Source organism: Bolinopsis microptera, chromosome 1 (assembly GCF_026151205.1).
Source record: "Bolinopsis microptera isolate Bmic1 chromosome 1, MBARI_Bmic_1.0, whole genome shotgun sequence".
In the NCBI taxonomy this organism is placed as follows: domain Eukaryota; kingdom Metazoa; phylum Ctenophora; class Tentaculata; order Lobata; family Bolinopsidae; genus Bolinopsis; species Bolinopsis microptera.
The window spans coordinates 21,198,535-21,306,622 of NC_087072.1; the positions used below are offsets into that span (position 1 = coordinate 21,198,535).

The following is a 108,088-nucleotide window of genomic DNA, read 5'->3' on the forward strand; positions in this document are numbered from 1 at the left end:
CAAAGATGAAAGAAGTTACAATGAACGACTGCATTGAAAAAAAAATTTTCATTGTAAGGCTTGTGAGAGAGATTGGCCGATAATTTTCAACTAAAGTTTTGGGGCCTTTCTTATGCACAGGTACTACGATAGCAAATTTCCATTCAGATGGTATCTGACCTATATTATAAGAGATTTTAAAAAGGCTCGAGAGTGGGTATGCAATACTATCTCTACAGTTCTTTAAAATTTTGCCATGGATACCATCTGGACAAGCAGCTTTATTAACATTGACATCTTTTAGAATTTTTCGGATTCTACTGGTACTGAACTCAATGTCGTTTACTGAGTCATTACTATAATCAATATCAACATCATAGTTACTCGCTTCGGAAAACTGTGCGGCAAAATATTCATTGAACATTTCAGCTTGGTCTAAGTGATTGTTTCTGAATCTGCCGTTATAATTTACTGTTCCCGGTATGCGAGTAGATTTTGATGTCGATTTGACATGTTTCCAGAATTTCTTTGACATAAGAGCTGGATCATCATCATCATTCAAATTTGATATCATTTTTTGGTCGACCAAATTTTGAAAATCTTTTCTACATTGTGAGAACTTTTCATAGTCCTCGGCTAGGCATGATCTTTTCGATTTGACTCGTAGTTTTTCTTTTTTGAGACACAGCTGATAAGTGTCAGAGTCAAACCAGGGCGGCTGATCCTTATCTGATATCGTAATAGTTGGGATTCGGTTGTGTATGTGATGGAACAGGATTTTCTTAAAACGGAACCATCCTGTTTCTGCATCACAGTTAAGGTGATCATCCCATCTAACTGATTTCAGATCATTGTTCAGGCCGATCCAGTCTGCTTTTTTGTAATTTAAGATTTTTCGTTTGATGACCTTCTTTCTAAACTTCATTTTAGCACTAAAAGTTATTCCAAAGTGATCTGAGGAGCATATCTCATTTTTCCCCAGGACTACCAAATTTTCAACAACACTTATCATATTACAGAAGAGAAGATCGAGGACCTTCCCTTTATCATGAGTGGGTTGGTTTATCATTTGTGTTAAGCCTAGGTCATTAAACAGATCTATAAAACGGCCACCAAGAAGTGTGGGGGACACACCGTCTGACCAGTTAACTTCAGGTAGATTGAAGTCCCCAACTACAAAGTGGGCCTTAAACTTTCTTCGGCTTACCACATTTCTGAGGTGTTTCTCAATTTCATTAAAATTATTTTCACCAAGGGTGCCAACTCTATAGCAGGCAGTTATGCAGTAGCATGTGTTGTTTGATTTTAGGCTGACTGAGATCATTTCAGCCCTAGAGCTGACATCAATCTTGTCATTTTCAATACTGATGCCAGTCTTGACTGCAATAAGGACTCCACCCCCCTTCCTTCGAAACTTATTTGGGTTATCAGGATCCGGGGGGTGGGATCTTTTGGATCTATCCTTCCGATATATCTTGTAGATGCTATCAGGGAGGATCTCATTTTCCAGGTGCTCTTTTGAAAGCCAAGTCTCAGTCAGAACAATAACATCAGGCTTGTCTTCATAGATCTTAGATTGGAGCTCTAGTAGTTTACCAGCATCAAGCGGCATGTTTTTAGATGCTAGGCCACTAAAGGGGACAAGCCCTCTCAAATTTTGGTACATTACCTTTAGATGACTGAGGTTATTGTTATCAACTGGACCTGGGTTAAGTATGCTTGTATTGCAGATAACAAGCAAAACTAAGTTCAGAATGGTCGTCCAGATGGTGAACATGTTACTTAGGAACTGATGTCCACTACACTTAGCGGAAGAGTAACGTCTGGGACAACCATACTTCACTATCCATAGGGCTATTCCATTTTGTTTCTTTGAATAGATGATCATTAGGACTACAAGATTTGCACTGTTCATAAGTCAGTCCCAGTCATTGGTCAGGTGTAGTCCGATCTTGTACGAGCGATGCATACGAAATGTTTATTCTGAGTATTCACTTGCTGTTTCAATGGCCCCCGCCAATAACAGACAGATCATATACACATATACAACAATCACTACTCCATAAATCATCTTTAAAATAGCACTTTTCTCTATAGTGGTAATTGAATCTATATTTAATTTAGCATTGCATTTGACTTTGGGAGAGTATAGACCAATCACTGTTCTGTGTTGTAAAAATGTGACTCCCATAAATTAGTTTAAAACTCAAAGTTAGATGGAAACTGGAAAATATGTACTGATTATACTCTGTTAAAGAAGCAAGAAGTTAATGAATTAAAATATTGTCAATTAATAAATATGGGAACAAATATGAGAGCATTGTTAAGCTATAATTCTCGTTAAAAAATGAAAGAATTCTCTGAATTTTATAAGTTGAACATGTTACAAGATGACTACCTAGGTTGGTTAGCAACGCCAATAAGATCTTTGGCTAACACACTGGTTCCAACAGGATTAATATTCTAATTTAATATTTGTACAGATTGGAAGTCGAAAGTAACTTTACCATCTTCTGGTTTGATTATCTTATAGTCCCCATAGTAATCATCTTCGACGAACAGTTTCCAGGATCCTATTTCCACCTGAGCCGCTTTTCCGTAGTAGCTGAATTCGAACTGACTAAACTCTTCAGCTGAGGCGTACAAAACTCGCCTCTTCCCTTCATCGTCGTAAATAGTTACCTTGCCCTTGATGAAGCACTGAGCGGCAGTTCCCGCGTAGTTGGAATCATAACAGCAGCCTCTAGCCTGACAGACCTCCTGGTTCAGGTTGGCACTGGAGTCACATGGTGTCCGCTCCGAGGGATGGGTGTCTGTACAAATCTTCCATTCATTGTTAGCCCTCCACTCGATAGTTTTTCTGGAACTAGAGATGGAACAGAGGTTCTCCCAACCTCTGGAGAAGTAGACGTAACCACTGTAACCCCACAGACTCCCCCAACTGTTCTTCACGTACCAGTAATCTTTCTCATATCCAGCTGCCACCACTGCGTGGTTGTATTGGGGGTTTGTCCCACACCCTGTCCCTCTGTAGGTGCCGGTAGTATAGAAAGGAAGAGCCCAGGAGCTGTATATGTACACCACTACGGGTCCCTCTGTAGCTAGAGCGTGTTGTAACCCTGCATCATTCCTTGTCCCATACCGGGCAAGGTGAGCGTAGGGCTTGGCTCTGCGCAGACCATTGGAGTGAGGGGTCTTCAACTCTGTGCATTCGCGGTCATTACCTTTGTAGGGATTATCCTTCCTAAGCGGGAGATAGCCGTAATCATTAGATTTGGATATAGGACTCTCGGATCCAGCGAAGGAAATTCCCGTGCTCCTTCAGGTGCATACCCTCTATGGCCCCAACAGCAGCAAAAGCCCAACAACTTCCGCAAAACCATTGATTCTTGACAGGACCCATGTCCCAATATTGCTTTTCGGGATCGGTGGGGTCCAGTGGATTCTGACCGTATTCTACGCTCGGCTCTGATGCGGTGTCGTTCAACTTCAGCCCGGTGAAGGCAGCCTTCTCCTCATCAGTCATATCTGCAAACAGTGTGAACCCAGCCACCCAATCACTCTGGATAGAGTTTATGTATTCGATAGTCTGAGCAGACTTCTTGAACTGACGGAATCGGGCCAGTTCATTTCTGAGTCCACCTCCGTAATTCTTGTTGAAAGTTACTTTCCAATCCTTAAAGGTTTGACGTAGATCTTGGTCTGCGGTAGCAGCCAGGACTGCAAAACAAACTAATCCTAAAATGATGAATCTCATAACAGAGCGATTTGTGAATGAAGTTGATCTGAAATAAAAATAAAATCTTGTGAACTGTTCAAGTCTGACAGAATTGTGACAGAATTGAATTAAGGGACTTAAAGTTGTGAACTTTGAAATAACCTAATAAAACACCAGGGGCCAGGTCAGCTGAGGAGATAACTGAACTCTGAAGTCTCACCTGGTAACGTAACAGACTAATTGATGAGAAATAGATTAAAACCGTTGTAAGATAGTAAGTTGTAACATTTATTGTCAAAGATCTGTAAATAACCTTGTCTAAATCAAAAATAAGTAAGAATGAGCCAATTAAAAGATTATACCCGACTTCACTGCAACAGGCTTGTCCGCCGTGGCTAAATGGATCGGCGGCGGCGTTTCACTAAAATTACACCGGCGGCGGCGGCGTACGCCGGCGTGAGCCGTGAAATCAAGGCCAACAAAATTGAGGTCTATGAAATATGAATATGATCATGTACTTAATTTGGGTAATTTAGACTTAACTTCAACAAATGATGTTGGTATATTGTTATGGTATTATCTGCTATCAAATAAAAGTTGAAACAAATTGATACAATTATTTTATTTAAGGTAAAATACATAAACAATAAATTATTGCTGAAATCAATGGATCTCTCAATATTTTTTGTTGGAAACAAAATCATAGTTTTTAGAACAAAACAGTGTATATTTGAAATTCTTAACATTCATCCTAGATCGCTAACTAGAAAGAATTAAACCTGCAGCCGACCAGGTTCTTTCAATTTCCGCACTACTGGCAGGTATACAATGCACTATTCTTACTATGTTTGAGAGTATTGGGAAAGTTTTTTGCCTATCGGCCCAAAATCTTAAAAGTTCGAATTGTAAAATTTCTTCTTCAGTCAAACTTATAAGTAGGTATCTGCTCAGTTCTTCTGATAATCAATATTGTTAAGTTAGCTAAAGGTGTGTATCATGTGTGTGTTGCCCCTAGCCGCTAATCGCTATCAGTAACACTGATATCTTCAAATGAAGACAGAATTATTTTGAAGTCAGAAAATGCACGCCGTACGCCGATGTACGCCGGGGTGTATCGGCGGCGTTCGGCGTGGCAAAATCACCCGGCGGCGGCGGCGTTCGGCGGCGGCGGACAAGCCTGCACTGCAAAGTAAGCCTACTAACCAACTAATTTTACTATTATGCTGATACTGTACGCGATAAACATGATACAGCTAACGATTAAAACCTTTTGAAGCTTTGCAGTATGTGATTTTTGTCGGTTAGGGATCGGGTTAGAGTTGGAGGTTTTGGTTTGTTTGTCAAGTTAGTCACGTGATAACGACCATACAGTGATTAATCGCTTTTCTCCAACAAGGTGGGCTACCTTTCAAATTCCTTTTACAAAGATGAAAGAAGTTACAATGAGCGACTGCATTTAAAATGAGATTATCGATAATATTACGAAACCATTTCACCGTGATGATTTCTTCTCCAGTACGCGTTTGTTTCGGAATTTCGCTCAGCTGAAACTTTCGGTAATATAATCAGACTTTCATATTATGTACAAGTATCTTTGATTTCCGTGGTAGGCTGGTGCAGATGCAAGAACTCAAACAAGAAGAATTGGGTCTTATTACTGCACTCTGCTATAAGGTGATCAGCGTGTTTAAATTTAGCTTAACATTCCTGCTTCTTCACTCCCTGTTTCCTGCCACCAGCCACTAATATAGCCACATCGCTAGTATTTATGAAAATTTGCCTGTCTTAACACGACATACCTGCCGTAAACCAGACAGTTTTATCGACATACCTGGCGTATTAACGAAAGTTAACTGTCGTATTTACAACAGAACAACAGTAATTGTGGCATGCGTTTACCATTTCGATGTGCTGCGCAGTGAAATGTCTTGAATACGACAGGTATGCTAACAAAACTGCATCGTAGGTACGAGGACTAATTTACGACTTAAGTATGTCGCGTTACGACAATTATATTTACCGTTGAACGAGGGTGTTCAAGGAGCAGTAACAGTTGCTGATAGTGATAATATTTCGTTAAGCTTGAGAAAATAGCTGGTGCAGAGACTGAGAAGGGACTATAAGCAGAGGAGAGAACATGGCACTAGCAGAGAAGAGACAAGCAGACCATATTATGTGGTCTCCCTGGTGTTATTTACAAGGTACGTTCAAGCTTCTTTGATAGCTGAGAGCTGTTCTGGTCAGAAAGGAAGTTTGTATGATTTTTTCATCTAGAGTAATTTAAGTCGGGGTAAAGGAGACTACGTTTGAGATCAGGGCGCAACTTTCCAAAAGGGTGTTCATCGTCAACATACAAGAGTTACCATGTGTTAAACAAGTCTGCAGCCCTTGCGTAGGAATAAAATTTTAACAACAAAATAAACGAAGGATTTTATGAGTTCATAATATAACGCATGGAGCGTTTTAGAAAAAAAAGCGATCAGATCAACCAATTAATTCGATTCAATCTACAAAAATGGTAATCTTAGTGCCATGTGATTTAGCTGCGTTGTTCACCCTTTTTGAAAAGTTCCACCGTAGCGTTGTCCTCTGTACCGTCCTCCGCCGCAGTGCTCAGTTCCGTGTGGTTGTTGTCAGTGGTTATTATCCGTGATTATGTAACAGTGACACAATACCTGTCACGTGATGTGACTTTATTGTGGTCTCGTAGTTACGGAACCATGCACGTGCAAGGTAAGCGGTGAGTCATGATCTTTTGTTAAGTTTTGTTAAGAGAATCAACATATATTTTTATTATTTCCTTAGTAATTTGTATCAGTTACTTTTGATGTGTTTCCCGAGGGACGAAACTTTATGCAAGCTTAAAGTACTAGCAGGCATATTGCTCAAATTAGCTCCGCTCACTAGTTAAAGTTTGATTGAACCAATTTTTAAGAGTTCTAAGTAAAGTCATCAGATACAAATATCCGTCTGTATTAATAAGAAGATGCCATTATCATTATTGTTGGTAACGTAGGAGTTACTTGGACACGGTCGGTCTTATCTGATTCTGCACCTTAACCTTCATCCATTGAAGCTCGGTGGTTGTAGAATGAAGATGGAAGATGGCCCACAGAGCCGCAAGAGAGTGAGCTAATTTCTCGAAGAATTTGAGTTTATTTAGTTATCATGATGCCACTGATGTCTTTCTTCGATAAAATATTTACATTAACCCGGGAGGATGACGAAGTGGTGCTATAAATCTTCAGTACACGTCAATTTCAACTTGTTATGATAACATTAATGTTTGAAATTTCCAGCCTTCGACGCGACATTCAGATCTTGTGTAACTGTCATGATACGTCAAACTCTTCCTCGGTCCGTGTCTTATCTTAAAGTGGTTCATAACTATCTTGTAATACTAATATAGAAACCCTTAGTCCTAAATATGCCCTACTACCTTATCGGTCATAATTTTCACGGACATTTATACTTTCACGCTAAAGACCTTAGCGTGAATAATTAAGTCAGTGAAAATAATGTCTGTGGCATTCATTTCTGTGAATAATAAAGTCCGGTAATTATTTCCATTAATTTTAGTGTGTGTGTCCCTACATAGTACATATGCTTAGATATGTGTAGCCATTTACTATATTAGTTTATTAGTATACTAGGACAAATGTAATCACTCCTCAGTCACATTCTATAGTTCAGAAAAAGATTAAAACACTTATTAAAGTGTTTGGGCGGTCATGTCGAGCGCAGCGTGAATAATTATGTCCGTGAAAAATGTGGTCCATGAAAAACTTGTCCGTGACAATTATGTCCGATGACTTGACTTCCGTCGAAGATCCAGGTTCATAGTCTCGTACCAATTCCGTAAACAAATAATAAATCAAGCACGTTTACACTTATGGTGATTTATCATTTAATTTTATGTACGGACCATAGCTGAAACACTTGTGCTTTCAAAACTACAAGTAAATATTACCATTCGAATTCTCAGCACGTTTTCAGCTTCGGGCTATGAATAATTGTGTAGTGTGTTCAGTTTAAAGTATAACGATATATGCTATAGTGCTAATAATTCAATATTTAGCACTTTTAATCCATTTGTCATCAATTTTCTCACTTTAAACTTCCACCTGAAGCTTCTTAATTTGATTTTTAATTAATTTTAGTGCTGTACGTTCAATCGAATTATTTAACGCGCCATGAATCAAATGCAAGCCTTATTTAATGTAGAACAAGAAGTAAGCATTTTATTTACACGATGAGGTTTTATGTAGTTCTAGGACTGGTCTGTCTTGCAGCCCTGACTGCGAATGCAGACAAAGATTTACGTCAAGTCTTCAAGGATTGGAAAGTTCAGTTCAGCAAGAATTACGGAGGTGGACTCAGAAATGAACTGGCCCGATTCCGTCAGTTCAAAAAGTCTGCTCAGACTATCGAATACATAAACTCTATCCAGAGTGATTGGGTGGCTGGGTTCACACTGTTTGCAGATATGACTGATGAGGAGAAGGCTGCCTTCACCGGGCTGAAGTTGAACGACACCGCATCAGAGCCGAGCGTAGAATACGGTCCGAGTCCACTGGACCCCACCGATCCTGAAAAACAATATTGGGACATGGGTCCTGTCAAGAATCAAGGGTCTTGCGGAAGTTGTTGGGCTTTTGCTGGTGTTGGGGCCATGGAGGGTATGCACCTGAAAGAGCACGGAGAATTCAGGGATTTTTCCGTGCAAACGATACTGGACTGTGCTTTTGAAGGGTACAGAGACGGCTGCAAAGGAGGATGGAGTGAGTCAGCCATCAGATGGGCTGGGAGTGACAGCAGGATATCTAACTCTGAAGATTACGGTTATCTTCCTCTCCAACAGGACAACAAATACAAAGGCAGAGATGGAGAGTGCACAGACCTGAAGAAACCCTACAATAACGCACTTCGACGTGCAAAGCCGTACGCGTATACTGCTGAGATCCCGTCCAGAACCGATGCTGGGTTGCAACATGCTCTGGCTACACAAGGTCCTATCATTGTAAGTATTTACAGTTCCTGGGCTCTACCTTTCTACACTACCGGCACCTACAAAGGAACAGGGTGCGGGGAGAACCCTACTCCCAATCATGCAGTGGTGGTCGCTGGATATGAGAAGGATTACTGGTACGTGAAGAACAGTTGGGGAAGTTGGGGTTACAGCGGATACGCTTACTTCTCCAGAGGTTGGGAGAACCTCTGCTCCATTTCTAGCAGAAGGAAGATACTCGAGTGGAGGCCTAACGAGAATTGGAAGATTTGTACAGACACCCATCCCTCGGAGCGGACACCATGTGACTCCAGTGCCAACCTGAACCAGGAGGTCTGTCAGGCTAGAGGCTGCTGTTATGATTCCAACTACGCGGGAACTGCCGCTCAGTGCTTCATCAAGGGCAAGGTAACTATTTACGACGGTGAAGGGAAGAGGCGAGTTTTGTACGCCTCAGCTGAAGAGTTTAGTCAGTTCGAATTCAGCTACTACGGAAAAGCGGCTCAGGTGGAAATAGGATCCTGGAAACTGTTCGTCGAAGATGATTACTATGGGGACTATAAGATAATCAAACCAGAAGATGGTAAAGTTACTTTTGACTTCCAATCTGTACAAATATTGAATAACTAATATTGAATAACTAATAAAATATTGAATAACTAATAAAATACAGAGAATAAAGAAAGTTGTTTCATTGCGATATAATTTTATCATTTTTCAATTTGTCTGAAAGGTTTACATAAACACCCAATGGTCCGGCATCTGAAGCTCTTATAATATGATGGGCAATCATTTGTACATATATGTCCGGATAATGACCCAAAAAACAATTGTGCTTTTTAGAACTCCAAGGATTCATTTGTATTCCATTTATGATTATCTACGGCCAACGTCTTCAGGTGGCAGATAATAGGAAAGATTTTAGTATTAACTTTAAGTATAGAGACTTCAAACAATTCAAAATTTAGCACCCTCAATTCATTTACCATCAATTTTCTCGGTTTGCACATCCACTCAATTTGATTTCTTAATCCAATTGAGCGACGATTTGTTCTACGTTCAATGCAATTGGATTATTTTACGCCCACAAATCAAATTCGACACTGTAGATATACTTGATATAAAACAAGACAGAATTCTTTATTTCATTTACACGATGAGATTTATAGTTCTAGGACTGGTCTGTCTTGCAGCACTGACTGCGAATGCAGACAAAGATTTACGTCAAGTCTTCAAGGATTGGAAAGTAGAGTTCAACAGGAATTACGGAGGTGGACTCAGAAATGAACTGGCCCGATTCCGCCAGTTCAAGAAGTCTGCTCAGACTATCGAATACATAAACTCTATCCAGAGTGATTGGGTGGCTGGGTTCACACTGTTTGCAGATATGACTGATGAGGAGAAGGCTGCCTTCACCGGGCTGAAGTCCAACGACACCGCATTAGAGTCGAACTTAGGAGTGGGGCCGAGTCCACTGGACCCTACCGATCCCGAGAAGCAATATTGGGATATGGGTCCGACAAAGAACCAGTGGTCCTGCGGAAGTTGTTGGGCTTTTGCAGCTGTTGGAGCCATGGAAGGTATGCATTTAAAGGAACACGGAGAATTCAGGGACTTTTCCGAACAAACGCTACTGGACTGTACTTTCGAAGGGAGAAGGGACGGCTGCAAGGGAGGATGGAGTGAGTCAGCTATCAGATGGGCCGGGAGTGACAGCAAGATCTCTCACTCACAATTCTACGGTTACCTACCAATCCGAAAGGACAACAAATACAGAGGCGATGATAAAGAGTGCGTAGACCTAAAGAAACCATACAACAATGCATTAAGAAGAGCAAAACCGTACGCTTATCTAGCCCAGTACAAATCTAGGAACGATGCCGGACTACAGCACGCTCTAGCTACAGAGGGACCCGTAGTGGTGTACATATACAGCTCCTGGGCTTTACCTTTCTATACTACCGGCACCTACAGAGGGGACGGGTGTGGGACAAACCCTACTCCCAATCATGCAGTGGTGGCAGCTGGATATGAGAAAGATTACTGGTACGTGAAGAACAGTTGGGGGAGTTGGGGTTACAGCGGATACGCTTACTTCTCCAGAGGTTGGGAGAACCTCTGTTCCATCTCTAGTTCCAGAAAAACTATCGAGTGGAGGCCTAACAATGAATGGAAGATCTGTACAGACACTCATCCCTCGGAGCGCACACCATGTGACTCCAGTGCTAACCTAAACCAGGAGGTCTGTCAGGCTAGAGGCTGCTGTTATGATTCCAACTACGCGGGAACTGCCGCTCAGTGCTTCATCAAGGGCAAGGTAACTATTTACGACGAAGAAGAGAAAAGGCGGGTTTTGTACGCCTCAGCTGAAGAGTTTAGTCAGTTCGAATTCAGCTATTACGGAAAAGCAGCTCAAGTGGAAATAGGATCCTGGAAACTGTTCGTCGAAGATGATTACTATGGGGACTATAAGATAATCAAACCAGAAGATGGTAAAGTTACTTTTGACTTCCAATCTGTACAAATATTGAGTAACTAAGAAAATTCAGAGAATAAAAACTTTGTTTCATTGCGATACTGTTTTCACTTGTCATTTTGTCTTAAAAGACATACACGAACATCCCATGAACTATAAATTACGAGCAATTCCATTAAGGAGCATCTTAGGCATAAGATTGATTGATTTGTCAAATATTTGCTCATGATGAGTAAATATTTATTGTTGATGAGTAAATATTGGACAAATCAATCAATTTTAAAATTTCCGGAAGTTTGGTGGTCTGATATTTATCTGGTTTGGACTCCGTAGTTAGCTCATGGCTGGTATTGTTACGTTTTACTAGTGTAAGTGATTACTAAAATGATACAAATATTCAAAGGCTATGATGTAATAAAAAAGAACCTTGATGAAGTCTCTAAATTTAATAGGTATTAACCGATGGTAAACCTACAATGTTCCAATTATGATTTTGTCGTCATATTATGTGCAGAAAATTGCTAAAAATTTGGACAAAGTTTACAACTTTCAGAGTTTCATACGGAATCGAGCATTACTACTCAACTAGACCTAACGTCAACGAACATGAACTCTGAAGATATTTTGCATGGAAATGCGAGGCGCGAGCAAACCTCTGCTTTTAGAAGCAGACTTTCGGCCAATGTCAATAGGTCAAAAACATAAAACGAATGGACGGGACCGGCATCTCAAGCTCTTATAATATGATGGGCCGTTACAATGCGTTACAAGTGTTACAAGCCTTCTATAATACAAAATTTGCATCACATCTTCAACCTGCTGAATGGAGGCGCCACTTAAAACGTAAACAAACAATTATCACCTCCCCGCCAGTATCCACATCTATATTATTTATGTCCGGATCATGACCTACAAAAGAATTGTGCTTTTTAGAACTCCAAGGATTCGTTTTTCAAAGCCTTCAGGTGGCAGATAATGGGGAGACTTCAGTATTAAGTATGGAGATTTACAAGTTCAAACAATTCAAAATGTATCCCCTCAATTCATTTATCACCAATTTTCTCGGTTTACACAGCCACTAAATTTGATTCCTTAATCCAATTGAGCGACGCTTTTTTAGTGATCTACGTTCAAATTCAATTTAATCATTTTGCGACCATAAATCAAATTTGACACTAAAGATTTACTTTATATAAAACAAGACAGAATTCTTTATTTCATTTACACGATGAGGTTTTATATAGTTCTAGAACTAGTCTGTCTTGCAGCACTGACTGCGAAAGCAGACAAAGATTTACGTCAAGTCTTCAAGGATTGGAAAGTTCAGTTCAACAAGAATTACGGAGGTGGACTCAGAAATGAACTGGCCCGATTCCGTCAGTTCAAGAAGTCTGCTCAGACTATCGAATACATAAACTCTATCCAGAGTGATTGGGTGGCTGGGTTCACACTGTTTGCAGATATGACTGATGAGGAGAAGGCTGCCTTCACCGGGCTGAAGCTTAACGACACTGCATTAGAGTCGAACTTAGAAATCGATCCGAGTCCACTGGACCCCACCGATCCTGAGAAGCAATACTGGGACATGGGTCCTGTCAAGAACCAATGGTCCTGCGGAAGCTGTTGGGCTTTTGCTGCTGTTGGGGCCATGGAGGGTAGGCATCTAAAGGAACACGGAGAATTCAGGGACTTCTCGGAACAGACGTTACTGGACTGTACCTTCGAAGGAAGACGTGACGGCTGCACGGGAGGTTGGAGTGAGCTAGCCATCAATTGGGCTGGTACTGACAGCAAGATCTCTCATTCGAAATTGTATGGCTACCTACCAATCCGAAAGGACAACAAATACAGATGGAGTGATGGAGAGTGCACAGACCTGAAGAAACCCTACAACAACGCATTGAGAAGAGCTAAACCGTTGGCATATCTTGCTAGTTACCGCTCCAGGAACGATGCTGGGCTACAGCATGCTCTAGCTACAGAAGGACCCGTGGAAGTGGACATTTACAGTTCCTGGGCATTACCTTTCTACACTACCGGCACCTACAGAGGCGACGGGTGTGGGACGAACCCAACTCCCAATCACGCAGTGGTGGTCGCCGGATATGAGAAGGATTACTGGTACGTGAAGAACAGTTGGGGAAGTTGGGGTTACAGCGGATACGCTTACTTCTCCAGAGGTTGGGAGAACCTATGCTCTATTTCTGCCCGAAGAAAAACTATCGAGTGGTGGCCTAGCAGTGAATGGAAAATTTGCACGGACACCCACCCCTCGGAGCGCACACCATGTGATTCCAGTGCCAACCTGAACCAGGAGGTCTGTCAGGCTAGAGGCTGCTGTTATGATTCCAACTACGCGGGAACTGCCGCTCAGTGCTTCATCAAGGGCAAGGTAACTATCTACGACGATGAAGGGAAGAGGCGAGTTTTGTACGCCTCAGCTGAAGAGTTTAGTCAGTTCGAATTCAGCTACTACGGAAAAGCGGCTCAGGTGGAAATAGGATCCTGGAAACTGTTCGTCGAAGATGATTACTATGGGGACTATAAGATAATCAAACCAGAAGATGGTAAAGTTACTTTCGACTTCCAATCTGTACAAATATTGAATAATTAATAACTTATTAGAATGAACAGTTGTTTAATTGCGAACTTTAACTCATTTTTTCCCAAAGCACCTTGTTTATGTTACTATGAAACAAAAGGCCAACAAAGGTTTACAAAACAATATATCCTTGAGTTACTGCAAAAACTTTGCATGAAATACCAAGCAGATATAAAATGCATTAGAGTAGTTGCCGCTCTATACGCATGCAATTCAAAGGATCGTTTAAAGAACTACACATAATACATACTATTTCTATATATATATATAGAGATAGTATAACGGTATATATTAATATATGTTTACTACGTGCTCCTTTACAACTAGAACATATTACGTGCACTCCGCTGCATGTTGACGTATCACAGTTTCAAATGCGCTACCGATCAGCCCTAGCTAGCAATATGAATAAGCTAGCGGTGCATTTATACATCCCGTGCTTTGTAGCACGACACTCTGAATTCAGTTTTACTAACACCTAATCTTGCCACACTAAACACGAGTTCTGTTGACTATTCGAGCATGCGTTTTATGCTATCTCTGGCATTTGTTACAGTTTTACGTGCTATTGTATTTATCTTTGATCAGACAAATCTTATTTAAGTTTTTTCTAAAGCTGAGAGGCGTCGCTCAACTCAGCTCTAGAAAACAGAAACAACGCTGTGCAATTCATATTTATACTTACATAATATATAATAGTATATGCAGGCTTAACATCAGTCAAAAGGCCGCCAATAATCTTTTCGAAATTATTAGTTAGTAAACGGTACTATCTGGATCTGTTCTAATTCCACTGAAGTGTCAGTTTTATAAAACACACATTGCTTGATCATTGTAGAGTCTACACCGGAAGATTGCCCTTAATGCTTAAGCATGATAAAATCAGAATGTGTCCGTTGACGTTTGCTCTTAATACCAATTAAAATTCCTCTGTATCGTTTAAATTCTCCTCGTACAATAAGCTCGTACATCCCAACTATTCTCGACCACATTTTTGTTGTACTTTGCTATTTTGGTAACCATTCATCATGCCCAATCGACAATTATAATACTATCAGACAAATATTTTAATATTATGTCGCTTTTTTCTTTGTCACACCTAGTCGACAGACAACCTCTTCGACCCTCTTCCTCCCCTCTTCCTCCCTCTTCCTCCCCTCTACCTCCCTCTACCTCCCTCTACCTCCCTCTACCTCCCTCTACCGCCCTCTCCTACCCTTCATAACCCTCTTCAGTCTCAACCACCCCTCCTCAAGCTCACAGTAGATTGTTTACCTGGGGACCCCAGGCTATAATGTTCATAAACCGAATAGAGATTAGGCGGAATGACAGGCTGAGCGCCGCCCAGTAATAGATTGTATGATATGCAGCACACTGGAGTAGTAGCTGCTGCACGATATTATGTTCTTTACAAGTACATACGACACGAGAGTACGGATACATTTGGCTAATGTTAAAATTTATTTTATGATCATCCATTTTTGATAGCATAATGATATTGATGTTCAGTGGACACCCTAGTAGCCGGTGTCTTCGGTTCTGAAAGTAGTTCCAACAATAATATCGTATCTGTTAACAGCTATGACGGTTGTATCCTGTTTGAATGCCATTTTGGATCCAGCCCATGTTTTGTAATTTTTCACGAATTTATAATTTTGATTGTCGCATGGCCATGGCCATGACGTTGAAAATTCACGAGATTTCGATATATAAGATTAAATATGAGCAGATGTTTATAGTGCGTTCTGTAAGTATTGCCAGCTGTGCAGGTAACGGATTTCTGATGTGATGTTGTCAGAACAAATATGGAGTTATGCGATCATCATATTAACAAATATGTGTAGATTAACTGTCTGCAAATAGAGGTTTTGCCTAGTTGCAAGGACCCAGCACCCAATATGTACTATTGGAACAATTTCCTGTGTTCTGTAATGAGTTGCTGTACTACTCTGTAATATAAGTTACTGCACTGGCAGCCGTTTAACTAAACACCTCTCCAACAAAGGACAGCCTTCCTGTTGGTGGTGTCTGTACATGCTGCTGCTCCTGTTGAGTCTCTGAACATATACCCACTCCCAGGGTCGGAAGCTGTGTCCTGAAGTATTTTATTAACCTTTGTAAAGAGAGCTGGTCGCTTTTGTTGTGCTAAGATAAGTAGTACGCTCTCGTTTTGTGATTTATTAAACTGTCGCCTTTATCACTTAATAACATTAGTGTTCATTGCTTGCAATGCTGGTCGCAGTATTTATTAAACTTAATAGATATTTATTGTAGTTCAGATTTCAGAATCTTTACACCTCAATAGCTAGGTATGTACTATGCAGTGCAGCTTGAAAATCTGTAAACCATTCATACTTTAATAGTTATTTAGGTTGCAGGTTGCGGATTTAATGTTCTTCCCTACCCTTCGGGAGTTTGTGTCTTTTTGAGCAATATTTTAGTGACAATCAGGGTTTAGTTCAGAGTTAAGGTTAGGGTAAGGTTTTAGTGTATGATTACTGAATTATGTTTGATCGTACACTTTAACCAGAATCGTGAACGGTTGTAGTTATGGCTCATGGAGAAGGGTTATGGTTTTTATCAACTTTACGGTTGAGCATTGTTCTTATCATGATGGCTCTGAGTAAATTTGTACTAATGATCGGAGTACTATGTTCAGTATTTAAATGGCTATGCACGAAACGAACTGCTCTTCCGGTTGTTGCAGAGGTTCAATTTATCACTAAATAGATGATCTTCAAGATATGCTAAGGATCGGGTATAAATGGCTATTGACGAAGACATAGTGACTTTTAAAGATTATGAGTTGTCTTCGTTCTTCTTTTAAAGATATTTGTTTTTCTTCGTAGTGGGAGCTGTGGTCAAAGTGAGTGTGACCACCAAAAGATAGAACATTGAAGCCCCAAAGAGATTTAGTTTGCTCTTTAAATAAACCTAGCCACGAATTGTGAACAGTTATTGACTATTGTTAACTGTATATAATAGCAAACTTCGTTTACTATAGATGGGTCTATTTAAGGATCAGCCCAAGACTCAAATTCATAATAAGATATTTATAATAGGTGTACTTGAACCTTGTCTATCTGAATGTAGCCTTTTATATAACTGTGGTTCAACAATCACTGTAGCTCCTCAGTCATCACATTACATACTCCAGTATATACTATCTCGGTTTCTACTGTCTAGCCCATTTTGAATCGTGCTCAGTTGAATTTAGAGTTATATAGTATTTTCCCGAGTTATATATTACTTGTAATTCCGGGTACGTTTTACCAACGGCTTTTAAAGTTTTAAGGTTGATGAGCAACAACGAAAGTTACGGAAGAGGTCAACAGCCTTCAATATCCAATAAAATCAACACCGTTGTCTGAACACCTCCTTTTTTTGTATTTTCCTTTATTTAATGATGATGAAATTGAACTTAACATAAAAGGCGAACTTTTAGAATATATAATAGTGCGCTTAAGATATTTGTGACATTTCTGAGATATTTATCCCAAGTCTTGGCATCTTAGTTTCAATCGTCTCAGACGCTTTTAACTAACTTAAACTAACTAACCATCTAGTTACTCAATAAGGAATTGTTCACACATGACGTATTAACTAAGCGTGCGAGTGCACTGAATCTCATTGTACTGCTCGCTGGAAATCAAAGGTAAAACTAAAATACCAGCGGCATTTGCATCTGCTCTCCCTCTCATTAGCACCCGGTCTCTGCAGGCCACTACAATAGATAGTGTACTGTCGGTAACATGGAAACTTTGACATCACCGGGGATTAGCGACTCCCATTCTAGTCGAATAGTTAATAGTTATGTGCCTGTTTAGTTATGCGTATATGTGTGTACCCTGCAATATAGTACATACTTGCCTGTATACCCTACATGCTCACCTGTATACTGTATACCCTACATACTAGTTAGGGCAAGAATAGAAATTTATGGGACCGTCTGTGAATAAATCCACAACAAAGTTTTCTCTACAACTACAGGAAAGTGTTGTCCATAGTCACAGGAACCACCAAAAAAGTGGTAAGACTGAAACTGGTTGAATCTCCTTTTCGAAGAAAATATATTGGGAGTATAGAGAACTGTAATATAATCAGATATCAATAAACATTCGGAGGCACTGCTCCTAAACAGGTGTCTTGGAGTGATTGTCAAGTCACTGTCAGATGGTTGTCATTTCGTGGTCCTGCTGGGAATCTCAGAAATAAAACCATATCGCAGTTTAATGCTCTGAAACCGTGTCAGGTTTGAAACTGACGATTCTAATTTAGGAGTGTATGGTTGGTGGCTGGTGCCTGAATAGTGAATGACACAATCAGTTGTGTTGCCAGCATACTGACTGTTAAGATGGATATTTGTCAGTAATTTGTTAGTGGAGACGCAGCCGAGACTTCTTATTTGTTTACTGTTCTGCTGTGAACTTGCACATCAGGGAGCATCACTCACCAGAGAGATCAGCTGATGTTCAGCGATAGGGAGTCAAGGAATCTTCTAAACATGCTCATAAAAAATTTGGTATAATTGAGCAAAAATTGGACCAAATAGTGGCGTGGCTGTCCCGCGGGCGGAGAGTCCGGAGTCCAAGACCACCTTAACCACTTCAACTCCGGTCCTCTTTGCTTCAGCCATGTCACTACCGTTTTAGCACTGCTTCCGCTCCTGTCAATATAAAGATCACTGCTTCATTTCCCCATCTCTACAGCTTCAGCCCACTGTCTTCATAGCTTCATAGCTTCAACCCCAGTTATCAATTATCATAGATTCAACCCCAATTATCATAGCTTCTTGACTCTTGCCTAGTCTGTATAATGTATATGTATAATGACAATTTTGTTTGTCTGAATCATTAATTATAATAATATAATACTGATTACAGAACCAATTTATATAAAATGATGCACACTGTTACTAGTGTAATTTAACGAGAAGAAGGCTTTCTCCTATTATTATACTGCGAGAGTACGCTTTTCATACGTCTCACTGTACCTACCAAATAACTGTATATCTGCATAATGTGTCAAATATACTACTACTAATGTGTCAAATACTACTATTTATCGACGGCTACCAAGTATTAGTAAGTAATAGCGTGTGTTGGCTTGTCTTTGTGAGAACTAATTAGGCCGGACAGAGTAACAATGTATATAAATTATTTGTGATTTATTTGTGACTACTAGCATTATAATAGCGAGGACAGAATTGTAATTTTGAATTTATATTTGAGGCAGCGGGCAGCAGTTTTCAATTAAGGTTAACTCACGCAGTTTTGTGTTGCCTGAAAGACGTGTTTTAAATTTTTAACGATTAATATTTCAACTCTTCATTTTGTTTTTGTCAACTACAAAATATATTGGCTTTGGGCCGATATATACGTTTTCCGTCCCCGTCCAAGTTAGTGCTACCCGATTTTACAAACACCCTTGTTTTAAACTCTTACCCATGCCCGAGACGTAACTTTTGTTTGAAATGACGATCATATCAATATGTTTATTAAAGGAGTCGTTCGTGCTTTTCAAAAATGTCATGCAAATATTGATTGTCTTTTTTAATCATTCAGATGATCTTTGATGTTAAGATGGTATGGTACTTTTCGTACGTTCGATTAAAAAGTGGTTGAAAAGATCATGCTTGATTAATACTATGTTTGGTCGATCCTATTTATGTATTCTACTCTAGCTATGTGTAGGTTTCATTTTTAGCTTTTAAGTAATTATTAAAGTGGAAGAATTAAGAAGCCCCAAATTGTATTGACCTTATATGGTATAGATCAGTCGCCATTCTAATAGTTATATGATTCCATTTTGATTTAATACAAAATAAATTTAAGTCTGAATTAAACCTGATACAGAATGTTAGTAAATACTATAGATAAAACTCATGACCTCTTCTAATTGATTGGTTTTAGACAGTTTTCAGAGAGGAATTTAGGGCTTCCAACCGTGGAAGGGAAGATGTTTGAAAGAGGATCACTTAAGACTCCAGGCCGTATCGGTATAGTGGCCGTATATTTGCCAAACCTTATCTCCTAATTTCCAGTTTATATTTTAATAACACCTTAATCGCTGTAACTGTAAGAATGAGATACATTTATCCTTCATTTTTAGTTAACTTTGATTTGAACTTAACTTTGAAGGTTGAATGTTGTAAGTAAATAAATACTGAAGCTATGAATTTCAAAATGAGTTCCACGGAACTAATTTTGCAATTCATAGCTTCAGTATTTATACACTTATAGCATTTAATCAGGCAGTTTAACAGGCGAGATTAGTTTCGTTAGTAGCATATCTGTCACACTAGTCGACACAACTTGTTATACAGCCAGGAAACGCTAATTCGTCGAATCTATGTGATCTACATTTGAAGTGAGATGTATCTCAGTTTACGAACATGTTCATGCATCTCCCGCTCTTAACTCGCCGTTTGTCGCGTCTATCTGATATTTCTTTCCAAATCCAGTTTAGTTAGGGCAAGCATGTCCATATTTGTAAAATTTTAAGATGAATCCGATACATCGCCTATCCTCAAAAACTCTTTGCTGTGCCAATAGAGAGATTGTACAAAGTTAATCACAAAAGCTCAGTCTCTGAATGATTCACATCACCCGTACGCCACCCACCGAGATCTGACAGCTTAATAACTTAAGGGATAAAGATTCTCAATAAAATAACTGCAGTCGCTAGGAATTAGACACGTTTTCGTCCAGAGTTTTGAGCTATTCTTATTCGATATTTCTTTATGTACATTTTTCAGGCACTACTCAAGCACTCTCGGACGATAGATCCCAAAGATAAAAACTTTGTACAACATATACACTTTTATTAACAAATGTTCAATCTCGAAAGCAACAAAAGTTTTAATTTGATGAAGGTCGGTCAACGTAGTAATATATTATAGTTCATGAAGGACTTAAATTATATGTTTACATTTAAACTATAAATTATATATATATATATTTAAATTATAAATTAAAAGCTCGAATTATAGTGAGTTCTCTGTAGTTAAACCCACGCAAGAGGCATACCATCTGGGTTATGGACAAATGAAGCCAGTTTTGGGAATAATTAAATTCATTAATCCTTATGTGATTATGTAATTGTAATGTTGTCGGCACAGTGGCATTTTGTAACCGATGGTTGCTTGTTAGTTTTGTAACAATGGTTGCTATGGTTACATTCTGTTTTGTCTCATTCTAAACGTCTCTTTTATTAGGTATAAGCCATCTTGAGCAAGTTCTAGTACAATTTTTGCTAGCGTCAACAGTGCTCAAGGGATATTCAACGTGCACATTTGGAATTAACATTGTCACACGCAATGTACACCATGCTTCGTTCCCAGACAAATACAAATTTTGGTGCCTCGAACTTATTAATACTTTGAGGTATTCTGTTTTGGAGCGAGTAATTGTGAGATTATGTTTCTTGACTTCGTACTTGCTGTTTTAATTTGTCAAATAAATGTTTGTTGTTATGTCATTGAATTTTAAAAGCTGAAATGTTCTGTCAAACGAATTTTTGTTGTTACTTCATTGAATTTAAAAAGCTGAAATCCTCTAGAATGGTTTTTGACGAGAACCCCAAAGGATGATGGTGCGGCGAAGAACGAATTAGTATCGGTGAGTGAAGATATGATTTAAAAAACATAGCGGAATATTGGAAATTGGCTTGCAGGGATGAGGGGTGGGGTTGCAACTCATAAAAGTCTAAATTGTAAATATGCTGAGTCATAATGTACCACTACTATATTTCCCACCTGTTCGAAAACTTGTTCAAAACTTATACTGATAAATTTCAGAATAAGATGGGCTGTAGCCAGTCTAGAAATGCCAAGTACAAACCCCAACAAGATCAGGACCCTAATGATCCAGGTAACGCTTGGTAACAATATCATTTTACTATTTTTGCCGAGTTTTTGGGGCGGTTTCTTAAAAAAACCCATGGCCATAGTACGTTTTTAACAACAAATTACTTTTCTTAATAGTAAATTAACAGAAGTAAGAGGCTCTCAGGGTCTGTGTAAAGATAACATACAACAACATATTGTAACTATATAACGAGACGTAAATACTTGTTTAAACGACACCGAATTAGAAATCACAATTATATAGAAAATTAGGAAAGTTATATTTGACAGGTTCTCAGACTTCTAAGTTAAAGAGCCAAGCGGTATTAATAGTTGGAATTCCACTTCTTCACTGTGCAATTAATTTGTAACTTCAGTTTCTTTAACATTTTGCTGTGAGTTAGTTGGTCAGATTGTTATACTTGAGATAACTGAGCTAGCTAGGTTGCAATTCGCACCGTGGACTGCTCTAGCGAGTGAGATTCAGGTCCACTTAACCATGATGGAAACAGGGCTATAACTCCTGTATTTTACCTAAGGTATTATACCAGTGCCGGACAGACGTTACCTGGTAGTAGTAACGTTACCTAGTAGTAGTAGTAGTAACGTTACCTAGTAGTAGTAGTAACGTTACCTAGTAGTAGTAGGTAACGTTACCTAGTAGTACTAGTAGTAGGTAACGTTACCTAGCTGTAGTAGTAGGTAACGTTACCTAGTAGTAGTAGTAATGTTACCTAGTAGTAGTAGGTAACGTTACCTAGTAGTAGTAGGTAACGTTACCTAGTAGTAGTAGTAACGTTACCTAGTAGTAGTAGGTAACGTGTGTCCGACACTGTTATTAGTATATAACGCTATAGAAACCACAAAGCGTTAACCGTATGTGATGGTACCTATTGGTCGCTAGTGGAGGCAGTAAAATGCCCATTCGATAACTCGACAGGTAGGTATAGGATATCTTTTAGTATTCACCAGTGTATAGCATGCACTATGCATTTGTAAATCCTACTATTCTACTATTCACAAGTTCAACATATGCATTACAGAGCTACTTTTAAAGCTCGAATCTTCTGTTGTAACACTCTATAAAATCCGGTACTAAGCACCGAGACCAGATATATGGGGCCATGTTCACTAAGTTAATTAATTAAGCTACGTAAGCATGCTGATACGTCAAAGAGGCGTGTTAAAGGGTGCTAGATATAATGAGATGAAACTAACTAGAAGTTGTGGCATTAGCACGACATTAAGCTAACCTCATAGAAGAGCATATTAGGGAAACTGGGAATTATAATGCAGAAATTATCGATAATAAAATGGATGATTATCGATTTAATACGTACATCGAGCACTGGCCAGATTGAATTGTTAGCTCCTTATGTTATTTGGAGGACCACAAAAGATAAGCTCATCAGAAGTCTGCTCACTTATGAGGTTCTATCCTACTTTACCACTAGGCACTACAACTTTACTGTTTACTAGCAGTAGTTATCTTCTAATTTTACTGATATATTTATATAATATATACCAACAAACAAGGCTTCCCATTCATTATTCGGGGAGTGGGGCCTCTCAGTCTGCCATATACCATGTGCCTTAGTGTCTCATGATGCAGCAGACAAGTTGCCACCACCATCCCCAAATGAGTATCAGATTGACGCTACTGAGTACCGTACTAGTAGCACAGTCAATAGTCACGTTTAATTTCGTGTGCTATGCCGATATTACTATTACAGTAAACCCCGATTTACCGCGGACTTTGGGAAAGGAAAAACTCGCGGTAAATTGGGGTTTGCAGTAGATCGGGGTTTTGTTTTTCGGGTTCAAATCTGTTTAAAGAAGGGTGGGTAAGGCTTTACTTAAGCTTTACTTAAGCCAATTGAGATCCATAAAAGGGATATTTTTTGATAATCTTAGATAGCTCAGTAATTCAATAGCTCATATCAAAATATTGGAAATTAAATTCAATTGTTGCTGCCTTTGATTAAAAACTGTATCTGTTGTTGAAATCGGATCAGATCATTTCTCATGTAGCGCGAACCTATTCTTCTCAAACCCAGCTGTGCTAAAAGTAAAAATTTGTTTGGCGAATTTTGAAGAAAAATTCGAGGGAAGAGAAATACCCGCGATAAATCCGGGATTCCGGTGAATCGTTGCGCGGTAAATCGAGATTTTACTGTACATGAAAACGAGACCAATAATCGTTCACAAACCTGTCTGCAAAGTGTCTGTCTGTCTGAGAGCACGTGTCTGTTTGTCGAACGCACGTGGGCACTGGGCCTAACACGCGCACCGCCCAACTTGCAGTGTCGTACAAATGCAGGGTTAGAGAACAGTTACAAATTCCGGGAGGTCTGGTTAGTTGTAATTTTACTGCTGTACCCTGTGGTAGTTTTACAATACTCTCCGTTGTAATTATACAGCTGATCGTTCTGACAATGTTAATTCCTTTTCTATCCTTGATCTTGTTACTTTGTTACTGCAGTAAACAGTTTGAGTCGGCACACACTCGTAGGGGGTTATAAGTCAGTCAAGAAGCTTATCAATTCAACATATTCAAGGGCTAGCACCTACATTAATTTTTAGTCTTCGTTAGTCTCGCATGGACAATGAACATGATGTGAAATAAAAGGGATGCAGGAGGGAGAAGGGGAAATGGTGGAGGGGAGAGGACTTTAATCCACACCACTTTGAGCATGTGTATCCTACCAATCTGAGCATCTTACCATGGCCTCAACATACTTTGGACCACGATTTTATCAAGCTTCAATGTTATAGTCGTTCATTATTTGATGAAAGTTTCAAATCAAATCATGGCCCTCCTCCTAGGGGATAAGTTCGGCAGTTTACAGATCACATGCCATAAGACAAATGTCTTAATGTCAAACACATTGCTTCACTACCGTATAGTAGGGAACCCCCGAACCAGTTACCGAAATAGTTGCTAGGTGATCACCCTAATAACTAAAATAGTTGCTAGGTGATCACCCTAATAACTAAAATAATTTCTAGGTGATCACCTTAGTTAAAGTAACCAACATAGTTGCTTGTTGATCACCTTAGTTAAAGTAACCAACATAGTTGCTTGTTGATCACCCTAGTAAGTAGTAACCAACATAGTTGCTGCTTGATCACCCTAGTAAGTAGTAACCAACATAGTTGCTAGGTGATCACCTTAGTTAAAGTAACCAACATAGTTGCTGCTTGATCACCCTAGTAAGTAGTAACTAAAATAGTTGCTAGGTAATCACCTTAGTTAAAGTAACCGACATAGTTGCTGGTTGATCAACAGAACAGCAGGAACTCTGCTGTATTTTTAACTGTCACTCAATCTGTGACTTGCGCTGCTTGATACGATTCTTTAACTAGAATTAACTTTTGTAATGTATAGACTTACTCTCTTGCATTAGTAAATATTTTCTCTTATCTTTAGTAGTGCACTTGTTTGACAGTCCTTTTTGGCGACAAACAAAATGAAACACCATCGCTACAACACCAGCTTAGCTACATATAACGGGGTTTCTACGAACTAGCAGGCTTCAGCCCCCGCCGGTCACCCTATAAGGCTGTATAATCCACTCAATATGCAGATTTATTATTCACCCGAAACCCTATTTCACGAGAGTAATTCAGCATGTAATTAAGAAACCTCTCGTTAAAAGTTCTGGTCATTTCATAAAGTATCCTTGAATATCGTGCATATTTTATCCTTACTCCTTCATATTCTGCTGTATTTTTTACTTGAAAAACTTGTTTTTTTTACAACAGCTTAACAATTGAATCCAAAAAGCAACATCAGCTATGTTTTCTTTGTGATTTCCTCACGCTGCAACAAACTTGCACAGCAAAAGAATCGCGATGTCTTTCAGAACCTCCATTTTCAACGACCGTAAGTGAACTTTTTTATTATTCTACTATTAGATCGAGGTGAAAAACTTTACTGAAGGTGATAATTTAACAATCAAGCTTGATTTAAAGTTAAAGAAAGTACTATCACATTTAGTAGAGGCAACAGTTAATCTTATTGTTAAATTATAACTTTAGACAGGATCTATCGTTTTCAGAATTACAGTATCTTTTATATGTGTTATGACTACCATGACCATGTTCAAGGATGCTTCGACTGATAAGAGTTTTAATCACATCATATATGGAATAATACCCAATGCCACAAATAATTAACATATAGGATCATACTGGTCAGGGTCTCGTGCTGGTCAGGGTTCGCTTGATGACTTAGTACACTAAACTGTTGTCCTAATCGCCGCATTGAGCCGATCTTGCAGACAATACCTTGCTATAACTGGCTATTATTGGCTATACCTTGCTATAACTGTATTTATATTTCTTTATCTTTTTAAACCTGCTCATTCAGAGAAATGAGACCATATGATGACCACCACGGATTGTAAATCGAACAGCAAAATATGTTCGTATCAACAAAATATCTACTTTTATCTCCATACCTACTCGATATCATCCGTCACCCAAACAATTGCAAATAATTTGACCAACATTTTCGTGCTAACATTTCTTGAACCCATCGCTATTGACGTTAGGCATTACGTCCGTCATTGGCACAGTACCAGTATGATAGCGCAGCTCTAAACAATATTATCGTTATTCGTTACCCTAACCATGTGCTCACTCGTCAGTGATAAATTCTAGTAAACTCAAATTAACTTTGATAGGAATCAGCTATATTCCCCCAAATGGTTAGTTTTTCATCATCGAATCACCAGAAAAACGTGAGCTGAGTTGGCAATGGTAATGATTTAACAATTGCTAATTGTCTCGTTTTCACTGGTTCAGTACATATGACAACGGAGCAGGAAACAACTCATTACACAAATTACCAGCACTGTTGTATGTGAATTAGCTGGACAATTTCAACGAGAACTGTATTGTTATTATAGACCACTACTACAGTTCCGTGAAACATGTAATGTGTTTTCTTTTCTTTTTTCAAACATAGTACATAACAATTTTCTTATTATATGAACTGTAATTAATCAATTATAGATTATCGTGTTTTCTTTTTGTACTTATTTTTAATGCTTGTAAGAGTTTGCAACCGTCTAAAATTGCGATTAAGCTTTTTATGCTGGATTTTACGTTCGTATGTAACGGAAGGCTAAGTAAGGCCCCAAGCCGTCTCAAGCACAAAGAATTGGAGAATGGAGATAATAAATTCCGACAAAAGCTCACAACAAAATACAAATGAACTGATTGGCGATCATGTGTGTCGGTAAGCGGCAGAGTCATAAATAGAAAATACAGATCTCTTTATTTCCTCATTCCAGCGTAATAATTAATGGAAGCATTAGAAGAATCGAACTTGATCTACAACACGTGTAAACTTAGGATTGAATAATTAGGATATGCGAATTTACCCTGCCGTTCGTGGAGGAATTGTATTTGTCGAATTTACGCGCTGTTATGTGGCCGATCAAAGAATAAAAAAATTTTAATAACAGCATTCACTATGTAACTATATGTTACTGTCACCAAGATGCAGTTGGGCCTAACCAGCTAGGCCTAACTGCATTTTGGTGAGCTAAATGCCATTAGTTTATCTATGTACATCAAGAAAATATATAGCAAAAAATGGAAAGGAACTGACGAAAATCAGATACACGATGGGAGAGATCAAAACTATCACTTAACTTCAATCTTGCTTAAAATATGGAGCGGTACTGATTCATCAGCCTAATGATCAAGCTCCAGAGGTTGAGTAATGAGTACCTTAAGAACAACAAATTTAGTCTACCATAAATTTAGTCAAACTTTTGACTAAAATTGTTGTAAACCAAATTTCATGCTCATTTAGTCTGAAGACTAAATTTTTCGGCGACTAATTTTAAAGCAGACTCTGCTTTAAAGTTTGACTAAATTTATGGTAGACTCAATTTTTCGTTCTTAAGGTATGCCGTTTCACCAAAATGACTCACCCAGCCACCCATCAATCATCAGATGGTAATGTAGTTCAGTGGTGATCCTCGCTTTTTGTAAACACTTAACTATGCATTATGCAAGTATGCAGTAGCTGGCTTTAGATAAATAAATTGGGCCGAGGAAACTGGTAGTATCAGTATCACCTCAAAACGTCAAGAATTAAAGCAATCATCCACATTATTAAAATCATATCTGCTCGAGTAACTTACTTAAGTTACTTTTAAATTGTCTAGACTGTGAATGACTCCAAGATCGACGTTGATTGATCAGGAGAGATGATTACTTGAAAGATATCATAACTAGAACCCCCATTTTGCTGAAATGGTTTATATTTTGAGCAGAATTTGATCAGCTCCCTATTTTGACCGCTTTTTCCACTTATCAAGGCATATCTTATATTCAAGTTCAACTGTCACTATCAGATTAACCAAACTACCTCACACGTGTTTTGTTTATTTACGACAACATTGCACAAAATCACTAGTGTCCAGCTTACAGAGTATCGTTCATCAAGTGGAGACGTCTGTAGCAAGTGAAATGTGAATGGTAGTTGATAATGGCGTGCAGTTTTCGCCTACAAAAGTGAGCACACTTAAGGTAAACATGTCAAAAGTGGCCCTAACTAGTTAATTTTGCCAATAACAAAATTGGGCATATGTTGGGCAATATTAACGCAGATCTTGAATTAATAGAAATACCTTTACCTTAGGTGAAGATCGGCATGAGATCACAAATTTCCTGATTATGAACAAGTAAAACCATTCTATTCTTTTGTTATCTAAAACGATGCTCCATTCATTGCAGAAATTTTCGACTGCGTACATTTTCGTCGGATTTTGCCACAAATACTTTTAGCAAAGGTATGTTCATACTGCACATATCGGATCACGATTTAATCTATAACATCAGTCTAAAGTCTATACTAAACGTCTAAACGTCTGTAAAACAAAAAGGCGCATCATGTGCAGATTATTAAATTATTAGAAAGTATCCTCATAGAATGATCAACGAGACTTATGCACGTGTTATCATGAAATAGAATGTAGTATTATAGTAGCCAGTCCACAACCTGGCTCCATACTATGAAGGACTCGTTTTAATTCTAAATGAAAAGAATGCTATTACTACTACTAGTCTAGAAGTCTACTAGTACTAGTAATCGAGTCTACCTAATACATGTACTTTTCTATCTAAGTTATAATATAAGTAGAATGCAATGATCATCACGGCTTTTATACTCTTTATATCATTATACTATTTATCGTTTCGTGAATTGCACTTGTTTTCCACACGTTATGTGGTGTAGATTGATAGATTAAAATTTGATTATATCTGTATTATTTGATAAATAAAAAAACTCTACCCTTAGTGTAAAAAATAAAAATGTAACGTTTATACAACTGACTATGTACCAAATAATTTGAGCTAGCTTGATGGAGTTAGTGTTACGAATTTTTCGTGCTGTTCCAGACGTGATTCTTCATTGCATTTCTCATTACAATGAGTAAACAGTAAAAGTGTGTGGGCATTGGCTACAAATACCAGAAATACGAGTTATCTCCTACTAAACATTATAGAGAAATTGTGGCGCTTGCTTTTTTCAAGTCGGTCAATAATTACCGTCACGCATGCACATATTTTTCAAACTTTGGATTGTTTTCTTATAACTTGATTTTTCATGCTCAGTTCACTTTTCTCAGCACATTTTAGTTCGCCTAATCTTATTAATATTACAAACTTCACAAATCAATTGCATGTCCTACAAGATTTTTGAAATTTAGTATCAGACTAGTCATTTTATCAATTACATGGTTGGTTGTTAAATCTGTTGAAAAGACGATAGAAAAGTACTATATTTGGCCAATATAAATGTGGATTCTCTCCACCTTCAAAAATAATTAATCAGAAATAAATGCCACACCTATGACGTATAAATATAATTATAGAGTAGCTTGTTGTACCGAATATGGTACCATTTATCGTTGTTTTATAACTGACTTTTCAACCATTCAATCAACCTATAAAGTCAGATGTACGTCACTATCTCAAGATTTGACCTATTAATAGCTATTTAATATTTATGCACGGGAAATTTTTATATATAATAAAACTTGCACCAAATTTGACAAAATTTGTTTTGAAATTTTTGAGCACTCGACTGCAAGATAAGATTTGAAGTTGTTGCTTATGTGTATTTTTGAAAACTTTACCTCGCCCCTTTTTGTCCTAGAAAAGAATTAGCGGAAAATGTAAACCATGTAAGCCATGCTCAAGTCGGAATATATTATTAGAACTGTGCCGGAGTCAGCTCTGCAAATCAATCACATACTAGATGGAGGAGTGTAACTTTCTGGGCCTCTTATTGAAATTCTATGAATAGTTCTAAAGTTGTGTCAGATGTACCGCCCAGAACAGTAATGTCGTAGGTAAGATCAAAGATTTTCAAACAAGATGTGATAGAGTTGAGTTCATTGCTCTTTGTAAGGTAGAGTCCAAACCGTAATACACAGGTCATCTACTGTGCAATACCGTGTGAAGGAGAGAGAAGGAGGAGGAGGGAGGAGGAGGGAGGTGAGGTGTGAGACATTAGTCTATGTGTTGATAAGGAGGGGCCCCTCTACCAGCAGCCGCCGTCCCTCACCAGGGAGAGACAGTTAATATACACTGTACTATAATAACTGCACTGTAGAAGTGATTAACGGTATAAGAAGAGCGACAGCTGGCTGCTTTTGTTGGCATTGTATTCCTCCTACTCCGTTGTCTCTTGTCATTGGTGTGATGACGACCATGACATTGTTCCTCTGTTTGTACTTCGTTTACTTGTCATTTTGTAGGTTTAAAAGCGGTTTGATTTTTCGGGATTAACGCATTATGTATAGTTTTTTATCAGCAAGAAATACACTTTACAGATTAATATACGATAAATTTCATCAACTGAAACTTACAATGGTCGTGGAGGGAGGGTTTGAAAAACCCTCTAACTTCGTAAAATTTTTTGATAACGTTTTACCGTTTAACAGTCTGTTTTCTTGAACTGACACTTGTTTTACTTTTACCCCTCTTACTATTTTTCCAATCAACATTTTTTTAATTTCTTCAAAAAACGCAATTCCCTCCTACAAATATATCGTTTCATTCTGCGAACAGATCAATCAAGTATTACAATCGGGTGCGGAAATGTTCCAAAATTCCACTATGGTGTGAACATCTTTAATAATTTACCTTGTCTGCTCCGCTGCCGTGATCTATTCGACACCTGTAAAAATAAACATCACAACACGAAAAATAGGAGCATCATTATATAAATAAATAAATTCTAACATTTATTAAACGCCTTGACATTAAACATATGTTAAAGATATACCGAAAAATGACACTTTTAAGTCATGTCATTCAAGCGAGACTGGAAATATCAAAATTATACACTTAGATATCGGCTCAGAAAACATTAATAAATATTCGGAATATTATTAATAACTATCAGCAAGAAAATTCATCAATGGACGTAAAATGATAAATTGATTTCCAGATAACTGCTCGCAACATCTATAGCTATAAACAAATACATGAGTTCTGTAGTTCACAGTTCACACGCACTGCATTTTACTAAAAGTCATCAATTCCTCACCAAGTTCTAACTTCAACATCAAATTGTTGGAATACTTGTAAATTGTAAGGAGACACCGTACCTCACAGAGATACAGATGATTCTCTACTTTGCGTTTAAATGAAATGAATTGTCAATTAATTCAGTTGCTTTTATTTGAACGATCAGGATTCATATAATCATATAATTGGCTTTTATTTTCTCCGCATTCCATGAAATTTGGTGTCATTGGTTCTACTTACTAGGATCTGCTTTTTGTCTTGATATGTCGCTGTACTACCTTTTATTTCATACCTACAATACATTGTAAGGTTTCTGCTGTTACTTAGAGTTAGATTAGTGTGGTTTATCATAAAACTTTTGTTCAATTTACACATTTGCTCACATTACTCACAGTCAGCCGCTATGACATGGTTACCACCTTCTTTGTGTTGTTGGTTAATGATATGAGCGGGATATAAATACCTCATTTCATTTCATAAATGATCGATTAATTTAGAATAGAGGCAGTTCATAGTAAACCAACTTCAGCAGTGGAACTTCATTGCGCTTCGAACCGTCAGCCCCTGGAAATCATTTGATAGTACCGTAAAATCCAAATCTTTTACTTTTTTAAAAATGCTCCGCCAATCTATGACAGGATATAATTTCCATAATGAAATATCACACGTCTGGTACCGGTTGTTGTTCAAACCCACAATGCACTGGTAGGATATGCCTAATTACTTGTTAGTCGTTATATTGTAACCTTGTAACAAACCGTGTGGTATTAAAACGTGCCAACTATGAAAACTTAATAAAATATAATTACACGTGACATCACACTAACTCTACTGTTCCACTGTCCACATTCAAACTGAAAAGCCGTAGTTACACAATAGACTCTGCGTCATGAACGACACAACTTCCTACATATCACATACAACTTATGTTTGGGCACTTATTTTCGCTTTAATTGTTGTCGTATATTTCCTTTCGCTTTTGTTTCTGCTTATTTCTCGATCATCAGTGTTAAAACTTAAATACTAACTAATAACTAAAAGTTTGATGGTTTAATCATATTAATGTTTCGCCGCACTTCACGTAACAAATTCCCAGCAAATGCTGATATATCAACAATAACCCTGGAAGCCATATCTTTACGTCAACTGCTGTACACACGAAGAACACAACAACAATGTCACTGAAGAAAGGGAACTCCACAAAGATCCCAACCACCAACAAGAAACTCCCTAAACTGCCAAAACTACCTGAAAGTTCAAGTAAGTTCTTTTGAGTGACACATAGGGAGACAGATTGGACAAAGTTTTAGTGATATTTCTATTTTCGATGACAAGGAGTCGTTGTACTTAAACCACCTAATTACTGGTCAGATTACATTAATTAACGTAAGGATTCAATCTGTTCTTTTGGAGATAAACCATTTAACATCGGCGCCATCCGTGGTACAAAAAACACCGCGATTTACGATTCTATTTGCCCACAGTTAGCCAGTAAGAATAGTCACGTAATATTATGGACGGATTGAATGATTATAATCGATCTATTTACAAATATAAATCAAGTTTTAATAATTTCATCACAACTTTATCACGATTATACCGGATTTCATTCCTTTGGCAGATGCTAATCTTTCGACCCTGACTCGGAATACGATTGCGATTACGATCAATAGAAATAACATTTTATAAAATTGATATTTCTGTTAACCGATGAAATGGCCTACCATTGGATCAATGAATTATTTACAGGCCATTCATAAACTTTACATAATTAGTCTCAGAAACACGTCACATGTAATCACGCTTATTATATAAACCCTTTTTTATTTGCCGCTACAGATTTCATCAGCTTTCCTCCGCTCGCAATCTTCTCACAATTGGTGACATTTGCTCTCCTGTGTCAGATAGTATAGTTATAAAAGTGCGACTGGGGACTACAGGCCCATCTCGGGTATCAGATATGATGCCACCTGAGCCTGCTGACCAGTGCTGATCTGTGCCAGGTATCAGGTGTCACCTCTCTCTCCCCACCCCTCCAGGGGAACCAGTGACTTGCAGTTCTCACTAGATATTATTGTGTTCTAGATGTTAGGTGGTTGTCCACTTTTTCCGTCTCTTACATTTTGAGAAGTAAAATAAAGAACTGAGTGTTGGCGCTGTTTGGTGCTAGGTTACTCAAAAGCTGTGGTACTGCCAGCAGCGGGTGTGCTGGTTGCCATGGTGACCAGTCTCTCTGACAGGGAACGTTAACTTAGTTCGTGCTTAGTTAATAGCAGGTCAACAGCTAGGTGTTCAGTACCAATAGTTGCTAGGTTACCACTATACTGGACCACCAAAAGTTGCTAGGTTACCACTATACTGGACCACCAATAGTTGCTAGGTTACCACTATACTGGACCACCAATAGTTGCTAGGTTACTACTATATTAGACCACTACTAGTTGCTAGGTGTTCAGTACCACTAATTGCTAGGTTACCACTATAACCAACATGCTGAATGCGAGACTTGTCAACAGTGCTGTCAACTCCTGCATTCCTCTACACAAACCCTAACAGAATAGTTTTCATATTGCGTATCATACTAAGTTCTTATATTGCACGCTTTATCTAATTTTTTACTTTAAATAACGTATAAACTGCTTAAATCTCATATTTCACGTACCAGACGGAATTTTAAGTTTTCACTTCGCGTACTCTATTATTCTACTATAAACTTCCTTTTCTCGAAAGATTTTATTGTAATATCGATATTGAAATTACCGAAAACTGAAAAATGATTCAAAAGTTGTGATATTCGCATTTTTGGGTTCATTTTAGCTTCATTCAGTTTTAAAACTTGAAAACTTTGTAGTACGAGCAGATAATTTAAAATCTCGAAGCAATTTCAAGATTTGCTAATTTTAATTATAATTTTAATTATATTATAACATTAGCTAAGTTGTCATCATAATTCATACTATACACGTAGGTGTGCCACTTTTAACATAAGTTGTCAGAATTGGCCATAACTTTTAAAGTTCCCGACCTTTATGAGGCTTTTCCCTTAGTAGTTCATAACTCAGCTGACACCTCTATTTTACAAACACAGTTTCAAGAGTATAAGCTTGCAACTTAACAAGGGGGTTGCAGAAAATAACAGAGTATTTTTATGAGGATTGAATCAATGTAGGGAGCCGAGTATTGGCATGCTCCAGCACATGAATACATATTATAATTATATGTATAACAACTAACACGTGCACTTCTGTCGACAGTAACTTGATCCTCTCCTAATCCGGATCTCTATACTACACTTAATTGCCTCATCCACTCCTAAAATAACCGTATATTTATTTGTGCTGCCTAGATCGTTAGCGAGCTGTTGTTATATGTAATATAACTCGTAGTAAGCTTGCTACAACACCAGTGTACATCATCACCGCCTACCTCATACGCTGCTCTTTAAGGTTAATTAATTATCACTACAATTATCTTTACAATTATCTCTCTTATATACAGATTACTTTTATAGCAGTTCATTTACTTTTCAGCAGTCCAAGATACAGAGCACAGAGAGCTATATATTTTATCGTATAATATAATTGCGTAATAATCTAGCGCGTTAGTGGAGGGAATATCATCTAGTTAAATTAAATTAAAGTATATGAACTTAGTGGAACTTAAGGGGGACGTGTCTCTCAGGTGACAAAGAGAATGGGCCTCCTCTCCACTTTATCTTAGCTGTCCAGCAGAGCCCAGTAATTCATTATTCTCCTCCCCATCACGCTCTCTGATGATACCCTACCATCACAGCCTCAGTTACTCAGTTTTGTGAGTTCATATCTCTCTCGTTCGTTCCCCGTCTGTGACTCTGTTCTTTGACGATCACCCCTCTTCAATCTTCCCTCACTAGCAACATGCCTAGCAACATGCCATCTTCAGGTAAGAACTAGTTGTTCTAGGTACACTATTGTTGGTACATGCATTTTAAGAAACAGGATTTCCACTGTAAATCCGTGAAGGTGGGCTTGATTCTTCGTCTTGTCAAGGACTAAGGTCTTATCCCCAATAGTTCCCACCCAGAGTAGGCGGAGTTCCCACCCAAAGTAGGCGGAGTTCCTACTTGTTGTATATATTATCTAGACAATAGATCCGGAAACAAGCAGCCTCGACAACAACTCCTGGACCTGGTGCTCCTACAATAAGATTACGATAAATATCATATAACAAAATATAAATTAGTCAATATAGTCGAATAAAGGGCGTGATAGAGTATTACTAGTAAAGTAGTAGTTAGCTTGGCGCCCCTCTTTACCCTATCACGAGTACGTCAGTACAGCTACAAGAGCGTGTATTAAGTCTCCATATCTTGCGTTCCATTTTATCAGAGGTTGATCACTTTTCAGTTTGAATTTTAATCTCAAACACATTTTTCATTTCTGGCTTCTGCACCTTCCTGCGTATCCTCACACGATAAAACTATAAAACTATATCCTCTATTATTCGTTAATCGCCTCTTAATGTCCAGTTGGTATTTTACCCACGCAGGTTCTTGACAGTTGATTAGGAGGATCCTCTATTCTTGAATTGTCGTAGTCAGCCAAGTTCTTGATCTCCCAGTATGCCTTTTAAGTTTTAGCCGACTTTTATTTTCTGATAAAAACGGAGTTTTAACCTGTTGTTAGAAAACAGAATAGTTTTAGTAATGAACCGCACAATGATTATTTTCAGTGTGTTGGATCTTCGTATTAGATAACCTTTGTAGTTTGTATGTAAAAGGCTTTTCGTCACAGAAACCATGTTAAAGTAAGTCTAAACTGCAGACCATCCGGTAGTAGGTACGACCAGGCTGTAGCAGGTACGCCACTGCACAGCAGGTAGTAGGAACCTGATACCTGGCAGTGGGTACTATCTGACACATTCCTTTACCCTCCTCTAACAGTACAGTCACCTGACCGGCCATGTTAATAACTTAATTATAGGTGAAGTGTCCAACAACCTCAGATCCAATCTAGTTCCCCTTCTTCTAATTACAACAGACCATTATCAGATTGGTACCGGGTTGGCGTGGAAATTAGGGTTCAAGAGTGCCAGCTACCCCTTGCAAATTAGGGTTCAAGACTGCCAACTGGCTGCAGGTCGGTACCAAGATGGCGTGGAAATTAGGTGTCATGAGGTTGACAACTATATGCAGGGAGGAGGGCCTGTGGAACGCAGATAGGGGGTATGGCTGTAGAGAGGTTTTTAACTTAACTACAGAGATCAGGGTTGCAGCTGCAATACAGGAGGCTCAGGGGGTATCAATCTACGTGTGCAGCCGACTACGTTTGGCCAACTCTTTGTTATTAATATTTAATGAGCTGTGAGCACGTTCCCCGGTTCCCTGTGCAAGTTACTGACTGTAGTAGTTACTAGTTAGGGTAATAACTAATATCTGGGACAGGCCCCTTAAGTGTTAAGACAGGAGTCATTAGAATTGCAATTGCTCTCCAGTATTTATTACAGCTTCGTTATTATGGTATGAGGGGTGTTGCTGCTCACTGAGATTATAAAGCTCCATGTTAGGATGTTAGGTTGTAACTTCGTGGGTTGCTTAGCAATACTTCGTGGGTTGCTAAGCACCTCGGTGGCTGTTTATCATTCAACTTTCGACACTTAATTCTCCAAGACACGACAACCATGCCTTTTTCGCTGTCATGTTATGACGTCAATATGTTAACTCATTTGACCCCCCAAGAAGTCTTGTGAAACGCTTTCAAGCTTGCGTAACCGGGTTACTATAACCCTTCGGGGTTTTCATTTTGAAAGTTATGACTTGGCCAAACAACAGATTAGAGACGAAAAACATATGCCAAAATACCGGTAGAATAAAAATAAAAACATGAATAGTCGCAGTATGAGGTGAATAAAGTTAAGCAGATTGTTGTTACCTCAGGTTTGCCCGCTATACATACACATAACTTGTAGTTAAGATGAAAGCTGAGGGTGGGGGGCCAGTAGATGAGAATTGAATTACACCTTCAATGACAGGGTCAAAGCAGCTCATTCCATTTTCTGTGTATTCAGTACTCATAAATCAAACCTCTACAATGCAACCCCTTCTATACGACCCCTTCTATACTACCCCTTCTATACGACCCCTTCTATACGACCCCTTCTATACGACCCCTTCTATACTACCCCTTCTATACGACCCCTTCTTTACGACCCATTCTAAACGACCCCTTCTATACGAACCCTTCTGTACGACCCCTTCTATACGACCCCTTCTATAAGTATACGGTACCGGAGGGAGACAAATCAAGAAAGTGGTTTTGATTTCCCACGGAAAGGAAATTAAGTAACATACAATTTAAACATTTACATTGATAGCTCATAATTGTTTCACCGATAATACATAATTATTTCCTAATTACCTCCCCACTATATTCTATAGTCCGAATGTAATGAAGGGTAACTGCTTATGGGGCTGTAAAATGAAGCAGATAGGTTAGTGGAGATCTCTAATAGCCTTATGTCTGCTGATTAGTACTGATCAACAAAGGGAGACAGCTTATAATCAATGATCAGCTTTCATTTGTCGTGATTTATATTCCGTGTACGCATGCTTTTGATAACGATTCGTAGTCTTGCATCCGAAATTATCAAGAGTTATTTTTCGAAAAGCGATTTTGGTCAATGAGGGTCTGTTCTCTTTTATTTAACAGTAAACGTTTTCTGAGTGGTCATTAGTAACATTTTCAAACCCCCACACGTACACACAAACGTAGAGTGACACACTCACACTCACAATCACACACGATCACACACACCGCACACACACACGAACACTTACAGACCCGCACACACTCACAGACCCCCACACACTCACAGACCCCCACACACTCACAGACCCACACACACATGCTCACATCCAGGTTCAGTGTTCACTATAGGAACCCCATTCCCCAGCTACACACAAACACACGGTGCCTGCACAGAGGGAGCTACCAATGTGCTGCACACCGCCACCTGTCCTTTCCTCAGATCACAGCTAATTCTTTCCGAACCATCTCTCATTTCGTTCCAGTTAGATCCGGCCAGTTAGTTGGTGTCACGGCTGCCTTGGATACCCAGGCTGCAAACATGTTGACAACACTAGTGCCACTCCAGTTTGTTATTTGCATTCTTTCCTGGGTTTTGTCTGCCTAGATTACTAACATCCTACTCTTATACCACTAGCTTGCCGCTCTTCATTACCCAAACTTAAAACAATCAACCTGTGGTAAAGTTGGCCGAAAACGACAAGAAATGTTCAATTTTAGTTCCCTGAGGTTGATGTTCTGTATACATTTCGGACGGTATAGTGACTAGTTCGGCACTTGCTCAGTCGTCATTTAAACTTGAGTTCTGGTATAAGGACACCAACCTACTGAATATTCCAGTTCAGTTCAGTAGACGAGAAGACGTCCCTCATAACTTGGTACAACCACAATTTATCGTGATCATGGAGGAGTTATATTTACGTCTTCAGTTTACAAATAGTGAAAGATTAAAGTTCTTATAAAGCTCAACATCATTGTATATCTCGCTGTGTTGAATGGTGATCTCAGCTAGTGCGATATACTCTATTTTAGTTTATCTCGTAATCATCAACGAATAACGTTTTGCAAGATTCAAGAAAATAATGGACAAATTATGAAATGATGATCACCTGTTTATCGAAATATATAGTTGTAATTCCAGATGATTTTGTAGCTATATAAATGAATAATAGTGTACCCCAAGGCCAAGTATGAGAATAAGATAATGATAAAGGCTGTATCAGTACGTTTTACCTTCAATGATGCAGATTTAATACCCTTAGCCCCATAGTTTAAGTCCAAATACTCAAATATGGCACTGTAGATACTGAGATAGTGGCAAAGAATGTCTTTCGTTCATTTGATTACGACCCAGTAACTTGCAGATTAAATTGGAGAGTTGTTGTTAGGATGTTACTGTTGTGAGCATATTGTTACTCCCTTGTAGCTCTGTGGTATTATGAAGAGTTCTCTTAGCTCGGTTACTATTGCCACGCCCTGATTGTGATAATCATAAACGCCGTTTTGACAACTTTTAGACTGGAATTAGCTGCTAATTTGGTGTTGAGATTCTGTAATTAAGCCTCATTACCTTCTTCTCGTATTGCTGGTCGTTAATATCGAGCGATGTCAGCTGATCAGGATGTCTAAAGCTGAGAGTGCTCTTCAGTATAGGTAGTTAAATACAGACAAAATAAGAAACACACACTTAAGGTACATAAAATCAAGCCGGAACACTGAACAGACTACAGAGTTGTCTCTTCCTTGGTTCACATTTCAGGCATCTGGTGTAGGGGGCGAGTGAGATTCTGATTAAATTCCCCTAAAAGTAGGATCTAAAAATACGTATCCTAATTATTGATGTTAGACTAAGACAATAGTCACGGTGGTAGCCTAATCTTGTAATCCTTTGTGACATGAGTGTAATTCCAGCTCGATCTGGAGAGAAGGGATTATAATTACCAATTCTACAGGTCATTAGGCGGCATTTCTATAGAAACGTTTACCCATTTGTTCGCCTCTAGTCACTCAAGTCAGAGCATTTTTCAGCAATTATTGCAGTTTCTGGTCAAGGAAATCTCAACCCGTCAACATGTTTTCCTTCTTTTCCACGGTTAATAACTACAGCCACCTGCTCGTTAAATGAACCCAACTTTAACCCTAATTGTATACAGGCCAGCCCAGCACCTCACGTTTAACTAGTATGTTAAATGTAGTTATGCTCCCCGCCGAGAACTAATTCCAGCTGGATTGTACGACTTTACATGTTTAAATTGCGCCACTATAAGACCCTCGTACGTCGGCTCGTCAAGTCCTCATAGAAAAGCTATATTTTTCCAATTCCATTATAACTGGCTGGCTAGTCTTCAATATATAATATAGGGAGATCTCATTACGATTTTAAGGGCTCAAATATTTAACAACTTTGCTCTGTGTCTTGGCGCCTTACACTATTTTACTATACAACGCTTCACACTGTGCCCCATACCCCCTTATTTGAGGTATGTTGTTTGGTTGTAAAGTTGGAAATTTGGCGTACATCTTGGGTTTTTCTGTTGCCTTCACCGAGCACGATACAATGTAGTAGGAATGCACATCATGAGCGCAGGGCTACTCCGCATCACGTATCGACTCACGGAGGACATTGTTTCATTCCGGCTATTTGGGTAGGTATAAATACGTTTTATTCAGTCTACCACAAGTATTGTTCTCGCCTTTCAATGGAGCAAAATTGACCACCACACTGATGTATAGTTTCCATTGTTTCCAATTGTTTTCTTCACCTGACTTTGCCGATCTTTTCCGTCAACTTTTCGCACGCCATTCAACCGCACTTAACCTAGTCCAATTTAGGTAGCTTGTAAAAGTTGACAAATTTTTAAAGTTTGCGGTAATTTTAACATGATCTGTAAAACTTAATAGTTTTTGTTTGTTTAAACTAACATGTTAAACCTCATCTGTAAATCTAATCTATGATGCTTATAGTTATACGTCGTTCCCAAAATGTAAAACCAGCTTACCTTGAACTATCCCAATAAATTTGTCATACACAAAAGCAATAATGTTATGGATATGTAAGCTAAACATTTTTCATTCATAAGTTCAATAGGTAAACGACCATGGCTTTATATTTAATTGAATTAGGTCAGAGTTTTTGTTTTTTAAAGTCAAGAGACTTTTTCAAAAGTTAAAGTATAACTTACCTTGGAGCTCGTCATTTGCACTGTCTGCTGTTAGAGAAACACCAGTCTCTAGTCTCTACAACTGCTTACTGTATTTCTACACTTCCGCTTTGCTTTACTAAGGTCCACTCAGGTCCCATTGTCTAGCTGAAAAAAGATTTAATAACTTAATCATTGGACTAAGGTTGGTATTTTGAAGAATTATGGCCCTTTTTGGTGCATTTTTGTTCGCTTTTGAGGTGTCTTTTGCACAGGTCACTGAACGGCTAGTTGTTATGGTTACGTCCGTAAAGATATTTTACGCGGTAAAGACCATAGAGCCTTTACTTTCAGGGGCATATAATGTCCACCCACAAGAAATGAGGACGCAATACTTGCCCTCAAGTATTGCCCTCTTACTGTTTCTAGTATTATTTTGGTCAATTCCACGAATTAACAGTCTCTTGTAATAATGGTATACAGGTTCCTTTAAATACAGGGTGTACTAACACTAAGTACTTTACAGTTTACAGTATACACGAGATAGACTAATTAAACCTATTTTATTTGCAGCTTGTAGATACTGCCAAGCTGCTTAGGCAGAATCTCTGAATTTAAGCAAGACATTGTCACAGATTGTGCAGTCCAGTGTATATTAGACAGCCTTTATTTCTGGCTGTGCAATATTAATACAATTCATTATTTTGCGAAGTAAGGTTGTGATAATTCGTGAGCGTATTATAAAGGCGTGATTTATTTGTTTGAATTTCCTTGGAACTCCACTTATGACACGTTCATTTTACAACCGGTTAAATAAAATCGAGTTTTAATAAAATATCCGCGGTGTCACGGGAATACCTTATATCATCATGTCAACAGCATTCCTGGAAAATATGGTCGCATATTTAAAGTGGAGAAATTAGGTTGGAAATGGCGGAGATTTTAACAATCTGTCTAATTTTGGTCTTACTCTATTCCTATCACATCAAAATTGCTTTAAGATTGACCAAACTCGTGGAAGACTAATTATTTCGATCTTTGCTTCACTTCGATCTAGCTTCAGTAATAGTATCAAGTTGATTAATTGAAAACCTACAGTTCGAGTTATGGACAAACCAGATTAGAGAAAACAGTATCTTGTTGAAATGTACAGGTGATGGTGAACAAAACACGTTAATAAGAGCCATAGCACCAATGAGAGCCTGAATTCTGCCATCTGGAATCTGCCATCTGGATATTGTTTTGTTTTTGAAGTTCCGACACAAGTAACTCCCCGCAGTGGTCATTAGTCACTCCATTTTCAAAGTAAAAACGTAGAATTAACTGTAATGTCATGGTAACGATTTGCATAGCTTACTATTATATCCTAGTATCATATCAAGTAATTGGATTGCCAGCAATTATTGATAATATGGAAATGTGACCACCACAAATTAGTTAACTGTAGAGCAGACAGTGTGGTATTCATTTGGACATCATTTTAAATCAAATATCACTCTTAAAATAGTTATCTCTGGAGAAGATCTTAATTGATTCTGACGATCGTAATTGCTTTAAGTTTCATCGCAGTAACTGCTTTCAGCTGGCCAAGAGAACATGTTGATGTTATTGTTGTGTATAGTAGTAGTAGTAATAGTAGTAGTATTAGTTTACTATTCTTATTATTATTAATATTAAGATACAGTTTATTCTGATCAAATACAGCTTGTTTTGTTTCTGATAACGGCCACATTTTTGTTTTTACCGTTCCGTTCAACCTCTACCGATACCAAACACTCTCAAAATAAACACCGCTCTTGTACAAATAAAGTAGAGCACGTGCATGTAAGATGTATAATGTGCTCGCACGTGCAGGAGTACGTTCTTCTACCAACTACCGCGACCACAAACGTTACATGTGATGCTGCGATATATTCTTATATTAGAAGATACCATCCTCTTAGTGGTTGTACATATCGTATACTCACAGCCTGATGCAGCCACGTATTGCATTATGCACGCAGCACATTTTGGTTTAATATACAGCAAACATAAATGTAACCTACTCAGTGTATACCTATTCCTTGTCATTTGTATTGGGATACATGATCAGCTGTAATATCTTAAGTTTCCAATGTTATCTCTTTAGTAATAGCAGGGAACTGAAGATTACGGCAAATAACGTGTGTAACATACCCGATAGAATGCACTCGCGACAGAAGCCCTAGAACACGCGTTAATTGTCCTGTCCAACAACTGTACTCAATGCTTCCTTGATTTGTCACCCTCTTTACCCTGCACAGTGCACATACAAAATATGAGCTTTATTATTATCAACTTTTCCTAAATTTGCAGCAACAATACAGAAATTGGAAGTGTGAATTAGTATACAGTGTTTGTGAGACCAATACGTGAGGTAGTATTGAAACAAATGAACGGATCGGAGGTAGAAGAGAGCGATGGAAGTGGGACCTGCAAATTCAGCAGTTTCGGTAATGAGTCCATACATGTGTTCCAAATCCACTGGTTACCAGCCCAACTGGTTGCCAGCCCGACAACTTCTCATTTGTTGCCCTAATTCCACCACCAATTGCCTTGTTCCGCCTATTGATTTATTTTAGCCATCATGTGACGCTAATTTAATGTTATATACTCTAAACAGCACTAATTTTATAATGTACTAAGCCAGATCAAGAGCACGTACACTTTACAAGATATAGCATTTGAAGTTACATTTTGATCTAACAGGAAATGGTCTTGACTCCTGAAGTGGTACTCAAAGATGTGATTCGAATGTTAGGTTATTGTGTAAAACAGCTATAATTGTTTTGCAATACAATAAGATAATTTTCGCTGATTCAATCTATTTTTCGTGCTCTTACATTACATTTAATTTCATTGACACTTAGCCTAAAGTTTAAGTATTTTAATGTGCATTTGCTGTACTGAGAGTAATTATTGATGTTTTGAGTAACTTTACTTTTTGAGATCGTATGTGAATATGTTAACTAAGAATCATCTCGACAACCGTGTTACCACGACAATCGTGTTACCACGACAACAGTGTTGCCGCAGTTACAATGTCTTAATGCTTTGCTTTCTTTCAAAGATGGCACTAAATAAGGAAATAATAAGAAATTAAAACTCCGATCATTAACCATTTAATATTAGAGTATTATGAATTAGACACAACGTTAACACCTTTTATCGTTAAACTGTTACTCGGCTCAGTTGCTTAAGAGCAAAGTTCGCCGATCATCACCACTTTATCATTTGAATTATTCATTTTGAACGCAAATGATGAGGTAGCTGAGATATCTAGCATTACAAAACTTATATTACTAGTTACTACACTTTATTACTACACTTTATTCCTAGCGTTACAGTTCTTGCTACCCATTGTTTCAAACCCAGTTACTGTTGATACGATAATAAACTGTAAGGAGTTGACTTGAAATATGATAGGCTTGTTTGTATGTAGAACAGTGCGGAGAGAGAGAAGACACCTGTTAGCCAGTAGAGAACAACACCGTCATCATGCCAATGTTCGGCAGCAAGAATAAGGGTGAGTCTATGGTGATTATTTGCACTGATCTTAGTCAGTTGTTTTACTTCTTACAGCTGTTAACGTTCCTGGCTCCAAGTTATACATTTTCCATGAGTGAATGTTTTACTCTAAAACTTTGTTATTTTTCAATTTGGAGTTGGATTATTTTGAGGAAACGATGTAACAGAGTCGATATATTTTAATGTTGCCATAGGGTGGCAAGTCCCCATACATCGTGGTCCGGTAGTTTCATTGCGTCTCAATATATGGGACAAGACAATTATATATTATATTATATTAATTATATAATAGACGCTGAAAATCCCGGTTTATTAGAAATTATAAATCCCGGTTTATTAGAAATTATAAATCCCGGTTTATTAGAAACTAGAGATCCCGGTTTATTAGAAACTAGAGATCTCAGTATCACAATTCACGAAGACAATAGATCCAGTATAGCAGGGTTCATAAGTATGTCTCTAATTTATGCGCGAGTTAATTAACCATAATGTGACAACTATAGAATTCTTAATGAGTGAGCAATTATTAAGTCGCAGGAATTCGAAGCGATATTTATGCGGTATGCTTAGACATAATATTTATCAGGTATTATATACATACTATACCTGCCATACGTGCTCTTCATTGAGCATGTTCGATTATAATAGGCGACTAAATCCAATTACACTCTTTGATGTTACTGTTCAACAGTTTATCAGTAAACGTGTCAATTGCAACTCAGTCTCAGAGGCAACTCTAAGAATTCTGCTCCTTATCTGTAGCTCTTAACTTATAATAAACTCTTCTAGTTTCTGCATAATTATTTCGCTAGTTGACATATGTGATTCCGACCGACAAAGTCTTCTCAGGGTAAAATTCCGTAATTTATGATGCACATGTCACATGGTAAACTATCACTTTAGCATATTTTATCGCCTGAAAAATGCCACCGACCAGACTAGGTATTTACTGCCGATTTACCTGATAATTCACTTCATATCCAACTTTTGCGAGGTTTGCTTCGCAAGCCTTTAGCTCTCTAAACTTGATAACCAACCGTTTTTGATTGCCGCCATGTGAAAAAGCGAATATTTTGCATTTCACATTAGCTTACATCAGTAATGGTAGATTCTTAAAACAGCTTTTATTTTAAACAAACTTACAAAACCCTGCAATAGACTGCCCCTTGTTAATTTTATCAACAACTTATAGATAATTAACATTGTCACACCCCTTACTATCACCTACAATGCTATTAATACCGGATCCAACGGCACCACGAATATCCACATCAGTTGCCTTAATGTTGAGGTTTGTTCTTATGCTCACAGTGTCATCACCTGGCATAACCACAACTCTTCTAAGCTTTCTTGATCCTAGAAACATGTTACTTCGTTCTGGCTGTAAATAAGATAGTGGGCCACCATTTAAACATGCACTGTACGGTACACACGACGCGACGGTGGTGGCAGGTAGAGATTAGTAACACAACTTATAGCTGAGCTGGTAGTAGTACTACGCTGCAAATCTGCAGAGTGCCGCACATACCACATACCGCACATACCACGTGAATAACCTGGAATTAGGCTCATGTCTCCAGAGTCCAGAACTAAGTGCAGTTGACCAGGGCCTTGATAGATGATCCTCACCATTGAGGGCTAGTATAGTGTTACTCAAAAGCATGATAATGCGCGGCGCAACGAAGCGACAACGTCCCCCAAACCAGGGCCGTAGCCATGTTTTAAGTTTGGGAGCGCAGTAAGCACTTTGTCAAGTGATGCCGCGGCTCACCGCGCACTTGCACCCTTGATGTCGCTTTCCCTAGCCAGTACCTTCGCGAAATATCAAAACCTGGGCTAATTGAACAAAAATGTGGGGAAAAAGAGGCCCGGTATAGATAGGTACCCAATATAGAGAGGCATATAGTATTGGTAAGAGGTTTTACCGTAATGGATTTCTCACATTACGGAGCAAAGACATGATTCACTTTTCTTTTTTTTCTTTTTTTTAAAAAGAGGCTGGGCCTGGTTGGCCCACGAGAGGATAGCATATGAATGCTATGGCAGTCCTGTGGGAGGATGCCGGTGGAATTAAGATGCGTAGTCAAGGATGATGGTAAGCGTTGTGGGGTGTGTCATAGATGAACGCTTAAGTGGTGGTTGAGTGTGGAAGAGAGAGGCGAAACAAGACGGCGTTAAAATAGTCGCTATGTTACGCCTGTCTGGTCCAACTCCTCTGGCACAATTAAGCGTTTTGTGTGGTTTGCAAAGTTGACAATGGTGGAGATGTGTTGATTGTCGAATATGTCATTGACAGAGAGGTAGTAGTCCCGGAAATATTGACCTCTTATTTGGGCAATAGCCGATTCACTTGTTAACTGAGGAAGGCATATATCTGGTTTAGGGCTCTTTCTATAGACTTGAATGCTACATTTTTGAAAGCCCCTTCGACGTCTAAGAAGGTTAACCTAGAAGTAGAGACACCCCAAAGCTTATGATTGTCCGTTCTATTTAGTGTACATTTTTGTGTAGAGCTGTCTCAGTTGAGGCACCTTTGACAAGACCGACTTGTATAACAGTTGTGCCCATGGCACTAGCCAGTAGTTACGGGCCAGCAGTTTAGTAACCAGTAAACCTAGCTGAGACCATGCTATCCGGCTACCACAACGTTTAAGTAAGAGTTAACAATAAGCTCAATAAATAACACAATGCACTTAGTCTTCTGGGCTCCTTGTACTGACTTTATGTCTTCGGTACGGTTAGAAAAGCGGTCGACTCAAGAAACGTTAACCACTGCAATTTAGTCAACCTAAAAGTGGTCTTGTAGCGGTTTAAGTATAAACTCGTTGCTTCCATGTGATGTTGTGATATAGCTGTTGACTGTTCGTTTTGCGTTCCTGCCAGTAGTTTGTAAAAGTGCATCACAGCTAGCGGATAAGCCATCTCCGGGCTCCTGAAACTAGTTTATAAACTATTTCAAGCCTCCTGAAACTTGTTTATCAATAATACCTGGCTTTAATTCAGCTCAATATTTCAACCTCACACATTAAAAGGACAAATAACAATTGTTTTATACGACCGCATTGAAACTATTTCATCATAGAAATTAGCGCTGGTGTGATGTTTGGAAAATATGCACTTTCTAAATTTACTTTATTTGAGTATGCACTACGCATGTTGTAAATACTTAACAATTTTATATTATCAAAATTAACATTTTGTCGAATTTAAATTTTCATGATTTAATCGATACAGCCTTGTCAGACTTGGATCGATTAAATTTCAATAGTGCAACAGTAGGGTCTTTAATCTTCATAAATTTGCTGTGTTACAAGTTTATTATACAAGTTTATCATTCGGGACGATGTTTGGTTCCGTTCTTGCATCCATGTTAATTGTTAAAGTGAGTATCATGTGATCCGCCCTCGTTTCCACCCTTGTGTCCTACGCCACCCTGTACTCCACCCTTGTGTCTTATACCAAAACATTTAAGGAGGAGTTAACAATAAGCTCAATACATGAACACAATGATTTTATTCTCGCTGGCTCCAATTGTGCTAATGTGCTTACTTTTTGCGTTTGGTTGGAAAAGCGGTCGACCGCTGCGTTAACCACTGCAAGTTGATCAGCCTTAAATTGGTCGGTTTAAGTATAAATTCGTTTTGAGTGCCTGCCAGCAATTTGTAAAAGTGCGTCACAGCTCGCGGGTGAACCATCTCCAGTATCCCGAAATTGGTTTATAAACTATTTCCATTCTCCTGAAACTAGTTTATCAATATAAGACCTGGTCTGCAGTCGAACACTCTTCTATCTTGTATGTTTTCTTGCGCCTTTAACACAGTCCTCTCTTGATTTGAGTAGCTTGTATAACATCAATTCACAGATTTACTGTAGTTTTCCTGTGTTTTACCTGTATGTGTCTCTGTTTCACGATCGTGATTGTCTGTCTTGCGTCTGTGTCTCTAGAATATACTCTACATCTTAATATAGTTCAATATTTTAACCTCGCATATTTATAAAAGGCAAATAATAATTGCTTTGTACGACCGCATTGAAACTATTTCATTATAGAAATTAGCGCTGGTGTGATGTTTGAAAAATGTGCACTTTGTAAATTTACTTTATTTCAATATGCAGTTGTAAATACTTTACAATTTTATAATCACATAAGTAACGTTTTGTTGTAATTGAATTTTCATAATTTAATGGACATAGCTTGTCGTATAATTGAATCGACTAAATTTCGATAGTGCAACAGTAGTATCTTGAATCTTAATAAATTTGCTGTGTAAATCACATTTTAAATACCATTCACATATTTGAATAACATGGCTGGCAGTTGGTCGGTAGTATGACTGTAAATACAGAATAATGATTAATTATAGCAGCGGATAGCAAACATCGTGTTCAATGGGAGCCGGCACTCAACCAGTGACAAGCAATCTAACTACACCTTCACTCTGAATAATATGCAGACGAAAGTTATCCTTTAAATAAATCTAAAATACCGCATCAAACCTTACAATCATTAAAAGGTGTGTTATATTTTAAAATATGCAGGCCGCAAGACATTCTACAAGTCACCTAATCTCAGATTCAGCTTGGGTTCACGTGACATTATGCGCTTTACAGTGCTGCATCACAAGACATGTAGTCGTGAACAAGTAATAGCTGACCCATACATAATTAATAATTGTTATTTCTTCTTCCTTCACTGCTCTCAAATGAGAGTCCCGTAAATATTCTGCTTCCTTAACCGCACACCGACCCCTTCACTGTTTCCTTGCACAGAGTATATTAGTTGTATTTGGTGGTTGTCTTAGCTGTACTACTAATTCATAATGTCGTCGACCTGGTCGTCTCTCCGATCATCTTTTATTGTTTTATTACAGCCTATACGGGGGTTTCGTCTCAACTGAACTGTTCTCTAGCTGTGATTCCCCCGCCCTTTCCTTTCCACCCCTCCTTCTCCGCCCAAAGTACATAAGGGCCCTTCGTACGTCAATATAATAGAGACTAGAGATCCCGATATAGCAACCAATTTCTCAATATTTGTAGGCCGCATTGTGCGTAGCATCCCTATTTGTAATAAATACTCTTGTTTCCGCGACGATCATTGTCACAATTTGTGCCGTCTCTTTCTCAGCAGCTCTCTCACTCACCGTCTCAGTCGTATTCACTTGCTTGTCTGTTGTGTCAAGTTATTGTTGTTGTTGCCATTTGATGATGGTTCACATTTTCAAAGTTTTCCAAAAAAACAAGCGTCCGGAGGACGGGGACTTGCAGGAAGGTATGTGTTGCTTTTACTGTGTGTTTCATACCAAGTGGTTAAGCAGGATCCTTTACATCTGTCTCCAGCAGGATCCTGAAGATTTGAGTCGACCCTTCCCCCCATCTGTTTACAAATAACTGAGAGGCCCTACCCCTCGCTAATGTTTACGAAGAAGATACCTCCCCCTAAGGTGCTAACGTAGTAATTGAGACATATGCGTCATGTGAGGTGTGGTGAGAACTGCAATATTCTGAGGAATACTTGAAGTAGTCGCCACATTAAGAGGTTATGTACTATTGTAGTTGTCACCTGGAACATCCTCTCTGAATTGACAGTTCTTGAATGCGATCAGGATAGGGTTAACATAAAGGCAACCTTTACAACAAGAGTAAACATATTGGCTTGGAAATTTTAACGTTGATTCTAGGCTTCGTTGGTGGGCAAGATTCATTACGCACGGATTGGATGATTAGTTGAAACGGAGTCGTCAGAGCGATGTATTTAAACGCAAATTCGCTGGTGATTTGTCGCATTCTTAACCTGCTTGCAATTGAACAGACGCATTTTTTGTTCTCCCTTCACCTCTGGCCATTTCAGCTCTTTATCGAATGCTAGGCCCTGTCCCCCTTTTGTTCATCATGCATACTGCATAGCCATCACCATCCAAGAACCGTCCAACAACCATCCAACCCATTAGTGAGCCGTCTCCCTTGCTTTAGGTCTGAACCTGGACCTGAAATGTTAGACATGCTCTGGCGATGTTAGGGAAGCTTAAACTTTTTTTCCAGAATTTTGTGATTGGCTTGCGTTCATGGTAATTAGGACGGTCCAAATAAGGAGCCATAATGCAGCCGTCTCGAGCGTTTAGCGAATGAAGTCTACAATGCGGTACAGGATGACGCACTTCCACTATACTCAACATTTCACCTTTGTCTTATACTAAGAAAGATGCACAAAAGTTGCACAAGCTGAGCTTACTGACATTATAATAAGCTTCTGGAATACACAGCCCCCACTCATAATATCCAATACTTGACAGGGTACTACGTTGTACTACTTTGGATAGAGCTCCGGTATTGTGACAATGTTGGACTATTTCCCGAGAGGAACTCCTACATTTTATCTGTTATCACATTGTTCAGTCCACATCGAATATATTTAATTGCCTTTCAGCGTTTATCTAGTAAAACTTTTAACATTGAAGTTGCGGGGCTAGCATGTGGACTATTTAAAACATTCCCGTCTACATTTGGTGTACATCTCTTCTGCGATATAACATATTTTGCTAGCATGTGTTTTTGTTATTATATTATATGTTATCCCAACAATTTCAAGTGCAAAAACATCATAACTGCAATGCGGCAAATATGTCGCAAATGTTTCAACCCCGTTAGAGGTAATAGCATTGGAATTTGGATCATAAGTAGAAAGTGACACACGTTAAACTGTTCGTGAGCCACATGCATTTCTCGGAATTAAAGAAATCTGGAAAGAATGACATTACAAATGAGTGGGGAACGGTTAAAGTTGGCTCTGTTGGGAGAAAGCTTTTATCTCTACTTTCACATAGTACCTTGTACCTACTCTACAAGGACACTGTCCATGTTGACGAGAGTGCCTACGGCATGACATAATTCAACATAATTCAACCTCACTAATAAATATAAGCTGCTCCACTTTATGATCATATTAGGGATATTATCAGTGCTCCCAGGTCAGTCAGTACTAACTTTCAGATGATATGTATCTGTTTAATCGATATAGCCAGCTTGCATCTTGCAATACTGATTGTACCTATATATTATGCTTGTTTCCATGAATTACACCGAGGTCGTAGAAGTATAAGCTGGTTTAAACATATTTGTTAAAAGGAAGGTTAGACTTATTGTCGTTATACCTTTGGTCGCTCTGTGCTAACTCTGCAGCCGGCCTTCATTCGGTAACTTTCCTTCGCCTTGCTAATGCTATTCATGGTCTGTTGCAGTCCTTTCCTGATAGTTTCACCCGTTTAAAAAGTAGTGCTCAGCTAAGGTTTATAAATGTGTCCATTTTAAACGTTGCAGGTAAAGTCTAACGATACTAATTTTCGGAACATTTTATTGCAGTTGGTCATTTTTTACCGTGTTGCTTAACTTTTTTGCAAGATTGGGAAGCAGACGATTTTTATTTATATCTTAATTAATGCTCTTTGTAATCAAATATGTCTCGTATTTGAAACTCCAATCATATACGTCTCGTATTTGAAATTCCAATCATTTCGTATTCGAAAGATTTTCTTGGATTTTGTCAGCGTATCAGAGTACTTGATTGTGCTGCTACAGTTACTGGTACTCGTGACTGTATGATATTGGAAGTTACAACACTCGTGCGTCCAGTGTGAAATACCTCAGCTACGAAAACTTTCGTCGCGAAAATGTTTGTCAAAATAAGCGTTCAGAATTATAATTTAGGGCTGAGTATGGCCGCACATGCCCAATTTAACATTAAGCCGGCATAATAAGAGCTGAGAGGGTAATAAAGTTACATTTTTGCCATTTTTGTTCAGTCGCGCCCTTTTTATTGTAACCTGTTAGCATTACAACAATCGAATACAGAGGTTGGTTAACTTCCGATCAGAATTTTATTGACTTTGATTATCAGTCGCAGCTGAGAGGAAACGCCGCATTCTTTGTGTGGACAAAGGACATCTATTCTTAGAAATTAACAATAATGACTTATCAGTATGAATAATTGGCATCATCTCAGTAATTACAGGATACATTGTAAGTCTCAGCGAAGAGTTTGTGGGTACCGGGTGGGCGAAGAGATGACTGTTAGCTTGTAGAGATACTGATATAGTAAATACTATATATTAACTCAGTCAAGAAAGTCTTGGCCAACAATTTAGTCAATAAAGTCTAAACTTATCCAATGTAGGTGCTCCAACCTATAACGTATAACGTAGTCGTTACCTTGACTACAAAGTCGTTACCATGGCTCCGTAGTCGTTACCACATGAAATAACAGTTCCCTCCTCAGCACTGCAATCATTACTTCGTGTACTCACATTGCCTTTATTGTGCTGCTCATTGTTGTATTACTCTTTACTGTACGAGCTTGTATAGCCCGGACTGTCCTCGTCACTGAAAGAATAAAGTGTAAACTATCCCTACTGAGCCCGTTATAGCCTGGCTTATAGCTGGCCTCTCATTCAGCTCCACGCATTGGTTGTGCGTGCTTCCTCCCAGGAGCCACTCTGTACCAATTGCTCGGAATTTGGCCTGGCGGTTCTAACTTGTAGCTATAACTTTGTACACAAAATTAGTTAAATAGCATTCCTAGCTAGTCGGATCATAGCTGTACTTCCTCATTGCTAAATATCAACACTTAGCTTAGGCCTCCATACCACTGCGCTCTCTGCTTACCTCTCGTCACTTTTCTATTTGCCAGAGTGTAAAACCATAACAGTGCGCCTAACTTACCCTACTTTAGTCTGTGAGCCTGAAGGCGGAGACATCTCTAACTGATTGCACACGTGTCGCCCAAAGTGATCACATAATTATGAAATATTATTTTGCTCGCACATCCTATTTTTGATTAAGTAAACAAAGTGTAAACAGCACATACCCACTATCATACTGACAGTGTGTGTTTGTACAAGGGATTGTGCTTTTAGTCACCACATTTGAAGCTTGTCTTGTTGCGGAGGAGGACGATGCCTATCACCAAGCTGAAGATTGGTAAGAAGAGCAAGAAGGACAGCACCAAGGAGAGTAAGAAAACTAGTGATGCAGCAGGCAGCAGTAAAGGGTCAGGTGAGATACATTTAATCAAAGTGCGGCTCCATAAAACACCAAGCTTAGTTGACACTCTTTTTGACACAATGTATACACGAAACGATGAAATGGCAAATGTTAATAGACCAGTTTATAATTCCCTATTAAATGGTCTCTAATCGACGGACAAATGTTTCGTTTTGTTGTCCCGGGGCTCTATTTTAGGGTTGAACAGTTTAGTCCTTGTTCTTGTTACTGTCAGACACTCATACCATCTGGAGATGCCCTGTTGTTAGGCGCTCATACCATCTGAAAATTTGCTACGCCCTGTTGATCGTTTAGCCAAGCGACTAGATTCTAAAAATAAATAGTCTTCATCGAATTGGGTAGAAGATCAGTTTCTTTGTTTACTTATTCAACCTCGCTTGTCCAATGTCTAAAGCCTTATCAAAATTACAACTCTACCGGTACTAAGATTCTGATCAATTGCAGTTTTATCAGCAGTTAATTGGCAGCTTATATGGAGGTTCATTCCCACAGCTATACTTGTTCTCTCAATATGTTTTGGGTCGGGGGGCTCTTTGGAGCCCACAAAACACCACCTGACTCTCAGTTGTGCCAGAGCTAGAATATATCAGCTACGAGCCCCAGGTGCCCGCCACTCGACCACTTACATAATCCTGTAATGATTGAGATGTTGCCGACATTTTAGAAGCCATGTGATCTGCCTAATTTGGTATTGCATAACGAGAAACGTCTGAAGCGTTACTGGGTGTTTAAGAAATTTATGACATCATAAAGATGTTTTGCTGGAGGTATTTAAGCTGCCAACCAAATTTTATGGCTTTTTCGCGGGGGTTTTTTTTCAAAAAATTTATAGATTCTAAGAAATAATTTTTTGTTTGTTTCATATTTTAGTGGTTACTCAAAAACTTAGAATCTATAAAACTTAAATACTTTAAAAGGTGAATCAGAAAAAATTAATGGTCTCTTCACGATTTTTTTTCATACTTCCGTGGTTATTCAAAAAAATATTAATCTAAAAATCTCAAAAATTTAAAAGCTTTAAAAGGTGGATCAGAAAATAGGCTTTTTAAGTTCATCATAAATGAGAATCGATGATCTAAAAGCTTCAAATTATAATGATCGCGTAACAATAAAAGAATACATTCTACTATAATCTTGAGCAACAAAAAAGACAGTCGATTATTCAACAAGAATTGCACGGTGTTCGTTCTTAATATAGATCTGATCCTTTCGGTTTTATTACACTTTGTTCGTTAATATTGCAAGAGAGTTTTGTGGCATCACACAGGCTCTGAGTGCCCAACTTCTACAGCATTTGTTATAACTTATAAACAGACCGCTGTTGTTCTGTGCTCTGTTAATTGCGATAGACTATAGCAAATTGGAAACTTTTAAGCAGAATTATCAAATGTTTAGTTTATAATGTTAAACTATTTCGGTTAGATATTTTAAGTCCTAGAGTTTAACATTTCTGCCGACAAATTGTCAACCGCAATATTAAAACGAGTTAAAAATAGATTGTAAGATAATTTCCTTGGTAGTTCGTGTCTTCAAGTAGTGTGAGTCATAAAGCTTGGTATTTTGCTACAGTAGCGAAACATGTGACTACTGACTAGTTGTAGTGTTTGCTGCTCTTTAGTGCGAGACACTTTGCCGAACTGCACAAAGTAATCTTGTGGTTTTCTGTCTGTCTTGTCAAACTATCAACGTTTGTGTGTCTTAGTGCTCTATTAGAGTATTAGAGGGGGTAGGTACTGTTGTTACCATGGTGACGCAGGTACAGCTGTTACCATGGTGACGCCACCGTGCTCTACCCCCCACTTACGCCAACCCCTCACTTCTTACAATCAACAATGGCACCCTCCCAGTAACCAGAACATTGCTGTCTGAAGAGCATGTCTTTAGTAACTCTGATGATTGACGCTCAGTGTTCGACTAATTATCGGCAATTAATTATATGGGTCTGAGAGAGCTGCAGATGACGTTAGTTAGTTAGTGATACACTTTAGTCGCAGTCAGGATGGTAACAACATCTAATTTAGGAGAGGGAAATGGTACAGTGTGTTATTACAGTTGTTATGGAACACCATACAGAGGAACACTAACCCCATATTTTGATACTGTCCTCCTTTTTTTCGTTCACTGGATCATTGGTTGTCAGTTAGCTCACGTGACCGTTGCCAGGGAGATCCTGGAGCGTTAGCATGGAAGTACAGTGCACCTACAAGGCAAAGTGGCCTTGTTCTTGCTAGGATGGTCGCTTATTCCTTACAAGGGCAAATAAGAGCTTTATATAAAGCAATTACAGTATGAATTGGCTTCGTGTGTGAGTGGTGGGGGGAGAGAGAGAGAGAGAGAGAGAGAGAGAGAGAGAGAGAGAGAGAGAGAGAGAGAGAAAGTATGTCATATATAGAGTTATATAGCTGTTATGTCCCGGCAGGTTATACTGCCTGTATTCCTTGTACCGTGTATAACCCGCCTAGTTTCCTCCCTGACACGTGCCCTGTACAGTGTTCTGACCTTGTAGCCTGCAGCTCTCATCATTGTCATTCCTTCTCCGTCTGCTAAAATTACAGTACATTATTGCTCCTTCATAAATTTATTGCTGCTATAATATGTTCCGCTGCAGCCACAGTTAGTTCAGAGCCATTGCCTCAGATTTGTCTAAGCTATAGCAGTTGTGACCTGCACAAATGGTCTATTAGTTGCAGCTTTGTTGCCGGCGCCCCATATTATTCAAGTTCACCAGTGCTCTGACGTGGTGTTGTCAGGAGTTGCACTCCTCATTATTATATAAAGGAGATTGTTCTGCTGCTCAGAATGTTGTACATTTCTCTGACAGCCCGTACTACAGGGTTAAAGGTTATATACCCTTATAGGGTTAGCTTGTATAGTGTGCCTAGTGATCATACGCTTGGGATTAGGCCTCTAATACACAGATCCTTGAATATGACGTCGTTCGAGCATTGATGATATCGTGGCGATGTCCTTAATTTTTTTTGGAAAACAAATAGAATAATATATAACAATATAATTTACAACAATGTATATCGACAAGATTTGAATCATCAATTAATTGAGTCCATGGGACTCATAATTAGCTAAGCTTTGATACAAATTGTTCTTCTGCTCCTTCATAAATGTCACTTTAAATCCTTAAAATATAGAAACATGGTATTGCGAATGTAGCCAATAATAATATATGCCTGTGGTTTGAGATTAAGATGAATGGCAATAAACTGACCCCCTGTGTGATTAAACTTTAGCTTCTCCTTTTTCATTAATCTTTCTTCGCTAAAAGTAAACTTATTAAAGCTGTTCAAGTAAATCACATACAATTTACAACCATCGACCACAGTCATGTGCCCATATTTAGACTTATGTTCAGTTTTTTGTTTTATGAATATTGAACCTCCTACATGTAATAAAATTAGGAATTTCATCACTCATGTCTAAACCAAATTTATCTAAACTGTCTGTTTCTTGTGCCTTAATGTTTAGGTGAAACTAAAATATTGGCCTACCTCCAAACGAAAAACTTAATGACAATGCTGAATCTCTTCAAATTTCAGTGCAAAATGTCACCTTGAAGCGCCAATATTGAAGGTGTGGGGTTAATAATCTAGTTTATCGAGCAATTCTATTATCCAAGTAATCCAGTTCGCATGATCCATGAAATAACGTTTAGTGGACTTGCCATCCCTAACACCCTAGTTGGGTAGAATGGGGGAATTGACATTCGATCTATCTTTGGTCACTTGCAAGTCATATATATATTATATATTATAACCAACATTTTTGGTTTACAATTTCATATCCAAAACCCGGTAGAATGTAGAAATTTTGAGGTGAATTTTGCAAACATTCAGAGAAATTTTCATAATATTTCATAGGAATTAATGAAAGCAACTAAAGTGCTGACTTATTGATTCCTCAGTCAGGATCCCTGATCATATCAATCATTTCACGACAAAGTTTTTGTATAGCTACAAATGCATCATAACCACAACAAATCATATTGAATATTTGTCCATACTGCTTCCTTCACCAAATCCCTTACCTTATTGTTATAGCTTGAAAGCAAAATGAGAAGTAATGAGAAAACATTTATGCCAAAATTATACAATTTAACCACGATATTTTCAATCAACGTCATAAAGGATTGCATCTCCTCGATTTATAAATGATGTAATAAACTTTATATACCATTATCCCACCATGAATCAAGGGAGCATAATCCCTAAAGTATTTGTCCGACCTGTCAAGGAATTGCATTGCACATTTTGTCCCGCCTTGTAATGTGACGGTCACCTGACCTTCTTGTAAGTGGTCTTGTGGCTCCTAATCTATAAGTTAGTACTGCAGTATATTATTGATTTTCTGTTTGTGAACTATTGCCAATGACTCTTGCCTCCAAAATACACTACATAGCCTCGTCACACTGCCCCTCACCCAGGATTCCACCCCTTCACTAACTCCTAACTCACAATCACCCTTCCTTTAACATTACCCCTCGACAACACTGCCTCCCTGCCCATCATTAACCACAGTAATATGACCTTATAAAATGCAAGTTGCAACCTACACTGTTGTTAGCTAGAGCTATAGTATGTAATGGTCCGCACATAGGACGGGTCCTGAGAGAGAACGGGTTATTGGAAGGACGGGGATTAGTACAAGGCGAGTGACGTACACTGGGAGTTGACGTAGCGCGCTCTGTGGTAGCATTTAGAATTTGAATCTACGTCAAACTTCCTGCACTTCCACTCTGAGAGTTAACCAGTATCATTTACCGCAATACCATTTCATAAGTTTCAAAATATACGGCTTCGAGTTACTATGCTATCAAGTTACCTTGCCAAGTTACCTGGCAGTGTCGGGGTAGTTAGGGGGGGTTAACAATCCTGGCATTCATACTCCCCATCTTACAGCACTCCTTCCCTCATTTGCCATTCATCCTCATTCCTCTACTCGCAAGTTTACATCTTCAGATATTTCACAGGATAGGCTCTGCAATCTGCATGCTTACAAGCTTACATATTTGATGGGAAGTTTGCTGGGCCTACTATATAGTAGTTCGTGACCGGCCGCATTATGCCGAATATGCACCCTCTGTGTTTGGTCTGCATTACCCCAGGAGTATTGTAATATTTCAGATAGTTTTGGTATGACAATATTATGTTTGTGACATGTTTCTATTCATTAGTACATCTGGAAGTTTCGTGATCGCTTTGTGATCTCATTCTCGCAATTACGCTGTCATTGTTAAGCAGATAATAGTAACAGCTAGGTACATTGTGACTAGAACCGTAGTAGGGCAAGCTACCACCCTCCAATTAGGCATAATAGTGCACTCCGCAATCTGCATACCGCACATTGCATAGGTAACACACACAAATACGCACACACACACACACACACACACACACACACACACACACACACACACACTGCACACACGTGCTGCTACTGGGACAATGATCTGCCTTTTTGGGCAAACACTCGCCAATCGAATTAGATGTTATTTTCGCAAACACGATGAAAGCGTTGCCTTGTTTGATGACAGATGAATGTGGCGTTTGACTGATTGCCTGACCAGCCACTTTGCCAGACAATTTGCTGATTCACCTAACAATGATCATTTGCTGCCTCCAGATCAGTTCCAAAGCCTATTCAAAGTTGGGTATTTCTCTTTCTTGTTGTCGGTGTCCTGAGTCATGGCTCCACCACTGATTTGTCAAGTTTCTAAGGCTCCAGAGTCTTAGCTAAGATCCGCTAAACGAATACTGTCACTTGGACCAGCCCCAGCGTCCTGGCTGACACTTTGTACAGCATCTTCAGCCCCAAATTCCGGTCTCTTTTTGGATGTCATTGGGGTGTTTTCTATTGTAATTCAGTGCTTAATATAGCTGTTATATGTGTGCGAAGGAAGGTTATTTATAGGTACTTCCGAGTGTCGGACCTGCTCTCTGGTATTGATAATTCTTGTATTGTCTGAATTTGCACAGCAGCTGTCGTCTGGTTGTCTTCTAAGATTGTGGCAAATTTCGTGCTAATTTTTGCAGAGGGACTTTTGGTTTGCCATACCGTCGAGAAATAAATTATTCATAGAAATTTGCATAGTTTCTATATGATGGTTGCGCTCAAAGAAACTCATTAACCTTCGTTCGCGTGTGCTAAATTTTGACGCGTTTATTCCACACGAAATTTTGCGGAACATAAAATTCGAGTTTTAGCAGTATAACCAGTTGAGTTTTAACAATTTAACCAGAGAAGACTGCACAGTGATTAGCATTTGCACTCAGTACTACCACACCTGCTCACCTTCCAGCCTTCCTACTGGCTGAGAAAGAAACGTGCATAAATAAATTAGTCAATTAGTGGCTTCCGTGAGCCCAACAGCGAGACACCGCCACACACCAATGCTGCCTGGACTTGATGCTTCTTGATTTACCAGCTTCTCATTTTATATCTACTCTCATTATATCGTATCTTATCTAATGTCGTATTTTTTCCATATCATATCTTGTCCGCTCTCATATCTTGTCCAATCTTATATCTTACCTAATCTCATATCTTGTCCCATCTTATATCTTACCTAATCTCATATCTTGTCCCATCTTATATCTTACCTAATCTCGCTTATCGTTTCTCATATCTTCAGTTATTCTCTTCAGTTCATCTTTCCAATTAAACTAATACCCCCTCCGTCCCATACCAAATATCTGTCACCACTCAATATCCTTTACCTCGTCTTTAACAGTATGTAACTGGTTAGCTTACATAAAATATACTTAGAATTTGACTTGAATTCATGTAATTACTTAACATGATAGCAATACTGACGTAGCGTACTGACTGAGCTGCAGGCAGCGACAGTAGCCGTCCAATAGAGTACCTGAGCTGCAGGCAGCACCAGTAGCTGTTCAATAGAGTATCTGAGCTGCAGGCAGCACCAGTAGCTGTTCAATAGAGTATCTGAGCTGCAGGCAGCACCAGTAGCTGTTCAATAGAGTATCTGAGCTGCACGCAGCGACAGTAGCTGTTCAATAGAGTACCTGAGCTGCAGGCAGCGACAGTAGCTGTCCAATAGAGTATCTGAGCTGCAGGCAGCGACAGTAGCTGTCCAATAGAGTACCTGAGCTGCAGGCAGCGACAGTAGCTGTCCAATAGAGTACCTGAGCTGCAGGCAGCGACAGTAGCTGTCCAATAGAGTATCTGAGCTGCAGGCAGCGACAGTAGCTGTCCAATAGAGTACCTGAGCTGCAGGCAGCGACAGTAGCTGTCCAATAGAGTACCTGAGCTGCAGGCAGCGACAGTAGCTGTTCAATAGAGTACCTGAGCTGCAGGCAGCGACAGTAGCTGTCCAATAGAGTACCTGAGCTGCAGGCAGCGACAGTAGCTGTTCAATAGAGTACCTGAGCTGCAGGCAGCGACAGTAGCTGTCCAATAGAGTACCTGAGCTGCAGGCAGCGACAGTAGCTGTCCAATAGAGTATCTGAGCTGCAGGCAGCACCAGTAGCTGTCCAATAGAGTACCTGAGCTGCAGGCAGCGACAGTAGCTGTCCAATAGAGTATCTGAGCTGCAGGCAGCGACAGTAGCTGTCCAATAGAGTACCTGAGCTGCAGGCAGCGACAGTAGCTGTCCAATAGAGTATCTGAGCTGCAGGCAGCGACAGTAGCTGTTCAATAGAGTACCTGAGCTGCAGGCAGCGACAGTAGCTGTCCAATAGAGTACCTGAGCTGCAGGCAGCGCGTCAGTAGCTGTTTAATCACTCCACAGAGTAGAAAGCATTTTCCATCACACATTGTGCTTGTGTGTATGTGTCAGTGTGTATTGCATATTCGGTCCGAGACTGCGGTATTTTATTAAATTTCTCCGGCATTTCTTGTCTTGGTTAGCCATGTTAGTTATATAGAGGCTTCCGTTAAACGGGCAGTTTAGTTCATTTGTGTGTAGTATCTGCTTGTAATTGCGATATTATCTCTCTGTCATTTTGTATCTACTTATAATATCTACAGTGTGCATGCTCCAACCGCACAGTTAGTCCCTCGAGTGTATTTTACTTTGGTCATGTTGTGAACAAATCAACTATGAAGCTCTTGGGGATTTTCAAGCGGAAATCAAATGAAGGCGGTGAGTATATCGTGGAGGCTTTGTTTTTTGAAAATTCATTTTATTTGTCGAAAAAATCGGGTTCTTTGTTTAAAAGTATATTGTAGATAGCATCATATTTAACTTATAAATATCAGACGTCATGCAGCGCAAATCATTTTCTGCTTCCGATTCCTAACCAATTATAAGCTGGCGCTCAGACACGACACCATTGACGTAAAGTATGAGTAACTTTGCTGACGTCACCAATCCATTGTTACTTTCAATCATTCGGCCTATTTTTCCAAGACAACTTGTCATCGTCATCTTGGACCAGATCGTTGGTTTCCAAAGATAGCGAAAAAAAATATTGAAAGGAGCAAGATTACAAGTCTAGTTTCAGAGCTACACGTACATGATTCTTCTCCCTCAAACATTGTAACAGACTTACTAAGTAGTCGGTGGCTGTGTAGATTTCACAAATATTTACAGAGATTTTTTTAATTTCTTAGTCAAGCCAATACAAGGAATGTTAGAATTTAGACTCTGACATCAAATTTTTGTAACACTGAAAAACAACTATCAACACATTTTGTTTCGAATCTAAGCCCTCAACACATATGTCTATTATCGAGAGTGAGCTATAATTTCGTCCCTGCATGTAACCTGTAAAATTGTAAATCATAATTCCTCTCGCCTCCTATACAAAATATGAGGAGAGCCGCGTCAAGAATTCGGTATAATGTACGAATCACGCATACCTATCACACATATGCATACCTATCACACATATCCCTTCAAATATCAGAAACACGTCCAATACATAGTTTGTACAATAATGTGGTGTACCTGTACTGGTGTTATTTAGTAACTCACATCTACAAACTCACACTTTTCAAGAGTTGTAAAATGTTCCCAAAACTGAATGAATATGAATGATGGCCAGAACAGAGCTCGTATTTAAGGTTGTAAATGTGCCATGTAGCATGTCATGATACGGTCCAGTGCCTCAAGTAACTGGAGCGTATCATACCTCTACCCATACCTTCCAGTGCGTCATCAAGCTAACTGAAGCGTATCAATTATCTTACGTAATCTCAGATAAGTTCCAGTGCCTCAAGCTGCGGCAACTGGAGCGTATCATACGTCATCTCACGTACGTTCTAGTGCCTCGTTGCGGCAACACAGAAAAATTAGGAGCAAGTCAGAAGTTGCTTCCTTGTGGTGTGAAGTTGGAAGCTATAGAGCGTATTGTGGACATTAATTACTCTATACAATGCAGCCCGAGCCGAGTACACGGAACCCGCACATACTGCGAATACCTACTAGGTCATTAGTCCAGACCGGAATAAACACCAACAGTTTGTTTGGTCAACCCAATATTCCTCATTAGAACTGACAGGACAAATGATATTATAATACTCAGCTATGCTACACTCGGCTACTTGGCCAGGGTGTTGCTGCTACACTCGGCTACTTGGCCAGGGTGTTGCTGCTACACTCGGCTACTTGGCCAGGGTATTGCTGCTACACTCAGCTACTCGGCCAGGATGTAGTTGCTGGATAGTGCATTTATTCCTTAACTTCAGGCCTAATTAAATCTAATCAAAGCGGCACATTAATTCAGATGTGTGTCAGCGGCACAATTTAATCCAAATTGTGAGATGAACAAGATTGAAGATTAGAGCTGGTATAATGATACTACAAAGTAGTCTTCTCGCCAATTAGCTCCAAATACAATTAGCTCCAAATACATTCACTTTGGAGAAAGGGCAATATCATCTTATACTCTTTCTTCTATACCCAAATTAATCTTAAATACTACAAGATAAGTCAACTATTAGCCGAAAAAACGATTGAAAGACCGCCTCTACTTTCTCTCAGGCAAATTATCTTTGTATGATTTTATCCCAGTATAATAATTGTTGTCTCACTGTACACCAGGTATATACCAACTAGAGAAGGTACTATATATAATCTGAGTACACCTCATTGGGTAGGCTAACATTTACTGGAGTGTACAGACATGAGGCATAACTAACATATGTTTGATAATGATCTACTGATTATAATTACTTATTATCTTGCTATACGATACACCTACCTGCTGCTTCACTCTCAAGAGGAGCATGCCTGGTAAGATACACCTACCTGCTGCTTCACTCTCAAGAGGAGCATGCCTGGTAAGATACACCTACCTGCTCCTTCACTCTCAAGAGGAGCATGCCTGGTAAGATACACCTACCAGCTACCTGCTGCTTCACTCTGAAGAGGAGCATGCCTGGTAAGATACACCTACCTGCTGCTTCACTCTGAAGAGGAGCATGCCTGGTAAGATACACCTACCTGCTGCTTCACTCTGAAGAGGAGCATGCCTGGTAAGATACACCTACCTGCTGCTTCACTCTGAAGAGGAGCATGCCTGGTAAGATACACCTACCTGCTGCTTCACTCTGAAGAGGAGCATGCCTGGTAAGATACACCTACCTGCTCCTTCACTCTGCAGAGGAGCATGCCTGGTAAGATACACCTACCTGCTGCTTCACTCTGAAGAGGAGCATGCCTGGTAAGATACACCTACCTGCTGCTTCACTCTGAAGAGGAGCATGCCTGGTAAGATACACCTACCTGCTGCTTCACTCTGAAGAGGAGCATGCCTGGTAAGATACACCTACCTGCTCCTTCACTCTGCAGAGGAGCATGCCTGGTAAGATACACCTACCTGCTGCTTCACTCTGAAGAGGAGCATGCCTGGTAAGATACACCTACCTGCTGCTTCACTCTGCAGAGGAGCATGCCTGGTAAGATACACCTACCTGCTCCTTCACTCTGCAGAGGAGCATGCCTGGTAAGATACACCTACCTGCTGCTTCACTCTGAAGAGGAGCATGCCTGGTAAGATACACCTACCTGCTCCTTCACTCTGCAGAGGAGCATGCCTGGTAAGATACACCTACCTGCTGCTTCACTCTGAAGAGGAGTATACCTCGGTCCTCGTGCGATATAATAGGGACGGTTAAACATCCGAACCAAGCTATAAATTATCATGTACAGTTATAAGAGTTGAGTTAGTAGCCCGTATACAATACTAACTAGCCTCTTCACTATCTATAACGATCATTTGGAGAATTTACTGGAGATATATACTTTTTACACGCAGAAAGAAATGAGCATGTAGAGGAAAATAAGAGTAACAACAGACTGTTTTTACTATGTTTTCAGCATGTACAATCTTCACTTTTTATTATGTACGTTTTGAACTATTTTTAATGACTCGTACACCTGAACGTGTATAAGTTACAGCGGTATCAACAATGTGACTGCACAAGAGAGTCCCTCTTTTGAATATATAATTGAGAAAGCTCACTCTGCCTCTGTGTAAGTATGTATATAATTACACAAAGCATCGCTTTATTACATTACTGTGCGAGCAGTACACCCAATTCAATATTAGGACGCAGAGGTCCGTGTAATATAATTAGACTATTACTACTTACAGTATAATAAGTTACAGTTATTACTTACAGTATTGTTACTCACATTATTATTATTTACTGCATCATTACTTACAGTAAAAGTACTTACAAGCTAACTGCTTACAGCTATTAGGCTGTTAACTGTCCACTGGCTTGTCTTCGAGCTTGTCTACCAGCACGACTAGTCTACCATATGTTAGAAGCAGACCTCTCTTTAGGCAGACTGGTTTAGCACACTACACTTTACACAGAACAGTACTGAGCACAGTGTCCGGTTGTAGTTAAGTCTGGTAAATGTGACCAGACATATTCCCGTGCTGCACAGCTGCAGGTCACGTACTGTTCATTGTTAGAAGAAAGACTTTCACTTCTATTCATACTAGTCTTCACCGTAAAAGCATATAGTTCATAGCAGATTAGCAGATTAGCAGATTAGCAGATTAGCAGATTAGCAGATTAGCAGATTACTAGATTTGTAGATGAATAGCTAGTGCAGTAGCTACAGACTTGGAAACACTATAAATGGGATATGCTATTTTACTGAGAGCGAGAAGAATCTAATATTGTTTGTAATTTGAGAGTGCATTTCATGTAATTCTAAAATTGTGTAAAGTGGAATTTAATTTTCACACGTTTTTTAATCCACGTGAAGGTCATAAAGTCATCAAACATAAAGTCATCAAACTAAACCGATCATCGGTAAAATACTAAGTATTTAATCAGTGGAAGTATATGACAAAGGTGATTTGTTACACAGACCCTCTTGAGTAAACTCAAAGTATTTAAAATAATTACCAAGCCAGACAATAATCCTGCCTTTCTTCAGGAGCTGGCCAAGTGGGCAATGGGTCGGGTCAAAGTCAGGGTGTGTACGACATGGACGCAGTGAGGGCCAAGGTCCTGGTTCCTGAACTTAGAACCGAGATTAAAGACTGCTACGTGAAACTCAAGGCCAAAGATCAGAAGATCCAGGACCTGGAGACTGAAGTTAACAAGTTTAAGTCTGGTAAGTGAAATTACCTATTTGGAGCTCGTACATTGCATTTAAACATGCTACTTTTTGTAGGCGTGTTGTTGGACCATGATTTTCAAGTTCTACACAGATTTATGAAACCCCGAGATTTGAGCACCAAAGTACAATTCTTAATGCACCAAAACTTCAGACAGCACAACTAAGGCGGACGAGATAACACGACTGAAAGATGAGATCAACAAGTTGAGGGATGTACTGGGAATCCTGAACAAATCCCCCGCAAAGCAGCAAGAACTACTCGACAGTATTAAAGGTAAGCTTTTACCTGGGCCCTACTTATTGTAAATCTTTACTACTTAACCTCCTACTTTATAATTTGTACGCCTGATGTCACGTTAGAAGTAACCATTTATCACTAAGAAGTAGCTACCTTATCAGTTATAAATTGCATGGTTACACTTTACAGCTTACACTGCTGAATACTGCTTATCGGCCGTTAAATTATCTCTCAAATAGGGTTTTATGCGCAAAATAACGTACATTACACCTCGGTCCTCGATATACCAGGCGGCTAATCGTTTGATTCTCTGGGCCTGAAGAGGCACGGTAAATCGAGGAGTTTCTCTATATCATGCAAAGTCTGATAATTATAGGCTCCAGTCAATGTTCATGAATCCATGAAGTCTGAAGGAATTTCATTCCACTACGATAATATGAGAAAGTAAACCCAACCCCCGATCCTATAAGGCACAGAGAGCAAAATTACACTCTCTACAATGCTATATTTAGCTCCGTGATAGCTTTAAATGTACGTCGTACTTCAACATAGTTATAATTAATGAAATTCTGCAGTAAAAGTAAAAGTCAGGCTATAACTGATGCTTGCTCTGCAAGAATTGCTAAACCATAATCCATATTAATGGCTGAAATATCGTCACGCCCCTATATATGGAGCTGTGTAGGTACCCAGCATATATTTTTAATATGGACTACACTTGCAGAGGTCCCTGCAGCCGACCAAGAGGAAGATGTTGTCCAGGAAGTGAAGCCACCCCCACAAACACAACAGAAGAGACAACGTCAGGTGGCTATCTCGGGAGAGTCTGTCAAACAGAGCGATGTTGATATAGACTACACTGAGTACCCTAAGGATGCCGAGTAAGTTACTATAGTTACAGTAAATAAGGGTTGGAGAAAATACTCCTTCCTTCCTAAGAGAACTGTACAAATCTGGTAACCAGAAATATTTTTTATCAGAAATATAAATATTAAATATCATATATCTGATATCTCTAACACTGATCGCATCTCCAGCCAGAAAGCCATTATCAAGGCTGGAATTTTGAAGAACGATTTCATGAAGAACCTGGAGCATGCTCAGATCAGGGAGATTGTGGCCTGCATGAAACCAGATAACCGTAAAGCAGGGGAATGGATTATTAAGGAAGGAGAACCTGGACAGACCTTGTTCGCCCTACAAGGTACTTTATTTGGATTTCTGCTTTTTGGACCTGTTTTTGAAAGGCTACCCTCTTATCTCGACCTATTTATTCGCTAAAATATATATATATCTATGCCACAAAGAAACTTGTTGATCGTTTCATCTCATATTATTAATTATACCGTACTATCGGTTGGGCAAGAGTTCAAGTCTTGTGGATATAACATCCATTATACGACTGTAGTGTATAACAATATTTAGTGAAACACCAGTGAAACACCTTTAACCAATGATTGCCTCTCAGAGGGACAGCTGGAAGTTATAAAGAACAGCAAGGTCCTCACGGTCATGGGACCCGGCAGAGTGTTCGGAGAGCTCGCTATTCTCTACAACTGCACTAGAACCGCTAGCATCAGAGGTTAATTACTATCAATCAACTTAGCTGGGAACCAAGTACCAACATGATGTGCGACAGTCACTCCTAAATTATACGTTAGAAAATGAACGGAATGCTCAGAAATTACAACAGCTGTTTTAAAAGTTTGTACTCGTTAGACTTTCTTGACTTTCTTTCCTCTTACAGCTCTCACGGACTGCAAGCTATGGGAGCTAGATCGAACCCTGTTCCAGGCTATTATGATGAAGACCGGTCAAGCTAAGCAGAAACAGCATCTTGACTTCTTGAAGAGTGTGAAACTCCTTCAAGATGTGCCCGAAGCTAAACTTGTTAAAATCGCCGATGCGCTTGAAGAGGTTTGTAACCTTTTATTATATGCTTTTTCGACCCTGCTGGTTCATTTATCACCGATTAAGTATTGGCTAAAAAAGTGGATACCGTACGGACATACCTGATTCAAAGAATAAAACTTTTCCTTTCGTGGATAACGTTGGATCTTTTGTATTCTGCTTGGTCACTTGTGAGCGTAACTTCACCGAAGCCTAATTTTCAGTAGGTTAAATGTTTGTAACCCCACAGGAAATATTCAAGAAGGATGAGTACATTATCAGACAGGGATCCCACGGGGAAACCTTCTATATTATGGTGGAGGGAGAGGTCCTGGTCACGGCAAAGCTTCAGAACGACAGCGAGGCCTCAGAGATCAGAACTCTTACTGCAGGCGCTTACTTTGGCGAGCGAGCTTTATTAGGGTATGTAGTTCAAAGTTAGGTCCTGTCCAATTTTTTACAATTATCGGCTTAACAGAAGGTTAAAGTATGTCACGAAAATGAAATTACAACCACTGAATAATCCTCACTAAAAGAATTAGGCCTAGCCAAACTAAAGAGATTCCCTCAGAGACGACAAGAGGACTGCAAACATCATCGCCAAGTCGGAGAAAGTATCATGTCTGGTGGTGGACAGAGCGTAAGTAAAATATAAAATAAGGAGGCGTGCTAGAAGACTGGTCGGGTATTTAAGTGGTTAGGTAGTTCCTGAACTAATTATCCCCAGTATGGTCCATATGAGCGGCGAGCTGTACTCCCGACACTTCGAGCTCTAAAACTCTCCTTTTGTTCTCGGATAATATGATCTCGCAGAGCGACCCTCACACCTTTGTGTTCGACCCACTGCCTTTTTATTGGCTGATCAACAAAGCAGTCTTTAATAAAGGGAGGCAACACGTGACACTGATTCCTTTCTCCTGCAGGTCATTCAAACAGCTGATTGGATCGCTCGAGGAATTCAAACACCAGGATGAAAAATACAAACAGATTGAGAAGAAAGTGGCGGACAATCTTCGAGAGAGTATTTCAAGGTACAAGACTGCTTCTATTTTAATCTTTACCGTGGTGTGTCCATCTGTGGTTAAGACGCGCAATCGTCGCGCGGCGTAAGCGTGATTTAAATTACCGGGCGGAAATCGCCTCTCTCTTTCTCTTCCGCCGAATCTCCGAGTGTAATTCTATTACAAAAAAGCACAGTTATACCGCACATTGACTGTGGCGATCACGCATCTTAACCATAGGAGGGGACACCATCGCAGCTGTTTTAATAGAATTTCTGTTGAGCTGGCGATATCCTTACATTTTTCATCCGGCATAGTTTTTGAGCACTAAGCTTCAAGGCAATCAACATTTACTTAGCATCATATAAGCTGTCAATCGCTTGCCTATTGAGACCAATTTGTTTTAAACTATATAAGGATCGTTCACAGTTCACGCATATATTACGTAAGCTAGCTTATGGGGGTGGTTTGGAAGCGTTTACAATTTACACCGGTGCAATTTATATACGTATAGTGACGTGTAAAATGGGATATAGATTACAGAAGGGGTTTTTAATAACTAAAATCTGGCTAAAGGTATATGTGAACGATCCTATTATGAGTTTTGTTGATTCATATAAAGACATTGAAGCGTCGAACCTTGCTGCTCTGTATGTACAATTTTTGCTGCTAATTTAAAGCTATATATTTGCCGTATTTTTCCTATTTTATTTGCTGACTTATAGCGAGAATATTTTCTGCAGTAAACGTTCACAGCCTATCGCCAAAACGTCAGAGTAAGTCGTGTTTGACCGTGCAGTGTTTTTGCGGGTTATGCCGTGCATAGTATGCATATTATGCATATTATGCACACGCAAATGTACGTCTTCACAAAGATATTATGAGCAATAAAACTGAGGTGTTTTGGAGCTCTCTCTCTTTCTCTCTCTACCAGCGGTGTAGCACCCCCACTTACACGCTGTAACAATCTTCTCATTGGAAAGTAAAGCTCCAATATACACCGGGCTGACCTAAATGCATGCCGCAAACGTATTACAGCCTGACACACTCCAATACAATCAAATTTCGTGATTGAATGAGATCCAATAAATTTCACGGGGAAAGTATAACTGCGAATAGATTAAACAGAGAGCTTTAGGACTAGTACTACCTGTTTAGGACTAGTACTACTTGTTTAGAAGTTAGAACAAGTATTAGTTATTACGTGTTCAGGACACGTATTACTTTATCGTAAGTGTCGTATTGTGACCTACACATATTTGTTGCCAGGGAACAACCACCACCATGCCACCCTCACCAAGGGCCACACCCCAATTATAAACATCACTCATCTACAAAATGAATGCTCGTTTCATGCCTACTTCTTCATTTTGCATGATACTTTCTCAAAAGAATGACGAATGATTAATAAGGTTGATCACCCGAGCTTCCTTGACTTGTGTATCAGGATTGACGACATGTAAAAAACGTCTATTTGAAATGTCCAAACTCCAAACTATTCTACATTATTGGCCCAAACTCCCATCCTCTGGATTATCCATCAATACGACGGTATTGCACTATGATAAAAAGCCGCGCGTGATGCGCGTCTTTTTATTGTATTGTAATACGTTTATTAAACTGTAGTCATGTCCAATGTCCATGTTCAACGGTGATATTTCATTTTGTAATGTCAGATCCTGTTTTTTCCTCTTGAAACTAAAAGGCAAAAATTACAGTATGTACAATGAAAACTACCAGTGTTGTATACCCTACAGATAAGTGAAGGTGATCAACCCCATGCTATTTTAATATAAGTGAAAGTGCAGTAAGCTGGCAGGCATGAGTCAAGCGCTTAGTGCAGCTGTGCAGCATAAAAGCCCCTTTAAGAGGAAGTACATGTTGTAACCTCTTTCTTTTACAGTGGGGGTTCTATACGATCCAGTTCTCCCGAACCAGTTGCTGCGAACGAGGAATATGCTAACCTGAAATACGAGGATCTCAAACATATTGCTACCCTAGGAATGGGAGGATTTGGCAGGGTCGAATTGGTAAGTGGAGTGTAAAACCCTTACTTAGCAACCGCCACCATACAAACCACACCTAGCAATCTTTATGCTTTAGAGCTTAGAATGCAACCCTAACCTAGCAAACATATCTAGCAAACCTTTACCTAGCAAACCCTAACCTAGCAAACGTATCTAGCAAACATTTACCTAGCAGACCCTAACCTAGCAACTTTCACCACAGGTGTGTTCCCGTCAAGACAAAACGAAGTCCTTTGCTCTGAAGTGTTTGAAGAAGAAACACATAGTGGATACCAAACAGCAGGACCATATCGTGTCCGAGAAGAACTTGCTGTTGGAGTGCAAATCACTCTTCATCACCAGGTAATATTGTAAACCACTCTCCGTCCTTTGACTGAGACTTCTTTTTTAATATAATAGCCAGGGATATTGCTCGCTGTTGATTTGATCAACTTGTAATAACCAGCTTCTGTGTTTCAGGTTGTACCGGACTTACAGGGACAGAAAGTACGTGTACATGCTGATGGAGGTGTGCTTAGGAGGAGAGCTGTGGACCATCATGCGAGACAGGGGTTGCTTTGACAACAACACCACAAAGTTCTTTGTTGCTTGTGTGGTAGAAGCTTTTGACTATCTTCACAGGTGAACTATACTAGGAGCCATCACTTCCCGGTTTTGCTTGCTACAGTTAATGTAATAATAGTAGCTAGCTGGCCGTGTATTGACGTCAGCTAACTTATGTTGACGTAAATTAGTTGTTGAGAATTATTTGACGTTCGTTTGCGGAAATAAAGCTGGGAGAAGGTTAACATCTGACAAAATTAAACAGGAAAGGTATCGTATACCGAGATTTGAAGCCGGAGAATCTACTGTTAGACTCTGAGGGATACGTTAAACTTTGTGACTTTGGGTTCGGAAAGAAGATCGGACATGGCCGGAAGACATGGACCTTCTGCGGTACACCGGAGTACGTTGCTCCAGAGATCATCCTCAACAAGGTTTGGAAATTTTCTTTTTAACAGTTATATGTGTAGAGAGGTGCTCACGGAGTCTATCCCCTCAAAAAGTGGGGCCAAAATGCTGCATTTCAATTCATTATTCATACCGTTCATTGCATTTCTCTCGAAATATATTTGACGGATCATACAGGTAACTGACTTATGACCAAAACTAAATGGTTCGTTTTGAACTGCTATCAGCTGGTTGCACTGCGAGCAAAGTTTACCGAGAAATGTATTAAATGCTTGAAAAATTTACCGAGTTTCTGATTCAATTCGTAAATGTTGTTTTATTGATTGAACTTTGTCTGGAAGCCTCTTCAATTGTTCAATAAATTTGAAAAAGTAATATTGGACAATACTAATCTCATCCTTCCTGTAGGGTCACGATTTGTCAGCAGATTACTGGTCGCTTGGTATCCTGATGTTCGAGCTGCTAACAGGAAGTCCTCCTTTCTCCGGAGCGGACCCCATGCAGACCTACAACCTCATCCTCCGGGGCATGGACATGGTGGAGTTCCCCAGGAAAATCAACAAGTCAGCTCAGCATCTGGTCAAGAAGTTATGCAGGGATAATCCTGCTGAGAGAATAGGTTATCAGAGGGACGGGTTGAGGGACATCAAGAAACATAAGTGAGATCATTTAAACTATTCTTCTTTTTCTTGGTGACGCATCCACGGTTACAACACACACCAATTTTGGTTGAAAATGATATTTTTTAATGCATTTTTGGGACGCGATGACTTTATTGAAAAGTAGCAAGGTAATATAATATGTTGCACAATGGCACAGATTTAACATTCGGAGCTGATTGAGGTTCTAGAAACGCCTTTACATTTCTACTTAAATCGCCTCACACGAAGAATTTCGTCAAATACACTGTCTCACCTCCACATGACCACAAATAATTGATAACTGCAGATATCGGAATAATGCAGAGTAGTAAAACACCTTACTATGTTGACAGGTTGCGCAATCGCAAAATGAGCGGGAAAACATGATTGATTAAGGGGCCATCTACTTAGGACGTCCGCCAAAATCGCAGATTTTCAGACCACCACCCCTCCCCCTGTCCGGGTGTGTCCGAATTTTTAAAACCACCCCCTCCCCCTGTCCGGATTTGTCCGAAATTCCAAAACCACCCCCTCCCTATTTGCCGGACGTCCTAAGTAGATGGCCCCTAAGTGCCGTGCACATTTGTACATTTGTACGTTAAAACTATGAACAAAACTAACAAAATGCTCATTCTAAATTATAGGTGGGTAGTAACCTGAATTCGATCCATACTTAGAAATAACGACGTTAATCCAAATTACTTGTATGCTTATAGAGTGTTGCAAATTTAAACTCGCATTCGTTTCAGGTGGTATCAAGGATTTGACTGGGAGGGCCTCATCAACAAGAGAGTGTCACCCCCCATCTCCCCCCGAATCAAGAACGCTACTGACTCCAGTAACTTTGACTCCTATCCAAAGGACAACGAGGAAGCTCCAGATGAGATGTCGGGCTGGGACGCCGATTTTTAAGAAAAATTGGGTTCGATTTTGCTGTATCAGCAACACACAGAGACACTCATTTTTATCATCGCTTACCTCCCGCCGCCAGACTGACGCGTGAAAAGATAGAGGGGATCTGATCACTGATGGAGCCAGGAAAAGACGCACAACACTCAGTGTTTTTACTTTTTAATATACAAGCTAAATCTATTTTTATACCTCAACGGTCGAAAGCTTTCTCAACAAGTTAGGATGTTATTAAAAGCTCTGGAATTACAAACCGCCTGTTTCTGTCGGGAAAACCACGTGTGCTCGCTTAGCGTGCACGTGCTGAGCTTGCATTCCGAGCATACGCAAACTTTGCGTGCACGTGCTCATACTTTGTTCTTCCGCATCTATTTCGACCATCAACTGTGCTCTGTACTTGTATCTTCTCAATTATCTTAAAAGGATCTCTCTGTCTGAATAACAGAATTACTGGCTCTAGGCGATCATTTTTCTGAGGATTTTGTTATCATCGTCATTGTTATCCTTCACGTGATAAAGTCACGCGTGATACGCGTTACCTTGGTTACCGGGTGTTGTGGTGAGTGCTTGTTTTACACAGTGTTCTGAAAGTGAAGCTCAAAAGGAAGAAGGAGGTAAAGGTACCTTTGTTGAAGGTACCGTGGATTTTGACAATACTTGTTCGTAACTTTGAGTCAATTTTTAGCGAGTTTAGAATAATTCTATGAAATGTACATTGTTTGCAACTGTTCAATTCTTTTACCTTTTGAGTGCGTTTTGTTTACCAAAGAAATGTTATCGTGACTAAATTTGACGGCAATAGGCTTTTTTCTAGGAATTAAATGGCTGATTCACAAAATGTGGATGATTTGATTAAAAAAATGCATGAGAATGCAATTAGCTGAACTTATTAATTGTAGTAGGGCTTGCTACTACGGTACGTAAACCGAACAATACATACGACTGTGAAGTTAGGTGAGACAAGATGATAATATTTGGTGATTTGATGCACCACCAGCGAGTGTTTTAAACCATTTAACGTTAGTTATATTTGAGTTTATTGTATTGGCGATATTATTTTGATTTAATAAGCTATATACACCAAGAAGTTCAACTAATTTAATGATGTAACATTTGTCGTGTTATTATTCCTAATGCGTTTTCTCTGAACTTTGCACTTCCGGGAATGATTTGCTCCTTTATAATACTAAATTCTATCTGACGTGATTTCTTCGTCCATCAACATACTAACATAGTCTCAATTATTATTATCATAAGTTGATGACTAATAAGTATTCAAAATCTTAATTTGTTACTGTTGTGTTGTAAAATTTGGTCTGTTTTAATACAGTATAATATCCAATCATAGTCTTTATCTGTTTATATCAAATAAACCCGACTTTTTCGTCTACCACAACTACAAATCACACAAGATGTTGATCAAATTTACTTACTTGCTACTTTAGGCGATCCTCAATAGAAATACCGTTCACTATTTTCATTTTTCCCCCAGACTTTTCGATCACACAGCAGAATGGAGATCGTCTAACTCAAATTGAACGCCGGCAATACTAGCTACAGCATCTAAGAATGTGAGTGGCTTAGACCGCGACCGGACTGGGGAAGTGCCAATGGAGGATGGTGGCTATGATCTGGTCAGAGGCTATCTTGCAATGACCAGCCACCAGCGAATCTAGCACGTCTTTGTGCGAGTACCGATTACCGAAGCTAATGCTATATAATGCGGTATAGTTGGTGTCCAAAGATTTGCTTGAGCGTGGGATGTTTTTTTTTTCAGGATATATTCTTGCCCTTCAATTCACAAGAAGTCGAGTAGAACATCCTTTTAGCATGTAGGCGTTTTTCAAACTGCTTTTTCATAGTACAAGTTTCGCCCTTTTTTGGTATGAGAATGAAGCCGTTTTCCAGGCCTAAAGTATAAGGCTTCAATTCTATTAGAGCACTGTTTGCTGTTGCAAAGGGAGAGGGGATGTTCATGCAGACAGAAGAGGAGTTTCCAGACTGAAGGAGGATTCAAATTCAGAAAAATTATAAGGGGAGGGGCGAAAAAATACAGCGGCACAAAGGTACGTTTTGGCACTGGCCACAGCATTCAGGCATCGATCGGCTATTATACATGATCATTGATACAGTTCTGGGTTCAGTTAAAATTTTCAGGCTAAACATGCGCACACACATAATGATATGCGGCATTGGACATGCCGCAGATATTAGGTTTTCCGCACCTTGTACTCGATGCATATCCAATATAACACTCACAGTCAAATTTTCTTTTATTTGATATTCGCTTTGGTCATCATAGTCATACCTTGATAATTCATGAATATGCATCTAATAACTTCTATAAATAGCGTTCCATAAAATAAAACGGAAAACCTAAAATACGACTGTTGGGGCCGGGCCGGGGCATATCCAATCATCAGACATTACGTTACAGCTGAAACCATGAACGTCTTTTGCCCCATTTTCAACATTATATTAATGATTAACTCCGATATCCATGTCCACCAAGTTTTCGGACAGCTTTTAAAGTCCAATTAAAAGATCCTTACGAATTTTCAGAATGATATCATTCCAGGAACCGCGAAGATATGACGGAACAATACGACGAAAATCAATTGTCAATGAATTTCGTCAAATTACGCGACTTTCACACTTATTACTGAAGCCACGCCTCATTTAATATGGCACCTATGCGAAACTCACTGATCATTCCAAAAAGGTATGACAAATTTGGTTTTGTGAAAAATCTCACACTCTAGAAGTAGAAAACAATGGTACGTACCAAACAGTGGCGTAACGTTGCCTGTTGCCATAATAACCAGTTCCCAAGTCTTCTTGTATCACGTCGTGACCCCCATTATCGTTTACTAACAAAAAATACTATTAGCGCACTTCCCTGTGACCGCGGGTTTTCTAGTCTTACTTATAATTCAGAGAATTATTTCTGTACACTGTACAACCGCCCACGTGCAAATTAGATGAAAAATAGGAATTTAGGTAACAACCAAAAGGTTCCATAGCAACGGTGTTTTAATGCACACATGCACGTGCAAAGATTTTGTTAACGTCATTTTGATCGGTTTTGTGATAATTACGTTTTGTTTAAAGTGTTTTATATTTAATCGGCTGTATCTTCGGTTGAGATGGATGTTTTTTGATGCGATTAAAACTTTCTTTCAAAGAATTCTATTTATCTGAGGACCCCAGGCTTTAGGGGTCGTTCGCATATTACGTAATCAATATTTTAGCCATTTTTACCCCCCTCCCCCTTCCGTAATCAACCATAATCTAAGACCCAACCCCCCCCCCCCCCCTCCTGACAGCAATATTACATAATCATGGCCTGACCCCCCCCCCCCCCCCCCCCCCCCCCTTGACTTTTTTTCCTAGAAAACACTTTCTCTACGTTTCATGCTACCCTGATCATTGATCATGTTATCATGATGAGCCGAATTGAAATCATTGTTATGATATCCGGCCAAGCACCTTCTAAACTACTTACACAAGTGGTTGTACATTATCTGAAATGGAGTTATCGAATGAATTATCAATCGGGAACTTGCTTCTCCGTGCGGGAACGAACGAAATAGTTAAACAAGTCATCTCGAAGTTTGATCATTCAAAAAAGCGAGCTGAAAATCTCAAAGCATTAAAGTCGTCTAATCTTGAAATGTTGGAGCATTGTGCTGAATTTTTGTGTATTAACTTAGCTGACAGTGATCGTAATAAGATTTACACAAAGGACACACTTGCCAGTAGAATACTGTTCCAGTTAAACGCTTTGCTCCCCTCACAATGCCCGGAGTGTAACCAGAAATACGTGATAGATCTCGAGCCGGAACAGAAACCGCTTTTTCACTGCCATATGTGTTTTCGGGGATCTCACGATTGTGCTGTTGTATCTGGTTTACATGATGTTTTAACTCAGGCTTCGATAGACCTACCTTCTAGCTACGTTTGGCTGTGCAAATCTTGCAACGAGTCTAGTTTGCCTATTGTGTCTAGAAAGAGGAAACTCCCCATGATAGCGTGAGTATCACGGACCCCGCTATCCTTGCGAGACTTAATGCTGACACTATATCTTCTTCGCAAGTTTCCTCGCCTCACAACGAAACATCGGAATCTTTCAAGCAGAACCAGGAGAAGTTAAATCTTAATGATCTCAACTCAAAACTGGATAAAGTTGTCAGAGAACGGGTGTGTGAGAAGTATAAGCGAGGAAAATGTCCGCATGGTTTAAGGGGGAAGAAAGAACATGAAGGACGTGTCTGTGAGTTCGAACACCCTAGATACTGTGATAAGTACTGCCGCTTTGGTACTCAGCGTAACTTCGGGTGCAATAAGGGTTCCAGCTGCAAGTTCTTTCACCCCGTGCTCTGTAAGTTCTCTGTCAAGAACAAGCTGTGTACTAACTCAGAGTGCACATTTATCCACCTGAAAGGGACCCGGAGAAAGGAGAATGGTGATGCTCCTCGGCCCAAGAAAGGTGATAAAGCTGCCCCCGCCCCTACAGCTACCCAGGATTCTACCTCAGTTGCTGATTTTGGGGCTTCTTTTTGGGGGGGGGGGGGGCCAACCATATTAAAGTATATTAAAATGTAGGATTTTTCCCGATTTTGACCCGGGGATATACTTTAATATACTTTAATATACTTTAATATACTTTAATATATCCCTATCTCCTTGGAGGCCTACATCAAAAATTGTTGCCCAAAATAAGCTTGAAATGCAATTCTTAATCGATTCCAAAAAGTTCTTGAAAAAATATTGAAAACTGATGGAGTTATTTAAATTTTAATGAAGTCATTTTGGCTAGTATTCCGAACCGAGATATTATGTGCAATTTTCCCAATTTTGTTCATGGAGGTCTTTTTACTTATTATCCACTATATTCAACAAACACTGAGTTATATCTTTCACATAGAATTGGTCTCATTAAAAAATATTGAAATTTTATCGAATTTGGGCAAAAGGGAATTTGGGCAAAAGCGTATGCCCAAATATGGGCATATTTTTTAAAGCTCATAGCTCAGCCAATTTTTGACCAATCTGGATGGAAATTCATGTACTAGTCCTAAAACAGGCTTATCTTGCGAATCAGAGTGAAAAATATAGTTCATCATGTAAATCTTAACGAAGAATATAAATCTTCTAATTGTAGGTATATTAAAGTATATTAAAATGTAGGATTTTTTCCGATTTTGACCCGGGGATATACTTTAATATACTTTAATATGGTTGGCCCCCCCCCCCTTTTTTAGAGTTAGCGAGACTGATGGACAGGATGCAAACCTGCTTCACTCGGGAAATCTCGGAAATCCGTGCCAGTCTCCGCCCCAACCCTCAATACCAGTTTCCCCCACCACACCTTCAGTCAGGATTGGCGTACCCACAGCACCAGTACCCCTACCCGACACCTCTGCTCCCTACCCATGCCCAGATGATGCAGAACGTGCCCACTATTCCTCATGCCTTGTCTTAAACGTGCAGTCCATGAATCCGAGCGCTTCAAGTACAAGCCGTTGGAAGGTGCCCGATATTTCCGCTTACATTAACGATGAACGAGCGAGAAATCATTCCTTACCTTTTGTAGCGCTCACTGAGACTTGGCTGAAACCCTATATGGCTGATGCCCAACTACATGTTCCAGGGTATACAGTCTCCCGATGTGACCGAAGTGGGCGGGTCGGAGGCGGAGTTTTGCTCTATTCCCACATCAACATACCTGTAAGTGAGTGTGATACGTTTGATGATGGTACCTGCGAGGGTTTATTTTGCAGATTCAGCACGATTAATACATGTGTTGTAGTGGCTTATCGACCCCCAAATGCCACCCTCAGCAGTTTATCTCCACGTGTATTCACCGTGTTAATGATGAAAGCTACGATATTATGCTCACAGGTGACTACAACTTACCCTCAATAGACTGGCAGACTGTATCCGTGTCGTCAGGAGGTTCCAGTGAGACTCAGCTATCAGCTCACTCCCTTCTCAACTTCATGGCCAAGCATCTGCTGAGTCAATACGTCCTTTGTCCAACCAGCGGTAACAATGTTCTAGACTTGTTCATCACGAATAACAGCAGACTTGTTACTAATGTTCAGGCACAAGCTACCTCACTGTCTGACCATCATCTGGTGGATGTTATGCTCGCTACCAATCCGCTATCCCGAAAGGAGGCTACCATCCCTAAGTTTGACGAAAGTAGCTTCAGGTCTCTTGACTTTTTTAAGGCGGATTTTGATGCACTAAAGGAGGAGTTACAGGAAGTTAACTGGTCTCAGCTTCGTGACTCATGCTCCTTTGAGGAGTTTCCTGCTCTTTTTACGGAGACCCTGTTCCAGATTTGCTGTTCGTGTGTTCCTCAGAAATCGGTGCCCTCTGGACGTCCTAAGCACAGCAACGCGTTGAGACGGAAATGCAACCGGCAAAAAGCACGACTCCAAGCATTAATTGACAAGAATGCTTCAGAAGACCAGATCAAGGCAGTCAGGAATAAAGTTGCACTCTTACAGTACGACATCATGACTGCACACACCAAGAAACTGGATGAGAAGGAGAACAGAGCCATCGAGAAGATTAAAAGTAATCCGAAGTTCTTCTATAGTTATGCCCGATCCCTCTCAACTATCAAATCCAGTATTAACATGCTATTTGATGCAAACCAGGAGATCACTACTGACACAAAGCAGATGGCAGACTTACTTCAGGAGCAGTTTAGCTCCGTGTTCAGTGATCCAAGCTCTCCTGATATCAAGGACCCAGATTTCCCGTTACCTATGATCGAACATCCGCAAACTCTTGAAGATTTTTGCATCATGGATGACGATATCATATCTGCAATTGGGAATATTCCTCCTAACTCTGCTAGCGGACCTGATGGAATACCTGCTATCCTCTTAAAGAGCTGTGCAAAAGAGATGTGCGAGCCGATACGGCTCATCTGGAGCGAATCCTTTGAGCGTGGTGAAGTACCTAAGTTCTACAAAGATACCTACATCACTCCTCTATACAAAAAGGGTGATCGGGCGAGAGCTGTCAACTACCGGCCGGTGGCGCTCACATCTCACGTTATAAAAGTGTACGAACGCATACTGCGTGGCAAGATGGTTAGCTTCATAGAGAAGAACGGATTACTCTGTGATAATCAACATGGCTTTCGATCTGGGCGGAGCTGTCTCACCCAACTGCTCAGTCACGTTGATGACATTGTTCAAGGATTGGTGAAAAACGCTGATACTGACGCCATATACCTTGACTTTGCGAAAGCATTTGATAAAGTGGATCACCGACTGCTTATTAAGAAACTTAGAAGAATGGGAATTCACGAAAAGGTGGTGTCGTGGATCGAATCCTTCTTAAGTGACCGCACACAGTGTGTTGTGTTGGACGGGATGTCATCACTTGCTGCAGCAATCATAAGCGGAGTGCCACAGGGTACAGTTTTGGGCCCGCTGCTTTTCATTTTGTTCATTAATGACATGAAGCTGTGCATCACAGGATGTGTCATTAGATTCTTTGCTGACGATACACGGATTTTGAGGCACATCTATACACTTGAAGATGCAAGTATACTGCAAAATGATCTCAACTCTGTCATCGACTGGGCAAGATGCAATAACATGTCATTGCATGAGGATAAATTTGAGATACTCGTGCACAAACACTGTCCCCAAAACAGCTTGCAAGACCTCCCGTTTGCCATCCTGACGCAAACTTATCAAGTTTCGCATGGTAACATAATGTACCCTACGGATGCAGTCAAAGACCTGGGGGTTTTGATCTCGGCGGACTTGTCTTGGAGCTCACATGTTACTATGACAGCAGATCGTGCCCGTAAAGTTGCCTCTTGGGTTCTGAGCGCTTTTAGATCGAGAAACAAGATCACTATGCTGACCCTCTACAAGTCATTAGTCAGAAGCCATCTCGAGTACTGTTGTCCCCTCTGGAATTCAACTAAGCAAGCTGATATCGCTGAGCTAGAGGGAGTACAACGTACATTTACGTCCAAAATACATGGTGTGCAACATCTGAACTATTGGCAGAGACTGAAGGCCTTAAAATTGATGTCACTTCAACGGAGGAGAGAACGTTACACTATCATTCATATGTGGAAGATCCTACACAAGAAGTGTCCTAATGATGTCAACGTTCAGTTTACAGATACACTCCGTTATGGCCAGAAAGCAGTAGTCCCTAGCTTGTCAACGTCCAGTAGCCAAAGGAATCAATCGATCTTTGACAGCTCATTTGTAGTGATGGGGCCTCGATTGTGGAACATCATTCCCGCAAACCTGCACCTTATCGAGGACCCCCTACGTTTCAAGTCATTGTTGACGGAGTTTGTTACATCTATTCCGGACGAACCTCCTGTTACTGGATATTGTTGCCAGAACGGAAATTCGTTATTTAGTAGAGGCTCTTACGGGCATTGTCTGCTCGATACGTTAGGGACCCCAGATACACCTTACTAGACGTATTTTTGACCGTAGAATCGATTGAAAGTGGTTTCAAGATGATTGGACTGATTGTTCTGGGGTAAAATCGCAAAAAAACCGATTTTTGGGCCAAAAATAGGCCAAAAAAACCATGTTTTTTGATATTTTGAGCAAGTTAATTTTGTTGGCATGTCGGCAAAACTTGCATAAAGATAGCTAAAAGACAGCCGCACAAGATTGTATAAAAATAAAACAAATCCCTCTATTTGTTCTGAGGTAAAAATCCAAAAAAGTGGTAAAAATTTTGACTTTTTTGCTTGAAGTTTGAATTAATTTTTTGCAGTTGTATTAAATCAACCCAAAAATAGTCACATCGTGTTTGCCTAAATTTTTCCTTTCCGAGAAGTACCCACTTCATATACTTTATCGAAGTTTGAATATTGTCACTCCGCAAGCGTTTTTGCCAAATTTTCGACGCGCACTACGCGCAAAAGCATTTAGTTGTTATCAATTGGCACCCGCGCGTTCATCATAAATTTCAAACAGCTATAACTCAGCGAGATTATGTCCGTTCTAGCTCATACTTTCACACTAAATAGAAAATAATGTGATCTTATTGCTGACAAAATATGAATATAATTACTCTATTTGCCTTAGAGTAATAGACTGTCAAAGTTTAAAACGCGCATTGGTATAGCACGTGACTAATAAGTCCAAATTTATACTTCTTAACATATTATCGATCCTTAGACATCATACTATTGTGTCCAATTAGCGGTTAGGTCTCTAAACTCGTAGCAGAAAACACGTCTTTTTGCCCGTAAGAGCCTCTACTAATTGAACTGGAGCGCAGAAAATACAGCAACTTCGCTGCACGGGTGGTCAGCCGTTCTGATGACCCGATAGAGGATCTATGAAGCAACCCCAAGTAAGTAGTACTATTATAGCCGGATATTCGATCAATTTCTAAATTTTATCACTATCAGAGTGAAACGACCCCTTAATGTTGATTAACAACATAGAATAGAGATTAGGCGGAATGACAGGCTGAGCGCGGCCCAGTAAAATACTATTAGCTTCGTCCCTGTTACCACGGGCTTTCTAGTCTCTACTATATAATTCAGAGAATTGTTTTTGTACACTGTACGACCGCCCACGTGCAAATTAGATGAAAAATAGGAATTTAGGTAACAACCAAAAGGTTCCATAGCAACGGCGTTTTAATGCACACATGCACGTGCAAAGATTGTTTTAACGTCATTTTGATCGGTTTTGTGGTAATTACGTTGTGTTTAAAGTGTTTTATATTTAAATCGGCTGTATCTTCGGTTGAGATGAATATTTTTTGATGCGATTAAAACTTTATTTCAAAGAATATTACTAGCTTCGTCCCTGTTACCATGCACGGGCTTTCTAGTATAATATAATATAATTAATTAATAAATATATACGTACGTGATTCAGTAGCGCGATAAAGATATGGAATATAAAAGCGCGCGTTACAAATGAGTATTTTGAACTGTGACCGCCCCTGTGTGAATAAAGAATTTCGTCCGGACAATTAATGTAGCCGATTGGTGGTGAAAATTTGCCTTAATAAGCGATCAGCACGTATAATTGGTCTTGATTGTACGTTCAGTAAGGGTGGCTAATTATAAAAGCAGGAAGTTGTAAGGAGGGAACTCACCTACTTAAAACGGGAGCGGAAAGGTTAAATTGTTGAGTTCGCAGTCAGGTTGATGCATTATGACTTATGAGGCGATTAGACACCCATTCTGATAATCACGTGTAAGGTGAATATTTCCTTTTCTGAAAGATAACGTGCTTTTTGGTTTACATTCAACAACAATGCAGTTTGAATATGCTGTAAATGCAAGGTCAGATTGAAAAAGTAGCATTAATTATAAATCAAAAGATGGGTCGTTATTGTGTAGTAGAAAACATTAAATAAGAATTACATTAGCAAGTACCAAAAGTGAATTGCAGTGACATAAAATTCATATTTATTACCTTTCTGATAGCAAAAACATACACATCTGAGTATCTAAACATGCTTCGTATACCACAAAATCATGCTTCAAACATTTCTAAAGCTTGAGAGAATCAAAGAAAAGCAGATTGAATAGCTTGTTGTGTTAGAACTGATAGCAATCAGACTTTGGTTAAAGCCAATAAAGAATCAGTCAATAATATTTGCAAACATCTTCAGCAGAGCTTTTAGTAATTATCTAGCAATCTTAATTTATATTTTAGTTGTTTATAACCTACTGTACAGTGTACACGAAATAAAAAACGCATCATGTTCAAAATGGAAATTTGGCACAATATCAATCAAAAGAAAGAAAATAGGTTTACACTGGTTCCAGATAGCAGCAATATATCTATAACTTCTACTCTACACAACCAATAAGTTTAAAACTAATTAAGTGTTACCACCTATCATTAATTAGGAACCTAAATACATTTGAAAAAGTACCCAAGTAATTATATATCTGCAATATACACAGTTTATCAACAACAAAACATACTGATGGTGCCATAGAAAAGCGAAAATAGGTGGTTACAGACGAGCATTAATACTTAATTCTAATTTTTTAGAGAAAGTTGAAACAAATATTTTACAGTTCAATAGGTCGTTTAAATACATATTTTACATGTACAAAACTCTTAAATAGAAAATAGGGCAAGCAAAGGCAGCCGAGGTTTATGGAAAGTACTTACAAGTATTATAATATCTAACATCTCAGATATTAATTATGCTAATAATTTTGATGACATTAATTATCCAAATTTATAACACATGCATCAGAAATCAGCTCAATGAATGCTTATTGCTTGCTGATCAAAACATGAACCCTGATTTTCTACATAGCAGCTCAAAATCTTAATTAAAGTTCTTAAGGGGGGGGGCCAATGGGTATTTTTTTGTGAAACTTGATTTCGAGATAGCAGTTGACCAACAAACTAGGACCAGTGACCGAACTTTTGAGGGGGTCCCGGACCCCAACCGCCAAACGGTGCGCGTAGGGCAGCCACGCCCATATTTGGTCCAAATTAGGCCCAATTTAGCCAAATACCCTGTACATGCCCCAAACCCAGGTTTATGGTGCTCTACTTGTAGCTAGTGGTCTCCTGAACTCGTATATGAAATTTCATCAAGATTGGACAAAAAATGACTGAGTTATGAGCCAAAAACCATATGCCCATATTTGGGCATACGCACCAAATTTGGTAGATTTCGTCCCATAAATTGGTCAAATATCAATATTTTTGAATGAAACTTACTTTATATGAAAGGTAAGCCTAAACTACATATTCTCTGTAATTTATAGCTTTATATCTGTTTAAATGTGGATACTAAGGCGAAAAAACCACAAAAAATGAACTAAATTGCCCATATCTCGGTTCGCGATATTCGCGGAATTGATCTCACCAAAATTGTAACAACTCAATCAGTTTTCAAAATTTTTGCATGAAATTTTTGGAATCGACTCGAAATCGCATTTCGACCTTATTTTAAGAACGGATTTTTGATTTAGGCCTCAAAAAAAATTTGGCGGCCAAATTCCAAAATTATATTACAGAAATTCAGAATTTGGCCGCCAAATTTTTTTTGAGGCCTAAATCAAAAATCCGTTCTTAAAATAAGGTCGAAATGCGATTTCGAGTCGATTTCAAAAATTTCATGCAAAAATTTTGAAAACTGATTGAGTTGTTACAATTTTGGTGAGATCAATTCCGCGAATATCGCGAACCGAGATATGGGCAATTTAGTTCATTTTTTGTGGTTTTTTCGCCTTAGTATCCACATTTAAACAGATATAAAGCTATAACTTACAGAGAATATGTAGTTTAGGCTTACCTTTCATATAAAGTAAGTCTCATCCAAAAATATTGATATTTGACCAATTTATGGGACGAAATCTACCAAATTTGGTGCGTATGCCCAAATATGGGCATATGGTTTTTGGCTCATAACTCAGTCATTTTTTGTCCAATCTTGATGAAATTTCATATACGAGTTCAGGAGACCACTAGCTACAAGTAGAGCACCATAAACCTGGGTTTTGGGCATGTTCAGGGTATTTGGCTAAATTGGGCCTAATTTGGACCAAATATGGGCGTGGCTGCCCTGCGCGCACCGTTTGGCGGTTGGGGTCCGGGACCCCCTCAAAAGTTCGGTCACTGGTCCTAGTTTGTTGGTCAACTACTATCTCGAAATCAAGTTTCACAAAAAAATACCCATTGACCCCCCCCCTTAATTAACAAAGTGGCAATGGCTTTATAAAGCAAAGCTATCACTCGCAAACATATAAGTCAAATCAAATTTAATATACTATTCTTTGTTATAAATTAGTGCAAGGAAGGTAGAACTTAGAAAGACGGAATGTCACAAAATAAAGATTCTAAGCACTCCGTAGCAAATTTGCTAAAAGAAATTCCTTCCAAATTTTTCAAATCAAAATATTTCACAGTCACAAGATCACAAATTAGTCCCTACTTTCTGTAAGTAAACAACTGTAATCCTTGCTAACTAAACCTCAGTTTAACAGTGATCCCTGCTAACTAAACCTTAGTTTAACAGTGATCCCTGCTAACTAAACCTCAGTTTAACAGTGATCCTTGCTAACTAAACCTCAGTTTAACTGTGATCCTTGCTAACTAAACCTCAGTTTAACAGTGATCCCTGCTAACTAAACCTCAGTTTAACTGTGATCCTTGCTAACTAAACCTCAGTTTAACAGTGATCCTTGCTAACTAAACCTCAGTTTAACAGTGATCCTTGCTAACTAAACCTCAGTTTAACAGTGATCCTTGCTAACTAAACCTCAGTTTAACTGTGATCCTTGCTAACTAAACCTCAGTTTAACTGTGATCCTTGCTAACTAAACCTCAGTTTAACTGTTTAACTGTGAGCCTTGCTAACTAAACCTCAGTTTAACAGTGATCCCTGCTAACTAAACCTCAGTTTAACAGTGATCCTTGCTAACTAAACCTCAGTTTAACAGTGATCCTTGCTAACTATACCACAATAGTGACTGTAGGTATTCCGTATTACAGTTTCCTTGCTGACTATTGGTTCACAACATATCTACACAGGTTTAGTAGGTGGTGGGTACACAACAAGTTCGATACAGCGGAGACCGCGCAACATCGGCTCAACAATGTGCACTCCGCGTGGGTGGTATATCTCATCATTCTGACGTTGGATAAACAGGGATATCTGCTTCATTTCCTGAAGTTGGGTTATGTGTGTCATTCTTTATTACAGGCATGGACCCTTATGAAATTAGTTGGTTAAAACTATGAACGTTGTATTTCTGTGTACAACATTTTAGGAAATAATTCATTAGTTGAGAAACAATATTAACACCTTAAAATAATAACATTAATCATTTATTACACAATTGTTATTTAAGTAAGCTATTATAATTACCTTGCTGTATTTAGTGTCAATACAGAAGTACAGTAAGTAGCCGGTGAGGCAAGATAAGCAGCCCTCAGTGTATGTGGGACATCCTAGCTCCTCTGACCTCTCCAACAGTTCGTTTATCTTGTTTACTGTATCTGTCAACGTTTCACGTGCTATCTGGAATAAACTATTGGTTAGCATGGTTACCAGGCTCTAGTTTAGAGTCATAGCTCGGAGAACAAAAATTGTAACAACAATACCGTAACCACACAAATGGTAACACATGGTAACACATGGTAACAAATGGTAACACATCACACATGGTAACACATGGTAACAAATGGTAACACATGGTAACACATGGTTACACACAATAACACATAGTAACACATGGTAACACATGGTTACACACAATAACACATGGTAACACATGGTAACAAATGGTAACACATGGTAACACACAATAACACATAAAAACACATGGTAGCACATGGTTACACACAATAACACATGGTAACACATGGTAACACATGGTTACACACAATAACACATGGTAACGCATGCAATGTTAACACATGGTTACACACAATAACACATGGTAACACATGGTAACACATGGTAACACATGGTAACACTAACCACTCCTTCCAGCTGGGCGGGGAAGTTAGTCTCGTATTTACACTCAGTGCCGTGAGTATAGTCCCGCTGTATGAACACTTTCTTAGGCGAAGTCGTCACTTCTCCGGTCGCGGTCGGCTGTAATTAATTATATCATTAAGTTCTTATCATTATTTTACTAGTATGGAGAGGTCTTGACTCTAGAATTTCAAAATAATATAGCAATCATTAATTCTAAACCCATCATGATTGGTCAACTTCTCCTATCTAACGTTTATTTGAATGTTGAGGTTTGAAACTTTATCAACAATACGATTCTCTTACATTTCCTGACGTTTATTTGAATGTTGAGGTTTAAAACCTTATCAACAATACAATTCTCTTACATTTCCTGAGACTGGTGATAAATATCCCCCTATTAGGATCTCTGTTTTAAAGTTGATTCCCAATAAAATTGGTTGTGACCAGGCGTACAAGACAAGAATGGCTAATACACATCATGTAATGCACTGTTTTAGGTATAGTGTACAGTGTACAGTGTACATTAATTCACAGTATGTACTTCTCATGTACCGACCATTTCCTAGAGTGATATATACTATATAGCTCAGTGTACAGAACAGTACATTGTGGTCATTTAGTAAAGTGCAGGGGTTGTATGCTAGTACGCTATTGGGTGGTTCATACCCACAGCCACTGATAGGACTAGAGTGTTGTGGTTATTACTGTGCAAGGAACTATTCAGCTTATTTAACTGTTTTGGGCCAGACATGTCCAGAAAGATGTAAGTTACTCGCAATAGGGCAAAAATGACGATTGATATCAAATTTTGCCCTTCATGTATATATTTTAATACAAAAGTCAATGTCACATGTGGTTTATTGTTGAAATTTAGTTTAATAAATGCTAAAACAAAAGTATTACCTCGTTGGCAGCCATGACTGGTTCCACTCTCCACTACAGCATCTAACCTAATAATTTAATAGGTTGATATCTTTTACTATAATATGTTTGTATTTAAGGGATTGATTTAAGGGGTTTTAATTGCAGGGACCGAATACAGATAATCATTCCCACAAATTATAACATGGAAAAATAAGTCAGTAAATTAACACATGCTTCCCTACACAATGTCCTTATCATCTGATTTGTCAGTTAATCTAACTGCCTCTTCATTAGACTCCTTAACCATACTCTCGTCGTCCGAGTCGTCTTTGTTCAGATTGTTCGGGGTAAGGTAATATGAGTTATGTGCCTCGCCGGGCTAAAGTAGTGGATGACCTTGCTGTACGGCAAGTTAAACAAGGATCTGAAACTACTAGGTTCCGTACAGACTCAACTCTGCACCCGTGTCAATATGTTCAATATATGCAAGCCTCTTGATTTATAACCAATAACCAATCAGGAGGGAACTTGAGCTGATATATATTTCGTAATTAATGGCTCTTCACTCTTCAGTTGTATTTGATGATCAAGTTGATTTCTACGTTTTCCGGCAGGAGGCTCAGTCTGCTATCCAGTATCCACTACAATGTTTATCGCCACCTTGAGAGCCCTTTCACTTGCGACTGAGAAAGGAGGTGGACACATATAGATCCAGACAAGCTGATTCAGATACAGGGTACAGAGTGTCCTTTAAATATCTGGTAACCTCGTCCCTTACCACATTGTTCAGAGATCCGTCGATCCGGGCCCTGTCTGAAGTACTGCTTAGGAGTTGGTCAGTTGGTTCCAAGTCGCTGTATCATCGTCAATCTCTCTGACTGAGTCGTTAGTATCACTGTTTCTTCCCTTCTCGATATCACTGTCTGCACTGATTCTTGTACTCTTTCTTTGTCGGAAGCCCACCTCTCTCTTAGACTTGGAGATCAGGAACTCTTTGGTGGCTTGAGATTGCCTTGTAGGCAAAGAGTCGCTCTGATAAAACACAACGCGACAGCTAATCGGACTCCAACAGATTCGAATAACCAAATACGATAAGTATGTTTTAAGCTATATTATTACATTTAGAATATTCTAAAAATCCGATGCACTGATCAACCAACTTGCTGACATAGCACATTGTATAAATACTGCACCTAACACCATTATTGATTATACATTATAAGATCAAAGAATATTGAAAGTAAAATTTATGTTAGCTACGATCCTGGTCCCAATCCCGGCTTAATCCCGGTCTTATTCCCGGTCTCAGTCTTATTCCTGGTCCCGGTCTTATTCCCGGTCTAGGTTTAATCCCGGTCCCGGCACTTTTTTTCGAGTCCCGATCCGGCCAAAAAAGCGGTCCTGGTCGATCCTTGCATATGGGTCATGAGCATTAAGTATGAAAAAAAGCAAGAGTGTGTAAGAGCATAAGCTTCGCAGTATTTTCAAAATGAAAAATCAAAAATACTAACTAACTGTTTGCGGGTGAAAACTTCAATAAAACAAGAAATTTCTGTCCTGGAAATTTTATCTTCAAAAACTTAAAATGGGACAGAGAAAATAAAAGGACAGTACGATTTTTGGTCGCATAACTACCATCCTCAATTACCATCCTCAGTTAACTTCCAGCAAAAATTCCATCAAATCTGTCAAAATATTATATTATACATGACAGTGACTCTGGGTTTTTATTTGTCAACAGTAAATATTGAAATGGCTAACGTGTCAGCAACAATACAGATATATTATAATTATATATTGAATCAATTTCAATTATGGCAGAATTTTCAACGAACAGATTTAAAATCTTTTTAAAATCCTATCTGAATTTTTAAATCTTTTTAAAATACTATCTGAATTTTCTTTCAAAACCTATTAAATTTATATTTCTAATAGTAATAAGAGACCTAATTTCAACAATTATAGACTATAGAGTCGCCAGGGATGTTCCCCACTCACCATTTCCGTACGTCATATTTGTGGTTTTTGTACGCTTTTATATTTTGAACTATGATTATTGTAAATACAGGGTGGCCCAGAAGTAACTGCCCACATGCAATCCTTCAATAACTCACGTAATTCTTCTTAGAATTGCACAGAAATGTCAGAGGTTAAAGATATAGGTCAAACTTAGATTTCCTGAAAGTTTCGTCAAATTTAATTAATTACAGTGGGTGTGGCACGCCAATCCCTCTTTTTCGCTATTGTCACCACAAAGTGAGAAAGATTTCAGCTAGGAACTTCAAAGTTTCTAGACATATTTGGTTTGATAATTGAAGTGCTTTCCCAAAAGTTCAAGTTGGTTGTCCACAATTTAACCAAGTTATGACCCTTTTAAGATATTGCAGATACGTGATCTCGGCACTTAATCATTGATTTCGTCACCCAATCAGTAATCTCATCGGGAGCTATTTGCTAGCGAGCAACAATGAGCCTCATTAGGCGGTAACAAGCATGTCGGTGGATGACGATCTGATCACTTTGAGTGAATACTGATAGTGACGTTAAGCAGTCTCCAACCAATCAGGGCATTGATTGAGTGAAGATATCACTGATTAAGTGCTGGCTCACGTATCTGCAAGATCTTAAAAGGGTCATAACTCAGTTAAATTGTGAACAACCAACTTGAAATTTGTTTAAAAGTTTTCTAGAAACTTTGAAGTTTCTAGCTGAAAGCGTTCTCACTTTATGGTGACAAAAGCGAAAAAGAGGGATTGGCGAGCCACACCCACTGTAATTAATTAAATTTTACGAAACTTTTAGGAAATATAAGTTTGACCCATATCTATAATCTCTGAAATTTGCGCAATTCTAAGAAGAATTAAATTACGTGAGTTATTAAAGGGTTGCGTGTGGGCAGTTACTTCTGGGCCACCCTGTAACATTTTTAAGGCGTCTCTTTGTCCAGATTTATTTAACAACAATCATTAAAAACTGTGCGGCATTGTGATAAATCGAGTAATAATCAAACACCTAATACGTAATATATGTCCAGTCATTTATGGACATATTTGGTTTGGTACCTGCAAATATCTAGATACTCCTGAAACTTTGCACAGACCTTCCTTATGGTATAAATGACTGATTTCTGGTTGAAGACAATTTTTTTACCATGGGCAACACCCAGGAGCGCCACGCCCATATTGGTCACTCAATGACACAACTGACTTTTTGCTTCTGAACGTCGTAGAGGCGACTTCGGAATGAAAAGATGGCGCCAAACAGTTCATTGTGGTTGTCAGGTGGGTCTCCCTGACAGATTAGTAGGCAGGGCTTCCTTGTCGAATATGTGTTATCCTCATGTAGGGATATTGGGGGGGGGGGTGTCATGTCCGTCTATGTCCGCCTATGTCCTGTCCTTTTTGGATTCTATGAGACAACGGACGTGTTTTTTGGGACATAGGCGGACACGGACGGACATTGGCGGACTCGGACGGACATTGGCGGACTCGGACGGACATTGGCGGACTCGGACGGACATTGGCGGACTCGGACGGACATTGGCGGACCCGGACGGACATTGGCGGACTTGGATGGACATTGATGGACATTAGCAGACATTGGTGGACATTAGCGGACAAAAATTTTGAGGACTGAAGAGTACTGAAGAGTACTGAGGAGGATGGCTGAGAAGGATGGCTGAGGAGGATGGCTGAGGAGGATGGCTGAGGAGGATGACTGAGGAGGATGACTGAGAGGGAGGAGAAGGACCAGGAAGACCTAGGAGGAGCACCCAGAAGGAGGACCTAGGAGGAGGAGGAGAACTGAGGAGGATGACTCAGGAGGAGGAGGACTCAGGAGGACTGAGGAGGACTAAGAAGGAGGAGGACTAAGGAGGATGGCTGAGGAGGATGGCTGAGGAGGATGGCTGAGGAGGATGACTGAGAGGGAGGAGGAGGAGGAAGAGGACTGAGGAGGATGAGGAGAAGGACTGAAGAGGAGGAGGAGGACCCAGGAGGAGGAGGACCCAGGAGGAGGAGGACCCAGGAGGAGGAGGACTCAGGAGGAGGACTGAGGAGGACTAAGAAGGAGGAGGACTGAGGAGGATGGCTGAGGAGGATGGCTGAGGAGGATGGCTGAGGAGGATGACTGAGAGGGAGGAGGAGGAGGAAGAGGAGGAAGAGGACTGAGGAGGAGGAGGAGAAGGACTGAGGAGGAGAAGGAGGACCCAGGAGGAGGAGGACCCAGGAGGAGGAGGACCCAGGAGGAGGACCCAGGAAAAGGCCCCAGGAGGAGGAGGAGGACTGGGGAGGAGGAGAACTGTTGAGGACTGATGAGGAGGCATGAGGACGAGGAGGAGGAGTAGGAGGAGGACTGAGGAGGGGAGGAGGAAGAGGACTGGGGAGGATCAGGAAGACCCAGGAGGACCCAGGAGGAGGAGGAGGAGGAGGACCCAGGAGGAGGAGGAGGACTGAGGAGGACTGAGGAGGAGGACTGACGATGACTGAGAAGGAGGAGGACTGAGGAGTACTGAGGAGGATGGCTGAGGAGAATGGCTGGGGAGGATGGCTGAGGAGGATGACTGAGGAGGATGACTGAGAGGGAGGAGGAGGAGGACTCAGAAGGAAGAGGAGGAGGACTCAAGAGGAGGACTCAGGAGGAGGACTTAGGAGAAATGAGAAGGAGGACTGAGGAGAACTGAGGAGGAGGACTGAATAGGAGGAGGAGAAGGAGGGGGACTGGGAGAGGACTGGGGAGGAGGAGGACTGATGAGAAGGATGAGGAGGAGGACCCAGGAGGAGGAGGACTGAGGACCGAGGAGGAAGAGGAGGAGGATGAAGAGGAGGAGGAGGACCCAGGAGGAGGAGGACTGAGGAGGAGGACTGAGGAGGACTGAGGAGGATGGCTGAGGAGGATGACTGAGAGGGAAGAGGAGGAGGAGGAGGAGGACTCAGGAGGAGGAGGAGGACTCAGAAGGAAGAGGAGGAGGACTCAAGAGGAGGACTCAGGAGGAGGACTTAGGAGAAATGAGAAGGAGGACTGAGGAGAACTGAGGAGGAGGACTGAATAGGAGGAGGAGAAGGAGGGGGACTGGGAGAGGACTGGGGAGGAGGAGGACTGATGAGAAGGATGAGGAGGAGGACCCAGGAGGAGGAGGACTGAGGACCGAGGAGGAAGAGGAGGAGGATGAAGAGGAGGAGGAGGACCCAGGAGGAGGAGGACTGAGGAGGAGGACTGAGGAGGACTGAGGAGGATGGCTGAGGAGGATGACTGAGAGGGAAGAGGAGGAGGAGGAGGAGGACTCAGGAGGAGGAGGAGGACTGAGGAGGACTGAGAAGGAGGAGGAGGAGGAGGACTGAATAGGAGGAGGAGGAGGGGGACTGGGGGAGGACTGAGGAGGATGGAGGACTGAGGAGAAGGATGAGGAGGAGGACTGAGGAGGACTGAGGAGGAAGAGGAGGAGGATGAAGAGGAGGACCCTGGAGGAGTACTCAGGAGGAGGAGGAGGACTGGGGAGGAGAAGGACTGTTGAGGACTGATGAGGAGGACTGAGGACGAGGAGGAGGAGTAGGAGGAGGACTGAGGAGGGGAGGAGCAAGAGGACTGAGGAAGATCAGGAAGACCCAGGGAGAGGAGGAGGAAGAGTAGGAGGAGGAAGCATCTAAATGTTATTTCCATTTTTGTCCGTTTTTGTCCGTTCTATTTTTTGTCCGTTTTGAAAATATAGGGTACCGAACGGACAAAAAACATGATCCCCCTATAAAAGCAAAAATTGAACATTTTATTTAGCAATTTAAGTGTCCATTAATGTCCGCCTATGTCCGCCTATGTCCGTCTATGTCCGCCTATGTCCGTCTATGTCCGCCTATGTCCGCCTATGTCCGCCTATGTCCTGTCCTTTTTGGATTCTATGAGACAAGCGGACATAGACGGACGTGACACCCCCCCCCCCCCCCCCCCCCCCCCCCGATATTGGAGCACGGAATTTTATTATCTTGTAGAGCTCGAGATAACAGTGGTATGTATATTGTATAGAGATTTTGGATAGCTAGAATATTATTATGCTAGAATATCGGTTTAGTGTGCTCTTTTATGAAAAATGTTTGGTCAAGTTTCTGGTGTCCTATATATATAATAGGCCTAGTATGTGCACAAGTCTTAAACTTATCAAGGTATGCCAGCCTATGGTAGATATTAAGAATTTGGGTAGGTAGATATTAAGAATTTGGTAGATTTATTAATTGTATGACTATTTCCATTATTGAGACGTTTTAAATATTTAATTTAAGAGGATTTTTGAAATTTTTATAGGACTGGTTCACAGTGTGAACAGATTCCAGATTTATATATTTTTAATAAATGAATAAAAGAACCAATTTTTTTTTTTTTTTTTTTTTTTTTAAATTTAAAATATGCAACCTACTAAAACCAATGGAGCCCTCCTCGGGTCATTCCTCTCGCATTTGCGAAAGTCGTCCCGAAGGTGTAAAAGGAGGACAGGATTTGTTCCCGCCAAGCTCTTACATCGCTAATTGTCGAGTGTCGACCATCGGCCTTCACTGAAGGTAAGTTTTTTTTAGAGTGGAGGCCGACAGTCAGCATGGGATGCAGGGCCAAGCGGGAAACAACGTCAAGGCCCCCTTCCACTTGGGCCATGTTGGTTTTGGCAGATACTGTGGTAATAAAATATGAAGTGAATGAGTGAAATGAAGTGAGTGAAAAGGGTTTAAGAGAGGAGGCTGGAGGAGCCTGTAAGGAATTTAGGAAAGGAAGGAAGCAGGGCATGTACTACAAAAAAACAGCTACTACTAGTAGTACTGCAAGATTGTAACAATAACCGATAAAAATTAAATAACATAGACAGCAATAAAGATGGAGTGGACATATTGCCCTAATCGGCCAAGATCGACACAATAGAACTTTTGTGACCTATTTTATCTCCTGTAAGTGATAGCTTAAGAAGTTTGATATACCCCTGCACTGCCAGATCGGCAAGTCTCCTGCCTGAAATTTTTTGCTAATGTACCATTTGGCAACGATATTAAAATAATTTATAATTTGTGAAGTGTGATTACAGACTATAAAATTAATTTTAGTGGGATCTTCGTAATTACTATCGATTTTCCTTTTAATAAAGTCTTCAAGTATTGTGATGAAGCTATTTGTGTGAATACAATAGAGGTAAATGTGAGGAATTGTTTCTAAGTATATGTTACACAGGCTACACATGGGAGTATCTGTAACAATTTTCATCTTATGTATCATGTATCTACACGTTGTGATCCTCATTAAGAGTTTGTATTGAAATTGAATCAACTTAAAGTTTTTAGATACTAAGAAAAACAGGTTGCTTAGAACGACTGCCCAATCGATGGAATGGCTGTTCAAGTCAACAACCCATTGACGTAAAGGAGACAGCTCGTTTGGACAAATAGAATCGTACATTTTATCCCGAATTTTGCTTCCCTTCACCTGCCCAGTTGCAGAATGTAAAAATCGAAGTTTTATATTCGGGTCAACAAATTCGATATTCCTTGAGTTAATCGTGGGACAGTTATATCTCCGTATCCCCATGATAATGTTACAGTAATCAATTTTGGAAATCGTATTCGGAGACAGCTCCCACTTGTTCATGAACATATCGTAGTTAAGGACTGTACTTTGATCTATAGAAAGGAAATCTGAGATGTAAAATATTCCCTTATCAATAAGATGATTGTTCCAAAGTTTGGACCCGATGTCAGTTATTGCTGGGTTGGACCACACACAGTGATCAATAGAGCCCAAGGCTGCATTAGCCGAACTAATCTTCCACTCAGTGTAGCAATCAAGTACGTCCTGTGTAAAATAACAGTTGATATTTGCGAGACCGTTTTCTACAGAGATGGTGATATGCTCGGGAAATTTCAGTTGCATTATCATAATATCTTTCCAAGTGTGGTGAAAGGAATCATTTAGTAGCTTTGAAATAAGACTAGTTTTAAGACCTATAATAAATCGGATAAATAAAATAGTCCCAGGCCTCCATGTTCCTTGTTTCGGGTTATGATTTCACGTTTTATTTTATCCCGTTTGCAACCCCAAAGAAAATGGAATATAATCGTGTCAAAAGTTCTGATAAAAGAAGCATCTGGTCTGGGGAGAGGAGGAACCAGGTATGTTAATTGGGAAAAGAGGAGAGTTTTGATAACTGTACATTTACCCATTACCGTCAGATCCCTCTTGTTCCACCTGTTAATCCAAGACCGAACCTTAATCAATTTATCATTATAATTACTGTTGACTATATCCATAAGTGAGCCATCATTCCTATAAACTATACCCAAAGCCGTAAAGTTATTTGTAATAAAATCATCGCCGTAGTCCATTTGAAGGGACGCTAGAAGAGTTGTATTAAGGCGAGCACGACCTAAAGGAATACATCTAGTTTTGTCGATGTTAGCTTTACACCCCGAGCACTGAGCAAACGTTCTGAGTTCTACCATAACTGCCTCTACACTCTCTATTGAAGCTTTCAGAAACAGATCAGTGTCGTCTGCAAAGAGACTCTGTAGAATTTCCACACCCGATATGTTAATACCCTTGATATTAGGGTTGATCTGAAGTTTATTCGAGAAAGTTTGAGCCACAAGTAGAAATAGAATAGGAGAGAGTGGGCTACCCTGATGAAGACCTCTGAGGAGATAAATAGGTGCGCTTAAAAACCCATTAATATTTGCGTAGCTAAAGCACGCTTGAAAAGCCACTTTAATCAACTTAATAATATAATCACTGAAACCTAATTTTTCAAGCGTACTGAAGACAAAGTTATGTTCTACCGAGTCAAAACATTTTTCAAAATCAATCTGTAAAAGGAGACCCTCTTGTTCCGAGTCGTTGTTAAATGATTCCAGAACCATTGACATGAGAATAAGATTATCTGCTGTACTCCTGCCTGCTTGAAAGCCTGACTGGGTTTTGCTGATTATGCTGGGGATAGCTTTCATAATCCTATTCTTAGCTATATGTGTGAAGATTTTATAGTCAATGTTAAGCAGAGTAATAGGTCTCCAATTTTTCATGTAGTTAAGTTCCACTGGGCTTTTAGACTTGGAAATAAGAGTAAGAATACCTATTCTCTGCAAAGGCGACAGGCATCCACTGTCAATAGATTCTAGATAGCAGTCGTAAATGATCTGCCTGATATCCAACCAAAAGGTTTTATAAAATTCAGCAGATAACCCGTCCCAACCTGGGGATTTATTGTTTGTTAACTTGTTCACAATAGCATCCATTTCGTGTAACGAAATAGGTCCCTCCAGAGTTTCAGTAATTTCCTGTGGGATTTGCTCAAGCTCGCTGCTGGTTACATAATTATCTATCTCAGTGGGAGATGGGTTAGTTGAGTTATACAGATTCTGATAAAAGTTAACCACGTGACTAGAGATGTTATCCTGGTCCGTTAGTTCATTTCCGTCGTTGTCTATCAATTTACTAATACATTTTTTCTTGCCGTTTGATTTTTCAAGTCCAAAAAAGTATTTAGTCGAGCGCTCCCCCTCCTCTGTCCATTTCACACGTGATCTGGTAATCGCACCTCTCACCTCCTGATCTATAATATGATTTAAATCCAACTCTGCTTCAAATAATTTCTTCTGTAGTATCGTACAGTTTACTAGATTCGAATCGTTTTTACAGACTTCAATCGTTTATAAAGAACCAATTTTAAAGTTGCCATACTAAAACTTTTAGGTCCAAAAATATACCCATTATGCTCACTTAAAAACAACTCTAAATTAGTAGGCTGTCACTCTATTAATGCACCACACCGCTACCTCCACTGCACTAAAAATTACAATAAATTCAACAATCCTAATTTTGAATCGTGATGGAGACCGGTGTCCATACAAAACATTTACTAGGTTGCCGTTTGGTGTGAGCAATAGCAAACAGCACGCACACTCCTTTGCCCCGTCAACCTATAGGTATCTAATCTACCTTACTCGGGAGTATTATAACCGGGATAAAGTGGTGGGTTTTGGAAGATTCCGCCATATTTTTCCCGGTCAAAAATTTTACCAGTCATAAAAAAACCCGCCGACTCAGATAATGGGGTTCCAAGGGGGTGGTGATCATCATATTTTACCTGAAGTCTCATATATGCTAGAGAAGACTTTTGAAGCAGTGGATGGAGGGCTGTAACTTTATTGGCGGTTGCTACCATAATTTCGGTATAAAAACCACAATTTGGTTATAGAGATCAGATTTCAGGGTGGACCACATCCCGCTAGAAGTGAGTAAACTGTGCCACTATTTCATGGTCCACGGTGGATTGATTACTGGAGCAGTTGAAAATGCAAAGCCAAGACGTTCCCCAATACCAAGCGGTGGGCAGGAAATTAAGCTCCGGCTGACCTTCAGAGCAGTAGCCCCATTAGCGGACAAAATGAAAGTCTTGTTAAGACAACAATACAACTTCGAATTTGACGGTCAGCAGCAGGGGGATATCAATAATGATAATGGAGGTGACATTAGTGATAATGAGAATGAGAATACGCTTTAATGAAGATTTGACTTATTATTGCTTAGATTTATTTTCCTTTAAATAGACGTGTCTTTTTTTCTATTTCTGAGTAATATCAATAACTGTAAATTGAAATAACTTCTTTAACAAGTAACAAAAACAGAAATTTCGGTTGAAAATTTGTTGACCTCTGAAAAAAAACTTGAAAGGTCGGCCACCGGTAAATACATGACCGGGATAATTTGGCGGGTTTTGGGAAATTCCGCCATATTTTTCCCGGTCATTAATTTTCCCAGTCATAAATTAACCCGCTATAATATTCCCGAGTAAGGTATTTAAAGAGTGACAACCATACTACACATTGAATTAGGATTCCTTTAAATATCAAATTGATTTATTGTAAACTTGTTTACTCTGTAATAAATGGCAAAAAATTGAATTTTTGTTTAACTGAATTTTTGTTTAACTGATCACCGAACAGTACCCTGAGACAGTACTTCTGAGCAGTAAATATTGAGCTAATACGTTGCTTCGCGGCCCCAACCCATACAGATATACAGTAAGAAAGATGTGATTCAAACAGGGTATAATATAATTGTTGATGTAGAGATTCTGGAAGAGAGTAGGGAAGTCTACATAGGTGGATGTGGAATGATTTAGAGTTCGCTTAAGGGCTTTACTGTGATCTTCCCATGATAGGTTCTCGTCAATTATAACACCTAGAAATTTTGCAGATGAAAAGTTGGAAAGTTTGGTGGGCTTGAAGTGTATGTAGCAGCACTTGGACATGTTTATATGTAACTAATTTGCTCTCATATAAGACTGTAATGATGACAAAAGCTTATTTCCTTGTTCATATACCTCACGTTTTATTTTGCCAACAACAAATATATACCTGTATCATCAGCAAAGTTAACAAATGATCCTAGTTTAGAATTGTTTGTGATGTCGTTCATATAAAGAAGAAATAGGAGAGGTCCAAGTATTGAACCTTGAGCTGCGGAACACCAAATTGAATAGATAGGGTATCTGATAGGGTAGGTCAATGAATATTCTTAAAACATGATTCTTAAGTTTATGAGATTTTGTAATTAAAACTACTGAGTAATTAACTGCATTAGATGTAGAGTGGGATTTCTTAAATCCAAACTGTGTCTTCGATATATGACTCCCTGAGAGCTAACAATTCCATAATTATTAGCTATTTTTGATTTAATAATAATAATAATATTTAGTTTATTCTTCACTGGATACTGTAATAAACACTTTTTACCTGGTCCTCTTATATCTCTTCCCTTGCTATGCAAGCCCTGTTTCTTGTTTATACAATTTTTAACCCGTATATTGGGTAGACTGTGTATTTGTTATGTATTTTATATTATACAGTTTTGTGTACAAGTAATTATTGTTATTTACTGGACTAAGGGGTATACATGTGTTGGAGTTTTTCTCTTATTTTTCTTCTCTTGCTCTGCATGCCCTGATTCTTGTATAAACATGATGTTTGTTTAAATATTGTATATTCTTGTATTGATTGTGGTATTTTGTGGGTCAGATTCAGCAATACCCAATGGGTACTTGCTGAATCACTGTTTTATACACTCTGTAGCCAGTCCCTGTGTTCCGTCCCTTGCCCTGCAAGCCCTGTTTCTTGATTATACAGCATTTATTTATCGTGTATTACATTGTAGTATGTAATAAACATTTGTAGTAGTGTAGGATTGTTTGAATTTCTTTTTGCTAGGTTTTATAATATTTATTTGTATAATTTGTGATTGTTTCTCCCGGTTTTCTTCCCTTGCGTAGCAAGCCCTGTCTCTTGTAAAAACAACCTCGAAAGATTTGTAGATACACATAGTCTCTACACCTTTACCCTCTGGTCCCTAGGGTCAGCTGATCCCGGGCCAGAGGATAACTACCGACTGCCAAGGTTTGACGCCCAGGCAGTCGAGACCTCTTATTGAGACCCTTTATAATAATATTACCGATTGCCAAGGTTTGATGCCTAGGCAGTCGAGACCTCTTATTGAGACCCGATATAATAATATATATACTCACCACAATATATACTCACCACAATCACAGACATTACCCTGAACCACCAGATCTGGACATCCTAAACAAGCCCATATCTGATTCTGAACTTACTTCCGCAATCAAAAAGCTCAAAAAGGGTAAAAGTTGCTCAAATGACTTGATCTCAAACGAGATGCTTCAGAGCCTAACTCCGCTTTGTTTCCAAGTCATCCTCAAAACATTCAACCACTCTCTGGTCTCAGGCTACTATCCATGGCATACCAGTATTATCACTCCTATCTATAAATATGGCAACCCCTTCAGCCCAGACAATTACAGAGCAATAGCAGTTGGCAGTTGTATGGGTAAGCTGTTCTCTAGCATCTTACTTGAACGTCTGTTACACTTCAAAAAGCTCTACTGTCCTGACCCAAAAGAACAGCTTGGATTTTCAAAAGGTGCCCAAACTAACGATCACGTTTTCACCCTCAAGACAGTAATTGACAAATACACAAAAGCTAAAAAGGCTCGTATTTATGCATGCTTTGTTGATCTAAGAAAGGCCTTTGACACTGTATGTAGGGACCTCCTTCTGCACAAAATTACATGCCTTGGAATAACCGGTAACTTCTTCAACTGCTTAAGTGATATGTACAAAAACTCTATTGCCCATATAAAAATTTCCAAACTCTTGTCGCCTAAAATTGATATTGGCAAAGGAACGGAGCAAGGACACCCCCTATCGCCAGACCTCTTTAAAATCTACATTAATGACTTTTCATCTCTCCTGAAATCTGTTGGTGACTATCCAGTTCTTGCTGACGTTCTGATATCACATCTGCTGTGGGCTGACGATCTTGTCCTTCTTGCTCTAAGTCCCGAGGCCTTGCAAGTCAATATCAACATTCTATTTGATTTCTGTAACTCCATGGGCCTTGAAGTAAATATTAAGAAAACTAAGATTGTAATATTCAGCCCTCCCAAACGAAAGCAGTCCTATGAAACATTCACATTGGGAGGTCAGCCCATCCAGCACACCGATAAATACTGCTATCTTGGCATAATATTCCACAGAAATGGATCGTTTACAGCAGCAAATACTGAGCTGAGGGCCAAGGCTCTCCGTGCTCTCTATGGCCTCAAAGGCAAAATAGTTAAGGATGCCCTCTCACACCGTGCCCTTAATATTCTATTTGACTCCTTAATAAAACCAATCCTGCTTTATGGCTGTCAAGTCTTATGCCCCCACTCAAAAACCATGAGATACCTTTCAAAAATAGATGACAAAGCCAACCCCCAGCATACCTTGAAGTACATTGCACAAGACCACTATGAAAAATTCCACCTAAAGTTTATCAAGTGGTCTTTGTCTGTACATTCAAAAGCATCAAATATAGGTTGCTGGGGCGAAAGCGGGCGCCACCCTCTATTCTTTGAAGCCTGCAAACTTGCAATAGATTACTATAGTCGCCTTGAAAACACTGAAAACGAACTACTCTGTGCTGCATTTCACGAACAAATCATGTTGGGACTTCCTTGGTATACCAACATCTCAAAGCTTCTCACCAAATACAACTTCACCCCCTCATCTTCCTCAAAATCTAAGCTCTCCACCCAAATCAGTCATAACATGAGGGAAGAATTCGTGAATACCTGGAGAGCTGCCAAGGCCTCCTCACCAAAACTAGAATTCTATAACCTAATTAAACATGATTTCGAACCAGAGGCATACCTACGAATTATCAAAATACCGGATGTTCGAAAAAGTCTGACAAGGTTTCGTATCAGCTGCCACAACCTCTACATCGAAAGGGGCAGATACGAAACCCCCCTTGTACCAAGAGAAGAACGTTGGTGCACCTACTGCTTTTTCAGCAAAGGGCTCAAGCCTATTGAGGACGAAAGTCACGTATTGATTGACTGTTTGCTCTACTCCTCAGTTAGGGAAAAATTCAATTTCCATCCCCTAAACATTACTGACCTAGTCGGTTTGCTCTCCAACAAAACTCTAGATCCTACCACACTCACTGCCACAGCAAGAGCAATCCATTCAATTCTCTCTGTGAACGAAAATTATACAGCCTACTATAATAGCCCAGATTTCCACTCAAATACTGGCAAGTGCATAATGCTATAGGACCTTAAAATAAGATTGAACCATACAAACTCGATTTATCTATTTTTCTAAAACTAGCATTATACAACATTTCTAAATTATCCCTACACATTTGTAAATAATTAGAATTGTGTAACTTAAATTATTTCAGAATTACAACTATTGTGTACTCAATAAAGTAATTATCACTTTTGTATCCTTGTATCCTTGTATCCTTGTATCCTTGTATCCTTGTATCCTTGTATCCTTGTATCCTTGTATCCTTGTATCCTATACAGGTGTTATTTAACCGGTTTTCAGGACATCAGGAAATATATATATATATAATTGAAGTCATTCGATAATACAGCTGCAATTTCATGAGATGACTTTTTTACTGCGCTTATGGGAATGTCACTAGCATTTTCAAACTCGCTTATAATTTTTTTTTCGATGACAGTAGCCCAATTCCCACGACAGGCAGGTGTAGACCACAAATGTGCACAATACTCCAAGTGGGTCTTATTATAGTTTTATAAACATTTCTCATAACATTAATTTCTCTTATAATGAGATTCCTTGTAACCCATGCAATCATACTGTTTGCTTTACTAATACAACTTTTAATTTGTTGAGACCATTTCAAATCGGAAGAAGTTAAAACTCCAAGATCTTTCTCTGCTTCAATACATTCAAGTGTAACACCACTAAAAACATAATCTTTAAGGGGATTTTCATCGAATGGAACATGCATTACTTTATATTACATTTGCTAGGATTAAACTTTAACAGCCACATATTTTGTCAGTTTTGCAAGCTTTCTAACATATTTAAAGTGCTTTCAATGTCATTGGCATCCATAATAACTTTAAGATCATCTGCAATGATGAAACAAAATTAGAACATATTATACAATTTTGTCCAATAAAGCTTTCGACTAGCGGGTTTCTAGTAATATTTGCACATATATATATGCAGAATAAACTCATAACTAGAGACTTGACTAAGCTTCACTTCATAAGTTGAAATAAAAAACTTTGCCTTACAGAACATATGCAAGGAAAATTACCACGATCGCAAGCCCAGACAAAATAATGACAGGTAGAAACCCTTTCAGTACAGCTTCCCTGACAAATACGATCCTTGTGGAGTAGGCAGTCCAAAGAAGTAGCAGAAGGATCTAGGTTCGGAGTTAAGGGACCCATAGATCACCCGAAGCAACAGCTACTATAACCTGGAAATGGATCAAATAAAATTGCATGGCCATTAATCTGAAATGAAGGTCAAACCTTGATTACGTAATATTAGTATATAGGGGGATTCGGTCTTGATTACGGTTAATTAGGGAGGGGGTCAAAATTGCCAAAATATTGATTACGTAATATGTGAACGCTCAGCACTCAGAAGCGAAGGTATTATTGTATTATATGTGAAGGACCGAATTTTTCAAAAAATGGTTCAAAAATTCAATAGGAACCATTTTTGCTTAATGCTTGTGTTTGGTGTTCAGGTTTTTAAAATTTTGAAAATAATGTTCCGTTTAATTTTAGATATTTTTAAGATATTAATTGTTAATATGGAAAGTTTTGTCTCGCTTAGCTGATTCGACTCCGCATGTACACTTTATTTTTAATTTTAAACTTGACGAAATTGTAGGTTTATATAATAACCTACCAAGACACGCGCCGAGTTGGACTCGTCGACGGTCTAGGTTTTGACCATTGTTAATAGTTTGGCCCGGCGCGCGCTACTTCGTAGCTGGTAGCACTTGCCATTTCGAGAGAAAAGCGGCGCGCTCTACTTCGAAGAAATTTATGATTTAGACGAGTAATATCCGCGCCGTCAATCTTAAATCTAGGTCTTGATATAGATATTTGAAACAAATATTTTTCGAGTATCACCCGTTAATAGTAATATCACCCGTTAATAGTAATATAATAGTACAGTACAGAGCTAAATGATAAAAAGAATATATATATATATATTGACTATCATATTGTATATCCATATTATTTAGGTACCTCAGGCTTTTGAGTTTTTTCTTTTGTGTTCATAAACACCAAAGGGCCCATTTACTTATAGGACGTCCGTCAAATAGGGAGCCCCGCCCTCCCCCTTTCTGGATTTGTCCGAAATTTCAAAGCCACCCCCTCCCGGGAGAATTATCGAAAAGTCCCATTTATTTCAACTCTTTGAATTTTATTAAAGTTGGTTATCAAATTGAAATTTGAGTTGGTTTTATTTGTACTTTTAAGAATAACTGCAAACTTGAAATCCGGGTGAGGTTTTGAAAATTCGGACACACCCGGACAGATCTGCGATTTCGGCGACGTCCTTACTTGATTCACGATGTCAATCCTTCGCAGCTCGGTGAGGCATGCACAGTGGTGCATCTCGCCGATCTACCGCGAGATCTATGCGAGAAGCATTATTTGATGCGCGCGCGACCCAGTAGTGCATCGCGCTACAACGTCCTTACTGTCACCAAGATGTAAATCAGATCGAACGAGAAATTAGATCGAACGAGAAATTAGATCGAACGGCGTCTCAATTCGATCTGATTTACATCTTGGTGACAGTAAGTATATTTATATAGTATTTAGATGGCCCCAAATTGATTTGATTGGAGATATGGTAGAATGACACTGACATGCTGAGCGCCGCCCAGAAAATGGGAGACTGATATAAGATACATTTTTTGGGGCATGGACAATGGAAGACTCTCGCTAGACATCCAATAATTGAGTATATTGCAATACGCAGTGAAATTTTCAGATCGATACAAGTACAACCGAAGGTGCGATAGTTACAACCAGTGCAGGGTTCGTACTCAAATTCTAAAACGTTTTCCTGGTATTCCACGCTTAGCATGGCTTGTTCGCTAATTGTAGTTCTGGCGCCAAGCCCTCTCATTGGCTGGATGATCAACCAATTGAGGGGGCATACACCAAACCTTGACTTACTCGACTTAGGGCGGCTTCAACGTCCGAACAGAGATAGTTTTTTCCAAATATGTCTATCCAGCATGAGTTTGTTAATCTCCTTGCTGTCGTTGTTGTTGTTGTATGATAAATGCAACTACATTACTGCAGTTGCCCTGTCTGGACTGCGCTAGTAGTCGGGGACTAACTAGGTAAGAGTCACAGCATACAGGTCCCGGTATCCATTGCAGGAAAGTGATCATGTCAAGGGTTGGTTGCACCAGCGCTTGTGTGAGACGGGGAGCAGAGCTCACTCCGAAACAGGGACTGACATAGTTGTTATCCTCCACAAGACACTAAACCTCACATTCTTCAATGGAAATGCAGGAATTTATATCGCGTAGGGGTTTCGTTAGCCCCAGGCATCCTCCATCACCAATCACCATACCACACAGAATTGCGAGCCCAGAGCACACTATTTAAACCCGAGGGTACGCGTGCGATTGTGCGATACAGCTAAGAGAGATACCCTAGGACATCCTTGACCGCCCAGACTGGCACCCCTAATGGCCAACAACATTGCAGTGCGGCTGTAGCCCATACAGCATTGAATCTACTGCAGGGCTGTAATAAAAAGCACACAAAGCTTCAATTTACCCCTGTTAGCAACGTCACATCTATGGTAGATGACTTGCTGTCGTCAAACCCCGTGTTACTGGGCGGCGCTCAGCCTGTCATTCCGCCGAATCTTTATTATGAAGATAATAGCCTGGGGTTATGTTAGGTCCCCAGGTAAACCCAGTGTCCTTCCGAAGGATGTCAATATATGTGAGGTGTGGTCTTCCCCTTCGACGATGTCCTTGAAGGGGTTCCCAGAAGAGAAGTTGATGACTCAGAAGTTCTTCATGTCTGACCAAACCTGTCCAACCCAAATTACCTCATAGGCAGTTCAGTAACCATCTAGCGCACCGTTTCCACATTTAAAAAAATTATTTTGAGAATACCCATTTTTGTAATAGAGCATTTCCTGATAAGGGTAACATTTTCGGAAAAACACAATTTGTTTTATGGAGAGGCTATAAGTTAATCATTTCTTGCGGTATCGGGTTGAAGTTTTGCTCGCCGTCTAGTACACTATTCACATCTATTTCAAGGTGTGTGTAAAATCTTGATATCGTATCTAAAAAGACTGGTGTGTTAACCACTGTTTTGGTGTATGCCCCCTTAAGCCGTAGTACATACAATTACATATTGCAATATGTACTATGGCTTTAGGAGTAAGTATATAATAGACTTCAGTATCATTGGGGGGGGGGGGGGGCCATGACTACCAATGGAGACTTTTGGGGACTAATGGGGACTAAAAATCATGGGGACTAGAGGTCAACTCGTTGACGTAATTCACCATTTGTCCCCATAAGTCCCCAGAATTTTTGACAGTTATTTATGGTTTTCAAGTTAGTTTAATAACGATACGATCGAGATGTTTTGTCCAAGATAAGAG

General features: G+C 39.5%; 6 protein-coding genes across 23 annotated transcripts; 4 read left to right on the forward strand and 2 right to left on the reverse strand.

Annotated features, from left to right (window-relative positions):
* Nucleotides 1-2,442: 2,442 nt before the first annotated feature.
* On the reverse strand, nt 2,443-3,736 carry LOC134824562 (uncharacterized). The gene is made up of 2 exons (XM_063836505.1): nt 3,360-3,736; nt 2,443-3,223 (listed from the first exon to the last, which is right to left on the reverse strand). Exons 1-2 carry the CDS (start codon nt 3,734-3,736, stop codon nt 2,443-2,445), a joined length of 1,158 nt encoding a protein of 385 aa, XP_063692575.1.
* Nucleotides 3,737-7,923: 4,187 nt separating this feature from the next.
* LOC134820719 (cathepsin K-like) lies at nt 7,924-9,345 on the forward strand. The gene has a single exon (XM_063831295.1). The coding sequence runs from the start codon at nt 7,950-7,952 to the stop codon at nt 9,333-9,335; it is 1,386 nt and encodes a 461-aa protein (XP_063687365.1). The 5' UTR covers nt 7,924-7,949; the 3' UTR covers nt 9,336-9,345.
* A 516-nt stretch (nt 9,346-9,861) lies between these two features.
* Nucleotides 9,862-11,244, forward strand: LOC134824634 (digestive cysteine proteinase 3-like). Its single transcript, XM_063836628.1, has one exon. It carries the CDS (start codon nt 9,862-9,864, stop codon nt 11,242-11,244), a length of 1,383 nt encoding a protein of 460 aa, XP_063692698.1.
* A 1,165-nt stretch (nt 11,245-12,409) lies between these two features.
* LOC134824727 (digestive cysteine proteinase 3-like) lies at nt 12,410-13,795 on the forward strand. Its single transcript, XM_063836731.1, has one exon. It carries the CDS (start codon nt 12,410-12,412, stop codon nt 13,793-13,795), a length of 1,386 nt encoding a protein of 461 aa, XP_063692801.1.
* A 7,552-nt stretch (nt 13,796-21,347) lies between these two features.
* On the forward strand, nt 21,348-75,054 carry LOC134823755 (cGMP-dependent protein kinase 1-like). Of its 17 annotated transcripts, none has more exons than XM_063835326.1 (18): nt 21,348-21,402; nt 21,582-21,654; nt 65,870-66,049; nt 66,207-66,329; nt 67,018-67,174; nt 67,331-67,497; nt 67,762-67,875; nt 68,041-68,210; nt 68,434-68,606; nt 68,755-68,823; nt 69,107-69,214; nt 69,928-69,960; nt 71,088-71,214; nt 71,414-71,553; nt 71,671-71,832; nt 72,020-72,188; nt 72,571-72,821; nt 73,553-75,054. In XM_063835326.1, the coding sequence occupies exons 2-18, from the start codon at nt 21,588-21,590 to the stop codon at nt 73,713-73,715; spliced, it is 2,373 nt and encodes a 790-aa protein (XP_063691396.1). In that variant the 5' UTR covers nt 21,348-21,402; nt 21,582-21,587; the 3' UTR covers nt 73,716-75,054. The 17 variants fall into 17 exon arrangements, with proteins under 17 accessions (XP_063691396.1, XP_063691427.1, XP_063691443.1 ...); XM_063835356.1 differs by lacking the exons at nt 21,348-21,402; nt 21,582-21,654 and adding exons at nt 29,001-29,007; nt 61,496-61,609; XM_063835357.1 differs by lacking the exon at nt 69,928-69,960.
* Nucleotides 75,055-86,725: 11,671 nt separating this feature from the next.
* Nucleotides 86,726-89,180, reverse strand: LOC134818311 (golgin subfamily A member 7-like). 2 transcript variants are annotated; one of them, XR_010160625.1, is made up of 5 exons: nt 89,109-89,180; nt 88,206-88,322; nt 87,591-87,743; nt 87,086-87,389; nt 86,726-87,045 (listed from the first exon to the last, which is right to left on the reverse strand). XR_010160625.1 is itself a non-coding variant. In XM_063827823.1 (4 exons), exons 1-4 carry the CDS (start codon nt 89,121-89,123, stop codon nt 87,246-87,248), a joined length of 429 nt encoding a protein of 142 aa, XP_063683893.1. In that variant the 5' UTR covers nt 89,124-89,180; the 3' UTR covers nt 86,726-87,245. The 2 variants fall into 2 exon arrangements, 1 of the variants encoding a protein (XP_063683893.1); XM_063827823.1 differs by having other exon boundaries at nt 86,726-87,389.
* Nucleotides 89,181-108,088: the final 18,908 nt, after the last annotated feature.

What these genes read in the sequence shown, in the direction of transcription:
- LOC134824562 (XM_063836505.1), bottom strand. Translation starts at nt 3,736, where the DNA reads ATGAGATTCATCATTTTAGGATTAGTTTGTTTTGCAGTCCTGGCTGCT. An exon ending in GGTCCTGTCAAGAATCAATG is followed by an intron (nt 3,224 to 3,359) that starts GTTTTGCGGAAG and finishes TCTCCCGCTTAG; the next exon opens with GAAGGATAATCCCTACAAAG.
- LOC134820719 (XM_063831295.1), top strand. Translation starts at nt 7,950, where the DNA reads ATGAGGTTTTATGTAGTTCTAGGACTGGTCTGTCTTGCAGCCCTGACT.
- LOC134824634 (XM_063836628.1), top strand. Translation starts at nt 9,862, where the DNA reads ATGAGATTTATAGTTCTAGGACTGGTCTGTCTTGCAGCACTGACTGCG.
- LOC134824727 (XM_063836731.1), top strand. Translation starts at nt 12,410, where the DNA reads ATGAGGTTTTATATAGTTCTAGAACTAGTCTGTCTTGCAGCACTGACT.
- LOC134823755 (XM_063835300.1), top strand. Translation starts at nt 53,385, where the DNA reads ATGCCTATCACCAAGCTGAAGATTGGTAAGAAGAGCAAGAAGGACAGC. An exon ending in AGTTAACAAGTTTAAGTCTG is followed by an intron (nt 66,050 to 66,206) that starts GTAAGTGAAATT and finishes CCAAAACTTCAG; the next exon opens with ACAGCACAACTAAGGCGGAC. An exon ending in AAATCACTCTTCATCACCAG is followed by an intron (nt 71,554 to 71,670) that starts GTAATATTGTAA and finishes TCTGTGTTTCAG; the next exon opens with GTTGTACCGGACTTACAGGG.
- LOC134818311 (XM_063827823.1), bottom strand. An exon ending in CCGCCCAGCTGGAAGGAGTG is followed by an intron (nt 87,744 to 88,205) that starts GTTAGTGTTACC and finishes AGTTTATTCCAG; the next exon opens with ATAGCACGTGAAACGTTGAC. An exon ending in TTGACACTAAATACAGCAAG is followed by an intron (nt 87,390 to 87,590) that starts GTAATTATAATA and finishes ACCCAACTTCAG; the next exon opens with GAAATGAAGCAGATATCCCT.